The sequence below is a fragment of the Falco cherrug genome, chromosome 6, assembly GCF_023634085.1.
Source record: "Falco cherrug isolate bFalChe1 chromosome 6, bFalChe1.pri, whole genome shotgun sequence".
NCBI lineage: Eukaryota > Metazoa > Chordata > Aves > Falconiformes > Falconidae > Falco > Falco cherrug.
Genome location: NC_073702.1, coordinates 81826370 through 81969580, shown reverse-complemented (window position 1 = coordinate 81969580; position 143211 = coordinate 81826370). Strand labels below are relative to the sequence as shown.

Genomic DNA, 143211 nt, shown 5'->3' with positions numbered 1-143211 from the left:
CAGTGAAGAAGTATTGCTAATCCTTACTGAAATGTCATATCTTACCGAATTTATTGCCAGATATGAGGGTATTTTTTAAGAAAAAGGAAAGGTTTAATTTGGTTTTGTGACTATTAAAACCCCCTCTTTTTTGTTATTTTTCTTTCTAAAGTTAAAGAAAAATTTTACTGACAAAAGTTGGTTGTTTCCCATCTCTAACTTTCTTAACTCTGTATTACTCCATACCAGCATGAACAGGGTTTTGGCTTGGATTTCGTATCATAAGCCATGACTAACCGAGTATCTTTTGCAACACTTTATTAACAATGATCCACAAATTACAAGTGACACAAATCATTCTTTTCTTTAGAGGATGAATCTGCCTCGATGTTGTTTAGGTGGGGAAAGTATTTAGGTAATATAAACTGAGTTTATCAAGAGTTGAGAAATGCTGAATTCCCCTTCCACACATAAGAGTCAGACATGCACATACCTCAATGCTGTTTTTAGACTTGAATTTCTGAGTAGCAGCATATTTTAGGATGCCTTACAGTCCCGAATGGACTAGTAAGTCCATTGGAACTAGTTAGCATTTATACATTTAGTGTCAAAAACTATGTATCAACATGGGCATTTTAGGACTTTTTTTGGTACGTGAGAGGATCTCAGCAGAAAGGTGAAAAAGGAACACACATTTTGGCCTGGTAGCTATGCTGAACCTAGAGCAAGTTTTCATGATAGCTCATCTGAGAACTTCCGAAAGTTGGGATTTTTTTTCTCTGGCTCTTGTTTTCCCAGTGTTTTTGTGAGGAAAAATCTGCACCATGATCTGTAAACACCATTTTTTCTTAAAGCACAGGTGGTCAGAGATCTCTAGTGTGGGCTTACAAATGTAACTCCAATATAAACATGTATTATAAAACTGGTTTCCCATGAAAAAGATTGCACGATCTCCAAAGAAACAGTTTCACTCAGCATTTATATATACAGTAATTTCAATGGGAACCAGAAGGAGTTTAGGCTAAGGTCAAATGCTTCTGGAAAACATAATCTATGTTTTTTTGAAGAAAGCAATTTTTTTACAATATAGTGTTATGCCTCAACAGTGCGAAGTTTCAAGAACTAGGCAACACTGAACAAAAAAAAAAAAACTAACTAGGTGCAGTGACAGGAGGTGGAAATCAAAGAAAACATCTTAATATCAAGATTCTCAAAGATGGTGAGTTATTTTGGATGCCTCCATTTGGGGGCAGTTACTAGAGGAGAGCAGTACTTTCAGAAAATGGTTCAGCTTCTGAATGCTGGGTTCCATTAACGTTCTTCTGTTGCCCAACACCTTGCCCAGCACTTGATGACTACTTATTGTGGTCTTCAAGTTCTGTGATTATTGTGGTACATTTTCCTGAGTGTAAAAATGTGGTAATAAATACTTCAGCAGCATGCTTTGAGGCTTCATACATTATTGTCTATAAAATGCTTTGAATGGGCTTTAATGGAAGAGCTCATAAATGTGTAAAAGACTACTGTTATAATTTTTTACAAGATTGAGATTTGAGGGGTGAAGCAAAAAAGAAATGTTGTGACAATATGATAAATGCCTCTTTTTTACTGTTCCTATATGATCAGCAGGAAGAAAACCTGAGGCAGACCTGGCAAGGCCAAGGTAAATGAATAAATTAATAATGGAAAAATATTTAAAAGAAACACCCACTGTCTTTATAATTAAATTGTAAAAGTGAGGTATTTCTAGAAATTAGCTGATCTCGGGGTTTGTCCTTTGATCCCACCATCTTTAAAGTACTCTACAGAAAATGAAGAGATTGTAACCTCTCGGAAAACCTTTTACAGCATCAAATAACAGCCCTCCTCTGACTTTGAAGATATCCTGCAATCAATTACGAAGGCCTTAAATGATGTCGGAATGAGTCAGGAGTTTTGCAGAATAACTGGCAGGCTTCCACTTAGAATCACTGGGAATATGAGAAAACAGAAAAAATTAGCCATCCCCATTAAAGACAAAAGCATTAGGAGCTGTTTTCAAAACACTGGAGCTTCTTGCCCAATGCTTTCAAAGCTGCTGTTCTCAGCTAAACTGATGAGTTGTTCTGTGTCTTTATTTTTAGTATGGCAAATTCAAAATAAATGTGGAAGAAGTTCTTTGAAGTCAAATGCACAAGTCAAACTGAAAATTGCACAACTGACTCCTGCTTTTTTCCTTTGGAGGTTAGTTAAACCAGACTAACTTAAAGTACTATGGAAGATGGAGGAGAATATTTTAGACCTGTTTTCCCTTGCTTTAGGTTGATGTAAAAGACTGTGAGAGATGGAAGACAACAGTGCCTGATCAATTCCTCCACTGATTTGAAACCAAAGATAACTTCTCTGTACCTAGCAGGCTGTTTCTGTGCTCCCAGAAGGGAGCGCAGATTAACTTTAGCTCATCCTTGAAAAGCTCCTCACCTATGCTGTATTTTCTGAAGCCAAGGAGCTACAAAGTTCTTCATGCCCTGCATTCTGAAAAGACACCAAGTTGGAAACATTCGCATTTGCAAAGAAAAATACCTAGGAGTTGGAAATAAAGTGAAAGTTTCCTCCCTGCCTCCTGCCCTCTCTTCCTTTCTTCTTTCCTTCCTCCCCAAAATGCCCCCCCAAACTGGCATTTTGCTCTGTTCCCACAGAAGTAAGTGAGAACCAGATTGGCCCTTCCAGTTTGCTTTGGTTGTTATTTGGGAATTTTTTTATCTGTCTTCCTGTAGTGTTACTAGCAGCAATAACACCAGGGCTTTAAAAAGACTAAAGTCTCCCAGGGTTGCAGCTGGTAAATTTTCATGCAGAAGCTACAGAGTATTTTCCCCACTACAGTAGATCCTCTTATCTGGTTCATTATCGGTAGAATCCCCTGTACACTAAAATCCAGAGGCAGCAAAATTCTTAGGCAAGTGCTTAGAGATAAGCTTATGTTTACATGATTGACTAGATGAAGACCTACAGACAAAAGCTGTTATGGAGAAACTGTGATACCATATGGACATTCTCTCAATCGTCACATTTCTTCCAGATCTATATATGCTTATCAGGCTGGAGCATGGATTACATTTTAACAGCCCTTTGCTTCCCTGTAGAGCCAATGGTAAAACCTATTTAAGCTTTACGACCCAGCTCTGAGTCCTAATGAGGGCGAGAGGTCAAAAATGAATGGTGCAGCCTGTGGCTGAATGGAAAGTCCTATTTTTTTTTAAAAAAAAGGAAGGTAAATGGGGTCAACAAATGGGAAAGCCAACTGTTACTGGGAAGCATTTTAATTCCAGTCTGTACAGCAAATGCTCTTCAGCTACATGAAGCAGATAAAAAATGACTGCAGATTTCAGTAGTGTCCTGTGAAGTAGGTTAGCAAAATAAAGACAGATGGCAAAGGATTATATCTAATTCTTTTTCCTAATTCATCTTTTCCTGACCATTCCACTGCACTCCGTCTAACTAGAGATTTACCAGCTTAACTTTCCCTCTATAGCTCACAGTGACAAACCACATAGATTTGCAACTTCCTATCATTAGGAATGTTTAATTGGACACAACTGCTTTGCATCAGCCGCCTTTAAATGCTGGATCTGAATGAAGTATGTTTACAGTGTTACAACAGTAGAAGTCTAGCTTCATTTTTAAAGCACAAACCCTAAAAAAGTCCAGGAATATTGGAGCATTTCTGGTGAATGTAGCTGTCCCGCTCAAAGAAGAATTTCAGGCTGGAATCTCTTACATAGATGTTGGTAACCTCACAGCACAATGCTGACAGTACTGTCCTAAAGATACCTTACTGTTTCTTTCCTGTGCTCTTTTTTCCGATGCAGATAAGGAAAGGAAGCTATGTAGCACAGCCCTGATAAGGCCAAAAGTGTGCAGTACATGACTCAGTATGAGAGGGCCTGTTCTGCAGTCACAGCTCCTCATTGACCGCCTGATTCTGATCTCCCTGCTTCCCGACTCATTTAAAGCTATTTTTTGAAAATTCCCACTGTTTTTTGATGTCTCTGTTTCCAAATGCCCAGCTCGAGACACACTGAACCCGATCTTCCTAGGTGTTGATGATCATTAATAACTTTTTCTGGAATCAGTGGGGAACTGACAGTATTCAGCACCTTCCTAAGCCTAATGTACAGTCTCTTCAGGGAAATGGGGAAAAGTGCATCCAGCATATGGTCTATGCTGCCTCTCTGCTTCTCTCAATTGCTTTTACACCTCCCTCTGTACTAACGCCTCTTGAAAATTCCAGATCTGGGCTCTCTGTCAGACAGTCGTTTTGGTTTTCTGTGCATTTATCATTCTTCTCTTTGAGTTTCTAAATTTCTCCAGTTAAAAAATTTGGGAAATGGCAGTTGCCTTTCTTCCTACACTTCTCCTTTTACTTTCCTACCCTCTCTTTTCCTCTGCTATCACTTGCTTTCTTTTCAGAAGAGGAAAAAATTCAAAGGCACATATCAGTGACAACAGCTCCATCTTCTGTTCTGCAGAGATTGTGAAGGCTTCACTTAGGTTCTTCGGAGATGGGTCTTGTTGAAAAATGTGGAGCTAGAGCTGGATCTGAACTAACTCTTCATGAGTTTTGATGTCTAAACAAGTCTGAATGTATGTGGGAAGTATGGGTGTATGAAAGGCTACAAAACCTTCAGCTCTCATAGCACTTATCTCTGTGAGCCACCTTTACACGTATCTTTTATTCTCCTCCTCATAAAAGCTGAGTTGCAAAACTTAAGGTTACTTTTGCTTTCCTTCCCTGTGGATTGTCACATTGCCAGTTTTCTGATTTAATTTCTTTCTCTGCTTATTTATCACAACTAGTGTTATCCTTATTCTCTACGATAGTACTGTGCTGATTGTCACTGGGGGGGAAACACACAGCACAAATAGATGACAAGATAGGCACAGACAGGGGATCAGCTTATCAGTTCACACAGAAAGCCATACACCACAGAAGGTCACAGACCATGTGCTGCCTAAAATTTATGTCTGTGTGACAACAAAGGGATGTTAGGAGTATAAAAGAGGAAAATGAGGTGGGAGTTACGAGAAAAAGCACGAAGGATGAAGTCTTACTTGAAAGTCCTATATATGGACAATGGAGACTGGCAGCGTGGGTAGGTCAGCGTGGAAGTCAACGTCTTGGCATTAGATAAGAGGATGGGGAAGGATAGACTAATGGGTCTGGAAAGGGAAAAGGAAAAGAAGCAGCATGTGTTTGATGTAGCACAGGAGAGGGAGCCAGCAGAGGGACATAAAGGGAGAGATGGCAAGGTCAAAACAGCAGGCTAAGAATCATATCTTCACTGAAGCAAGATCTAATTAGGGTAAGATTGCTTTTGTTAAGCCAGGGAAGTGGATGTGGATGTGGTCTGATGACAGCCCAGACAATCATTTTAAGTATGTAGGTAGATAGGAATGGGTCTGTTTTGGTGAAATTCTGCAGATGGGACTTGCAGGATGTGGGGTTCATTCGTCTTTCACAATGGAGTTTGGGGGTAGAAACGTGGAGCTAGCTACTCAGCAGGCAGCTTGTGAGTGGTGATAGCTGACACACCGTAATAACACTAGACATACCGTTAGTCAGATTGGGATACAGAAATCAGACTGGGATGCAAGTGCTGAAATTAACACTGAAATGGAGCTGGAGGGGACAAACTCCAGGCTCACTTGTAGGCAGGTAGTAAGTTCAGAAATGAAAGGGAGGAAGGAGAGCAGGCGATAGGTGGAGAGACAAGCTGTATCTCATTTTAAAATGGTAAGGATTAAGACATGCTTGCACTGGGACATAAAAAAGCCAGAAGAAAGGTTTAGAAGCAATGTGTGTGTGGGGGGAGGGGGGGACGGAGTGGGGACAGGGGACAAAGGAAACAAGTATGACAGGATCAGGAGATAACAGCACATCCCCTTGTAGAAGTGTTTCGACTAGCTTCCCTGCCTGTATATCAATTACTTCCTCTTTCAGTCTGAACACTTCTGCCTCCCTCCCTCTTAGCAAGTGAGTTCAAGGACGTTAGGGCAAGCTGCCAAAAATAAGGTGACTTTCTTCTTTCCCTTTCTCACCTCTTCTAACTCTCTTTTTCCATATCCCCTGGCAGAGAGCAGAAGTTTCTCAGTAAACGCCCCTTTCTATTCCTACCACTTCCACCCATCTTGTCCAGCTTCACTTAAACCTAGAAGACACATCTAAGTGTGTGCTTGGGTATGAACCTTTACCGTAGTATCTGGTCCCCTTTTCCCATCTCTGCTCTGCTCTCATCGCTGCAAGTACTGCCTTGGAGTGAGATTCATGTACAAGCTGTGCGTGCTGCTGGTTTTTTTGCACAACAGCACCGAGGAATTCTAGAAGAGGACATGAATATGCCTATCTATCTCGTAAGTTTTATTTTATGGAGGACACCTGTGCTTCTCCTTTCATTCTGCCATTTTATTGTGGGATAGGGGTGTGGCAGGAAATTTTCTGCATGACTTTTTCAGAAATCTCCCACCTACTTCTCCGGCATGCAGTGAGAGAGGAGAGAAAAGGCTGTTACGTGCCCAGTCCCCCTAGAGACCTTACACTACGCAGACACACTCCCATGGGTTCCAGCAAAGGAAGAAAATCATGCTGCAGGGTCATCAAAGCCCTCCTCCTTATGAACTGTGTGGAATTACCTGTACATGTACCTGTTGTAGTACGGGACTGTAAGAGTATTTCTGAGAAGAAAGACATTTTGTGTGATCCCAAACCACCATTGACAGAAACATTTTAAAAAACATATACTTGGCCTGGGCTCTAATAATCTAATGTGGTGCCTCAGTTCAGCAGCGGCTTTGGTGAGGTAGAGGTATGTGTTGGAAGCACAGAGCTACACAGCACAAATTCAGGGTCCTAGCAGGAGGACACTTAACGAGTATGACGTGAGGGTGCGAATGCTGTGGCTCTTGACATGTGAAAATTACAAAATGCTGCTCCTTGCTCCTTTTCTCTCCCCTAACTCCATATCCACCTTACTGTGGTTTTTTTGGTGTGGTTTGGGTTTGGGATTTTTTTAAATTATTATTATTATTTTTGTTGTTTTGGGGTTTTTTTGGTTTATCTTTCTGCATCATATTCCACTCAGAATCTCCCCAGCCTCATCTCCCATGGGCTTCATTTCTCAGCGACTTCTTTTTGTCTAATAAAATGATCTGTAGTGAAACAGTTCAAATTTAAAGGCCGGTGTTTAACTTGACATAATAAGACTTTAGATTTGGCACCCCACTGCGACAAAAATAATGGCAAGGCAGAATTCAGACAATAATGGAGGAACAGCACAGCACCTAGTATTTTACTCCGTTTTGATTACTACTTGTTGTGCAGACCTTTAATGCTTCGTTAAGTCTTACAGGTGCCTGGAAGGGGAGAGCAAGATTGCAATAAAGAAGGGATACCCGACTCGGCATTTTTTCAAGCCCGATAAAAGAAACACAATTGATCTGACGGCATGCTGTAAGAAAGAAAGGGAAGAATTACTAAAATCCTAGCAAATGGAAAAATAAACAAGACATATTATGGCATGAAAGACATTTCAACTGTAAGCATCCTATCTACTAACATACATTGTACTCATTCCTCCTCTGAAAAATGTTTTTGTGCGTGTGAAACAAAGTACTAGGATTTATTTTACAGGTAAGTAAATGTATCAGTTTGAACTATTTTCTCGAGCTTTTTCTAGATTCTGTATTTTATATCTAACTGAACACATGCAGAGTGATAAGGCATACGGAAACCATATTAGCTAGTGAGTTTAAAACAATTCCTTTCCACCCTCTTTTTCTGGAATATATTGCATATATAGATGCACTATAGGTGCACTTCTAATGGGAAGCTTCAGTCATTTTGCAATCAGTAGACTCTCAAGGAAAACAAATTTCTAAAAAAGTTTGGGGAGAATGGATAGCCAGGAAAAGAAGAGACTGTACTCATGTGATTTGGACAGAGTGATCAAGTGGGAGCTCACACTGATAATTTGCATAAGACTTTCTTCTTCATTAGACACCTAAGCAACTACAACTACAGCTTAGCCAAGGCAACTCCCAGACGCATTGGAAAACACATGTACCCTTGCCTCTGTGCAGAGAATCCGCTGTGCACTGCATTCACAGGAAAAAATAAAAAAAAGGGAAAAAAAAAGCTGGTTTGCTTTTTCCTATGACATCTTCTAGGAGAGCAGTTTGCCACCATTTTTGAGGTGCCGATCTCTACATTTTTCCATTGTTATCTCATATGGTGAATTTACACTTACTGGAAATCAGCTTACTTGGTTACGCTTTGGCTGCACTAGTACACTGAATTTCAGTTGTCCTCTGGCCACAGTGCTGGTGGTCTGGACCATCGTAACAAGCTGACAGCAGGGAGCCAGCAGCCAGGAATGCCTCCCATCATTTTCCGATGGAGGGCATTCAGGTAGACTCCTGGCATGCTGCGATGGCAACGTAGACTGGCTTCAATAACTGATATTGGCATAAATGGTAAGAACAAGCATGACAGAAAAACTGAGCATTTTGTGCTGCTTGATCTTGCGTCGTGATGTGCATGAAGCCTGAGGCTCACAGCAAAGGAACTTTACCCCCTCAAAGATAGTGCTGGCATCTGGGACGTCTCTGTTAGGCCTTCCCATGCTTGGCCCATGAGAAAACACACGAGGTCGGGCTTTGCTTAGCAGCAAGACAACTGAAAACGTTCATGTGGACACACACCCCCGTTCCTGTGCTAGCCAGTTGGGCTACACGCCACACAAACCCGCGGGCCAGAGCCTTACAGGTGCTTTCTCCCCAGGGCCTGTGTGCAGCCACAAAGCTCCCATGACTTTTTCCTGCGGGCGATGCACAGGATCTGGCCGTGCCTGAGGAGCTCGCCTCGGCCCCTGCTTGCTCTTCAGTCAGCGGTGCTTGAGGAACCCGATTCCCCCCTGCCCGTCCCTCAGCCGGTGAGGCCTGAGGAGCCCGCCTCGCCCCCTGCTCCCTCTTCAGCCGGCCGCGCCCGAGGAGCCGCCTCGCCCCCTGCCCGTCCCTCAGCCGGTGAGGCCCGAGGAGCCGCCTCGCCCCCTGCCCGTCCCTCAGCCGGTGAGGCCTGAGGAGCCCGCCTCGCCCCCTGCTCCCTCTTCAGCCGGCCGCGCCCGAGGAGCCGCCTCGCCCCCTGCCCGTCCCTCAGCCGGTGAGGCCCGAGGAGCCGCCTCGCCCCCTGCCCGTCCCTCAGCCGGTGAGGCCCGAGGAGCCGCCTCGCCCCCTGCCCGTCCCTCAGCCGGCCGCACCTCCCGCCTCTCCCCCTCAGCGGACCAGGCGGCGCCGCAGGCCCCTCGCGGGCCGCCTGGGCCCCGCCCGCCCCCGGCTGCGCAGGCGCGGCGCTCCCCTCCCCGCACGATGGAGGTGGTGCTGGCCGACGCGCTGCTGGCCCGCTGCGGGGACCCCTGTGCGCTGCTGCGGGACGTGTGCGCGTCGCTCTCCGCCGAGCGCGCGGAGGCGCTGCGCCTCCTGCTCCAGCGCCTGGCCGCGGGCGGGCCGCCGCCGGGCGAGGCCGAGGCGCTGCGGCGGGCCGCCTGGGAGATGGCGCTGGAGTGGTGCCGGCCGCTGCTGCGCGGCGGGGAGGCGGCGGCGGCGGCGGGGGGGTGCGGGGAGCGGCTGCGGGTGGCGCGGGCGGCGCGGGGGGCGCTGCGGCACTGCGTGCTGCTGTGCGGGGCGCCGCTGGCGGCGCGGCTGGCCCGCGACGCGCTGTCGGAGCTTGCGGCGGGCGGCGGGGCGGGCGCGGAGGCGGCGGTGGAGGCGCTGGTGGCGGCGGCGCCGCGGCTGGAGGAGCCGGCGCTGGTGGCGCGGTGCGTGGCGGCGGCGCTGGCGCTGGTGCGGGAGGAGGGCGAGGGCGAGGCGGCCGCCGCGCTGGTGGCCGGGCGGCTGCTGCCGGCGCTGGGCGGCAACGGCGCGGCCTTGCGGCGCGTCTGGGAGGGGCTGCTGGGCGCCGGCGGGCCGCCGCGGGCCGGGCGGGCGCTGCTGGCGCTGAGCGCTCTGGCCGACGCGCTGCTGCCGCGGGGCGCGCCGGGCGCCGGGCCGGGGCTGGACGCGCGGCTGTGCCCGCGGTTCTGGCGGCTGGTGCAGGAGGGCCTGACGGAGCGGGACGGGCTGTGCCGGCGGCGGGCCCGCTACCTGCTGAAGCGAGCCCTGGACCTGAGCGGCGGGCAGCGCGCCGAGCTGCGCTGCCCCGCGGAGGGCGCAGACGGTACGGCGGGGCGGGCGCGGGGGGCGCGGCGGGGGCCGGCCGGGCGGCGGGGAGAAACCGCCCTTCGTTTCTCTTTTGGCCAGAATCGAGCCTGTTCTGGTGGTCTGCTGAGAAGAACGAGGAGCTGATGCAGTTTTGGGAGACGTATATTCTGATAATGGAAACCTTGGAAGGGAACCAGGTGGGAGCCTGTCCATGTATGTCGCTTTAGGCGCGCGTACTGGGAATGCCGGTATTGGGCCAAACATTCCCAGTTCTGGTGGCTGAGGGTATCCGAGTCACCACTAACAGGAACATTTTTATTTCGAAGCTTAACTATTGAAAGTACAGCACGTGTGATTAATTTGGAATAAATTCAGAACGCCTCTCTGTCTTTGGAATAATTCTGGCTAAGGCAGGTTGAACTAAGAAAGAAAAACCTGGGCTGCTGTGTGTGGCTGGCGAGGCCGCAGGTGGCCCGTGGCCTAGTGAACGTTGTTGGCCACCACACTGAGTAACCAACCCCCCTCCGGTGGAGGGGACCACATCAGGGTGGCGGAGTGTGTGTGGCCATGGAAGGGGATAGTGCTGAGCCGGAGCATCCCGCATCCTCGGCAGAAAGACGCCTGTTGGCTTGAGGCTTCCATAACTGTGCGGTGTGGTGGTGGTAACTGTTAGTTGTGTCACTGCCTCTTTGTAGTTATTCTATTTGTACTTAATTGCGCTGTAACTCAGAGAAATAGTATTGCCCAAAATGTTTAATTTTAGAGATTTGTGCTGGTTTATTACAATTTTGAGGAATAGAGTGGTTGGTTGTTAGGAAGTGTTGTTCTTATCGTATGGTAGCATGGAAGAATCAGTTTTTCTTCAGTGCTAAACTACGATGGACTGTTAGGTGACAAGTGCCAGGATCAGTTGCACGGGTGTTGAATGTTTGTTTAAATGCAGTTAAATTGTCAGTTACTATATTAATGCTGTCAACAATAAATTCTAGCCCACAAATAAGTGCCAGTTCCTAGGTTTGAGAGTTAAAGCGATTACTTACATTACGTGTGATTTGCATTTCAGATCCATGTCATAAAGCCAGTATTACCAAAACTAAATGGTTTATATGAGCATGCTATATCAAGGGAAAAAGGTAAGACATAACTGAAACACCTCCTAAATATTAGGCAGTTAATTCACACTTTTTCTTGTTGTTTTTTTTTTCTTCTGCTCTTTTAGTAGCGGCTTTTTCTTATGTTTTGTTTCTCAAAATAGCTGTTTTCTGGGTGGTGGTTCCACTTTTTGTGGGTCTGCTATATGCATAGGTCACTTGGAACATGTGTGCAGGCAGTGCTGCTCTGTTCCAAGAAAGATGTCCTAGCATATGCTTATTGCTTACTGTATTATCTTGAAATATTTTTTTTCTGTCAGCAAACCCAACCAAGTGATCCATGTCCGCTACGTTTTGCTTTACTTAAGCTGGTGTGAAAATCAAACAAAGGCAGAGATTCTTGGCGTGGGTCATGTGAGCCAAGTCACCTATGCAACTCTGCAAAAGGGGTGAAAAAAGCCCCAACTCATTGGAAGTGGGGAGAGAAGAAATAAAACTAGTGCCGAGACAGCATGTTGAAGGATGTACTGTCATCTTTTGTAGGGCAAAACATAGCACATCTGTTTAGGTAGTGCAAGACGTTAAGAGGGTAAAATTCTAAAATGTAGAGGACAAGTTTTGAAAGCCATGTTAATAATTCCTTTTTGTGTTGGAGATTTAGCAAACTGTGTGTGTGTATATATATATATGTAGCTATAATAGTATTTTTGAAATGTCCTGTGAATTGACTCTGAGATTGCCCCTAAGTCCGTCAGTACATTGTTAGCATGTTAATACATCGGTGTAATTTCTGTATCAGTTTAGAAGAATTTGCTTTTGTAACAGGTTGTTGGTTGTTTCACCCATCATGGCACATGTGTATTTATAAGCGAATGTTTGAAAGTGAGAATAAAACGTTGACAAAGGAAGGCATTCTTCATTTTCTGGAACTTTATGAAACAAAGCATCTTCCAAATCCACTTGGTTTTTCTGAGGTAAGTCTGTTACTGTTACTTGCCAGAACTATGTTCTAATTTGTAGTGTCTCTTAATGCTAATTGCCTCAGTAGTGTTGGAATTGGTCACGTTCTTTAAAAATAACCTCTTAACCATGCAAGTGATAGCAATGTTTGTAAGTGGCATCAAATACATAATTACTTGAAAAATGGCCAGACAGAGAAAATGCATTTTTGAGTGCAGTCATTCATTCCTATATTTCAGAGTAATGCTCTCTAATTAAAGTTGGCTCCCAGTTTATTGAGATTTGTTACCAGAAGTGAAATTCGCAGAGGGGTGATTTTCGGAGCCCTCTGAACCTCTGCGAAGTTGCTAATTAATATGAATAGATTGAACAGAGTCTTGGATAAACCTGGTCAACAGACTTCAAGTCTGTGCATATTGTCTCCTACTCAGGGATGCATTTTGAAGATCTATTGCTAGATAACCTTGTGAGGAGGTGAATGTCTCTGGTAGGATAATCAGTGTATTACTGTATCCCATTGAAAAACACACTTTAAAATACTCTATATGTGGGAAGAAACGTTGTAAATTTAACATCCCTAATTATTTTTTATTAGTATCATATGTAGGTTGACTCCCCAACTAGCCTGCACCTTAGTAAGGAATGATCTATTTTATACTAGTATTTATTTCTTCTCTCCTTCATAGAAGGAGAATTGCCCTCACAGGTCAACATTTCTGATTTATACAAATTAAGTCAGCCTCTTGATGACTGACTTGAAATACAGTCAACCTTAAAACACACCCTAAATCTTTCTGCTTGTGTTGGTGCCTAGTCTTTCCTTTATTTCATGTTTAAGTACCTTTTCTCTGTCTGTTTCCCAAAAGGATTTCTTACTTGCCTGTACCTTTCACAATGCTCTGTGAAATGTACCTAGTGAAAAAATTGCTTTGCTTGTTTATTCTCCTGCTCTCCCTTCTCTTTAGTTTCCTCCTCTTTTTTGCTGCTGCTATTTACTACTAGCAAGAGTATTCTCTGATTTCTGACTTTGTCTTTTTAAAGTCTGGTGAAATAAGTCTAATTAGCCTCTATCTAACAGTGCCTTGCAAGTGTACATTTAGGCGTTGTTCTTCTTTTATCAGTTTGTCATTGGACCGTTAATGGATGCCCTGTCAGAAAGTTCCCTCTATAGCCGGTAAGCCACTGGTTTTTAATGTTTTTTTAAAAAAATGTATTGGTTATTGGAAATGTATTCTAACAACACTGGGTTTGAGTAGTGGATAAAATCTTGGATGGAGGAAAACAATTACTAAGCAAATGGTGTTGCTAAACTAACTGACAGGTAAAAGAGTTTTTCAGGAAAGGTGGGTGGCTGTGAGGTAGATAAAGTAGGTTCAGTTTAATCCTAATAATAGCAACACAGAGATGCCTCAAGGTCTTATTTTACACCTGGTGTTGAAACATTAATTTGGAAATCAAGTGAGATATGATAAATTAGTAACTTAGTGAAGTATTTTCTATCTTCTCATTTTCTTGCCACATGGAAAGAAGGGGCTGCTCTCGTTGTTGCCAATTCATGACTGATGGAAGTGGTTTTTTGACAATGCCCTTTTGGGAAATTACACTTTTTCACAGGAGGCTATTCACAGTTGACAGATGACAGTAGCCTTCTGTGGTGTAAATACATAAAGAACAGATACAAGTTTGAGGAGTTGCAAGTTGCTGTACATTCAGTGTACTGATGGCATTCAGTCCTTTGTGCTAGTTGCATGGAGAGTACTGAGAATGGCGAATAAAGTGCTGAATGCACTTTGTGCGCTCAGCATTACACAGATGCAGTGGCATGGGTGATTCAGCTAGCAATCTGAAACTCAGTTCTGAGTGATGTTGGAGGAGCCTTGACTGGCTGACCTTGGTAGATAGACAGAAACCATCTCTTTATGCACTTTTTCTTTTTTTTGGGGGTGGGGGAAGTGGGAAATGACTGTCACTTATTAAACTGGTGATCAGTTTGGATTAGATGATTCTGCATAAAGTGTAGTCAGAATAGGTTGTTTCATCTAAACACGATGGGACAAATGTGACCTCTTTGGGGGTCTCACAGCAGTTCTGCGTTTCTCATCTCAGTTAGCCGGCTGCAGTATGCTTTCCATGGGCATACATGGATGGGAAGGCAGAAGTTGAAGCAAGCGCTGAGAGTTTCAGTGCGTTAGAGCTGTGTTGGATTGATGCTTCATAATCTATATTTCGGTGAAATGCGTTGGCCTGTGTAGAGGAGGATGCATGTTTGAGTATACCAAGAGTATACAAAGTTGTTACGATTCATGTCAAGCTGCATAGAGAAGAGTATAAAAATCTCATGACTGTTGCTGATCCTTCATAGCCAGGATCCTGGTGGGACACAGTTTCTCTCTGTTGGTCTCGTGGAACATTTATTGCATCTTTACTTAAAACCTTCTGTTCTTGTCAGTAGTTTTCTTTATACTGGCTTTATAGTCTTGCTCCCTAGCATACCTGTGTAGGTAATTTGTCTTCACTGTTCTCCAAATCAGACTTGTTGCGCCCCCACTGCATGCCACTGATCTGCCCCGTGGTCTTTGGCTGCCTGCTCCCCGGAGGCCTGTGTCATTCTGGGGGTGCGGGCACGAGGTTGAACTGACAGTGCCGTCTCTCACTGTGAGCAAAATGTGCTCGTAGTCCTCAGTAACCTGACTTGAGGCTGTGCTTGAATGCTGGAGTGTGCTGCCACCATGTACTTGTAGGTGGCCAGGGAGAGTCATGCTCTTGGGACGGTCCTCATCCACTGTGTGCTCACTGGGTGCTGTTGGAATAGTGGGATAAATGGGAGGGCATTAGCTTGCATCCTCCATCTTTGTGGGCTGTTGGAGCAGTCTCTGTGGTGAATTAACCACTGAACTGCACTTTGTTTTTGTTTAGGGGCAATCCTTGTAGCTGTTAACATACCAGTTGTGTATTTGATGTTTTAAAACCCAACAGGACACCAAGTCAGTTAATGGGAGCCTGTCCTCCTTTGGGAATGAGGCTACAGAAGTTTTTGGCTACTTATGTCATGCTTCTTCCAAAGGAAGAAAAAGGTATGTTTCAGTTTGACCTTTACCTTTTTTTAGATAAAGACACCAAATAAAAACTATGGAGCAGTTTTCTGTATCTCATGTAAATGTTTACCACTACTTTTCTACGTTACTTGAGAGAAAAAATAGTATTTCTCCTTGTGGCAGTGGAGTTTCCAGAGAAGAGAGAGAGGTCTTCCGAAGCTTTGAGGGATGCTGCAATATTAAGCTACAAAATTGTTTTAGGGGCAAACTGAAGCAAACCTGATTATTTTATTTTTTTTAATGAAAAAAACCCAAACAAACAAACTCCTAAGTGCTGCAGATGAACAGTATTTGCAGATTCTTTTTTCTTTATTTGTCAGTGTAGGTAATACTGTGCTGAGCAAAATTTTTAGATCTGTTCTTTTTTTCATTTGGGGGGTGGGGTGGGTTTGGAAGTCTTGGTGTGTTGGGTTGTGGGGTTTTTTTTAACCAATCTGCCAGACTTTTTTAGTCACAACCTGCGTAGTCAGGCATTCAAAAGACCCAGTCCAAGTGCTGAAGCAGAAGCTGAATAAGGATTCTTTTATTGTGAGGTTGGATGGATGAAGATTTCTGAGTTTTTTCCAAGTTTTCGTGTTAGTGTAGGCTGAAAAGAAGGAGCAACCTGTGACAGACCAGAATGTAATACCTGGTTTAATTTGGATTAAATAAGGGTAGAACCAGGTCTGTTCAGTACCCCTATCTACAGGTACGTGTTCTGGTAGGAAACACCTTACATGTTTGTAATGCCATAGATGCCCTATTTCTCTGTCCTGTCCCAAGACGTATATATTTTATCACAAAATGGAGGGTCTGTGATTAGCATCCCTGAGGCTGAGTGGCCTGCTTCTACAAATTGTAGCTGTGGTGTCTTGAGGCAAAAAAACCCCTTTAGGCTTGCTTTGGCCCTGCCAGCATCCATTAAACAGGTTGAATCACGATGTACTTTGGTCTGTCATCACATGGACTGAGCAGCTTTAAAAAGGCATTGTCTAATACTCGAAAAAGTTAAAATTCTGTTACTGTAGTGATTAGTGTGGATAACCAAAGTGAAAATTAATTTTTTCTGGTTATCTCCTTATCGTATTACCTTACTGACAGACTTCTTTGAACTGTACTTGTTTCATTGAAATAATCAGGAAGTTACTTTGTTGTCTTCCATGTAATTTTCAGAAATGATTGTAACACTTCTGCTGGGGTCTGTGCCATTTAAATGCATTGGAGAGCAAGAAATCACTCTGGATTGTTTGTTCTGTTTACTTTTATTTTAAGGCAGCTTCCTGTTAAAATTTATTCAGAAGATGACAAGTAGGCATTGGTGTGCTGTTCCCATTTTGTTTCTTTCTATGGCTCTGGCATATATCCCTGCGTGTAAAGTACTGGGCACTGAAGGACTTCATGCTTTAAGGTAAAATGCACACTGCATTGAGTTCTTACAGATTTCTTCTAAAGTAATGTGCAGAACATCTGGAGAGCCAGGATGTAATTCATGTTTGCTACTTCAAGGAGGATGTGATGGTTGTACATGGGAATGGAAGGTTCTCTCTCCTTCATGTCCATTTCTGGGGAAAGCAATTCAAGAGCCAATGTTTTTATATCTCTGTAGTACTTAAAAAACGAATGTTTTGCATTTCAGACCTTTGTCATTGCTTTTTTTGTGGCATCATTTTACCCTGGTCTTCCATACTTCCTAACTGATATGTGTCAAACTTCTTCCTTTTCTTCTGATTATATTAAAACCTTGTTTATGTCTGTTGAGGCTATATCAAAGGACAGCCCACAAAACTGAGAATTGAAAGTTTGAGAATTGTAAATAAAAACCTAGGTAAAAATTCCTGGCATGCATATTGTCCTTAATCACTGATGTTTCCTCAGTGTCTGCTTTCACTTCATAGAGTCACTAAAATTCAGTCATTATTCCAGTTTAATCAGATTTGAGCTTTGAAACAAAATCTTACTGGTGGTTGAAGGAATATAGGATAAAAGTAGTTTACGGTGTGTGTGGGGGAAGGTAAAAAGTCAGACACTCTGCTGATAAAAGATTATTGAAGGTTTCTTTCAGTTTCGTGCTAGAGTGACAATTCGATTGCAAACATTTCTATTTTCTAAATAAAGAATATTCTTTATTTCTGTATTTGTTACAGATGGCAATGCAAATACTAAATTATCAGTTCAAACTGATGTGATCATGGGAATTGTTCCTTTAGTTTTGGTTTTGCTTTGCTGCCCTCCCACTTAGCCATGCTCTTGGTTTTGTCAGGTTTATCTAAGTCTTAATACTAGTTTTATAGTACATATATAATACATATAGCAGTAATCTTGGTTTTGGATAGCATGCTGTCTAATCGGGTAATGATGGCGTTAGACTTGGTAGAATGTTTGTTAAATACAGTCTAATATATTGAAAATGGTTAATAATTAGCAAATACATGAAAATGTTTAAACGTCCTAAGTGTGTGTTTTCCACAGTGCATATTTTTCCTCTTTCCAGAGATGTCCTTCAGTGTACTATGATTACACATCAGATTTTGTTGCGTGGAGCTGCTCAGTGCTATCTTCTTCAAACAGCTATGCATTTGACAGATGTGGTGAGTTCAGTGTGGTTGGGGTTGTTTTTTTTTTTTTTTTTTTTTCTTTTTTTCCTGGTGTCATAGAAGTACACATACGCTTTTACAGGGTAAACAGTATTAAAAAAAATTGCTGAACACAACATGGAACTGATTTTGCTGAATTTGCATTTTTCTAGTGACTGCTTAATAAATTGTGCTATGTAAGTATGGGAATGCTTATGTTAACTTTTGTTTTTGTAAGATGTATTTTTTTTTCATTACCTTTTATGAGTTGATGTTTTCTTGCAGGGTTTTCCTGCGGTGATTATGAAATAGTACCGTATTATGAATAGCCACTGTATAAACTCAGGTTTTAACATCCAGAAAATAATTGGACTTTCCTGAAATACCCAAGAGAATAAAAGTATTCATAATACTAGAATGATAAAACTACCATTAATGACCTTATTTATTCAGTAGTCAAGGTATTAATGTTTCGGTTGTCCTACAACATGCTTGCTTTTTACATGAGTAGACAATCTTCTATGTTTTGTTTTATGGCTATAAACTTGTCTGAGTAGAATTTCCTTTTGGAAATACAGATATAGTACTTACCAGTGACTCTCACTCATTTATGTACATACATTTGTCATCAGTGTCATCAGTGAATAGCACTATTCTTCCAGTCATTCATTAGCTTTCAGGTAGATTTTGATACTTGTGTTCCTTGGTAAAAAGATAAGTTGGTCCCAAAGAGGCAAAAACTAGTCTGTGTCACGGAAAGGTTCATTTCTTTTTCTGAAACTTTTGCCAGATGACAGCCAACTGTTCCAAGTTGTTAAATAGATGTTACTGTTGTATATTATGTTGGCAACTATTGTATCCTGATTAATTTCTTCAGGAGAAAGTGTCCCTCCCAGAAGTTTCAAGCTTTCTTCTGTCCCTTAGACCAGAGGAGTCCCTCAGGAGAGATACTATGTTATGGGTGGAGGTGAGAACAGAAGCTGGTTTTATGTTCATCAAACATTTTTTAATACCTATACAAATGTATGTTGTTTTACTGACAATTTAATATTTAAATAGTTAGCTACTTTTGCAGGTACATTATGGAATTTCTGGATGTGGAGTCCTGATGAATTTGTCTTTTACTTGAAAGCGGTGATATTTGTTTTTTTAATGCTATAAAAGTGTTAATGTTAACCCTAAACAAATTATTAAGCAGTTTCAAAGTGAGGAATTCTAAGATGGCTGAAGGTAAGGTAAAGTGGCCAAGGAGAAAAACACAACTTTTTTCTTTCTTTATGTAGAAATTCTCAAGTCTGCAGAAGAAAAAGCTGTCTCTTGAGATAGATTTTTTTTTAATTTTTATTTTTTATTTAAATCCTTCAGAGCTTGTATGCCCCAGTTCATTGCGTTTCCTAGAGTTTATCTTGGTATTGCAGCTGTTTGGTATAACCATACTGAAATGCAAATCAGATCTTACTCAGACTTTTGGTCCCTGAATACTGGTCCTTTAAGAGACTTCAGTGTGTTCATCACAGTCCTAGTCTTCTGCGTACTTTGCCATGATTGTAGGAACTGAGGTGGCTATTGGCAACCCTGTACTACTGTCTGTAATCTCTCCCATTAGGCATCCGTGCTCTCTCCTCACACAAGTCACACTGTTGGTAATTTCATAGAGAGAGTGTGAAGCAGGGCACTTTATGGAATCCAAAGAGGCTTTCCTCTCTCCTTTTATTAAGGATACAAGGTGGATGTAACATCCTCAGCTGGAGCTGTTCTTGCTCATCAGATTCTGCAGGCAGTTATTTTTGTATATTATATATATATTCTCTTAATGACTACTTCCCTCTCATTTCCCCTCAGTGGTCTGTTGTAAAATTTCATTTGATGGAAAAGAACACTATTTTATAGTGTTAGTCTGGGCATAGACTGCTAGTATGGTGCATGTTTTCCCTTTCTTTTGGTTCTGAAATTACTGACCAGGATAATGTGGATCCTGAGCCACTCTGAATGGGCCAGTACAGGGACCAAAAAAAATTGGCTAAGAGCTGCCTCTGATTTGCATGTTGTTTGGGTGAGCCCAGCATTGGCAGAAATAACAGGGTAATCTCAAAGAGAAAAATGTGCCTACCATGTAGAGTGAGACTGTAAATTTTATATTTCCACAGGATGTGTTTTGTCTTTGCAAGATGCAAAATGCTGTGAAAAAAATTTTCCAAGAAACAATTTTATATATAGGATATACCGGAGCCAATTGAATACATAGCCATAACTTTTGGTTAGTTGTACAGCAGTGTAATGATAAAATGATTTTTTGCATAGTGTCCTCTTGTTACATATAGTATACCTTTCATCTTGTTCCATTTCATTGACTTCTGGCATGAAAGTTAAAAATAATAAAAAATGCAGGTCTTACTATGTAACACTTGACTGTGTGAAGCCCTTTTGAGATAAGGGAATTCTTACGAGTCTTGCTTAATTTTAAGAACTGTGATTTTTCTTGTATTGGTACCAATGAATTTTTTTTGGGGGGGGAGGGGGAGGGCACGCCGAGTTACTGAAGAACCTTTTTCTATGTCAGTTACAAGGCAATAGCCTGCTAAGCCTCAAGGGAGCTGCAGTGAGCAACTCTCGCAGTGTGGATTTGTTGATGTAACAGCTTGTGTTTAACAGTGCTTTAGTTAATGTTGGTAATGTCATTACACAGCTGGCAGATATGGTTAAGTAGTAACATGCTGGTTCTAATTTAGCTTTGCAGTTGGTTGCAAGTGAATGACAGATGCTTCAGAAAGTCTGTAACCTCTGATTTTGAACATCAAGAGACATTGTCATTATGTCAATATGTACGCAGTCTTGTGGGAGAGTACCTTAAGACACCAGCATCTGAAAGTAAGTTAAATGTTTATTAATAAAATATTTGGAAGATGATCAGCAATCCTTTGGATTTTATTTGTTTATTTATATTGTACCTATTCAAATTCTATGTAATTTGTGATATTCAGCAGTCTTAAATTTGAACTTTATTTTCTAATTTCAGTTTTCCTTCATAGCATACAGTCCTGCTGTATTGAAAGTTAAGCCTTAATATTCAGTTTTAGTGCTGCACTGATGCTTGTCTGTTAGATTTCTTTTGTTACTTTTTTGGTAGTGCCTGAACATGCTGGAGTGTGGGAGCAGAGGTAAGCACATGAGAATGTGAATATCAGTTCTAAGGTTCTGTAGCCTTTCTCAGCAGAGCTTTGTAAAATGACCAAGTGTCTTTATGTAGAGAGATGCTGTATAGTTAGGCAAGCTTGGCAGCTCATACACACCTTCCTCCATAGTGGTGTTCTTTTAATCTTGGACTGCTTGCAGCACACAAGCTGCCACACGTTATGGCCAAGGAAGGTTCTTTGTATGCAGTATAGATATGCAGATAAATTCTGAAGGGACTTCTTTGTTCACTGCCACATTTTAAATTGTTACAACTTCAGTTCAGATGTTTTTTTAGGTATGTTGAAAGGAATGGCAAACTGACCTTTTGAATACTTTTAAGTTTTGCGTGGCACTCATTTGCTTGCTACTGAAGTACTGCAGTTGCAGCAAATTTTATATCTTCTTATAATGTGAAAAGTCAAAACTGAATGCTTTTTAAATATTACACGTATAGGAGATAAAAAAGTAGGTCAGAATTTGCTAATGATAAATAGCTTCAGAAGCTTCCTGCAGCCCAGGAAACTTCACTTGATTGTTTTATTGTTAGAGGAGTTGCAAGCAAATTTTGTCTGTTGATATTCCAAGGCATATGCTTTGCGAAAAATTTTGGCAGATATTCTCTCCTTCCTGAAATGTTTGTTTAGGCCTTGGTCTATGTTATCTTCTATTTCATGGCAAATATCTGTGTTTCACTTCTAAAAAGTGATGTTTTTAATTTCCTGGTTTGATACGAATCTTAGCTTATAAGCAGCTCTGTGGTGGCAAAAAACCCCCAACCATGTCTAGTTGCTTGAACTAGCGTGTTTTGCTTTCTGAATTCCCAAAGCCAAAAACGTAGCAGTCAAACCCTAAAACCACCTTATGTACTACTATTTAGGAAACAAGTTTAGAAGTACGATGATATAGTCTTGCATAAAAGATTGATGAAAAGAGAAACTTACTTTTTTATGTCCTTTTGACAGAGTAGTTTTAGTTCTTCATACAACTTTTAACTGGTCAAGATCACAGCTGATGTTTTTGATGAAGCATAGTGGAATTATGTTTGTGGTTAATTTCATTTGAATATGCAAGTGTATTTTTAAAAGCAATAGAAAAGTCTTTTGGGGGATACTACATAATATATTCTACTACCTGATACAACACATTGCCTAAAATTGATTTCAGCATAGAGGCCAATGAGATTAGCCTCTTTGAGCCACAGACAAAAAGCAATTGTGTTTGAGTTTAGTTTATACCTAGATAATAGAATGCAAAAAATTAGTAATAATATTCTTGTTAGCATTGTTATACTACTAATTTATTTTAAAAGTTATAAACCCAAAAGTTATTAATATGAAGATATTTTTTAAATACTGTGAAAACCTTAAAATATCTTTAATCAGGAGAAAATTGCTTTATGCATGACTGGTTTGAAGCTAAGCTTGTCGCAACAATGATTCTCTTGGCTGCAGATGTGGAGCAAATGAGGAATAAATACAGGTAAGTATGAAGTATCTTATTTTAATTATCTCTCTTTTTCAACCTTTTCACTCCTGAAAGATCTGGTAGAAGCCTGATCAAGTCAGGAAGCTGTCCATTTCTCTCTGTAGACTTTCGGTCAGCCTGATCATTCCTTAGACCTTGTCCAACTGTTGCTGCAAACATACTGGGTAACATTTCTAAAGATACTTAAGTGACTTGGAAACATGTGTCCTATTTATTTCCATAAGTGACTTCAGCACTTAAGGCAGATACTCAGAAGAAGACTTTCTTTTTTAATTTTTGTTTTTGTGTAGTGGAAAAAGCAACATAGAATGGATTGAACTAGAGGCTTTCTTGAACCCTCTTCTGGATGTCTTGATGAGACTTGGCAGTAATGCTTACATACCAACACTGAAAACAGATAAAAGCCTACAGCTTCTCTTGAAGTTATTGCAGACCCGTTCGTTAAAATGTTCCAATACGCAAGATGGTTAGTGATATCTTCAGTATACTGTGTCTTATGTTAATTATAGTCTAACTAAAAGTAAGGTACTTACTGTTTTAAGGCTATATTGTCAAATTAATACTAGCCTAGAAGTGGTAAATGTGAAAGTTGACAATCTGGCATATCTGTTACGAAATAGAGCTGTGGGTCCAGTCCTACAGGAGCTCTTCTGAAGGTGTCCCAAGGACTGGGAATTGAGAACGTGGAAGCCTTTGAAGAAATCAATTGTTACCCGTTAAGATTAGATTAGCAGTTAGTTAAAATATGGAGAGTGTGATTGTATTACGAGTATTTATAGGCCAATGTATGGGTTCCATAAATCATGTAGACACTTCAGAAAGAAGTTAGTACAGAAACTCAGCTTAATCTGCTTAGCTGCTGGAGGTTCAGCCAGAGCCTTCCCTGAGTGCATAAAGTGATCCTGCTGGACATACTGTTTTCTGAGTTGACCGGTAGGTACTTTTGTCTCCACTAACACTATTTAGCCTGCAAAAGACAGGATGTCTCTGATTATTTCACAGTATTAGGCATGATTTCAGTAGGCATGCTTAACTTGCTTGCTTTAGTTTGACTGTGTTTAGATGCAAGGAGGTTAAGAGGTGCTTATTTAAGGACAAGACTGCTGATCTGACTGTCGAGGAGTTTTGACCCCCCACAGATTGAGAACTTTTAGCTGGTAGACTTTTCAGGAGAGTCTGAACAAAAGCTATGGAGTCCTTACTACTCCTTTTGTGAGAACTTGGTCAGTTTGTAACAGGAATAGCCTTTTTTTTATTTTTCCTGAGAGCAAATTCTAATTAATGAAAATAATACTGCAATTTTTAATGCTGAACTGGAACAGGAGGGTTCTTGGTGTTTGTTTTCTGCTTCCCCAGAATTTTGGGATTTTGTTTTCAGTGTTTTTATAACATGGAGTACAAGAGTAGTTTTGGAGTGGGGGCCACAGATTTAGGCTCTTACATGGAAAACAAAAATTGTTATTTCAGGTTCTGCATCCAGATTTCATAAAGATGTCTAAGTGCAGCCCTGAAGTAAATACTTGCCCTCATTTTAAAAAGTGATTTATTATATTTACACCCACACACCCCTCCCCTGGAATTTTAGCTGTTTGACTGAAATACTGAGCACTAGTTACGCAGGCTGTTAAAAGTTCGTATTGTGTGATGGTCTCTGACTGCTGAAGTGAATTCCTTCAAGTGAAACTCAACTGGAAGATGTGCCCCAACTGCCAGTGCGCATTCAGGCTACGGCAGAAGGCTAGAATAAGCCTGAAGCAGAACACTACAAAACACATGCAAGTGCATGTTAGGTTTTTAGTATCGTGAATTGAACACTCTGTGTGCCTTATTTCCTTATGTGCTTGCTAATGTAGATGTAATGGATGGCTTCTGCTTTGGGAATTTTGATGCTTGATATGCCTGATTTAGCATGTTAAATTCTGCTGCCAGAGTTCTTAAGGTACAGCAAGGCTGAGCATCGCCGTGTCTCAGTCCTTTTGAATGCCCCCATAGGTACTCCAGTACAGCTTATAATCAGTGGAGTCTTTCCAAGAGGCTTTCAGAATTGGAGTTGTAATACATGTCCGTTTGGGCTAAATTGAACAGGAATTACTTTTCTCTTCTTAGGTTGTTTCCTACAATATTTTTGTGCTACTTTGTCCTGCACAGGAGAGTCAAGTAATAAATCTTGTTTCCTCAGCCATGAGTTGACTGGTGAGGGGCAGGAAGAGTAATTCTGTAAAATACAGAAATTTTGTTTCTGTGTTGGTTAAACAGGAGGTAAAAAGTCCTGTCTGTCAAATGGAAAATGGTAAAATGAGAGGGAACAAGAAAGGAATTTAAACTTGTAAAACAAAAATAATGATTGAGAAATGTTTTAAGAATACTTTAATGGGGATAGACATGTCTGAAGTGCTTGCTGAAATTAGCAGCATTTTTCCACAGGTCTTACTGTCTGTGCTGTTAGACTTGACTATCTTAAACAGTAAGTTTTTGCTCATTATTTTTTTTATAGCATTACAGAGCCATTGATAGTGGATTGGATTTTATGTCCAACATGTTTATCTGAAGAATTTCTGAATTTTAGATGCAGATGTTTTAGTGATTTGAGACTTGTGGTGAAATGTGATAATAGTCTGACATAGTTGTTTGTTCTAAACAAAGTAAGCATTGGAAATGCAGTCCAATGAGCCATTTTAATAGAGAACATTGAAAGTAAGTACAATATAGCTTTAGAACATCTGGAAGTATGTCCCTTTGTATTTCTACCTTTTGAAGGTCTTCCATTTTATAATTTGCTACATGAAGTGTAACTCGGGGTCAACCTCAGAAAAAACCAGCCATTTAAAACCTCTGGGTAACTCTCCTAACTGCTGAAACTATTGACTGATGTTTTTAGAACAAGATGATCATGCAGAGTACTTGAAGTCCATTTTCCATATTTATGTGTTATTTCTTTGGCTTTCAACTAGCCCTTACCCTGGAAGCAGACTGAAGTGTGTGTGTGGTTAAAACATGATTTACCAGTGACCTACCTCTCTTGTGTAATAAACTTGTGTCATCTTGTTTGTGAAATGCTATGCACATGTGGTATACTTTGTAGCCTTGACTTTATTGTAGAGAAAGTGGCGCATTTTGCGGTGTTTTTGTTTTCAGTGTTAAGCCAGGAAGCTACTTGACTGAAATCTTGTAATATTACTTTCTATTCAAAGCTGATTATTTCTAAACAGCAAAAAAACACCAACCAAAAAACCACTTCTCACTTCTGTATGTAGTATATGGGTAACTGCATTTTTCTTGCATGCAATTAACTGCTGGATATGGAAACTTTTGTTCTTTATTAAAGAGTAAGTTCATTATTAAGCTGTTTGTGCAGAGGGTTGGGAATAGAATGAAGGTGTGCATTAAAAGTTGGAAAATTATGCTTTGGTCTTCTGGTCCTGTGTGGGTTTTCATTCACTAATACATGTTAAATCTCAGGAAAGAGTATCATGTGGTTTTGTTTTGTTTTTTTTCAGCCCCATGGCTTACACTGCTGAAGTGTTATAGAGCTGTTTTAAAGTATTGTTAGGTATTTGAATACTTACTACTGTATAACTTTGGTTCTGTAACTTAATTAAATCTACATGATGCAATACATTTCCTAAGAAAATTGCATTTCTATATGTTAATAAATTTAATATTATTTTCTCTTCACACAGATGGAGTATTGTTTTTTATCTGGAAATCTGTCACAACATCTGTGGAGAGTATTCTTGAATTTATTCTCCGACGGCTTACTACAAATGAGTTAAGCACTGTAAGTAATTATTATGAGACATACTTTGGTGTGGTTTTGGCCTGTTAAATATGATTTACCAGTGTTCCTAACTTTCATGTCAAATCTTCTAAGCACCTAGAAAGTCAATTTGCATGGCAACACTTCTGTTAACTTTTTTGAATGGGCAAAGTAAGTTAAAAAAAAAAAAGTAAGGAAAGTGTCAAGTAGTGTTTAGTGTCTGTAGTCCATATTGCTTGTTTCTTCTCAAATCTAAAGAAATCCTATAGTAAGAAATCATGAGTATCATATACTGTATCATATCTACTAGTACAGTTGTGAACATAAGATGTTTGGCGTTCAAGACTTTCAGTCCTCAGACTGGTTAATATCTTTATTGACTTTACCGTTTGTTTGTTGCTGTGGCCGATGCTTAAGTATATACCTCAAAGAAACTTGTGACTTTTTAAGCGAAATGACTTGATGGTACAGGAATTTGACTTGAAAAGTACTGTATTGAATGTATCAAAGAACTGCAGTGCTTTTTAGAGAAAGAGAGGGGAGGTACACGTTTCCTTCTCTAAAGGACTTCTAAGTCATGTGTAAATAAAAAGACACAAGACATGTAAAGCAAACCATCCAAACTTTTCCAGATGAAGAGGGATGAATTAGAATGTAATGTTGATGAGGAGAGTGGTGGTATTCTTGGAAGAAAATAAATTTGAGAAAGGAGGATTGGTGGATGTGGAAAAGAAGGCTAATTCTCAGTACTCAGAAGCTCAATGAAAGGTCAAGTAGGAACTTTGAAAGCGAGGAACAGATACATCAGGAGTTTCAAGAGTCTTTTGTTTTAAGACCAGCTACCCTCTGGGTACTCAGCCCCCTGAGCTGGAAGACAGGGATGAGGAGCAGAACGAAGTCCCCATGGTCCAGGAGGAAATGGTCAGTGACCTGTTGCTCCACTTAGACATGCACAAGTGTAGGAGGCTGGATGGGATCCACCCAAGGGTACTGAGGGAGCTGGTAGAGGAGCTCACCAAGCTGCTCTCTGTCATTTATCAACAGTCCTGGCAAACTGGAGAGGTCCCAGCAGACTGGAGGTTAGCCAGTGTGGCGCTGATGTACAAGAAGGGCAGGAGAGAGGAGCCGGGGACCCACAGGCCTGTCAGCCTGACCTCGGTGCCGGGGAAGGTGATGGAGCAGATCATCTTGTGTGCCATCACAGGGCACGTGCAGGACAGCTGGGGGACCAGGTGCAACCAGCATGGGGTTATGAAAGGAAGGTCCTGCTTGAGGAACATAATCTCCCCCTATGACAAGATGACCCACCTAGCAGATGAGGCAAAGGTTGTCGTTATTGTCTACCTGGACCTTGGTAAGCGTTTGACACCATCTCCCACAGCATTCTTCTGGAGAAAGTGGCTGCTCATGGCTTGGACTGGTGTATGCTGTGCTGGGTTAAAAGCTGGCTGGACAGCCGAGCCCAAAGAGTGGTGGTGAATGGAGTCACATCCAGCTGGTGGCTGGTCACAACTGGTGTTCCCCAGGGCTTAGTGTTTGGGCCAGCCCTGTTTGATATCTTTATTGATGATCTGGATGAGGAAACGGAGTGCACCCTCAGTAAGGTTGCAGAAAACAGGTTGAGGGGGAGTGTTGGTCTGCTTGAGGATGGGAAGGCTCTGCAGAGGTATCTGGGCAGGCTGGGCTGAGGCCAATCGTATGAGATTCAACAAGGAGAAGTGCTGGGTCCTGCACTTGGGCCACAACAACCCCACGCAACGCGAGGGAACTCTGCTTGTTTAGCTTGGAGAGGAGGCAGCCGAGGGGGGGACCCTACTGCTCTCGGCACCTAACTGACAGGAGGCCATAGGCAGCAGGGGTCGGTCTCTTCTCCCAGATCACGAGTGACAGGACAAGAGAAAGCAGCCTCACATTGCGCCAGGGGAGGTTTAGGTTGGATATTGGGAAAATTTCTTCACGGGAAGGGTGGTGAAGCGTTGGGACAGGCTGCCCAGGGAGGTGGTGGAATCGCCATCCCTGGAGGTGTTTAAAAAAACATGGAGGTGTGGTGCTGAGGGACATGGTTTAGTGATGGACCTGGCAGTCTTGGGTTAATGGTTAGACCTGCTGATCTCAAAGGTCTTTTCCTACCTAAATGATTCAATGTTCTATGATATGGAATAAGAGAAACTGCAGAGGGGGAAGATCTTCAGAATTCTTTGAATTGTGACCTTTGTCACCTTTAATTTTGTATCATAAAAGGTAGAAAACCAAAACAGATTTGAAGAGAAGACCTCAGTTTAAAGATTGTAAGTCTAGTAAACTGTATTTGGATACTCTTATTGGGAAGAAAGGAGAAGACCAAAAAGCGGAAAGGACGAGATGACTGTAACAAGGAAATGGGCAAAATGTAAATTGGCATTTTTAGTATTATTTACTGAAGAGTGAGTTTAAAAAAGAAAATCTGTTTTGTCTCACAGAGGAAGTTGTATGGACAAGGGTGCAGAAATAATGAACACAAGTCAGAATTGCTTTTTGTGTTAGGCGAGTGAAAAAAGTGTGAAGTTGGGGGGAAAGGAAAGCATGTGTTTTTGCAAGGGTGGAAACATCAAGAGGGGTGTGGGGCTCTGGGGTGCTTTCTCAGAAGCATATGGGAAGTAGAAATTGAAGGGGAAATGCAAAGAAAGAAAGTAAGTCTGATAGTGGACAGTCCTCAAAATGTGTGTGTGAAGGAAGATTGATGTGAAAAGCGGTCCTGCGGCAAAGCAAAAGTTAAGTTGCATCAGGAGAGCAGTGTCTGAAAGAAAGTGGAGATTCAAAGGTGTATTTTCTCTCAGAGCTAAAGAAGGAAAAGTTCTTTCCTCATGTAGTTCTGGACTTCATGGCTTTGTATGGAGGAGTTTTTTACAATAGGTGAAGATGTTGCAGATACAATAGGAGAATAAAAAAGCGTAAGCAAGGTACTGCCATGAGATAAAAAGTAGCTGGGGAAGAAGTGCAAGGCACACCGTAGTGTATGTGCAGGGTGCGGTGCTGTGCTGTGATCTGGTAACAGAGTTGGCTTTGAACACCACTTCTGATACTCGGCCTAGCTCAGGTGTTTTCACGTGGCATTTCTTTGGGCCCAGGAAGGGAAGTTAAGTGAATGTGCCAATTAAAAGAAGTGGAGCTTTCTTTCAGAATTTCACAGTCTCTTCTGAGGCATACTGCAGAGCCCTAAACCATAAAGAACCTACAAGTTGAAAAGATCTTAAAAATACCTTCCCAGCATCCCTGCCCCTCCAAAACACCCAAAACCAAACAAACCCAGAATTAAAGAAAGTTGTTCAACTGCAATGACTGCTGTTGTTTTCCTTCTGCTGTCATTGTTACTATTAGTTTTCTTTCTTTTCAGTTTAAGTTTCCTCCTCTTAATGCTTTGGTTTACCTTTTGTTTCCTCATTTTTAGGTTGGCGATCTGGATCGTTGCGATCTATACTTGGCTTTAATTCCAGAGATAGTCAATTTGTGCTTTCAAGTTGGCTGGAAGAAAGGGCCATCTATCAAGAATTTTATTTTGTCCCTCACAAATGCATCTATTCATAATCTCCAGGAGAGAAGTTCTGAAGAGGTAATTTAACGTTATTTACAACAGTAAATATTAATACAAAAGAAACCCGTAAATATTAATCTAACTATATAAACTACTATAAATATAATTTACTGTGTAAATAATTTCTTATAAATATATTTTATTATACATATCAATACATTATGAAATAATAAAAAGTGAGTATGTATATGTATTCGCTAACACATGTGTCTATAGTTGGCAGTGTAATATTAATGTAAAATATTAGTAGCTAAGATTTTTGATACTTCTGTGTTCTTTTGTTATATTTTTTAGAAGTCTATATAGCTAAAGTAAAAGTTTAGTTGTAATAATGTTTACTCAAAACCTTTTTTCTCAAATATGAACCAATCTTACTGTGGAAGTTACTGTTAAATGAGAATGCCTTTTGTATTAATGATTTGTTAAATTTTCAAGCTGGAACATACAGAGAAAAAGAAATTCCACAACCTAGAATTGCTTTGGCTTTTTCATATAGTTATGTTCATTGTCCCATAGTTGTATGTATTAGGCTAGTATATCTGAAATAGATACGCTATCAAAAGGTAAGGAAACATTAATAACTTTTATAAAATGTGGAGATTTAAATTAAGATTTAATTTAATTTTAAATTTGTTGGGCAGTAAAGTCTGGTATTTTCTGGGTTGAATTATTGATCAAGAACAGTTAAGAACACATTAAAAGATCACAAGTATTTGATTTGCTAGGTTTACTTTTCTAAGGGAACAGAGGAAGACTTAACCAAAGGAAAAAAAAATTATAAACATTATGTGAGTTACATGCTTATTCCAGTTTCAAAGTAAACATTTTCTGGGTCAAACTTAGTGTTTACTGGAGGCCTCTATCAACTTACTTTGCATTCAGTGGAATTATATTATGATGATTTCTTTAGTTGCACGTATAGTATGTCTTCAGTTTAAGAAGAAAAAAAGAAAATGCTGAGTAATTACAAATGAGAAGATCTTTTCTGTGCTCTAAACAGCTGAAGGTCACTTGAAGATATTTAAATAACATTAAGTTTTTAACACTGTTAGGGAACTGTATGCTTATTGACTTTTTTTATTGAGACTTTTTATTTCATGCCTCCGTGGATATGTGCATTTATCACACAAAATAATCATAGTAGGTTTTGTGACCTTTTAGCCTCTTGGAGCAGTTAGCTTGTGGTATTCCAAATTTCAGCTCTCTTGTTGCATTGGGTTTCTGACTACATGGACCCGCATCTTTTTTCTAATTGCTATCCAGCAATATATATATATATGAACAAGATAGAAGTGTTCCATCATAGTCAAGCTAGGTGCTTGCACTTGATGACTAAGTGACTGTAATTTCTAAGATTTATACTTCTTTAAGTGCTTGCAGTTTGTGATTGATTGCGCTGACCCAACCAAGCAAAGCTGTATTATGCGTAGGGTAAGAAAATAAGGAAGTAGAAGGATGCAGAGTTGCTACGTTGTGATGTCTGAGATGATACAAATAGGAGGATTATCAATTGTATCAATAGGTCATTTGTATCATATTAGAAGAAATAGGTGCATGTGTTGTTCATGTGTAATTCGGTTTTATATAGGAACCGAAACTTAAAGAACAAATTAAAAAAGCAGCTAGCATGGCCTCACTTGCAGCAGTTTGTGAGATAATGGATCAGAAGCCTGAGGCGCACCTTGAATCTCTGCCTTCTGTGGATGCTCTGAAGAGATTTATTTCTTTTTCTCAATTCAATGAAGTATTAAAGAAGCCATCTTACTTTGAAGAAAAAAGTAGGTACGTCTGTGCTATAGCTTCAGTAATTCTCCAGAATAAATTTAATTAGCATTGAGCAGTGATGAGCAGTGATTAAGAATGCTGGCTTCTCCTGTTCTTTTCTTTGATAACTTCTTGCCACGATAAAAATGAAGAATTCTGAACACAAACTATTCATTCAGTTGTTCTTTTGTCTTAACATTCAGGTTTTAGAACATTAAAGCAGCTATAACTGATCAGGCTAAAGGTTCTTTTTCTCAGTCCTCTAGTGCTATGAAGCCAGAGCTAGCTTTGAACATTGCATATTCTTATACCAGCTTCAATACATGCACTGCACAGAGCCATAGCATGTATGCAAGTGAGTGTAAATGGAAGTTATTTACTGTTGGGGAAGGGAAGCCCAGAGCCAGCCTGAGGGCTAAAACTCGAATACTTGGGTAACAAAAAAAGATGACCAGCTTATAGTGATGTTTCGACTGAATACTCTCCCAGATGCTTGACTAATGACTGCCTAAGCCCAGAACAGATTTTTCTGTGTTTAAAAAAAAAAATTATTTGTAGATTTCTCTTCCATTAACTTGTCCAGTCTCCCTTGAACTTATGTAATTTTTAGTGTCTTGAAGAAGTATGGTGAGTTTGTACGGTTAAACTTCCTGGTGGAGTATTTTTCAGGTGGAGGAATTTTCAGGAAAAATTAATGAAATACATATTTAAGAATAATATTATTCTTACAGCTTATGTGAAGAAACATCTCAAGGATGGGGGAAAATTGTTGCACGCTATATTCATGACCAGTGGGTTTGCCTTCGTTTTATTTTAAATTCATACCCAAGACTGGCTCAGGAGTATGAAGAACCTTCAGAAATGTCATTATATACAGTTGAAAGGTCAAGAAAAATTCTACAGCTGGCATTAGAAGCGCTAACTATTCTTCCTTCAGACCAAATTTTACCGGTGTTTGACTGCATGAAAGTCCTTGTTCCCAAGGTAAAAGATAAAAACAACTGCACGATATTAAGTTTTGGGAGTGCTTTTTGTCAAATTTAACACTTTATTCTTTTTATTTTCAGCATCTGGATTCATCGGAATCTCTTTGCATAGAAGCATTTGATTTGGCTTGGAAAATGATATCCTCTTTGAGCAACACACAGCTAATATTTTGGTCCAATCTAAAAGCTTTTGTTCAGTTAATCTTTGATACTGAGATTCTCGCTGCTGCTGCAAGTGCAAAGGGTCAAGCATATGCCAAAATAAAAGAGGTCAGTTTTAAGAGGAAGGGAACATAAATTTTATCCAAATCTAATAATGTATTTTGCTGCTTATTTTCTCTTCAGCTATTGTGAATTTTTCATTTCCAAAAAGGGACTAGTTTGAGAGTGTTAAGACAAAAAATCTGAGAATTAGATTGAGGATAAACAAATACATTGTTTGTTCTTGTAACACAGAAAATAAGTACAATTTCTTCAGTTTTTAGGCTGTTCAATATCTTTTGCATTCAGTAAAACAGATTTTTTCAGTCTTCTATTTTTACATTATGCACTTTGTCTTGAATATTTTGTTAAGGATTTGCCACCTGAACTGTCACAAACTATTAATATTCTGGAAGAATTACGCCTTTTTCTCATAGTTTAGTCTCTGTGAAAATACTTTCTTAAATGAGAAGTTAGAACTGTTCACAGCTTCCATAGGTGCTGTTGATTAAGCCAACTTTAACTGCTGCTTTAAAGGCGCTTTTTTCCTCTGAGCGTCTGGGTGTAGAAAACATAAAAATCGTAGTCTCCTTAGAGTTCAATTTAATACTGCACGGTAGAGCTGCCTCCACAGTTAGGAAGAGGAAAAAAAATTTTTTTACTTTTTTTTTTTTCTTTCTCCCCCCCCCCCCCCCCCCCCCCCCCCCCCAAGATGCATGCAGTTTTCTGTACTCCAGAGTTCTTGCATATGTCACGGTGTTCTTTTTTCATTTTGAGTCACTGAAATGATGTCTAAGTGAAACTAAGTCACAAAACTAGGATGTTGGTTCATCTTAGCTTTACACACTGGGAAGTTGTTTACTATTTCTTTTCTAAATAAGCTTTCTTGGGTTTTTTGGTGGTGTTTTTTTTTTTTCCCTCCGAGCATCAATTAAATGTTTGTGCACAACAGTCCCGAATGACTGTAAGACTTTTACCAGAGCAGTAATACATTACATATTAGTTGCCAGTATATATGTATGCTTAGACTTACTGTGTTACATGCTGCTTTGTGCTTGGCACAAAAATCCTGCTAGGAGGGGTTGCAGTTTTGCTTTGAAGTCATCATAAGTAGCTCCGTTCTGGTGTCATCACACTCTTAATGGTAAATAATAGGAAATGTCTCAGCTTTATTTTCAGCCCAGGTACTTCAAGATTATTTTGAATAAAACAGAGAAAAACAGATAACTTCCTAGCTATTTAAAATTGCTGTGATATTTCCAGCCTTAAGAATCTTAAAATACAGTCCCATTTATTTTCTCTTTGTTCTTTTTGAAAACTTGCTTCAGATGAATGTTACTGTAATCTATTTTAAACAGTAGATAACATTTCAGTCTTTGTTTGGACCCAAGCCAAAATAAGATAGGTATGCGAAGACGGTAAAGTCTCTCTTCAGTTCCAGGCATTGGTTAGCTTTTTCTTTTAATGTAGATCTGTAATGGATAATTGTATGCTCAGTGTTGTAGTAACTGATAAGCTGTAGTTAGCTTTTTTATTTTTCTTTGATCTTAAATTTTAAGTACTTCAGAATTACTGTCTTACCTTCAGTCTTAGTATTTCAAGCATTATGTAAGGTGTATTTTGCTGATGTTGAGAGTCTGGAGTCTGTGTGACAGCTATCCCATTGTCTGCAGTGGGACATACCATGACAGCAGGCATCAAGGAGCTAAGGTCTCCTATAAACATAGGGGCATCTGGTTGAGCCACCTTCTGCCCCTTCATAAGAAAATGAAGATGAAGTTCCCAAGCAAGTGTCTACTTAGGTATGTTCTTATCCCAGCCCTCAGCAGTCTCTGTTGCCCTTGTGCCCTTGTGCAATGGCTATATAGGTTTAGCTAAAGAGAAGGGAAAATTCAAACTGCCTGATTTGTCACAGAAGCATAATTTTAATTTCGTCTACCTTAGTGCACTCTTTTTAATAATGGTTAGAAATGATGGAACAAAGGAGCATTTTTGAGCCAAAAAAGGGAATATTGCTGTGGTAAAATCCGGAAGGGTTTCTGCAGAGGTGCCCAGACCACTGTGTTCTTAAGCTTAATTTCTTCTGCTGCACTTTTCCTTTGTGATTATTCAGATGTTAGTTGTGCTAGATCTTACATTTCTTAAATTCCTTTTGTGTGTGCTGGACTTTTAATATGTTAATGAGACAATTGAGAAACATTCCAGAATTGAGAAAAGCGTAGTAAATGTCATGCAGCTTCCCTAGAGGCGAAACACAATAGTTCAATTTTGGAATTATTAGGGGAGTTACAATGCCTGTCTCTGCACTAAAAGAAAAGTTTAAATTCTTTGTAAAAAGACCAAATGTTTCTAGGGTGTGGGTTTTTTTTCCCCAGAAAGTGTTTCTTCAGAGTGCGTTCCAGTATTAAATTTAAGCTTTTCATGGGCTTCTTGGTGCTTTAATTCTAGCAATTCAGAACAATGTTCTCTATAAAAATGGAGTTACTGTCAAAGAACTGTCATGTTATCAGAAGTATCATTTTGGAGCGAGGAAGAGAGTAAGCTTTGTCTTGTAAGAGCTGTCACACCATCTGGAAAACCATTCTCATGGACAGCTCTAACTGATGATGTGTAAAAAGGTCTTTATAACTCCCCCGCCTATTCATTCTGAATCTCCCTGTCCTCTCCAAAATGCTTGCAATTTCTTAGAAAAAAAAATACTTTTAAACTGAAGTTTACCCTTGCACTTAGCTTAACGAAGGAGTAGGAACAGAAAATTCTGGGGCTGCTTTTCTCGTTTTCTTTTTCTCCTCCTTGGGGGAATTCTAGATAGCAGTTCCATATATCTTAAATATGCCATCCTCAAAAACAAAAAGTAAATGGTAGACATTTTTTCCACTTTTCCACCAAACTTAACTATGAACTTTTAACTTCGGCATGAATGTAATCCTCATTAGACAATTAGTGATATGGCTACCTATGGAAGAATTTTTCTGTAATTTTTTTTTTTCTAAATTGGTAAGGATTAATTAAAAACACCAGGTTTGTACTTGTGAAGTAAGCCCAGGTGCATTTGTTCAAGTTACCAGGAGATTCTGTGTAAAGCATCTGGTGTTAAATCTGTTTAAGCAAAGATCTGTTGTGTCTGTTGTTAACATAAGCATGTACCGGGCCAATTGTTGCCCGCTCACTTGCCCTTAAATCAGGGAATTGTAAGTAGATTGAAGACAGCATTAAACTGAGGAGAGTTAGGATGCAGAAGATCATCAGATCTGTTAAAATAGGTATCACTGCAATAATATTCCAATAATTCTAGCACTTCTGAAAACTACATTTTGAATCGTTTATTTCTTCTTCTTTTCAGATAATTTTTAAGCTCATAGATATGTCTGCTACAAAGACTGGAGTCTTCAGTGTGGTCCTTAGCCACTGTTGTCGATCTTGGATTTTTCCCACTGTTGATGAGAGAAGTGCCTTGACAAATGCTTTCTTAAATGCTGGAAGTTATTGTGAACTTATCACTGAGGCTTGTGTCTTTGGAACTGTATTTAGGAGAGATCAGAGGTACTAAAAAAAATACCTTTGTGATTGTATTTGTTACAATTTTGTGTGCTTTGTTTTCTTTTAAACTTTGAGATAACTGTTGAAAGTTTTTGTATGCTATTCTGCTAATTTTGTTACTTTGCGTTCTTTCATCTGCGAAGACTTATTCAGGATGTGCATGCCTTCGTAGAAAATCTTGGAGAAAAATGTGCAGCAAATGTTGTTACTGAAAGGTAATAATTTTGAGGCTCCATCTTAAAATATTCAGTGTGAATTGTCTTCACTGTAGTTATGATTGGTGCTACAATAGTAAAGATGCTGGGTTTGAAGTCAGCTTCTTATCATAAAATATCTTGAGTTGAAAGGGACCCATAAGGAGTATATTAATAACCTTTTAAAATATTTGGTTAAAAGGAGTATACATCACATTATATTTGTAATTCAAATACAAAATGTAGAAAACTGCTAAGTATTTTCAAGAAAATGTATCCTACTTGTTAACCTGAATGGGACTGAAATAACTACTTCCTCATTGTTTCACCTCATAATACTTCTTAGGTTGCAGAGCTGATATGTACCTTACTGTAGGCAAAAAAGTTAAGAAACACGGGCTGTAATGCAGCCAGATTGGGAGCTTGGCTTAACATTGGTTGTAGGCCTTTTAGGTTACATACTGGCGAGAGGCTCTGCCTCTAGTTTTTGAAACAGGGACATTGGATTAATTATTTATTATTTTTTTTGTAGTTTCACTTCCACCTTTACTCAGTGGAAGAAGTTCAGAGAAACAGTTCTAACATAGTGTCTTGAGGAGTGTTAGTAGTTGATAAAACCTGAGCTTTTAAAAAAATCTACTGCCAGAGACTTCACTATTCCTGTATTTTCTCTCAAAAGCTTCTTGGTTTTCAAATGTCTGGTTGTGACAGTCTGCAGCTGTGTGATGCTTTGTTACCTGTCATTATCTACTCTTGTTAACTCTACTATTGGCATTAATTTTTCCAGATGTCCCCAAGTAACTAATAGGAATCAAGTGTTGTTTTGGACTAGAATATTTGACCAAAACTGTAAGCATAAATTAGTTGTTTAACATTACAGTTTACAGGCACAAAACTTCAAATACTTCTTACGATATAGCTGTTTCTGTTGAAAATTATTTTAAACACTAAGATTCTATTAAAGACCTATGTATAGAAGCAGGGGCAGGTTGTCTGGAACTCACTGGTTTTCTTCATCAACAATGATGAACAGCCTAAAATTCTGGTTCTGGGTATTTGCATATTTTCTTACTACAGATTATCTTGATGGCTGTATGTTCAAGAATGGTGCTTTTTTGTAATTTAGGAATTATCTTTCCCTGAACAAGTAGAGTTTACTTTAATTGATATTTTACAGTACAAATCGAGATGATCACTACGTTCGGGTTTGTGCTATTAAATTTCTGTGCTTGTTGGATGGATCAAATACCTTGCATAAGGTGTTTATGGAAGACATTTTCATCAAACTACTTGATAAGGTAAGCTTAATTTCTCTTGGTATATAAATGTCACATTAGTACAATTAAAAAATGCAAAGTATTTACAGTTGACAGGATGTATTTACAGCTGTTTGTGTAGCCTGTCTAGATTTGCCCAGTAATAGCACTTTTTTTTTTTTTTTTTTGTTATGAGGCTGAAGTTAATTCAGCCAAACCAAAATAGTGAAAATTGTCTTTTGGGCCTATTTCTCCCTTCTCAGTGGATTTTCTGACTTCACCAATCGTTATCCAAATTGTTCCATTAAGAATCTTCCTTTAGGCTGTATTTTGAAGCACTGCATTTCACTCTTAACAATTGCAGACTACCTTTTGAACTGAGCGCTGTTGTCTCTTTAGAAGACCTTTATAAAAAGAAGTGGTGGAGAAGATTGGAGTCTGATTTCCTTTGTATCCTGGCTGCTTATGCATTGGCAGTAAAGTCAATGATAAATTAGCAAATCACCCACGCATTCTGGTACTACAAGAACAAGAAATGGGTGGTCCTTCATTCCTGTCAAGTAAATACTGGAGGAGAATGGATAGTATTTGTGTAAGACTGATCAAGTAGGGAAAAGTAAGCTTGAAAAGTGATTTCCTTACTTGCTTACGTATGAAGTTTAAACATAAGAAAATAAAGCGTATATGCATTTCAATACTAATATAGGACTTGGGTTACCAAATTATTTTCTTTATAGAAGTTAAGGAAATAGTTTTGGGTGCTATATATTTTGAAGGTCAAAAGAGTACGTAGGGAAAGAAGCTATGCAGAACATGAATTTCAAATCTTTCTAAAGCTCCATTTATCTCATTTTATTTTCATTCACATAAAACATCTTATGGCAGAATATAGATTTCTGTCTCAAAACTAGAGCTGTAGTTACAAGCTCATCTAATTGATAGCATGACTAAACCCATCTTGTAAATGTAGACACGGAAGTAGAAATGTTGTCATTTATTAACATCTTTAAGCTGTCATGTAAGAGCTAGAGTCTTCATCCTCCATTTTATGTAGTCTTATTTTAATTATTCATATACAGTAGGTGCTGTAAATTCTTCAACTTTGTGCTATTTAAAGAGTCTTTAATAGCTAACATTTTGGTAAAAATACTAACTGGAACTGTAGGGTTTTTTTCAACTTCCCAAATTTCTCATGGACCAGCTTCAAAATTTTAATCTAAATACATTTTTTTTCCCTTACTTTCTATTTAAGGCTGATACTAGCTGTGCACTAGACGCTGCCTTCTCAAAGTGTATTTCCATGTATTCAGTTTTAAAGGAAGAATAAATAATAAACTTTTCCATTTGCTTTTAGGATGAACTGGTATCCAGATCTAGAACACGCTATTATGCAAACTCTTTACAACATAGAATTAAAAACCGGGTATGGCAGACACTCTTAGTTCTTCTTCCAAAGCTTGACCAGGTATTACTCTTCACTATGAATTTTTAAGTAAATACCTACTTTCAAGAATAATTTGATGTCATGCAAACTGCATATGTTAAATTACAGCAGGGTATAAAAGCATGTAATCTCTTGTGGCTGCTGTAAAATTTTTGTGTGGTTTCATTCTCTCCGTCTGAAATCATGGATTTATGACCCATTTCTAGAGGTCACTGAAAACTGGGTCTTGAATTTGTGAGTTGTAGGAGACTAGATCGTTCCTGTTAAAGCTAGCTAGAGCTCTGTACTGACAATCTGATTTAAAACTTTTCATTTAGTAAAAATGTGTCTGCTTTATGAACACTCAGGAAATTGAGAAATTGTAGTTTCATTTAATGCTCCTTCATAATAAAATGTTGAAGAAGTGTAATAAAGAAGTTAGATGGTTCTACGATGCTCTCATTAGAGTATTAAAACTATCTTAATACTACGATAAAGCTGAGAATTTTATTTAGCATTTTTTTCTTCATGGAAATAACTAACATATGCATTAAATGATTATCTGATTTTGTTTTCTCAGAATTTTTTGTGTGGAGCCCTTGACAAAGTGTTTCAGGCTGGATTTGGTAATAATCAGGCATCTGTGAAATACTTCATAGAATGGATTGTTATCTTGAGTCTACATAAATACCCCCAATTCCTTAATAAATTCTGGGATTGCTTTTGCTATGTAAGTAAGAAATTTGGCATTCACTTGAAGAATAATTTGAACAAAAAGGGTACAGTTTGTCTTCACATACCTTATTTTCTGTGTATTCCAGTTTTTCTTTAGAAGCAGTGGGTTGTTGAGCAGATCAAATTAACTTGGTAGTCAGTCTGAACTATAGCCTGAGACATTTAGAAATTTGTGATATAGAAGTAGCTGAAGACAAGCAAATACTTTCACTGGAGAGATTTCCTTTTATAATGTACCACTCTGGACAGAGTAGAGCTGCCATAGTGAGTCAGCGTACTCCTTGGCAGTTGCCAGGATAAGACCCATCAGGAACACATGGATGTCCTAGAGTCTGAGTTTGTGAAGATACTGCACAGTCACTTGTGGTTTCCCCACCCAGCTTTTGTTTTCTACATCTTGTGTTGTCAGTGGGAACATGACTTGCATAACACATACTCAGTTTGCAGCTTTTAATATGGACTTCTCTCGCAAACTGGAGTTTTGGAATTATAGTACCCAAAAGTCGTGAAAGGGTTGACTGAGGAGAACTGACTTACTGGCATTTCACTTTTATGTCTTGGATTCTTCTCTAAGTAATTACCTGTAAGAGTTGGCCTATAGAAATAGCAATAGTCTTGTATTTTAATGTCCTTGAATTTGTAGCATTGTATATGTGGGCTGAGTAGAAAATGTATGTGCTTGCATCTCCTCCATTGTATAGGAAGACATTACTTGCAGTGGTGCCTCTGCTGAAGGTCACCACTTGTAATAATTAAATGTAGGTATCTTCTTTTTCATTAAATAGCCTAGTTGCTACTGTAGGTTTTTTAAAAGCCAAACGGTAGGATAAGAATTAAAATTAAACTTCAGAAAATGGGAAAACTGTATATATACGGGGTTTTTTGCCCAAAACCAGGCAGTTTAATATGGCTGTGAGACTATTTTGCTTACTAGCGATGTGTGCTGTGGTTTTGGGGGTTTTTGTTTGTTCTTGTTTCAGGATTTTTTGTGGGGTGTTTTTTTCTGCACAGGGCAAAAATTTCACTTGCAGTTTAGAGTTTATGCTTTTTGGGTTTTTAAGTGTATAAAGATGCCTTGTCATGCCTATTTGAGCTGATGAAAAGTGCTGTAAGGGGTGTGTAACCTTTTCCTATTTCTGAGTTCCTTCTAAGAGCTCAGGCAGCTGGAACTGCTATCATCTTAGCGGATGGTAATCTTTTGGGTCAAAGTGATCTCATGCTGATAACAAATGTACCGAATCACAGGGGGCCCATTTAAACAGACAGAGCAAACAGAAAACGTGTCAGTTTATGAAAAAGGAATACAGATTGTATTTTCAGAGGCTATCCTGGAAAACGGTAACTCTGAAAAGGATTTTCAGGATCATATTGAAAAATAAGCTGAAGTTGAGCACCCAGTGCAGTGCTGTGACAAAATGGGTGAATAGGAGCCATATCTGTAAACAGAAGTGGTGAACAGAAGTTGGAAATGCATTTTTTCAGTATAGAGTGTGGGGGAGGTTGATGCTAGGCTATTCATTCTGTGTTCAATACCTGTCTGTGTGATGCCATGGAAAAGCATAAACACTGAAAACAATCCCCAGGCTTTTTATTTGGTTAGGGTTTTTCAAGGGTAGGGGGAAATACAGTGAATTTGAGTTGAATTTTAGCTCATTTAGACTGCTGTATACTTCATTCTTACAGATGTGCTAGTAAAAAGCAATTAATGTGTTAGAAAAAGTGAAATCTTAACAGTATGAACTTTGCATTTTTGTCAGTTTTGCTGTGGAAACGCATAGTTTTTTTAAACAACGTTGATACTGCATCTGCAGAACGTGCTGTAAAAACTTCTAGGGTATGAAAACGTTTTATATATGCATATTTCTTGTTCTTTTGCTTTAGGATGAAGAAAAGCTTAAAACAAGTGTCTGCACATTTTTATCGGTGTTATCCCACTTTGACATTGTTCTTCAGAATACCTCAGAGAAAGTAAGTTTGACTAAAAGTGTTCATTTATTCAGTTGTACTGTATATGGAGTTACAAAATAAAAACAGTTTTTGTAGTCTGCTTTCAGAACCTTTTTAATACCTACTTCCTATTGTAAGGTGTCCTTTGATATGGAAAGTACTAACTCTTCCTGTCACCTTTTCAGTGTATTTGGCTTATGAAAATCAGTTAAATGGCAGGTGTTCTGGATACATAGGGTCTGATTTGCTGTGAGTTTTACTAGAGTAGCCACTCCAGTTGTAACTGAACGTGTGGATGCATGTGGGTTTGTTTTTCTTGCTGCTGCTGTTTAATCTGCATGAGATTGGCCAGAGATAACCTCAGAAGGAGGTGACCTTTCTATTAGAGGAACAACACCTGAACCAATGTGGAGTTCTTTGGCAGTAGCTAGTTGATACTACATTTAGAAGTCTTTATTTCAAATTTTCAACTTTTTTATTGAAGTTTAAAATGTGAGTATGAAATAGTTGTTACATTAGATCAACTACTTAACATCTGCAGCAATCCAGGCATTTCTGTTACTTTTTTGGTGTTCGCATACATTTGCAATATCAGCTTTCTAAGTGCTAGAAAATCAGGAGTAAATAGAGGTTTCTGTGTATGCAGAATAATATTTTTTTTTAAAGTAAATTGATACATTTTCAAAACACAAGTGGGACTGTAAGTCTGTGCCCTAGCAGGAGGGAGGGAGGGAAGGAAATCATGACCGTTTTCTGAAGCCTGTGTTGGCACATTTATGTAATGTTAAAGCTTTGGACTTTGTGAAAGGCTGTTATTTGAGGAAGCCGGTTTCTTGGGGCACTCTTACTTCTCTACTTCTGAGTGGTACATTAAGACTTAACATAAATGAAAGAAACTTCTTTATCTTTGGTTTTTTAGAAGCCAGCTTTGAAGAAAGCCCTCATAGTTGTTCTACAGTGGTGTTTCAACCATAATTTCAGTGTTCGACTTTATGCATTAATTGCCCTTAAAAAAATCTGGGGCATGTGCAGAATGTTGCATGTGGAAGAATTTGATGCTCTGACACCAGTTATTGAATCTAGCCTTCAACAAGTGGAAAACATGCATGGCACAGGGTGAGTAAAATTCTTCTGACTTCCAGCGTAACATTATTCTTCTGAGCCATTTGCAGCAAGTTTAATTTTCTAAAACAGCACTTGGTGATTTCTATGGGGATTTGGAGGGGCTGGGGCTGTGTTTTTAATGGTTTAAAAAGAAACCAAAACTTGGAAATTGAAATCTAATTATCAGCAAAGAAAATGAGGCTGTAATACCACACAATTTATCACTTCAAGTACAAGAGGGAAAACTCAAGGCGTGTTTCAACAGTGTTTGTAATTTAGAGGTGGGATAAAAAAAGACAGTCAGGAGTGCTTAATGTTCTTCCCTGATGGGTTTTGAAGCGATAAAATATATTATTCCAAACTTCCTAATACAAGTAAATTCTCAAATATAAAAATCCGAAATGTTTTCGGTGTTAATATTTGAAAAACCTTCTGTGGGACAAAAACGGATGGGAAAAGAAATTTGGGGTGATGATTAAAATGACCTTTAGATTACTGAATTTTGTACTATCTGTGTATCAGCCCTATTTTTAGGTGTTAATTAAAATTATTTAGAATTTCTGACTGTTTTCAGAGTAACTGGCAGTCTTTTCTTCTTTTTTGAGAACATCAGTATTCATTTCCCTAATCAATGTCACTGTTCCATCCAAGTTGGCATGTCAAGACATGGGATAGAACAAAGCAGCAGAGGGAAGAGTCTGCTTTCATTTTTTTGACAGCTAAAAGTTGTCACTTAACTATAGACTAATATTCAGTTTCCTTCAGAGGCCTAGATGGGATACTTCTTCTTACCAAACTTGCTTCTTTTCACAGTAGATTATGGTCCTTTCTTGAAGCATAAATAAAACTTATTTCCTAAATGCTGTAGTATTGGGTTTTTTTGCTTGGGGTTGTTTTTTGCTGGGTTTTTTTTGCTTTTGTTCTTTTTGTGGTGGTTTCTTTTTTTGTAAAATTGGTTTCTTAAAGTGTTTTCTTTCCTGTACAGTGTATAGTAAATACAGTCAGCTTGCCTTGTTCCTATTCAACAATTAAAATAAAATCCAGTATGTTGGCTTTTTTGCGCATCTTGCATTACTTTCTGCAATTGCAGGAATGCTAGAAGGAACTGGCAGCGAATCCAAGATCACTTCTTCTTTGCAACATTTCATCCACTGGAGGATTATAGTCTAGAGGCAAGTCTTGAGACTATTGCTGATCATTGTATATGTGTAGTTTTGCAACTATATTTTTATCTTTTTTTGTATGTTCTAATGTAGCATGAATAATGACCAACTATTATTCATTTAAAACTCTGAAAAATTACTTCGCCTAAATCGGGATGGATTTTAGACTAAGACTTCAGCTTAATTCTCTTAATTAATATTGTGTTAAAAACCTACATCAGTTAAGAAGAGGTATGTGTGATGAATGTGCCCATCTGTGTGAGAGTTAATCAGGTTTTGTATTTGTGGCTGGAAAAGGTACTTCTAATAACTGAAGAGCATCTACTTAATGACATCTTGTTTGTTAGGATTTTTGAGGCATGTGTTCTTAGAAGTAACTTGAGGTTGCTTAACAAAATAGCTCTTTGATGTGACCAGGATGCCAGCATATAACTTCTAGAGCATCTTTCGTAGCTATCCTTTTTACTGTAGCTTAAATAGCTGACAGCTGAATAAAGCTGAGGGAAGGTAGGCAAATCAGGGTGCAGTTAAGAAGAGAGAGAGGAACTAAGCTGAAGATACAAGATAAACACGAATGTGAAAAGGGTTACATGTATCCTTGTGCAAACAGTGCCATCTTTCAGAGAAGGGATTTGTTGTTGTAAGTGGTGTTCTGTGAAATACTGTTGTGAACACTTAAATATGCTAGATACGACTTAGCAGAATTTGTAAGTGAAAATCCTGAACAAGAAAAAATACAACAAAACAAGGCTAATAGTAGTTAGATATTTAAATATATTCTGAGTGCATCTTCACTTTCATCTTGAGGGTGCACTGGGATAAACAAAATGCATGGGTTTAAAACTCTTCATCTTATTCAGCCTTTCCCTTGGGGTGTGTTTATTCCTCCTTGATAAATTGTGGTTAGCTGTATGGGTAGAGCTGCGTTGGGTTTTACCACTAGATTATAATGCTTTTGACTATTATCCCTTTTGATGTTAAAACAATCCACATTCTTTACTAGAAGTTTATAAGAGCATCTGAAAACTCTTTAGTGTTACATGTAAAATGTTTTCATAAGACTGCTGTGCTGAGAATTAGCATAAAGCATAGCATTAATTCTTTGTTATTCCAGAATTTCAGAACAGTAATCAATGCAGATCCTTAAGAAAGGTCTAATCAGAGAAAGAGACTAGATTTGCGCAAGTTTGGGATAGCACCATATGTAAAGTGATGAATATTGAGAGATATATTAGTAAGTTATATCAAGTACCAAGAAAAATCAGTATTATAATCATAGAATGCTGGATAAGACGTGTGATAAAATTGCCAGAGATTAATTTATTCTGTTTTGCTTGCTTTAGTGGTGCTCTGCTAATAACACTGTGTTACATTGCAGACAATATTTTACACTCTTCCCCGCCTCTCAGAACTTGCTGAAGATGAATGGATCTCACTCTCTAAATTTGACAGATTCACTGATGTTCCTTTGCCAGTAGCATTTCAGTGGTATCATTCTCGAACAGAACTTCGTGATCTGAAACCAAGTGACTGGTCTCAGCAGGACATGGGTAAAATAGAGCAAATCTGTATTAAATATAATTATTTGTATGTAGTAGCTATAAACACAGATCAGATGAAATACAGATGTGTTTCAGCTGAAGTAGGCTTGTATCTATGTGAGCAGAGTATATACCATAAAATGACAGTAGATGACTAAAGGTGTCTACAGTATTACTATTTAGACAGTCTTCTTTACTGAAGCAGCAGTTTCACTACTGCTTGCATATCTATATGACTGCTACTTGTTTTTATAGGTTCAAATTCAGCTGAAACAGATAGCCAGACAGAATGGACTGATGTTCAGAAAAAGATTATACCCTGGAAAAACAGTACTCCTAGTTTAGACCTGGAAATGGTATTTCAGGATCGTGCTGCTAAACTTGGTAAATCAAACAGCAGACTGATTGTGGTAGCTTCACTTATCGATAAACCTACCAATTTAGGAGGTAAGTTTGATTACACATTTTCAAACTTTTATTTTAGACCTTAGAGCCCACGTGGATAATAGGAACAAATTTAATCTACGTTGATAATTACAGAATTATTTAAGTACTACCCAGAGAAATAGATCATTGTCCTTAAAAAACTAGTAACCAAGAGAAATACAACCTGCTTGGGAAGGGGTCTTCTGTAGTTACATTTTAAGGGGTGGGGTGGAGGGAGTGCTTACATGTAGCATGCTTTAATTAAATAGAACTTCACCATAAATCGTGCTCAGTTTCTTACTGTTATTATATTCTTTGTTACAGTCAAGTTTTTAAATGTATATAGAGTTGAAGGAAGTAATTCGCTTTTTCATGTTTTTCTATAATAATTAAAGAAAATCTTTCAGACATGCTAGTTTCTCATGACTGTTGGATGGGAAAACACCTGTTCCTGATTAAGTACTCCTTCACAATATTGTGAAAGCCGTGATATAATAAATCCTGCAAATAATTTCTTGCATTGTGCTTGCTGTTGTCGACAGTTTAAATAACTGCAACGAGACTTTTAATGAAAAATAAGCCCACAGGCAGGTGCTGCCTGCATTGTAATGCCATAACGTGACATTCTCTCAAGCCTTTCATTTAACAGGTACTAGATTTTGAGCTTAAGCATGTGTGTAAGTTTGTGTCCATCCATCCCTGCTGAGGCTTGGACACTTACATAATTTACTTTGTGTAATTGGTATTGCAGAAGCATGTTGTCAGACATAGTGCTTTTCTAATTTTTATCTTTCTGCTAAGTTTCAAAACTTTTTTTCTGGTAAGTTGCATGGAACAAGGTGTGGTTTGGAAAGATCTAAGAAGCACCTGAAACTGATTAAAATAGAAGACTAACCATTTCTCTTTCAGATTCTTTGTCCTTTTTCACGTGCTAAAATATTCTGGCTTGGTATTTATTTTCTACAGAAAAATCACTTTAATTATTCTGTTCGTAGGTTTATGTCGTACAAGTGAAATATTTGGTGCATCTGCACTAGTCGTTGGCAGTCTTCATTATATACAGGATAAGCAGTTTCAGCATCTTAGCGTTTCTGCAGAGCAGTGGCTCCCCCTTGTTGAGGTGAATGGAAATATTTTAATAGCTAAAAACTGTACTGTACAGTTCATCAGATGTTGAATCTTATTTGTGTATCTTGCAAAAATGAATTTCTCATTTAATAGAAGCTCTGGCTGTTACCTCTGAGACTTAATCTTGACTATTTTGGTAAAAATTTTAAGTCGAGCTCAAAGAAGAATTTTAAAAATACTTATTGCTTTGATAAACTGATTATGTGAGCTGTCATTGTTACATCTTACTCTGTTTTTTAGTGGTGTATTGGAATTTAATGTTTATTTATAAAAATTGAACAACGCTTCATTTATCTTACTTGGTCCATTGTTTTTGGTAACTTCATGGGGATAATCTTCGAGTTTGCTTGAAGCTAAGTTGTGGCAAGCTTTTAGAACCTGTTATCTAGCTTATACAAATGAGTTTCAACCTATATATTTAGTATTTGGTAGAAAATGTTTGTGATATTTTATAATAATCAGCTTTTCAAGATCAGCTTTAAATCATCTGAAAAATTCAGTGCAAACTTTTCATTTTTTCCCCCAGTGTTTGTTTTCAGCCTATTGAGAGTCTTCTTTAGAACAAGATAGCTGTAGTGTGTTTTGCCTAAAACAGAGTGCTGATGGACAAGTTGTCGTGCCCTAGTACAGAAGCGTACTGATAATATACCTGCTGTTGCATGAAGAAATTGGCATTTAATACAAATAAGCAGTTTAGAGAGCAGGATAAAGACAACTAAGGTTCTTCACCGCAAGCTATCGCAAGTTCTAATGCAGGCACGTAAGGCAGCTCAGCTTCAATACTGGCTGTTTGGGAAGAAATTCCAGGTTAAATAACAACTATGCACCTTGTCCCTATGCAAGAGTGATTCTTTTACATTCAGCTGTAAGGCTTGTAGCTGTCAGAAGCACAGAAAAGCCTTTGTTCATTGTGTTCGTGGAGTACATTTTTTGTGGCATTACTTGGCTTTTTGTGCTGTCGCTGGAGATTTTAAAATGTTAAGCTATGCATATGGACAGAGTCTTTGGGGATAAAAGTAACTTAGCTTAAACTGTCCAAGTAAATTGATTTTTACAGGAACTTCAGAAGCTTACAAATGGTGATATTTAAATATTTGTGTATTTCTCTATACTTTTGATGGACAGGTGAAACCATCTCAGCTTGTTGATTATTTGCAGCAGAAAAAAACAGAAGGCTACACTATTATTGGTGTGGAGCAGACAGCTAAAAGTTTTGATCTTACAGAATACTGCTTCCCAGAGAAGTCACTATTATTGCTGGGGTAAGAACATACACTTTCTTTATAAATCTACCTCTTGCAGTCCATCTTTCTAGTAGTCAGTCTGGTCATATGAAAACCAAGTGACACTCGTAAAGGTGGATTTGGAACAGGAGGCAATTATGGAAATGGCAGAGCTCAGCTTTTTGTGTGCTGACAAGTGGGAGGTATTGATAAGTACTCCTGGACTTCTCCTCATACTTTACCTATCCATACAGTGTAACTCTCTTTTTTTTCTTTTTTTTTCCTTTTAATGGGTGGAGCTAGCAACAGCACGGATTAGTTTTCCAGGTTAGTAATATGGGGCCCTGTATGTGTAGGCTGCTGTGAGCGCAGCAAGGATGGCTACCTCTTTGCCCTGCTTAACTTCATGAGGAGGACTGGAGCAGAGTGGGAGCATGCAGAGCTGGGGGTGCTTCAAAAATTAAGGATGAGGCACAGGATGAAGTACAAGCAGCAGCTGGGATGACTGCAGAGACAAGTAATGATCAGTTCCTATAAGCAGGCAAGCCTCAGGTGTGACAAAGGGGGAAGCTACTTCAAGAAATCTAGAGGAAAGTGCCCACGCGTCAGAAAAGCTGCTGGAATTGTAGGGCCGCTGAGTGAGAACAGGAGCAAGGGCCTACCCATCCTTTTAGGATGAAGCAGGCAGAAATACCTTTTTCAAACCTTTTTATATGTAGCTTGTCTTCAGAATGTAATTCTTACAATGCCTTTGCTATCTTCTAATTAAAAACATAGTTTTAATTACCGGTAACTTTTGATATCTTCTGGTGTGCTCATTCTGAAGAGGTGCCACATTGCAATTCATGGCTGTGATCAGTCTTGACATTCCCTCATACTAAGAACTCAGTGAACATGAAGTGGGCAGTTAAGCTTCCCTGCTGTGCCAGCAGCGTCATGCCCTCATCATTTCATCTCTAGCTGTTCGTTTCTTTGTATAATGTGTAGTTTCAAAGCAACGGCAGACAGGAAGTGCTTACGTTGAGTGTTCAGCTATTGCTGGACCAGTGAACTAAAGCTAAGTGTTCTACCAGTTTTCCTACATCAAAGCTTAGTCCAGGTCTGGTGTGTTTTCTTTGTATCTGTAATGTATTAGTGTTTAAAAACCAAACAACAAAACCCAAAAACGAAACAAAAAACCTACACCCACCCACCACCCCCCCCCCAAAAAAAAACCCAGACCAAAACATTTGTCCTCATCAGTTATATTGAGGGCAGATGCATCATTTGTCAAATAGTGTTTGGATGCTATTGTGACTCTTGCATCTCCTGCTTTCTGGAACACCTGTCTCTTTTCAGATAAAAAGTTACTGTTTCTTCTTTACTAGAAATGAACACGAAGGAATCCCAGCAAACCTGATTCACCACCTGGATGTCTGTGTGGAAATTCCTCAGCAGGGTATTATTCGATCACTCAATGTCCATGTAAGTGGAGCTCTGCTGATTTGGGAGTACACAAGGCAACAAGTGATCAAGCAAAAACAACAAAAATAACTGCCAAGAGTTTTGTGCCTTATAGTACAGCTGGGTGACTTCCTATGGTGCTACAACATGAAATTCTGAAGAGATGACATACAAACTCAGGGTGAATGAGGATTCTTAAGTTTTGCATGTTTTGTTCTCTGTGGTGTTCAGACTGACTTTTAAATGCCTTAATACTTTACCTCCTTAAATAAAACTGTTGCATTGGAAATAAATACTATTTATATTGCATGTGGTGTGTGTGATTTTTCTACTATTAGAATATCAGCATAGGACTGTGAACAATCCCAAATCAAAATGCAGGATTTTTACTGCAGTTACTTCAGTTGCGATGACCATGCTTGAAATTTAAGTGGTGCCTTTCTATAACCACAATCAAAACTTATTATAGCCAAAGTATCTAATCCCTCCAGTGTCTATGTATACTAGATTATGTAATTTTTGCAAGATAACTCAATTACATTAAATGCTGCCCCTTGTTTAAATGCCTTCCACGGTGAAGTTTGCAAATTCTGCTGTAAACAGTCTGTCTGTATCGTTAAGTGGAATTGCAGCAGTAAGGTCATCAAAACCACTCAATTATACAAAAGGACCTAATGTGAGAATCATCATAAATAACTGCCATAATTCTAGCAGAGATACTGATTGAAAACTGTTATTGCTACTGTAAAAATTCCTGTTGCTTATAAAAAATGAGCATACTCAAAATACGTAAATCGCATCATATGCTCAGGATGCATTAGGTCTTCTAATGGCTGCTGTTTTATAAACTGATGTCAGGCTTAAACTGTATTTTAAAATAATTTTAAATACTAGGTAAATGAGAAATACAAATTACATTATACTACCACTTCCTTTTGTCAAGGAGGGGAAGTTAGAATGAACTTTTATTTTTTTTTACAGAAAAGCAGGTTTACTTACTGAAAAACATCTTACTGTTCTCTTTTGAATATGTACATTGCACTTTAATCATTTATTCCTGTGAAACAGTTTGGCTAATGATACATTCAAAACCTTAGATTTGTGAACAGCCCTGCACTGTATTTCTTTGACTTATACTCTTGAAAAAGGTGTCCATGACCATCTTTTTTTTTTCAGCAGACATGAGACCTTGCAACAAGAACAGCAGCAGCCTGCATTTCAGGGAGACAGTCAGGATCTCAGTTCTTGAGCCCAAGCAGCTTCTGTTGCTTTCTCATGCTTTTTCCTTCTGTAGTTACTCTTGTGAGATGTATTCTGAAAGCAGAGTACCTATGACTTTCCAGCAGCTTCTGGAGGATGATACCCTTCTGTTTCAAGCTTTCTTTTATATTTTAAAAAGTCTCTTCTTTTGTCAAAATACTTAACCTGTTTAAAAAGAGAAAAGATGCTCAGAAGATTTTAGCAGAGGAAAGGGCTTTGTGCATCATAGGAAGACTAAGGAATAAACAGTCTTTGATACTAAACTTAAGGAGTATTTTAACTCAATACACTACCAGTTGAAGAGTGTGTTGCTCTGTTGAAGTAGAAGACTAAAGTGGACTGTTTTGTGGGGGGTTTTTTCCCATTCTGAAAGTGAACTTCTATTTCCTGTCATAACTATTCCATTACTTCCATGAACATTAATAAAAGCAGTCTATTGGTTTGTTATTTTCACTGCTACAAACAATATTTCTAATGCAAAGATAAGTCCAGCAGCTTTTCTGTGGTATCACAGACTGTAACCTCTGAATTCACTACCACTGATGCGCGTAGCACCAAAGCACTGCTGTTGGAAACAATCATCACTGCAGACGAAATAACAGCAGAACTGCAGTGTTCAAAATACAGCAACTGTGAATGTACTTGTTTTTAACTGACTTCAGTCTACTCGCTCAAATAGGAACTGTTCAGCCCCTCAGGAACTTCTGTTATTAAAGTGCAATGCCTGTTAGAAAAGTTAAGAATTACAGCTTGAGGTCAGGAAACCAAGAACATGAATGAGATACATGTAAGCAGATGGTTTGCTGTGAAATTATACTGCATGAAGGAGGGTAATAGAGCCAGTCCTAAGCTGCCATGCAACTGCAAGCCCTGCATGCCTCCCTTCTGTATTAGCCTTTCTTCTTTAGTTACAATTATTTCTGTGCACTTCTAAAGCTTCTAAGTATTTTTCAGATTTTTTTTTAATTAATTAAAACAATAAGCCTGTATGCTTGTATAGTTGTGTATTTATCTGAAAGTTTCAGGTCATGTTGTCCTTTCCCTCTGTACTATATACTATTCATAGTTCTTGGGCCAGTTGGTGTCCACCGAGGAGTTTCACTTTCCCAGCCAGACCAAAAGTGTGCAAACCAAGTTACATTTGACAAGGGTGTACTGTTATCTATGACAGAGCATAAGACTACAAGTATTCTGCAATCCAAGAAACTGAAGTTGCTGTCATTAACAAGGCAAATGTAGTTACTTGTCAATGCCGTTACTAACGTGCAAAGAAACGCTCTGTTCATTTAGTAGGAGCTTTAGGAGGCTGAGTGCAGGAGGACACGCGCAGAGCGGCGGCTGCTCACCCACTGCTGCGGGCACCGGGACTCGAAGGACAGCCGCAGCTTCTCACACTTGCTGGCATCGTCTGCGTGCCTATCCAAGCACTGCCAGAACTCGTCCCGGGCCCCCCAGCAGGCCTTCCTCTCCTCCATCGTTGGTGCCGACATCTTCGCTACCGACCTGAACACAAACAGTGGTTGTCCGAGCGCGCCTCGCCCCATCCTGCTGCTGCCCCGGGCCGGCTGTGAGCTTCACCGCGCCCCGACACGGCCCTGCCTGCGCTCCCAAGGCACCGGGGGCATCACGGAACCACTGCGGTAGGAAGCTCATCAGGTCCGGCCGCTACCCCAGCCCTGCCAAGCCCAGCACTAACCCACGGCCCTCAGCACCGCATCCACGCGGGCTCTAAACACCTCCAGGGGTGGCGACGGCACCACCTCCCTGGGCAGCCTGTCCCAACGCTTCACCACCCTTCCCGTGAAGAAATTTTCCCGATACCCAACCTAAACCTCCCCCGGCGCAACGTGAGGCCGTTTCCTCTCGTCCTGTCGCTCGTTATCCGGGAGAAGAGACCGACCCCCGCTGCCTACGGCCCCTGTCAGGTGGCTGCGGAAAGCGATCAGGCCTCCCCCTCGGGGAAGGGGGTGCCTGAGCGCACCGTCCGCAGCCGCGGGAGGGAAGGCCCCGGACCGCGCACGGCACCGCACTCACCCTGCCCGGCTAAGGTCGCGGCCCCGGAAGCAGTACGGCGCGGTCCCTGCTGCGCAGGCGCGGCCCGGCGGCCCCGGGTGCGATTGGTCCGCGGGCTGGTTGTCCCGCCCCGGTCGCCGTGGGGGCGGGACCGCGGGTGCTCATCGGGGGCAGGTGCCGGCCGGGGGCAGCCCCTCAGGGGCGCCCTGCCCCGCCCTTCCCTGCCGCGGCCTCTCGGTGGGCGGCGAGGGCCGTCCGTTTGCGGAAGGCGCGTTCAAAACCCCAGAGACAGAGGGGGTTTCGCGGCGGCCTGTGCGCAGCTGTGCCGGCCTCGCAGGGCCGCCCTGGGGAGATTTCTTGTGATAGACCCTGTCGCTGCGTCAAGCTGGTGATAAAAACAAGGAAGAAGAACGGGGTTGCCTCAGTAGAAGAAAAATTTGCCCGTAGCGAGGGCCATAAAATACTGCTAGAAGTCTGGGGGCCGGCTGCGTGGGCAGCTGGTGAGCTCAGCCTGGCAGCAGCGCCAGGCCCGAGGCCTGCAGGGCTGGTAGGCAGCATCCAGGAGCAAGCTCGGTTTCCTTATTTTATTTGGAATTTGATGGGGCTTCCCTGTGCTGGTCCCTGTAGCCAGGGAGCCGATAATCCTTCCTGTTATGCATCGGCTGCCTGGGAGCGTGGAGCAGTTTTCCAGTTTCCAAAGCTGTGGTGCATGTTTCCATAGTCACGTGCCCCAGCATTGGGAAGGGTGGTGTTTTTCCATCTGGGAAGAGGCAAACTCTGCCAGTGCTGAGCCCCTAGCAGCCCCGGGGCCGGCGGCTTCGCCAGCAGCTTGTGGCCAGCCAGCGCTCCAGGTGTGCGAGGCTGCTCGGCACCCGGTCGGGGAGCGTGTCTAGGTGTTGAACTTGAGCTGGATTTCTTCCTCATGGAGTGGTAATGGTTGTGGCTGGTGAGCCTGCTTTCCTGGCTCTCCCTGGGGGTGGCTCACTTGTCCTGGTACAAGGAAAGGTATTTCAAGGGAAAACCAAGGATTTGCACTTCTTCAACAGTGCTCCCTGTAAGCCAGCCAGATCTGGAGGGGATTTTATTCATCAAAATGCCTAACCAGCCCCTTGGAAGGGATACTTTTGTGGAGCAAAGTGAACGCGACTGCTGGTGGATACTGTACGGTATATAACACAGTCTGTGTTCTTGTCCCTGCCTGTTTGCTTAACCGCCTTCTGTTTGCCAGACTATGATAGGTAAGAGAAGTGCAGTAATTTAATTTCTAATGAAACAGGGGGTTTAATGTGAGTGGAAGTCACTATAAAAGTAGAATTTCAATTATATTTTTCTGTTGAAAAGAATTAATATTGATGTAAATTTATATTACGGCTTTCTTATGACCCTTTTGCACTCATGCTTTTGTGAAGCAAGCTTTTACAAGTGTGAATATTGCAAAGAAAATTAATGTTAAGTCTCAAGACTGAAACATAATAATAGGAAATGTCAGTTGTATTTTAGCTTTCAAAATTTATGGTGCGTGTAGTGTTTTTTGGTTACTGCATTCATGAAACAGAGAGGATAACGGTGGTTACATATAATTAATCACAAAGCCCAAACAGCACATCTGGGATATTTGTGATAAATAGTTTATTCTTTAATGACTTGTAGATCAAGAAATACTCACTGGAGACAATTATAAATAGCTCTGTGTAATGGATATTATGGAAATTCAGTGATCTGTCTTTTCTTCCATTCATGCACTTTGTAAAACCAGATTTATCTAATACGTTTTCAATGGCAATTTGGTTAAACTGCTATAATAAGGAGGTGGATTGTTTTGTTGTTAGTTAGCCAGTTCTAAGTATCTATCTTTAGTGTTTTACTTTTGGGAAATGTGCCCAGTAAGTAATAAATGGGTTATTTATAATAGCCAGGTGGAGGCAAATGTTCTAGAAAGATGGGAGGCTGAAAAAAATTCAGATTTGTTAGCTGTGCTGGTTGCTGCAGTTGAAGCTTTTGAATTACATTTCCATTTAGTGGTTAGTGAGATAGATGTTAAAGAAATATTTGCCCATCTCCCACTGAAACCAGCAGTGCGTTAAAGTGAGTCGTGTGGAGTTTATACAGTGGCTCAGCTCTCAGACTCTGTTGTGCCTGTTCTTGCTAATTGAGATACAGCATTGCGTGTGCTTTGCCTTCCAGTTAACATCTAACAGATCTCTCCTCACCTACAGTGTTACTTATGCCATATTTAATTGAAATTTGCTCAGCAGATTCTGGATTGGCAACCATGATGATTTCTCCTTTCACTTTGAAAGCAATTAAAACTTCTTTCTTTTCACATAACCTTGCATTTAATACCAAACATTTGCAAATAAAGATCTGAAAGAGGCATATTAGTTTCAAAATGTTTAAGAAATGTGTACTGTACTTTCTATGGCCTTATACAAAGCACTCTTTTTTCATTATTTCATAAAGACTTCATGTCGAGTTTTACTTTTGTGCATTTCCTTTTAACAATAATGTGCTTAACCTTCTCTGGATGAGTTAGCAAAAATCTGGGGTTTTGAATAAATATAGAAGGAGGAGTATGTGAGGAGAAATAAAGCTATAGCTTGTGTTTGGCAGCCTTAGCAAACCAGTGTTCTGAATCTCTAAGAAAATGTGCATTATCACATTATTTTTCAATTAAATGTGTGTTGGGGCTCTTACCTTGATTTCCCCATAATGCTGTCTTTGCTGGGTGTTGTGATGAGCATTCCTGCACTGAGTGCCCATGTGACATGAACACAGAGAATTAAGCATGTGTCTTGGGACGCTGCAGGAGAGACTGACGTAGAGACTACCACGGCTTTGTGCAGTAGCTCTGCATGTATCAGAGGACTGGGGGTGTGGGTTCATCTGATAGTGCTGGAGGGGATTTGACTAGGAAGGACTAAGCTGTCTGTGCAGGCTGATATGGAGACAGAAGGGGAAAGAATAGACAGAACAATAGTTTTCACATTTTCCAGATCTCTGTTCAGTGATTTGAAGCCTGCTGAGAAAAGGCTTGCTTGTCTTTGTGACCTCTCGTGGACATCAAATGGAGTACTCTGTGGAACTCGTCTGAAAATCACTAGGCTACCTAGATGAGTGGCGATTATGATGAAGAAAAAAAACCCAGCAACTGGAGGTTTAGGATTTTTTTAAGGTGATATAGTAATGTACATTAATTATAGGCAATTGTTTTTAATGCCAATGGTCCATTTTTGTTAGTTGTTAGGAAGGAAGAAAACAGAAAAAAGAGTATTTTGGGAAAAGCAGGAGATGATGGTAAGGTGGGAAGACTGACTAATTCTTACTCTTCTGTTGTCTCCTGATTAGCAGTTCTCCAAGCCTACCAAGGATGAGACAAGCTTGCTTTTCAGCAATGTTGATGCTCAGCTTTTTGCAAGAAGGCTAGATTGGAAATGAAATCTGTCTGGTCTACAAGGAGACTTCAATTTTCAAAGCTATGTAAGTGGAAGAAGAACACTCATCTTTTCAGTGTCATTTGGATGCCTTCAGATTTCTCTATCATGTTATGTACTAAAAGCAAAGAAGTAGTTCCTAGTTCTCTCTGAGACTAAAACACATCCTAAAATTCTTTATTAAAAAATCAGCTGCATGCTTGCATTCAGGTATTATGTTTAATCAGCTGCACCTTATGTTCACTATAAACTTTGTCTGTGAAGCGTAGGTGTACTCATCCAGATGGGATTGCTTACACGTACACAAAGGCAATGTCGTTTTCAAATATGATGAGTATTTGTTCCCAAGATCAATATCAATTTTCTTAGTAGCCAAGCTAGCAAGTGACGTGCCTTTCACCAAATCCAAAATCACAAGGAGAGAGCGATGGTTTTGTTTACAAGTCAGAAGGCATTTAAAATATGTAATTGGCCAAAAATCACAAGGAGAGTATAATGCAATTTACCCTGCTTACTAGGCTGCAGTCATTAAAGACTTGCCAGCTTCAGAAGCCAGAGGGACAGTGAGACCTATTGATGGGAGAGCATAAAGCGATGTTCACTGGCCCATACCATATGCTTATAGCAAGCAGGGCAGCAAATCCAAGCTGAAGTTCACATTTTGTAAGTCCTTACAGATCTTGCTGCTTGGACCCCACAAATTCAGCTTTTAGGATTCTTTTAAGAATCTTGTAAGAATCTTTTAAGCATCTGGGTCAGTTGTGTGTATGTGCAGAAGCTGGAGTTTGGTGTAAATAATCTGCAGAAACCAAGGCAGCTGTCCCCTTAAGAAAGGCAAAGAAGTCTCAGTCTCTGTCTTGTCCATTTCATGTTAAGAAGAGTGAAGGATGGATGCCTTTCCACAGGCTCATCTTGGCCTTTTTTTTTTTTTTTTGAGAGAGAGAGAGAATAGGAAACACTGCACTTAGATTTCTGAAGTGTTTCTAATGATGCTTCTTACCAAAGAAATGAAGCTACTGTGGATCAAAAGAGATTGTCTTGTAGACTAATAACTTAGGTTAGTGAGGTAGGAAACAGAGAGCAGGAATAAGTTATTGCTCTTCAAAAGGAGAGAGATTACCAAAGGAGCTGTGCTGAAGCCAGTCTTCTTGTGTGTACTCAAAAATGGTTGATCAAAAGACCCCAACATTTACTGATCAACTGTTTTACTGATTCGGGAGAGTGGAGACTAGAACTGAGAGAGGATCTCTTTCTGTCGTGTGGCCAGGCAGCAAAATATCTGGTGGCATTCAGCTTTAATAGACATGACGTAACGGACATGGTGAAAAGGTCTAAAAATATGGTGAGGGCCTCTAAATTCACTGTTATCACTCATCAGAAAGATTCTCAGTTTATGGTGGGTAACTGTTAAAGCACATCTACTTTAGTTCTCTTCATTTGGGTGAATAATGCTCTGCAGGTTGATTGCTGTTTTTCTGAATCAACGCACTGGTGGCTCTCTTGACCTGTTAGATGGACTTGGTCTAGAACTGGAGGGAAACCTGGAGATGAAGAGCTGGAAAACTCTCTTGAGTTCTTTTCTGAAGAGATCATCTAGTTCAGCAGTAGGATTAAAGAAATGTCTCTATACCATTGCAGAAAAAATGCAGATAACAGGTTCTTAAATACAATACTAATATGAGCTCCACAACCCTCCTTGTTTAAGCCTTTTCCAGAATTGGAATTCCTTGCTTTCTAAGTTCCGCTCTTCATTACTGAGGAATAAGTTGGTTGCATCCTAGTATATCTGTAATGGAGAAATACCAGTTGCCGCTGCCTTTAGAATGATCTTGTGCATAAATATTAAAGATCCCTGTAACAGAGTTTCAGATAGAAGAGAGAAATACGAGGCTTATTATTTTCAGAAACATTAGTTTGACCTACTGGTCCTGTCCTTAGTAATTTGATTTCCTCTTAAAAGATTTCTAGGCTGCAGGTGGGCATCTGTTCATTTAAATTCCTTTTTGCTTTTGCAAGATCTTTAAGCTCTTTTTTTTCTTATTTCACTTTTTAATGTTCAGGACTTCTAGATAAGGTGCAGGTTATTATGGAAATGCCTTAGAACATGCCAGCTAAAGAAAAAAAAAGTAATTGCTTCTCTTTTAATAATGATGAGCTAATTAAACTCATCCATCAAAATTCATTACGGCTGGCAGTTTCTGCAAAGGCAGCTTGCACAACGACTGGACTGTGAAAGAAGGTTCTCAGCTTTGACCTTTGCCAAGGAGTACGTAGCTCAGGTTTGGAGGCCTTGAAGGGTTCCACCCTTCCTGCAGTACAGATCAGGGACATGGAGCCAAACTCCCTGTAGTTTATGGCTTTACAGCATGTGCACGGACCCCGTTTCTTCAAACTGGCATTGTAGCAAGGGGCAGCTGGGCATCTTCCCCTGGAAAGCGTTTCCCAAAAGGCATTTCTGTCCTGATCCCACCCGCAGCTCTCCTATGCTCCTGCTTCACACCAGTTGTGCTTTTCTGGATTCTATTATTTCCCCATTCCTTGAAGAAGCCCCCAGTCCCAGCCTGCTGAGTCTCTGTCACCCCCTACTCCTAGCCTGCTTTCTGAGTCCCTGTAGCCCAGATGGGTGATGCGCTATTCCTAGGGCTTCTGAAGTGCTGGAGACCTGTGACATTCTTTTCAGTGAACAAGAGGGGTGTTTCACATGTGTTTCTGTTGTGCAGATTTGTGAGTTTACTGGGAATATGTTCCACAGCTACGCAAGTTGATTCAGTCTTCTGTGTTCAGTGAGTTTGCAGCCTGCAGGCACAGTACAGAAAGGTTTTTGACCAGAAATGGTGTCAATCTGGTAATGTTACCTTCCCTGTAGGCTGAAGATACTGTCTGTATGAACCCTGACCAACTCAATATTGCACTAGCTTTGTTACAGAGCGCTCTGGAGAGCTCAGGGTAAGCGACTTGTCCCAGAGCTTACAGGAGACATTAATTCAGCCCCAGAACTTAGTGATCTACAGGTCCTGCTAGTCTGCTGTCAGCCACAAACCCGGTTAAGCTACATGTTGATTTCAGTGTTCTGTTCAGCTGTTGAGTATTGTGGTTGGATTTCTGCCTCTCCTAGCTATTTCCTGAAGACTACTGATATGACCTAGACCATCCTAGACAGAAGAAGAGGAGAAACTTTTTAAAATACGCCCAGCTCTGACTCATGTGCTGGTGAAAAGCTCATGCAACCCCTGTGGAGAGCTGCAATAAAAAAATATAGAAGTAGCAGCAGGAGACAACTACAGACAACAGGGCAAGGAGAAGGACATGCAAGGGAGGGGGAGAACTGCTGTTCCTTCCTCGGATTCCTCACTGCTGTACTGTGCAGCAGCAAAAGCTGGCAGCTGCAGTGGGGTCTGGTGATACTGTTTATTGACTTCCTTGAGATTTTTTCCCATTTGCTGTTTTAGCAAGCCCACTAGATCATTCCTGGTTTCCCCCTTTGCTGGAAGAGCCAAGATGCTTTGTGAGGGCTACATTTGGGCCCGAAGCTGCCAATCTGGGTCAGCCCTTGACCCAAGGGAGCACACTGGTGGCTGGCAGTGCTCTGCGAGGGCAGGGGACCAGCGTCAAAGACACCAGCCGGTAAGGCCTGATGCTGCAGTCACCTGCAGTTCTGCCTCAGGAGGAGGTTTGAAGTGGCCAAGGGTGGGCTAAAAGTGCTGGTTCCACACTTGTGTTGCTTTGCTGTCTCCTGAAGAGCAGGTATGGCCCTGCGGAGCTGTGTGAGGTCCATAGAGGCCAGCAGTGGGTCTGACTCATGGGGTGCTGCAGAGACTGCAGCCAGTGCTCTGACCTGTGAGGGCAAGCAGGGGAGCCTGCCACAACTCAGCCCTCATCTCCAAGGCACTGAATTTGTCCTGGGAGCCCTTTAGCAGCCCAAGATCAGGAGGGTGCAATCTTGCCTACACCTGAATGGTGGCCTGGTCACATCTAATGCCTTACTTGCAGGGTTTGCCCTCTGCCTTGTCCTTCTGGTGAGAGCCAACAACTCTAGTTCCTTTCATTCCTCGGCTTCAGATCTGTGAAGCTTTGGCACTTACAGATGCAAACACATACACATATGGATGTGCTGCTTGCTTGACATTCTCCTAGTCACATCCTGGGCTTCACTGTCTGGAAGGTTTTGCTAAGCAGCAGCTGGCCAAGTCAGCTGTTTATCCTTAGGGCAAGGTGTTGCCTAAAGAAACATAGGTCACTTCATCTGATTAATTTGTCTGTATGTAGTTTAGAATTGCTTAACATAGGTAAATCTGGTTTACTCAGCTCCCACTCAGGAAAGAGGTTGTAATAAAGCCCTGTTTGAGATCCCAGCTCTTGTGTGTGCTTAGCCTGTTCTTGGGAAGGATGATGAGCCAACAGAAGCAATGACAGTTGCATCTGGTAAATCATGGAGTTTTACTGATGCTGCTATCCATTCTGGTGCATAAATTCCCCCACAATCTGTACTGAATGTTAAAGGATCTGCTGCCGCTTTAGAAATAAACACACGTTAGTTGCAGTTTTTAAAGTGGCATTTAGAGCCTTTTGGATACCTACCAGATTGCATCAAACACACAGCAAAGTGTAGTGCAGAGATGACAGAAGATGCTGCTTATTGGGACTGTGGAAAATGGAAGGACTGTGTGTGCAAGTTCTTTCTGACCTTGACTCAAATGGGGGGCGTGGGGTACTTTGAGGATGTCAAAATTATATGCCCAAAGATGGAGTAAACTTTCATCTGGGACCTTTGAGATCAAGTCTCTGTTTGCCCTTCAAACCAGTTATTAGAGTTGTACCTTGTGCTTCTGTCCTATGCCTTACTCTCCCCTGCTTCCCAAAGAACTAGATTTAAAAATTCAAGTGTGTAACACTGAGTGGGACAGCGGTTGTAAGCTCAGATTTTTGGCTGTGTAATCTCCTTTAGTGAATCTTCAGCGTCTTTTTGATCATCAAAAGATACGCAGGGAATAAACACAGAGCTGGACTAGGGCCTAATTATTAATGTACAAACTCACACCCCATCCATAGCCCCTAAGTACCTGTTAGCATATGTGTGTAAGGCTGCTCACTGGTGGATTCAAAGGAAGGTCAGCTTTTCCTTTGGTCTGCTTCTGCTTCACATGTGTCTCCTGACCGATGCCTAACATCAACCCTCCAGACGGATTTGTCCAGGAATCTCTTTGGCCAAATACTACCCCTAGTAAAACTGGAATAAGGTGCAGTTGAGAGAAGGAAACAGACAGCATTGACCAAGTCTGAGTTTAAAATCTTTTATTATTTAGCTTTGCCAAACAGATAATGGAATCTGAAGTTGATTTGCTAAAATGTTTTGAAGTGGATGCCACCCCTGCCTGAGACAAAGACGACCTCAGTGGCAGCAGGGACGCTTAGGCTATGGCAGCAGTTCAAAAGAACACTTTTAATTTTGTATGCAACAATGTAAACTTCAAAAATAGTAAACTATAACCTTTTTCCCCACCCCTTTTTACATAGCATGTGATCTATCACAGATAGAAATTTAATGGCGAACCAAAATCGCGTAAGTAAACATCCTGGTGCTTACGAGTTTCATAAAAAGTGTTACATTTGATGTAAATATCTTACATTTGTAACTCTTAACACTCACAATTATGGAGTAAAAGCAACTGGTGATTCACCCCCTTAGTCCGTGCTCTTAGACTGTACATCAGCAACCACGCTCCTGCCAGCCCCTTTGATCATTTTTGGCCGGATTGTCCCACACATGACCAAGACTTCCCCTTCCTCACGTTGGTGTTAAACAAGCGCAGCTCCACACAGGGGTAAAACCTGCGCAAGTGAGACGAGAACCAGGTCCCCTGCGCACAAACTTGCAGTCCCCGGGGCCCTGCATTCCCACGGAAGCCATGGCATGTGTGGGGAGCACGTCCTGATGTTGGTGGGAATTCGGGGTCCCCCAGGGCCGCAAGCCTGAGCCCTGCCATTGAAAGTGCCTCGCAGCAGGACCTGGTTCTGCGTGGATAAAGACAAGAGTTCTGTAGAAGGCACTGGATTTCTCTTGCATGGTTTTAAACATGGACTACAGTCATGTGCAGAATAAGGAGATTTGGGCTCTAGACAGCTTTCTCTCTAGAGCTTTAGCGCAAGCATTTTTAGCACTTGGAACTTCCTCCTGGTTGCAGTGCAACATGCGCTCATCTACATAGAGTGATTTCCAAACCTCCTTCTTTCTGCTCTTCCCCCAACCTTCCTATCCCTTAGAAGATTCCCTTTTTGTTCTTTGAAAACTTTCAGAGTACAGCTCCGGTCAAAAATAAATGTGTGATGTAGCATAGCATTTGTTTCTTTTAAATCACAGTGTGCAATGCATCATTCGGTACCTAATGTTCAAAATCTCTGCCCTGCTTTTCATGAAAATCATTCTTTAAAATAACCTATGCAAATATATTTTGAGTATATATTACATTCATTTAAAAAGAGAAGAGAGGTTCTTGGTTTGCAGGTTTTTTCAGTGTACTACCTAAGTGAAAGGTCTGATGTGAAAAAAGTACAAGCAAACTGGACATGCCAAGACTCGAAGCCTTAGATGGTGATTGTATCAAAACTGTACAGGTATGTACACCATGTCAGACAGGTGTGCTTCTTCCCAAGAAAATACCTTTGCATCATCATATATAAGGTTAACCACAAAGTTTTGGTAAAAAGAGCATTTAATGAGCAAAGGATGACATGGAGGGGCGAGTTCTCCGGCTTTTGTTAGGCAGTCCTGAAGCAATGTCTCCGTTCCCTTCGGGGATTTCTTCCTTCTTCCGGACTTTGAGCCGTGTGAGGAGCTTTATTACCCAGACGTCCCATTCCTCTGGCAAGAGCAACAGGAGAAAGCCCAGGCCAATAATGATGATGGCGATTACTCGGACACTGTTGAAGACAATTTCACTCGTGTAGTGATCAACAACTGTGTGGGACATTGAACGGGTGTTATTACGTGGGACAAAGCATTAGGGCAGTACCCCCTCCCCCCCTCTTGCCTCCCTGGCTCTGAAGGCTGGCAGTAGCAGGAAAGTGTGGCCACGGAGGCGATGGTGGCAGGGACACTACCCTTCCTGCTTCAGAGCAGGTGGAGCTGGCCTGTGGGCTCAGGGTGCAGGAGGGCACCGTGCCTGGAGCTGCAGTTGTTCTCTGCAGCAGCAGCTTCTCCCATGCTTGCCGACAGCGCGGAACTCCTGCTGGGGTCTGGGTGCGCACAGAAAGGGGCATTTCCCTTCCCCTTCAGCTCCTCCAGGCGAATTTTTCTTCTCCCCCGGACTGCCCCGCTGAGTAAGAACCCCTGCACGTGCTGAGCAGTGCACACACTGGTGGGGACCACACCACTCGGTACCAAAGTCTGCTGGGGTGGCCAGCAGAGCCGGCTCTGTGTGCGTGTGGCCAGCACAAAGCTGGGAGCTGCTGCCTGCGCCATGGCACCAGTTCAGCATGCTGGGGTTTAGGAGCCTGGTTTGGGAGGTGGCTCTCGTTTGGGCCAGGGTTGTCTCCGCACTCCCCTGCCCAGCCTTCTTGGGCTCTGCCATCTCTTGGCTTTTGGTAAATTTCAGAAAAGTGTCACAGAAACGTACCTAGCCATGTCCAAAGTTGAAGTGTCAGTAGTCCTGATAAACACCTGCAATGTTGTTTACCAAGGCAAGCAGAAATACTAGTGCATGTTTGCTCTAAAATGTAAGCAATTTTGTTTCAACGTAGTGTTAAGCCTGCCTTGAAGAAATCATTAAGGATTGATTTCTGCTTCATCCATGAGTTTTCATCCCAGCCCAGAGATGGATGACTTCAAATTTACTTTTTTTTCAGTATGCTGGCTTCTTTGGACAGTAATTTAAAAAGCAATTCTAGAGATCATGAATATTCATGTGATATTATACAATACATATTTAACACAAAGTATAAATTTTTAATCAGCGTCATCTCCATAAGTCTTCGAGAGAAGACGCAAAACATGTTTAATAAAGCTATTTGCTTTTATGCCTGTTGTGTATTTGAAAGGCCACAGATTTAATGTATTCATTAAGATTCAAAAGGCAGAAATTCTTACCCGCGTTCACTGGGACACTCAGTACAATTCCAAGAGAAATCAAGGTAGGGTAGGTAATAGCAATCCCAAAATTTAGTAGAATATTGAATGCTGAAGAATGAAAGAAAAACACCTTTTACTACAGTGTAACTAGGCAGAGGGAATGTCACTTGAAACATTTATGGTTTGTTACTCCCTCTGCATGTTGTTCAAATGGAAGGCATCTTAACTGCTGCTGCTATTCCTGGGAGACACCTGTGGACACACGTCTGTTTGCTGCACGTCCATCTGCCTGAGACATTGCTGTTTCTGGGGAACGCTACATCCCACTGGCGTCCAGTAGCAGGATCAGGGTGAGGTTTGGATACAACCTGTCACTCAGTGTGATGTGCAGTCATTCCCGCTCTCTACACCGATCCACTTTGCCCTGCTGAAAGACTGAACACTTCTCAGCTGGGAGATTTCAGCCGAACAGTTACTTCTGTCTGGATACATATTTTTTCCCCAGTAGAAAAGCTGCCTCCAGCTGCAGGTGGAAGATGCTGTAAATCTAACCCCCTTCAAGGCAAGAACTTGTTAAATATAATTTAATACAATAAAATTATGATATCATTATAATATCATTACAACTGAATGATTATAATATCACTACATTGTAATAACCATACATTGTTCATGGAGTGTCTCATGAGAAATAATAAATAGTTGCTTTGGACTAAATTCACCCTTGTTTTAAGGTGATTAGCTTTAGCAAAGTTAGGAGAGCCTTGACAGTACTGAACTTGTCAGGAGCTGGGGCTCTGACTGCCTTCTGGCAGTCAATGAAATGACTTCTTTCTGCTTATCCTGCTGCAGTCCGATTTCCACTGCAACCAGGTTAACCTATTTAATTCTTTACTTTAGGCAAGAGGAAAGACTTATATTTGCACCAGTTTTAGTTCACACACAGTAAATGCAGCCATGTACTACAGCTCCTTATTTGTAAAGTCAAGGAGAAAGACAAAAGTTTTGCTGCTGGTTCTCTGTGAAATTGCTCTGCTTCTGTTCAGGCTTCCAAGTTGCACTGTAGCATGACTCTACTCAGTTGTTTGTAAAGCTAATTGATTTGTGTTCTAATATTTCCACTGTAAAGAAAATACCTTCCCTGTATTCTTTGTGTATTAAGTAACAATTAAATACAAAAATGCTTTTTACCTAATAAAACATTGAAGGAAAAAGGAAATGTCATCTTTGAAAATTTCCATGAACACATATCTACTGTAACAGTGGTAGTATCTGTTATACGTGGAACACGGTAGACATTTTTGTTAATAAAGATTATTAGCCAGGTAGATTTTAAACATCATTTTTCCTGACAACTTAATAAAACTCTTCAAATAAGACAGACAAGTATATTTGTATTTAAATATTGCACACCCCCGTGATTGCTTGCCAAGTCCTGCAGTACTTTCTTGCAGAAACCTCCCTGTGAGTCCACTGAGTTTACTGTGAGTAAACTGGAGGTATTTCTGGAGTCAGGCATTGTGACTGTTCAGGGTAAAAGGAGCTGGGACTCAAGACAGGGATGGAGAAGGGCTATTTCTAGTAGAAATGAAAGGAACGTTTTAGGAGACGTGATGCTGTCATCACGTTTAGGGATCAACTGTGGCAGCACAGTCAACACATCTAGTTTAACAAGGAGCCGCAGCACATTTTTGATGATCATGAGTCATTAAAGCTTAGATTTGGCATTCCTCCCAAGCTGGGTTCCCTTGGCACAGCAGTGGCAGCAGAAGAGATGAGTGCCACCTACCAAATTCCCATCTGCACTATGCAACGCTACATTTTCAAATGCTTCCTGATCTTTAGGAATAGCAATTAGCAATTAGTGACATCACCAGAGGTGCAGGAGGCTGGCCTTGACTGGCCTGGCCTAACCTTCTTGCTCAGGGGCTGCTGATGAGGCAGTGCCCTGCGGGCAGGACTGCTTCCCATCACAGCTCTGGCAAGTGTCACTTGTCCCCGTGAAGGAGAGTGCACGAGAAGGAGTTAGGACAAGCTTTACAGTTTGGTCCCACAGCACTTTCTAATGAGGGCCACAATATTTCAGCTTGGTAATAATGTCCCACGGAAGCAGGGTCTACCTAGGACTGGACCCTCTGCATGATTCTGCAAGCTAATAACTCGGTTATGAAGAAGGCAAAACAGCTCCAGCTTGTCAGACATTTGCAGCTTCCACCAGCAGCCAGTTTCTGGCACCCCCCTCCACCCTGATCAGTGTGAGAGCTCCCCCATCTACTCACTCAATAAGAGAACTGAAAATCCACAGAGGTTTCCCCAAGGAACGATGTCGAAAGAGCTCCAGTACTCCACTTTGGTAAAATAAAGGATGACAGGAATACAGGTAACGAAGAGAACGTTGAAGACAGCTAACACAGACAGGAATAAGGCAGCTTCTCCAAATTTAGCACTGCCCAAAAGAAGTTTGAATAAAACCTACAAGAGGAAAATACATGGGTTTAACTCTCTTGTACCTCTCCTCTGGAGGGCTGGTGTCCTGGCTTCAGCGGCTCCTGCCATTCTGGCCTGATGGCCAGTGCTCAGGGCCAAGGTGCTGGGTGCTCAGCAGTGCCAGTCAGCACCTATGTGGTGATGCTTGCTGGACACTTGAGGTGGCTGCTCATGAAGCTGTGGAGAGCAGCTCGTGTGCCCCAGCCTTCTCCCTTCTGGCAGGGGCAGCTGCCACATCAGCCCATGCGGGAAGGGGACTCAGCACCTTCTGCTTTGTACCTCCTAAAAGGGAAGGTCACTCACCCTAGCCTAAACCCTTCAACCATTTTTCTACATGTTCCCTCCAGGAAAACCTGCATCTGACATTAAAACCTGAAGGCTTGGTGGAGCAGGGCAGTGGGAGGAGAGGAAGCAATGTGTGTCATCTCCCTGCATGAGACATCAGTGGTCCGGGCCTTGAGCTGCCACCTGAGGAGCACTGTGGTGGTGAGCAAGCACGGTCCATGCTGCTTGGTTATCCTCCTGCCTTGTCCTGCCGTGCACCATGGCCTACCTGCCAGCACCGCTGTCCCTGCCTCCCGTCGCACGCTGCAGTGCAGGACTGCTTCCTCCCTGGGAACTCATCCCCAGAAGGCAGATAGCGCAGCAGCACCACTGCAGCCTGACTAATGAGACCACAGGGAAAGATGTAAAAGCTTTGGTTTGTTAGTGGGAATGGGATAAAGAGGAAACGAGGGATGTGAGTGGCCCACCCCAGGAGCCCCTGTGCACGGGTCTGGTCTGAGGTCTGCATACATTTTCCACCACAGAGCTGTGGTGGATCCCGTGGGGTCTGGGTACAGCATTCCTCTGCCACGGACTGCAAACCAAGAGAGCCAATGGGCTCCGACTTACTGGTTTGTGCTGGGATGGCAGGCCCCCTCGCCAGTGTCAGCTGTCTCTTCCCTTTGCCTACCCAGAGCCCTGCAGGCAGGTCCGCGGGGCTGCTGCCCGCTCCCACCACCTCACAGCCACCATTGCCGGTGCAGCTGTGTTGCCACTCCGCATAATGGAGCAAAATATCCCGAAAGCCACTTTCCCTCCTCGTTTGCCACCTGAGGACGGCAGGTTGCCCCTGGCAGGGTGGGCAGCCGGCACATGCAGACTGAGGTGTCTGTGTCTGGGGCAGGAGGGCAGGTCGAGGCAGCTCTGCTGCATGTGGCGCAGATTGTCTGCCTCCAGATCTGCCTGCCCCTTCGGCAACCACAACCTGTGGAAACTGAGCCAGGCTGCGGGAAGCAAGAGCAGAGTGTCGGCAGCAGTGGCGGAGTGGCATTTGTTGCAGAACAAGCTGCACAGCTCCAGCTGTCCTCCATGCAGGGCGCACTGTAGAGTAACACCCTGCCGGCACTGCCACCATCACCTCCCGGTGCACGTGTGCATGGGGTCTGGTGGAGCAACCCTGAGACCCCAGTCTGAAAAAGTGAGCAGAAAGCATCGCAACACAGCGCTCAGGGACGGACAGATGCTCCTCAGTTTGCGGAGTCTCCCTGGGTTTCTTGTGTTAAGGCTGCAGGGCTTGCCTGGCCAGTTTCTGTTGGAGGATTGGTACGGTGCAATTCATTAGACCAGATGGAGAGGTCTACACCTCATCCTCATCTACACCTCCAGGCCGGGGTGGGTGAACCACACTCTACAGGTGCTTATTCCTCCCAGCAGACTGTGACTGTGAGTGCCTTGAGCAGCACAGAGGCAAATGCACATACGTGTCTCGGACTAAGTGAAACAGCTCTTTGCCCGGCAGAGGTGGCTGCATGTCATCTTACACATATGAGACCTTGATTCACAGGCATGTGCTTTGGATTTTAAGCATGTGATTATTTCCATGATAAGCAATACTTTAAGCCCGACACAGGCTACATACGCCACTGAAGGAGAACTGGCAAGGGGCGGTAACAAAGTGATTTGAGAAAGAAGCTAACTCTCTGCAGGGAGCTTCCAGGGTGAGGGATTAAATCCAGCACCCCTGGAAAAGCAGCTTCATTTTGCAAGAAGGTGGGACATCTGTGGGTCCTCCTGTGGGCACTGGAGAAGACTTTTCCCAAGGAACGGGAATGTTTGTCCTCAGTGAGGGCAGACTCCAAGCAAGTGCATACCTGAATGCAGTGTTGCAGAGTCAGCGTGTTCATGGCAGAGCCCTCAAAGATGGGCATGTGGCACTGAACTGCATGACAGTTTGCAAGACAGGCGCAGAGCGATGAGGGTGAGGATTCCTGAATCTTTCTGGGGGTGGGGGATGACCCAGGTGTGCTTACCTTGTAGAGTGCAGACATTGAGGCAGAGCCCACCACCAGGGCTATCCCAATAACGGAGTGGCTGTGAAACCCATCAGCATACGTCATCATAACAATCCCTGCAATAGCAAATATAGCAGCCACAATCTGGTTGGAGACAAAAAAAAAAAAAAAAAAAGCAAGAAAGTATTACTCGACAACCCCAAACACGGAAAAACAGGTGAGCAATTTTGAATGAGAGGACAGTACTTCTGCACCATCTGCTTATGTAGAAAACTAGTAGCAAGCCCAGGCTGATACCCACGAAGCCGATGCTGCCTCCCCCCGTGGTTTCCCTGGCTGCAGGGAAGCTGCAGGCAGAGCTGCGAAGGAGCGGCTGCCTCGGGGGGCTGCGGCTTGGATTGAGCCAAAGGGGGGGAAATTCATCCCTGTCACTGAGCCTCCCCATCAGTGGGTCGCTGCAGCCTGTGCGTGACAATAATACAGAAGTAATAATTCCCTGGAGCTTCCAGGAAGGGCTTTGAGTCCTGTGGAGGTTTTGGAGGAAAAGTGTTTTTGAAATAAACAGGGGAATAAAAGTCATGCGATTGCTTTGGGGTTCGGATGTATCATTTCTGAGTGGAGGGAGGCTTACTCAGCCAGCCAGTCCTGCAGCGATGCCTGAGAGGGGTGTCCAAAGGGAGGTAACATCTGTAAAGGTGGGGGACAGGCAGCCCCTGATTCAGCAGAATTAGCCAGAGCTTCTCTGGAACTGCCCTGCCAGATGCCTCAAGCCCCGCTGGGTGTCACAGCACTCTCCAAACTATCAGGCTGCAACAAGGTCTTTTACCATCACATACCATCATACTCTTCACACCTATCCCTCTACTGCCTTCTCCTAGTCTCTCCTCCTCCAGGGCACGCTCACTCCCTCTGCTTCTTCCCCCCCTCTCTTCCTTGGCTGCCTCCTCTACATTGGCTCCCCAACCACTTAACAGAACCAGCCACAGCTGCACCTTGTCTACATCGGCCAACCCACCCCCCCAAGCCAGCCCACAGCTGTATGTTATCAATATTAATTAACCCAGCTTCATTCCTCTACACCTGGGTGGTAATTGTGGGGTGACAATGACTTTCTGCATGCTCTGTGCTTCTTGGATCTGCAGTGGTGTGAGGGATGCCCAGCTTAGACCACATTGCCTTTGGCTGTGCAGTCATGGTGATGCTTGTAAGATGATTGGGATAAATTAGTTTCTTTTGACCCACAGCTGTGTCAATGCCAGCCAGCTGTCCCCTCTCCTGGGGTTTTAAGCCCCGTCCACAGACTGTGGCTGCCTACACATCCAAGACCAATGGCCTTCTCTCACCTTTCCTATTCACCACCAGAGATGCTGGGGCTGCTGTGAAGATGCAGGGGAAAGCCTGTGTGCCCAGCTTTGCTGCTGCCCGATGAGCAAGCTGCGGCAGGGGGACCCCTTTCCCAGCTGCAGGTCCCCATCCTGGCAGCACCAGCAGCCTCTTCCCTGGCTTGAGCTGGGGCTGGTGCCAGGGGGTACCTATAAAGTTTCCACACACGATCACCCAGCAGATCCCTTCTGCGTGCTGACATCAACACCTCCAATTTCCCTTAATGGAGAAATGCCCCGTTTTTACAAACAGAAGGGGATCAGTTTCTCTAAAGGTGTTGCTGTAGAATGGCAGGGTAGTGTCAGGGCAGGAAAAAGCCCAAATCAGCAGAAGCTACAATGCCTGGAAAATTCAGCTGCTAATAGCATGTCAACAAGAAAGGGATTGTCTAGAAATTGCTGTACTGCTGTTCATGATGCTGCACGAGCACAGCTCTGGCAGGCTGTGGAGGGGCAGCATTTCCCCCAGGTGCTCAGCCCCTTGCATAGCCCAGCCGAGGGGCAGCAGGTTCTGAAAATGCTGATTTATGACCTGATCAAAGCAGTGCAAGCTGCAAAGACTGGGTATGCACGCTGCAGATTTGGAGAGGATCAGGTACAGCATCTTGGCTCGCAGCCCTGTTGGCATCAGGCCTCTCCATGCACTACTGTGGGGCATCGTTTCTAAAGTGAAGCTTGGTGGTGGTGTAATTGGGCTCTATGGTCCTCGACAGGCTTTTTTTTAAGGCGAGGAGAGAAAAAAACCGCCAGTGTATGGCTCTAAGCAATGTGGGGCAGTTTCAGATTGGCAGGACTGACGGAGCTCAGCAGTTCTCTAATGTCAGCGTGCTGGTGCTTGTCAAATAAAAATTCAGACACTTGTGTGGCTTCAGAGGCACAAGAAAAGAGGTCATTGAATGAGCTTAGCATGGGGCAGGTGCAGAACAAAAAGAAAGAGGTTTGTCTTTGCCCAATAATTCAGCCAAGGAAAGCTTTGCTGTTGCACACTGTGAATGTGAAAAGTTTATAGGGATTAACTCATGGAAGAAAAAAAAAAAAAAAATCCATTAAAGACTATTAGCTATAGGAACATCTTTTCTGTCTCAGAAGTCCTTGAGCCTCAAATTGCTGGAGGCTAGAAAGTCTCATGATGAAGTAAAATTATAGGTTTTTCCTGTTTAGACAGATTTTCCTAGGTGTCCGCTACAGGCAGCTGCTGGAGCCAGGCTCCTGGGGCAGATGCGTCTTTGTATGGTTCTTTGTGGAGCTGCAAGACACACGGCTCAAGCTTATCTGAAAGATGGCAGCTCCAGTCCTTCAACGTCACCTGTGCTACAGCCCAGGTACGACAATGAATTGTAGATGCAGCGTTTCCTGTAGCATCTGCTCCAGGCGTGGCTGTCTCCTGTCTGAGATGCCTGGGGCTTGTCCAGCATTTTACCAGCCGGTGGCAACCAGCTGGTACCTCCCTGCGCATCAGTGAGGGTGCCTGCCCGAGCCCCCGCTGGCGGCTGCGGCTCCTCTGCGGTGGGAACTCGGAGGGCGCGTTAATGAACTGCAGAATGAAAAGTATCCAGTTTTGCTTTTAACGTCAGGGGTTGACTGACTTCAGAGCACTTCCTAGTAGGCTGGGTCTCTGCCTGTTCGGAAAGTAAGGACTACAGTTTGGGATTTGGTAGTGTACTTCTTTCCAAGTCCCACTGGCAGGTGTGCTTGTCTCTATGGTACGTACAGAGGGGGTACTTGCAAGCGATGGCTCTTTTGGACCCTGACCTGCTTTATTTACCGTAGCATGGAGGGAAACACCAAAGTCAAAGATCAAAGCAAATAAATGCAGTCTGCAAACAGTTTTGCTGGGGCAGAGGTCCTTGCCTCTTCTATCAAGCATGTCACAAGTGTCAGATCAGTCTTAGCCTCACCTCCCAGCCTGCTTGCCAACATGCCAGGCACGTCACATACACTTTCCCTGGAAGCCTTTCAGCCTGTCTATCCAGTATATTGTTAATGGCAGTGACAAGTTGCTTGCACCACATCACACCTCGGCTACCAGCCTGCAGTTACTTGCAAATACCTTAGCACAGCAAGGCTTGCAGAGGCAATGCTTCAGGCACTCACAGCTTCAGTACACACGCATCTTCCCTGGAAGCAATTCGACAGCTTGTGGCCCAGTTGGACTGTTGCTCTGGGCACAGTAAAGGGAAAGGGGGAGAAGTGCAACTTTGTTACAGGAGATGCAGGCACTTAGAAGTGCCTGAGTGGCGAGGATGCGGTTTTGTAGCTTGCTCTTACGTTTAAATTCCAGCGGAATTGTGATTTAAGTGCTCGTAGAGCTGGTAGTTGCACTTCTGAAGGCCAAGTAGGATACTTATACGTGCTTAAACCCCACGGAGCTCCTACCTTTCTTACCTGGCCTCTCCTCCAGTGGGTGTGCACAGGGACACCCGAATGCACTGTCGGAGCTTTGCTGTAGCACCATCCACCCTGCTGCGCTGCTGTGGGGATGGAGCGGGAGCGTGGGATGGTGCTCACCCGAAGGCAAGGCACCGTGCCCCCTGCAGCCGCCTCTGCCACATACCCTCTCAAAGGGTGCTTCTAAAAGGGTCAGCAGCTCTGACACAGTGCGGCCCCAAGGAACTACAAGCTTTGGGGCTGCACTGTGTGCTGGCTTGCAGTCCCTAGGTCACTCCTGGAGAAGCCCCAGCAGCTGTCCCTCCTCCTGGTTGCCAGTCCCAGGAAGGCGGCTTTGTTTTGGGGTTCATCCCAAGGCTATCCCCCAGCACACCAGGCAGCGCTGCCCTTGCTGCCAGTTGCTTTTCACATGGGCTGTACAGAAAGGAGAGGAAAGAGGGAAGAAAATGCATCTCTCCAAGAGGCTCTGCACTATGTCCCTCCGCAGACAGGATTACCCCCAGCACTCACACAGAGCTGTGCAGCAGGGCCCCCCCAGTCCCTAGGACAGGTGCCACCTCACATTTTGCCACAGGTTCAGGATGACACATCTGTCCAAGAGCGAATAGCCCAGCCTGCCTGCGAGCCACCTCTCCCTGCCCCCAGGTCCCTTGCTGGCCTGTCACCTGGGAAGGAGACAGCTGGGTTCCTCGTTGGGTACAGAGGTGGCTTTTCAGGAAGCCCCCCTGCCACCCCTGACCAGCACCAGGTGCCATGGTGAGGGACCGGAACACATGGCAGGAGCATCGCATGGCCTTCACTGTCTTGGACACTGTTCTGGGTCTCTGCTTCATTGCTGCTTTCCTAAAGGCAGTGCTGGTAAGAAACAAAGAAAAGCTGGACATGGCTGAGACCACCACGCAATCTACTTCCCTGGTCTTTCCACTCCTTCTGCCTCTTTGGGAAGGGGGAGATCCAGAGCAGGATTCATCCCCCAGCACGTGTCACCTGCCATGGCACAAGACTTAGTCTGGCCAGGAAGCTGCTGGAGAGCCCCTGGCCACCCTGGCTCTTTATGCACAACCATGCACCCAGGGGAGAGCATGAGAAGCACCTCCGCTCCAGCACGTGCGTGCTGGTGTGGATATCCCTACACACAGGTCAGCTTCTCTCCCCCAGCCCACATCTGTATCCTGCGGTGGGAGATGGCACGTGCAGACTGCGGAGCAAGCTGCATGCACAGGACAGCAGCAGTCAGCCACTCCACACACCTCCTCTCTGGCGTCCCACAAAAATACACTTTTAACATTTTTTTTTTACTTTTATCAAATTGGCCAGCATGTCCAGCTATGCTATCAGTGACACCTCCCCGCCTCCAGGATCATTTCAGGATATACTAAAAAAATCAAGTTAATTTGTTTTCAGGGTACAGCTACCTGGGCAGGGGGGTGGGCAAGCACAGACTCCAGCTGGCCAGGCTGGGCTTTTGGCAGGTACATTTTGCAACGATTCCCTGAGCAGCCTTTTGGCTGCCATCACCACAAGGCTGGCCAAGCTCTCCTGCCAGAGAGGAGCACTTCCCAAAAAGTTAACTCTCCGTTGCTCTGTGCAGCGAGGGCTAACAACATCTTCTGAGCACTGAAAGCATTGGCCAGGTGGGTGAGCAGAGCGCTCCTCAAGTGGTGGGCAGAAAACGGGTATTATTACTGTTACATTAATAAGTGCCTGCTGGTGCAGCGAGGCAGGAGCGACCCACTAGTGCCTTTTCCTTGCAGTTACTCCTGGCCCTGCCAGGACCCCCTTGGCCCTGGGATGGTGGGTTACCCACCCACCCGGCTCTGCTGCCCAAGGACACCGTGTGCTGAGGCTGCCAAAATGGCAGCAGGGTCAGCAGGGAGCTGTGGCATTTCCCAACTCAACCCCCTGTGCATGCAGCTCTGTTGCCACTGCGGAGCAGGCATTCACATGGGGTGTAGGACTAAGGGTGTAAGCAAACATCTGGGACGCCACCAGGAGAGTCGTCCCAGGGGAGCGAGCCTGCTGCCCTGCTGCCTGCTGTGCTGTCCACAGCTGCTGGCCAGATGTGCAAGGCCCCATGCACCGGCGTTACAGTCCTCCACCAGTGATGCATGCACACACGCCTTGGCTGTGGGTGGGCGAGGGCAGCCCCGCTCTCCTCTCTGCAGCTGCTGCCAACTGACACAGGTGCAAAGGATAACCGTGCCACCCTGCAAGCCTGCTGCTATGCACATAAAGGTGAGGGCTCCGTTAAAGTCACAGATTAGACCAGGAATGCATTGCATGCAGGCTTGCGGGACCATGCAGTTAGAAACCACTAGGTCTGGTGCCACAGCCTGGGAATAGTCACTTGGCAGGGGACGGGAAAGGGTGACACACATGCACAGCAACGTGGAGGTAGTAGCTATCCTTCCTGACGTGCTCTGGAGCAACTTACCTCTTTTCTAAAGGAAAATGTGCAAAGGCACCAGGCTGGGGGAGATGGGGAAACTGGAAGCTCACAGGCCAGGCTGCAGGGAAGGATGCATCTCTGCTCCACAGGGATTTCCGTGCCTGCTCAGCTGTCTGTGTGGCATGCTACTCAACTCAGCTGGCAGGAGGGAAGGGGAAAAGGAAAGGCAGAAGGATGAGGAGGAAGAAGGGAGACAAAGATAAGGAGTCACTTACCCTCACTCCCATGAACCTGTCCCTCAGAACGATCCATGAAAGCAAGAACACAAAAGCTTTGTTGCAGCAGAACAACACGGAGACATCCGTAGAGTTTATTTTCTTTATTGCATGTAAGTAAAGGTAGTTTGTGAGTGTCCAAAGAACACCAAAGGGTGCTGCCTTGGTAAAAAACACCTTCAAAGTCAAGCCATTGTCTCCAAAGAATCGGCAACACTCCCTAAAACAAGGAGAGAAAGGCAGCATTATTACACAAACCAGTCACAGTCTGCAGCAAATATATGGGTTTCTTTCCTTCCCTGCTCCTCGTCTTTTCCGTGGGGGAAAGAGGGGCACACACCTTAAAGAGGAGAAGAAAACCAAGTTTCAGTGTCTGCTGCAACAGCCAGCACCTGCACAGGGTATGAACACATGGGGGCTGCAAACACAGGAGGGACAGCAACAGAAGAGTGAGGGGAGAGGTGAAATCCCACTCTTGCCATGAGTGCCTTCACAGTGGACATCTTGAAACTGCATGAGGTCATCCTCCTCCTTTCACCCCTGTGGGTACCAGGATGCTGAGGGGCCAGGGCTGGCACCAACCCCCCCTGCTCCCCACTTCTGCTGCAGCCACGGGACTCTAGTTCCCATCCATGATCCACTGTGCAGGGCTTGGATGGAGCCTCCATGGGAGCCCAGTTTGGGCTTTTTCCACCCAAGGAGCAGGACCTGGCTCAAGCCCCCTGGCAGCAGCAGGGGCAGGGGCACGCACTGGGACATGGTACAGTGGCACCCGGGCACATGCTGGGTCAGTTGGAGCAGCAGCGCGGAGTTAGGAACGCAGGCATACACTTCGGGCTGTGGATGCTGTGAATCCCCAGGTGGGAGGGCAGCCACAGCAGGTACAGCCCTGGCACAGGAGAAGGAAACCCCAGGGGTTTATTTGTGTCCCGGAGGTGCTGGCAGGCAAAAGAGGACAGGTGGTGATGCCTGGTGGTGCTGGCAGGGCTCTGGGGAGGCAGCGTGGGGGGGCCGGGATGTGGCTGCAGGGGTGACTTCTGCAGAGGCGCTGCGAGGGGCAAGCCTGCCTGCAACCTGCTTCTGCCGAGCAGCACAGCTGGAGCTGCCGGCTGCGCTGTCTGCAAGGAAATTCAATAATGCAAAGAAGAAATGCAGCGGTCTGCGAGGCGGAGGGTGCAGCCTGCTGCAGCGTGCAGGTGGCAGTTGGCGGCAGTGCTGTAGCCTGTGCTGGCTTTGCTTGCTTTAAAATCTGCAAAACCCCTGAGGCCCTGAAGTACTTTAATGAGATATTTTGACAAAAATTGAGCAAAATTAAATTTTCCTCTGACAATGAAGGCCAAACAGGTTTTCACTGCTGTCTTGAATTTCAAGCTGTTTGTTTCCTGAGACTGGGCAGGTAAGGCTCATTATTTGGAGTCTGATGAAAGGGTGATTTTGATCCCTTTTCTCACAAGATGGGGCTGATTACCCAGAGAAACCCATCCAAGCTCTGAGCCTCTTCAGATTTCCCCATCACTAACTCCACGTCTGCCTACACCCCCTCTGCTGCAGCAGGTACAAGGCTGCAGGGTAGAAGAAATGCATTTTTTGTGTTTGTTGGGTTTTGTTGCCTGCCAGTCTCTTGTACCGAGTCATGGCTGTGCAGAACCTGCCCATCTCTGGATGTGGTGACCCTGGGCTTCGGCTGCTTGACACTGACACTTTCATTTGAGCCACTAGTTCTGCATGGCATCACTCAGTGTCACATCAGCATCCCTTGCCCTCTGTGAAATTACCTGCTAGCAGCAGCCTATTGCTTGCCAAACCTGTTAACTGCCTCTCTGTATCACAAGAAGAGTGACCCCTCTGCACCACAGACCTCGGCCCGACTTTCCACCTGCTGGTGCTGTGCAGGGCTGTTCAGGGATGCACGCAACACTGACAGATGCTGCCTGTCCTCAGCATGTGTCCTGGATCCCCTCTTCCCTTCCACAAACACTATACCCACCTTATTTCTACCCTTCAGCCCCACGAAGCGCCATCTGTACCAGCCACATGCCACAGAGAGACACTGAAAACCCAGTCCCAAACTTCAGCAAAGGATTAAACCCGCTTCCCAAGACACCAAGGAGGGTTTGACTGCCAGGGTGTCACAGGAAGCTAGTCTAATGCTCTAAAAACGCAGGCACAATTTAAATTAAATTATGGAAGATTAGTGTGAGAGGGATAGGAAGGCTGTAGTCAATTGAGAGGACTGAAATGGGATTTATGTTGGGATTCATTCTTGGGAAAAAAAGTTCCTCCTGCCAAAACCCTGTTCCCCACATACAGAGTTGTGTATCGCTTTTTCATGTACAGCAGAAACACGTGCTTTTACTGTTCTGCGGGCCCAACTGTTGTTTAGCAGATGCCACTGGATCTACATGGTAGCACAGTCTGGCATTCACCCGCATCCCTGAAGCGCCCAGTGTAGTGCCATAATGCCCCAAAGCACAGCCTTGCCCCGGCACGGACCAGGACCCTGAGCTGCATTTCCCCCTTTGGAGTCTCTTCTCGCTGGCCTGTACAACAAATGTTCCTCTTCGCAGTTTTGGCTGGTTACACCAAGTGTGAATTGATTCTTGTCGGATGGCTCCAGCTTCCAAAGGAGACCTCCTTAGGGCAGAGGTTTGCCCATCCAGTACGAAGGTATAAGGGAGCTTCTCCTCGAGGACACCAGGGGCTGTGGGGGGTGCTACCAGACATGCACAGCGAGCCACGTTGTCCAAGATGGGTGCACTGCTGAACTGGGGGCTCTTTGTGGGGCAGCAAGTGGGTTAGATGGCTTTCTTGGACCTGTCAGCTTCAGTGAAGTCTGAGTAGCATTAGGGGAAATTGGTACATTATGTGCACCAGGATGACTCTGTACTGTACGATAATCCCCTCACAATTATTTGTCTCCCCAGGTTTACTGCTGCTTATTGGGGAAACTGATTTTTCCATGGTGCCATAACACAGCATCTGAAGGGAGTTGTCAGTGAGGAACGGTAGATCAATATTTGTGGGAAGCAAGAAAGGACTGTGATATAACCTACACTGTAACCCCAAAACAGTCAGGGGACAAAGTCACTCCAGAAAAACCAACCTTAAACTTTGAATATTTTGACAGAACATTTGGGACACCATTGCTCCTGCTGGCCAGTAATTTCCATTTTGCCCACCAGGGTACATGGTGCCCAACGAGTATCCTGATGTTTTATGGATGCTCCTTGGCAAAAACAAGAGCTTGTGTCCTGCGGCACTCCAGACATGCCTGACTGCTTCAGGAGAGCCTGCTTATGAATATTTTAACAATCTCATCTGCTAACAAAAATGTTACTTTTTAAGGAAGACAAAACCCCACCTTACCTGGAAGGTAATCATTCAGCATCCTGTAATCATTCAGCATCCCTTAGAGCCCAGCTCAGTGCTGTGGGCCCTTGTATGAAGCCTGACCCCAAGCATCCCAAAGCCACAGGACAGATGTGGAGCTGCCATCAGTTCCTTTGAGGCTTTACAGGACAGACCCTTGCAGGTCTGCTTGCCCATAGCAGGACACAGAGGAAGTCCTCCACCCACACCAGAGCAAGCTGGCTGCCCCCCAGGCTGGTGGGGAGATGGCACTGGGTGTCTCCTTCTAGGAGAAGTGTGCAGTGGCAATGGAAAAGCTGGTGGGGAAGCACCCTGCTCTGGCAGGGAGACCACCAGCCTCCTCTGGCTTTGCCTGCTGGGGCCAGCAGCCAAGCTGTTGTAGTGGGAGTCCAACCCACTTCACCTCACACAGGGCACCAACTGTTGCAGCACAAACAAACCAGTAGGCTGCAACAAGGCTTTTCTGTCAGTCAGATTCTACTGTCCATGCTGTTTCTCCTTCCTCCAGAAACCAGACAACACCACTCCTACCCCTCTTGGTAGGGGTACCTCTTGGGTACAACCACCTCTTCCACCATCCTCAGGGCTATTTATCCACTTAGCAGGAACGAGCTACAGCTGCACATCGTCCATGTCAATCAACCCACTGCCTCTGAGGCAAGGCCACAGCTGCATGTTATCAATGCTGATCAACCCACTGCCTTCACGCCTTTACACCAAGCTGTATCATTTCCAGGATAAAACACACTTTCTGCCTCGGTTTATCCAGGCTTTGGTGAGCCGCTCCTGCAGCACAGCCAGTTCTAGCTCACCTGAGGTGAAGAGGGAGGGTTACCAGGTGCCTGGAGGCTGCAGACTATTGCGTTAGTCTCTGGGACGAAATACCTGCTGTTTGCTAAGGCAGGCAGAGGTGCCAGAGGCTGCTTTGCAAAGAAAGCCAGCGGGGATCCTGCAGGCAGGCCCTCCCCTGTGCTCCTGGCACTTGCCCTTGCCCTGTGTGCTGGGGCAGCTGCCGCAGTGAGGGGCTGTGCCCCAGGGCAGCAGTGGTGTTTAGCAGTACGCAGTGTTTGCAGGTAGCTGGTATGGACATACAGCAGTTGCTCAGTGCAGCATCATTACAAATGCCTGCAACTGCTGGCAGCGAGCCCTGTGCACAGGCACGGTGACACGGGAGCGGGTTTTCCAGCAAGAGGAGCAGAGCGGGGCTGTTGTGGTGTGTACAACACAGTCCGCTGTGGGCTCCCTCTCCCTGCTCACACAGTGTGCACTGCTCTTCATTATTCCTCAGACTCACTGGAAAGCTTTCAAAGAACTCTTGGGCTGTATGCCTGTTGAGTGAGATCCCATGCTCTGTCTTAAATAAAGGCACAGTTAACAGCAAGCAACCTTATTTACGTATAGCATATATACTTTCCACATACCTCCAAGACACCCAGCTAGAGAGGCCCTGAAGATGCTTGGGTAGCTCCCTGTGAGATGAATGTGTGTGCATGTGGTTCTAACAACCCGGCAGAGCGCCGAGTCCCAGGGGCACAGAGTGGCAGTGGGGAGCTTCTGCCCACCGACCTTTAGGTATGTACAAGCAACTTTTTATGTTTGAGCCAGGAACCCAGGCTCTGTTCAGAGCTGCTGGAGATGCACATCCCTGAGCTGCCACTGCTGCCCACCTCAGGAGGCACAGAGCCTGGGGAAAAAGCTACTTCTGTTTCTCTCCTTCAGCTCTAAAAGGGACCTGAGAGCAAGAAGCACAGACATGGGCACCTCCAGCGCATGTCCGCAAGGAGAAATCACCCCGTGTTAGAAGAGAAATTGTCATCAAAGACAAAGCAAACCTACTTCTGCCCACATGACCAGAAATCCTGTGTCTGCCACTCTCACCCACTATCTCAACCCGAAAGCCGCCTGCTGCTCGCTTGCTGGTACAGCTGTGTTTGCTGGGCTCGCCCTGCTCTGCCCACGGAGTGCTGCCACTTCGCATGTGGATGACGGCCAGAGAGGCCATAGGGAAATGCTGATGCAAAGCCCTGTGCATCCCTGGGTCACGCTGCACGTGGCTCCTGGGCAGGGATGCTGTCCTGCAGACGGCTGGCAGAGCCACCCTGCTGAGATGGTCTCTCCTCGACTCTGTGTCATCCTCCAAGTGAGGAGTAAATTCCTACAGCTGCTGATCTGTTTCCTGACAAGGCGGCAGCAGACAGCAAGGAGCTTTGGCGTTGCAGGGCGTAACGCTGTGGTTTTGAGATAAACTAGCTTCCTGCATTAATTTCCTCGGCTCTGCCATCATGAGCTAGACTTCCATTGTAATCACAGCAGTTGGTTTAAAAAATAAATGCAAGGCATTAGTGAAGGCAACAGCAAAGACCTGTGTAAGACTGGAATGGAGATATCAAAGGAAGGATACTGGAAAGGAAATATACTGGCTTAACTGCCGCAGCAGCAATAAAGAAAATCTTGCTCCCACTCAGAAGTGTCATATCCATGTTCATAGACAATCTGAAGGCTCATGCCTGAAATAAACGGCGGGACTGCGCTGCTGGGAGGAGATCTACATGCAAAGGGAGAGAACTGCAGCCTGGTTACACGTGGTTCTTGGAGGTGTTTCCAGAGAGATGTTACATGGTGGATGCTCTTGCTGCAGCATGTTGCTGAGGGGGCTGCTGCAGCAGGCATCTCTCCTGTGTGTCTGGGTAATGGGATGGTGCAGGTGAGAAAGAGGGGCACGCACCCGGCGTGGCTGCCCTCCTCTTCCTCAGGACACCAGCTGGGATGGCTGATGCAAAGGCCATAAAGCCCATCTGGGAGCAGAAGCGGCTGCCTGGCATTCAGGGCATCCTCTGCTTGGGATGACAGTGGTGGGGACAGACCTACCTGCTTGTAGGTATAAAATAAAGCAGAGGGCACCACACGGCACAGCTGCTGCAGTGGCACAAGCCTCCTGCAGTAACAGCCCCCAAGCAGGGCTTAGCAAGTCCTGACCCAGCACCGGCTGGGCTGCACACGCCAGCCACCCTCTCCCACATGGGGATTCTGGTCCCCTGCCACTCGTCCCAGGGTGTCCTGACAACTGGCCTGACAGAAACGTGTGTGGTCACTTGGGAGCAGCTACGGCACTACAGGAACTGTGCTAGGATGAAAGATACTGCAGAAAAGCCTAAGGCACAGAGATCTCGCTGTATTTTTAGTCAATTGTTTGCTTTTTTCTTAATCTTTCATGTACTAGTTCTTGTTTTTCCTCATAATCTTTTTAGTGTGTATCTTCATTAACCCAGCAAATGGCAAATTAGCTCTGCTCCATTAGGCATGTCTCCAGAACAGCAATACTAGCAGAATACCTCCATCACTGGAACCAAGCATCCCCAGTGAAGTAAATCAGAAGTTGACAGAGCCAAAATTGCATGCTAAGTAAGAGTTAATCATATTGAAAGCAGGTGTTGCAGTCAAATAAAATTTGCATGTAAAATATGACAGTAAAGCTCCATTTTCTTCCCACCGAGCTTACAATTAAATATTTAACACTATCCACCTTCCACTGCTTGTTTTGTCTTCAAGCATTGCTAGGTAGTTGGGATGTTTCTCCACTGCTTTGAACCTCATGCAAGTGAATGTATAAAATTCTGTCAGAACTGGAAGGAATGCTTTTTGCCCCCATTTTGCCAAAAAAAAAAATATCCCATCTATGAAGAGGAAAGGTAGAAAAGAACCAGGAAAAGCACACACGGTGTGTTCCTCTGGGCTGGGGGTTTGGTCTCTCAATACTCACTGCAGAACAAACCTATGCCAGAAAGGTTAACAAGCTACTGAACCTGCCATTACATCTTTGGGAAAGATGCAGTAAAGTAGAAAATATCTGGGAGGAATACACATCCTAAGGGAATAACAAGCCAGTTATTTCTCCTTTCCAGACTGTTAACTTTAGTTACAATTTTCTCATTGTCTTGGCCTTCATACTAGATCCTTCTCCTCAAAAGCCGGTTTGGATCTGCTGTTGCTCCTTGTGGGTGATAATTTTTCTCTGCAGACTGTGCTTACTTTGACCTTGCGAGGTCTGTACCTGCAAATTGAATTTAGCTAAATTGCTCCTGATTTTCAGCAGAGTGAGCATCACCTCCCTGGAGCACTGCGAAGCTGCTACCACACCAGTGAATCTGGCCTCTTGATTAGAGATTGGCAGGCAAAACATGTTTTGCTAATCCCTGCACCAATTAGGCCTGCATGGATAAATAATCTGCAGATGTGCTGTTAACAGTCCTACATTTTCTGTTCAATGTACGAAAAAAGAGACATGGACTAAAATGTCATGCTATGTCTTCTGGGGGGACTTACAAGCCAGTTGCAGTAAGCAAAAGCAGAGAAGACAGATGAGGTGCCCTGGCTGTTATTAAGAGGGAAGGAACCTGAAACCAGTTTAATTTCTCCCGGTGAAAAAACCCGTAACTTTTTTTTTTCAATTCATCCTGTTAGGGTCACAGCACCCCTCACTCCATTGTGGTCACAAGTGGAGGTCAGTAAAAGACCGCTGTGCAGATAAAACACGTAAGTTAAACCAAAATATTCCTCAAATATGCTCTCCAGGAACGTACATGAGGTGTCTCCCAGAAAACAGGATCGTGACTCCAGCTCCACTTCCCTCCCCCCATGACAAAATCAGCCTCTCAGGTGGAGAGATTTCAAAGCAGTGCAAGCAAAGGGTGAGCTCATGAAACCCATTTTACAGAGGTGCAAGCTAGGGCACGGAGAGGCGAAGTCCCTGGGTGCTTGGAAGAGGCAGGATGAAGGCTGCCTGTAGGCTGCACCTTTGGAGAGCTGGGGATTTGCTTTTCCTGCATGTTTATTTTATAGCCAACTCCTGTTACTTATCAAGACAGCCCTCGAGCGCCTTTTTCCTGAGTCACCGCATGTTCACATGCCAGCAGAACAGTTGCACGGAGGCTCCTGTGGTGTGTCCCAGATCATAAAATGCTGCGAATAAACCTGCTAGCCTCAGCACTTTGCAGAGAGGTGCCCGGGATTCCTGCCATGGCTTTTATTGACCTGCAGGTCCGAGGCTTCTACAACAGAACCCCTATACCCCTGCCTCCAGCTTTCCTCCCGTGCACCTGGAGCAGCTCAGGAAAGATGCTTGCCAGTGCTGGGAGAGCACAAGCTGCTCCTCACCTTCCATGGGGCAGAGGTCTGAGACCTGCCTGGAGCGTGCCCCTTGCCTGCCCTGCTGCCTGCCCTCCCCGCTGAGGCACGCCGCAGCCCACGGCCATGTGTCGCTCCTCAGAGATGCTCTGTACTCACCCAGTCCTGCCTGTCCGCACTGGGGACTAAACTAGGGCTGCAAAGCCTGGTCCTTCGGTCTCTTGTTATATACCCTTCCATACGAGAGACCGCAGCCCTGCAGCCTGGCAGGTAACATCAGCCCAGGCGATGGCACTGGGTTTTGCACTTGGAGGTCAGGAGTGCCCCTTTTTTTTCCTGGAAAATGCCTGGCATGTTTCAAGTGGCTGTTTAACTAATACTGCCCATGGTAATGGCGGGTGATGGGGTACCATTAAGCTGTTTAGTCAGTGATTCATCACTGTCAGGCATTTTTCCTTTACCGGATCTGTGCCTGAGAAGAGCTGAAGAAATGCTTGGCTACCGTCAGGAAATCTCAAGCTCACAGCATCCTGTCTTAAGAAAGGACAAGGCAGCAAGGGCAGCCTGTCATAAAAGCACCATTTTTGCAGCTGATTTCATAGGGAAAAGTTTCTTTAATTGATTGCTCCTGTCTTCAGGGCCAGGTCGATTTGAGAGCACGTCTACAAATCTTACATGGCAGGAAATCCAAGCAGCAGGTCGCTCGCGGACCGTGCTGTGCTGCACCGTGCTGGCGAGCTGCTCCCAGCCCAGCAATGAGCCAAGGGCCATGCCAAACGCATCCACTCACAGCCACCACGGTAAGGATTTCACCCCTCCCCGGTGTGCCCAAGCGGGGATGCCCCCTGCCGTGCTGCCCCTCCATGTGTCTGAGGCCCATGCTGGAGGTGGGTCACCTGCTGAAAAGCAGAGCAGGATGCAGAGCTGTGCTCTAGCCCCAAGCCCAGTGTGGGGACGTGGCAGAGGGGAGCTGCCGTGGGGTGTGGGTGCTGCTCACGTGGGAGGTTTAGTGCTGGATATGGCCCCGTAGTCACTGGCATCAGACCACCTGCGAGGGGGCAACACTGCTGGTGGGGCAGTCCCCCACAAGTGGAAATGGCTTTTACATTCCCTTCCTCTAGCACAGTTCAGTGGCACAACGTGATGCTCCACCACAATGCATAATTCAAAACATTTATTTCCAGCTCCATTTAAACTCAAGTGATGGTGACGTGTCTCAGGGCTCTGCTGTCTGAGCTAACACAGGACCCAGGGACATCAGACCATGGAGGAGAGAGGTGGAAGATGGGGCAGTGCTGTCCGCTCCCAGCTTGAAGTAACGGGGGCCTTCGGGGCTTCCTTCAGAGGCACTGTGGAGTGGCAGGTCCTGCCATGACCCCCAACAGCTCATCCCACCCCTGGTGAGACCTGTGAGCTGTAGCTGACGGTGCCTGCAAGGAGCTCCGCACCTTTCCTGACCTTCTAGGTGTGGGCAGCAGCAACCCTGGGGAGGGATTTTGGAGGCTTGTGGTGGGGGCAAGCCTGAAAATCACACCCCCTTCCCACCACCTGTGCCCCCCGAGAGCCCCTTGCAGACCTCCTTTCTTCAGCAGGGAATAGGAGCAAACTGCAACCCACAGCCCCCTCCCGAGCTTGCAGCCGGGAGAGAAGCAAGGACCTGGCCAGGGAACGCCAAACCTTAGAACTAAGAAAGGATGGAGAAGTTCCAGGTGTCAGGTACCCCACACCGGCTTTCCTCAGCTCTGGGTGTGAATTCATGCAGTCAGTACACAGAAAAAGGCCTGAACTGAAGATTAAAGCAACAGGTAGATCTGGGTTTTGTCACCAAATCTACCTGATTACACGAACTGAAAAATAACTGTTAAAGGGATTAAGCAGTTTCTCAGAAATGGATGTTATCTGAAATAGCCTAAAAGCTATCTAAAATAGGCTAATTGTCATCATCCCATGCATATTTTTCAGTAAGCATGTTATTAAATGCAAGAAATGACCACAGAAGTCAATCCAGTGTCCAGCTGCCACTTGTAAGTGTCTGCATCTGATGTTGACCATCGTTTCTGCACAGGATTTGGGGCAGATGTTCTGTCTTTAAACTTTTATCTATTCTGGGAGTTTCCAGCTCATTTGCAGAAATTGCATTCTGATAAGCAATGAAATAAGAAAACTGTCTTCTCTTAAATGAAATAAAAAATCTCCAGACCGATCTTTCTTCTTTGAACTAGAGAGACAGAAGCAATTGGTTTTGCTCAGCACTGTATGTGTGCCAAACTTGGCAGTTGCACGATAAATGGTCCCAGGAAATGCTTAGCTATGGATTTACATAATACACCAGAATGGCTCCAAAAGAAGCAAATAATACAAATCTTACAAACCACCTGAATACACATTTCCAAGACGAGTCTTAGCACACACTCAGAAGCCTTAATAAGAGACTGTTTAAACTAACATTAAAAAAAAAAAAAAAAGTTTAAAAGAACAAAACCAAACCCCAGGGAAGATTCACATACTGTAAACTGCCTTAGCAAAACACAAGGGTGGGAGTCTTGGGCTGCAGAAGCACAGGGAAAAGTCTGCAGCTTCCTCTGTGGGATGGTCCTCCATCCCACGATTTGCTGTGCGCAGGGCATTAAACCGTTTGGTTTGCCTCCGTCCATCTCCCGGGAAGAGTAGTAGTCCTAGGATACACTCCACAGATTTTGCATACGTGACTGCAGCAAAGGCTGCAGGAAGCAGATTGCATTAGGGTGAATATTCCATTTAATTTTTGCACCCAAACATACTGCAGAGGTTTGTTGTGGGAGCAGGACCACCAGCCACCTCCGACAGGAGATGCGGGAAAGCGTAAATGAGAAGGTAAAGCCGAGCAGCAGCATTGCCATGCTGCTGGTACTTCAGAGGAACAGCACCGGCTGTACAGTGTGAGCAGACATTGCGACAGATTTCCCGCAGCGTTGCATCTGTCCCTGAGCACCAGTGCAAGCTGAGCTCACTCCGGGGTGTGTTAGCACAGCAAGCAGGCTGTCCCGCTGAAGTCATGCCTTCAGCTTGCTGCATGAGGCAGGCTGGCATTTGCGGGTCTTCCAGCTGGCCAGAGGGGACATGCCATCTTGGAAAATGCAGCAAGTATTTCTGGCAAGAAGCAGCTTTTCAAGTGACAATGTGCACACAGTGATCAGACAGCTGAAGTTATCACATGGTGCATTATCCAACATTTTCTGCCTTTATACCCTAGAGGCACCCAGAGCCTGAATTGTGTTATACTCTTCAAGATAACCAGCATTACACAAATAAAATGTAATACTGTTGCTATATGCAAGCTCCAAACACCCACAGACCAGGCAGATATCACTCTCAGACACAGAGATGAGTTTTTTAGTTACACTCAAAGAGCACTTCATGGAGCAGCTGGCTGCTGAGCCCACGGGGAGATGCAACCCTCGACTTGGTCTGGTATAGCACGCCAGACTGGCTTTAAATCTTAGTCAGAGCCCACCAGTGCAGTGGCCAGGAGGTGCTCAGACAGGACAATTCCCCTCTGCCGCAGCAGTGGCTGAAGCTGGAAGGGGCAGCGAGGGGAATGAAAGCTTCACAGGTGCCAGGGGACTAGTGGCGTGCCCACGGTGCGTGCAGAGGGACGGCTCCTGCTGTGTTTGGGGCAGGGCTGGAGGACGAGCTAGATGGAACTGGTCCATTTGTACGGCGGGGTGTGAGGGAGGGAGGTTCCGTCGGGACCTGACATCATGCCCAAATGGAGCAAAGAGAAAGGACCATCGGCTCTGACAGTGCCATGTAACGGCACGTGCAGGCAGGGTGTGCAGAGTACTTAGGGAGCTGGATTGAAGGTCATGACGATCCTTATGGAGTCATGGAGCAAACGAACAAAAGGACCAGCAGCAAGTTGTCAGACAGTATTTGCTCACGAGTTCAAAAAAGTCCAATGAAACGGAATTCCTGACAGGGTTCTGTAACTTTGCTTTTAAAACTGCCTTCCTGCCCAAACTGAATACCACGTTGATTCTTTAAATATAATTGGCGTTGCGATCGTGGCTGGCTGTCCTTTTTGAGGATGACCATTGCTGGTTATAGACTGCACTGCACCACCTCTTCTTCCTCCTCCTGGGTTCATGGAGGAGCGATGAGGGCAGGGAAGGGCCAAGTCGAGGAGCACGCTGACACAGCTGGGGTGTTGCTGCCGCTTGCAAGTATTTCCAGCCCAGCAGACTGGCTGCTGAGCGGCAGCTCTCAAACCCTGACCCCAGCAGAGCCCTCCTGCTCGTACCATGCACCTAATGGCTGCCCTTCTCAAAAACAGGGCACCGATTCCTCCGAGCAACTGAGTGCTAATGAATTCAGACCTTCCTGAGGGTCTTCTGCTGCCCCAGTCAGGCAGCAGTGGTCTAGGGCCGCTGGGTCTCCAGAAGGATTGCTCACTGGGAGGCTCTTGCTCTTCACTTTTATTATGTGCAGCTGCAATTAAAAAGCCCCGCAGGGCTCTGGCAGCCTGCAGGGAAAGCCTCTCGCCTCTGCAGGCACAGTTTCCCCTGGGCACCACCGCCCCGGCTTCCCCAGCCCCTGGGTCTGGCTGGGGGGCTGCTGCACCCCAGCTTCTGGGAGGGGCACCCCCGCCGGCAGCCCCTTTCCTCGCCCAGTGCAGCCAGGTGCTGTGCCCAGGAGCCGTGGCTGCAGCCAGGGTGGCCCAGGAGATGCACCGGCACCAAAGTCACACATAACTTGTGTCCTGCATGGCCCAGGCTGTCATAGGAATGTGCTTGCTAATGTTGTTAGTCGAAATTTTTTGGGAAAACCACCCCCCAAACAAGCCACAAACCCACTTTGTTTTTAATGTTACTTAAGCAGCCTGGAGAGGCACCTCGAGCAATGTTACAAGACTTCGGTTACTGAAAAGATGAAAAGTCTTTCAGGGAAAGTGCTGGAAAGGGCGCTGGGAGGCTGAACTTGAGGCCCATGGTGATGCTGTATCACAAATTCCCAGCGTGAGCCTGGCCAAGTGACCCAGCCAGGCCGCCCCCCGGGCTCGGCAGCGTGCCGGGGGGGGGCACAGCCTTGCTGTTATTTCCCAGGGCTGCGTTGAGGTAAATGCAGGCAAGCAACGCGGCAATCGCCGTTCACTGAGGGACAGCGTATACAAACTAAGGCAGAGAAAACGTAAACATTAGGCTCTCAAAGCTTTCACTGCCGGAGTCAACATCATCACTGCTCTCCGTCATCATCCAAAATTTCCATTGACGTCAGTGGACGTTCTGGGTGTGGAAGACCTGCAGAGTCTGAAACTGTGCTGCAATCCCTTATGGATATCTTCAGCTTTGTGATTTATATCCAGCTGGTACTCCTCAGCTGTGACCTGAGCTGCTTACTACTTTTTTGAATAGTTAAATGAAACTTTTAGGACAAGCTGGCCAGCTGGACTCCTGTGAATTGGACTTCTGTAGTGGTTGGTATAGGCAGACGAAAAAAGCATACTAGAATAAAATGCTTTTCTGATAGCTGCTGTCTTGGCTTCTGGAAATGGGTTATTTGGCTCTGCTGACTTAGAAGCACAGTGCTGGCAGGAGGGCGAACAGTGCTGTTGTGTCTTGGGAGAGGGAAGGAACAAGACGAGAGGCAATACAAGGAGGAGAGAAATGTCTCAGTGATAAGACTGGCTACGCAAACACCCTGAGGCAGCTATTACTGAAATGCACATATACGTATGTACACACATGTATGTTGGAACATGTATCTAGAATACACATATATACACACTCTCACACGCACATTTACTTTGGACCTTTAGGCCTGTGGGTTGTCAGAAAGACTCTGCGTGGAGATACTGTTCCACCTGGGAAAAGCCCTGCCAGCCCATGGCCCTGCTTGCTGGCGATGCCAGCCTTAGCCTGTGGGCATGAACTATTGGCTCTGTAGATCCTCAGTCCACAGCAGCATCACGCTGTAATACAGAAAATGAGGGAAAGAAACCAACTCCATAGCCTAAGAGTGAATTGTTCAGCACCATGACAGGATACCAGGATAACTGGGAACAGGAAGACATGTGAGTCAGGAGGTATCAAAAAAGACACCATTAACTTGGCAGCTAGTCCATGAAAAGAAAGTAAGTTATACAAAAAAGAAAGCTGAGAGCTTGCTGATATAACAGAGAAGCTGACATTTACGATGCACAAATTACCCCTAGATGCATTAAATAAACCAGGATATAGAAAGGAAATAATCTTTCCTAAATACTTGTGGTCATTTTTAGAGTACCTTGTATCAAGAACAGGTGACTCTCTTCTGTTTGAAGTTTGTTTGCCTTTTTAATTGTGCTGCTGATGTTGATTTAACACAAAACCCGAGCGCTCTCTGCCCTGTACTCCCTCACTCTGTCCTTCAGCAACACCATCCCGATCCTGCACGCAGCAGCGCAGCAGGGAGGGAAGCGGGTCCAAAGCCACCATGGGAGTGGAGTGAGGAGGTCTCAAGAAACTGTGATGGCATCTACCTTCATCTCTGAGCATGATTTAACAGCACCCTTCAGAGAGCTTTGAAAAGCAGCCTGTGAGAGACTGAGAAACTTGGCAGTCTTACACTGCATGAAGTGGAGGAGTACAGCTGGTAAGTTTGGTACCAAAAGGGTGGTGTTATAAAATATGATGTACAGCACTTCAGAGATTCATATTTCCAAACAGCGTTCCTTGTTTTGACCTTTCTCCCAATAGGCTAGCCCTTCAGAAAACATGTTCTACAATATGTTGCTTTTGTCAGCTGCGTTAATTTTGTGCAAGATTTCAATATAAATGGTAAAACCAGAGTGATATGTAACACACATTGATTAGCTTCTGTGTTGCTGGATCATTTAGGTCTCTCAAGTGACATACAGTAACTGAGAAGGGCTTGGAAATCAATTACCTGTTGTCTAAGAGAAATATGTAATTTTTGGCTTCCCATATAAGCACTTTCTTGTTTGAACAGTAAACAGGCAAAGTCAAAAATACTAACACCCACTGTGTTTTTAAAGAAGGATTAGATAGCACAGAAATGGAGCCATAGCAGCTGAAACTCCAAGAGACTGTGCTCATGAAGAGTTAGGTAGATAACATTTCCAGTGAAGAGCTGTGGGAACTCATGTGGTTTGGATCTTTGAGGACATGTTCTAAAAATGTTGGCTGAGAAGCTGTAAATTTTAATCTTTACCTGATCTGCATTGAAACAAAATGCTCATTCACTGAAACAGAAGCTTCTGAAGAAGGGTACTGGTTAAAAAAACTTATAACAAATACTGAAAGAGGTTTTGAAATCGTTCCATTTGAATATTTTAAGTGCAATCTGACTTTTTAATTCAAAATTAATATTACCTAAATATATAGTGAAAAATAATGGAAATTATCAAAATCAGCAGAACATATTAAAAAAAAAAAAGGCAAGAACATATTGTAGTTGAAAAGTGGTTTTATTTTCATTTCCCACCTGTGGATGCTCTTGGATTTTGCCTTTCATCCATTTGGAACAAGATTCCTTTTAAAATTTCAAAATGCCTCCTGGCATAATGAAAAAAAAATTAATGACCCGTAACAACTCAGTGTGACCGCACAAAAGGCACTGCTGACCCCAGCTTCATAGCCAAGAAAGAACAATGTCTTCAAGTAGGGGAGTTTCCCTTCCATAGCCTTACAATATAGTTTACAGTTATCTTCATAAATAAGACCCACAGAGGGAAATATTAAAAGAAACCATAAACCTGGTCATGCATGTGCCAGTTCAGGAGCCTTATCTCTAAGGAATTTTCTCCTCACTACTATTCAGAGTTACAAAGGAGTCTGTAAAACTATGGGCAGTATTACATGAGGATCCTATGGAAAAGCAAAAACTTCTCTGAAGACTTTTCTTAAGACATAGAGTACAAAGCATCGACTTAATTTTCTTTCTGAGCATCTGAGGCAGTTCCAGAAGATGGACGCAAGCCACATTGTCTTTCATTTGCACTCTGAGGGGTCTACATCCTCACATTTCTTCTTTCAAGCTCTTTTTATGCCTCTGGATTGATGGGCCACTCACTCTTACATGGTTCAGATGCTGAATCTCAGTTTCACGCTCCATCATTCTGCAGGCCATGAGCTTTCCTCCTTTATACCCTCCAAAGAAGTGAGGAGGACTACTGAGTTTCATGCTGGGTCCTTCCTCCAGAGGGGAAGCTGAGTTATCACAGAGCAGCTCTAGGAATATGCCTTGTCTTTGCTCTTGCAGGTCACAAAATTTCCAGCTCCTTCCATCAGCTCCTTCCATCAGCTCCTTGTGACTTCCCAAAGACATTCCCAGTGGAGAGTCCTTGACATTTTGGAATTCTGGAAGTCAGTAACCCTTGCCTCTTCTCCTTTGCTGAAGCTAGCTAGCAGCCTCCATTTCCAAAGGAGCTACAGCCTGCTCTCTCCTTGAAAGCAGTGTCGTTTGTGTGGGAGAAAGGGCTGCTTATGGGCTGGGCATGCACAGGGTGTGAAAAGGTATCACCAGAGATCTGCTGTTAGCAGCCACGTGCTCACGGGCATCTTCTCAGGGATGTGGCCACTGACAGAGGAGAGCCACGAAGCATCCGTCGGGCAGCAACAAATGCAGATGCCCTCCAGCTGTGGCAGGAATGACAAACTCCAGCAAAGCCTTGCCTGCTGAACTTGGGGTCCAGAAGCAGGAGAAATAGGGAACAAATGCCCCAGATTCAAAGAGCAACAGTGACCCCGTTATGCATTTTGTTGTACCGGATGGAACAGGTCTTTAAAACCAGTGTCAGCTGCCAAGGCTATGAATTCTTATGCTCATCTGAATTCCAGAATGGTGTAGTTTTATTCACCTCTCTGGCTTCTACTGGAAGTGTGGAGTGGCACATTTGTGGGTCACCCTTGTGCCCTGACTGTTGGCTCTTAAAGCAGCGACATTTGGCGTTGAGTTTTCTTCCAGCTGCTGACAATGTCCTACTCTGGACATTTCAGCCAACATCCTCATTAGAGACAAAATAAGAACATAAATACCTAATGGGGTTATTAGGCCTCGATTGCTTCATTCAGAATGAAGTAAAGCAAGCGTGATATTAAAAAGAACAGAGAAGAAACATAAGGGGAGAGAGATCAGATAGAAATTGATTAATTCTACAAGTAAACAGAGAGATTACGGCACTGAGGTGATTATACTGCTTAGAGATTATAAGAAAATGAGATCTATTTGAAGTCCCTGGAGAGACTAGAAATGAGAGCAATAATGAGGGATAGTCAGCAATTTGAAGGAAGCAGAACTTAAGAAGGTTTCAGATTTGCTAAATTAAAAAAAAACAGATTCAAAGTTGAGATGGTGGAGCAAAATGGTGCTTGTGACTAAAACTGCTGGAAGCCGTGATCACCCCTCTGAACGGGATGCTACCCATTATTATTAATGTTTTTGGATGGGATACATGGCTGTTTTTCCACAGATGCCGTGCTTCAGAGGGCTGATCTGTATGTTTTAAAAATGTTAAATTATTTCTATGGAATTTTTCACATTTTGAAGGTTTTACTCTTAACATGGTAAGACATGGTGAAGCATCAAAAATCTCTGACCAGAGTCTGGTGCCACGGAAGCAGAAAAATACAAAGCAGTAGGGTCTTGTCATTTCCGTGCATGTGTGGAGGGAATGTCAGTGTGGTTTGGATCAGGCTGTTAACAGTACACACTGCTCTCCTTCCCAGTGACATTTTTTATGTACTTGTTCTTTTTCTTTTGTATTTTTATTGCCTACTAAACAGTTTCTTTTGGCTCTGCTTTGTGTGATCCTCAGTGCAAAGAAAACAGTTCTGTTCAGAGGGGTGCTTTGAAAACTGCCCTGATGAGGAGCGAGCTGGTGCCTCGCTGGCACCTAATGCGCTGTCCTGATCTTGGCTGTGAATCCACAAATTAGGATTTCAACCTAGCCATCGCTGAAGGTATTGATTTACTTTGTGAAAGACGGGAAACCAGAAAGGAGCCCTCATCTGCAACAGTAATAACACAGGAACTTTTTGGAACAAGATGAAGGACTCCTGAGTTAATGAATTGGAAAACCCATCTGCTGGTCCAAATGCTGTACTTGTGTTTTCAACATCCAAATTATTGAAATAGTAATACAGTGTAAACCTCCCCCCCTGCCCCGTCTGCGTCAGTGAGGTATTCACTCAGAGATGCCTGTGAAGGGATGGACCTGGACCACACAGGAATTACCAGCCTGGGTCCAGCCAAGCCCTGTCCTGTCTCCGGCAGCTGCCTGCAGTGGAAGCACTGGGGACATGGCACACGTGAAGAAATCCATCTCCTGGGACAACCTGCCACTTTCTCGTCTTTCTCTTACTGCTCTCCTGCTTCATCCACCTTGGATGCATTAGCCATGTACCCTCACTCAGCCTGTAAAGACAGTGTAGCTCCCTGCAGTTCAGGAGCACTGAGGATTAATTACCATTTCATTAATTAAAGCGCTCTGAACCACTTAGGTGTAAGTGCAGAGCCAAAATACAGCTCTATTGTCCTTGAAAGAATGATATGAACCACTGTGATAAGCTCCTGATCATCTGCTCAGCTCAGCTTGGATTTTGCCAGCCCTGGGGAGCGCGCTGCCTGTGCTTGGTCTGCCAAGTCTGGGACTCCTTCCCCTGACAAGGTGCCATCCATGCTGAGTGCCATGACCGCGCTGCTCCACAGGGTGGTTGGGATTCACTAAAACTACATCTCTGGAGGGAATCAGCATAGCAGACAGAGGAAGAGTCAGGATTATCCAGGGTGGAGATGCGCTGTCTAGCAATAGCACCTGGAAGACTTGTGAGAAGAGCCCTTTAAGTGGCAGAGACTGATTGCTCACAGTAAACTTGAGGTGACTCAGCAACATGGTATCTGGATTTGTCTCAGAAATGTGACTGACATTCCAAACTGCCAAATGAAAATGACAGCTTTTAACCTGGATTTTCCTTAATCAGAACAGATCGTGCATTTCATGCTAGAAATGTCCTGACCATTATCTGCTTCTGTGTTTATTACATTTGGATGTGCCTCTGGTAATGGCTTTAATAAAGTGCCTGGAATAGAGCCTGTTAAAAGAGTTTTCTTACATACAGATGCTCAGATACCATGCGACTGACTGTAGCACAGATGAATATCCTTTTACGATAGAGCGTTTCTAAAAATGTAAGAATATCAGGAAAGACCCTTATGTGCTATAACCTGATGTAAAGTCAAAAAAGTAATTTCTGTTCTTTGACTATTTTTTACTATGGGAATCAAACTCCTTTTAATCTATATCAGCAAAGCGTGCAGCACATCCATTTTTACAGCACTCACTTCTGGCTAAAATGAAATAGCTCTGTGACATGCAGCTGCAGTTTATGGCATCTTCCTGGATTTAATGGGTAGAGGGAGTTACAGGGAGTGTGGGACTGTGATTTTCTGAGCAAGACGGTAAGGGCTGTGTGCAATGAGCCTCCCTCCTGTTTGCTGGTTCTGAAAGCCAAGCTGCAGTGAGGAGAGCCAAGTGTTTGCCAGATAAGAAATTACCGGGTTCATTTGTCTTCCACCTTCTACTCCTGTGACATGCTTATTCCTTCCTTCATTTTGGAAAATGACCTTGTGATTCTTACTTCCAGGATCTCACTCTGCTTCCAGAGCAGCTGCACGGACAGCAGTGAAAATATCTGCTCGCTGCCATTACAGGGTAAAAGCACTGTTGGGGCAAAAAGCACAGGGTCTCCTTGCAGCAGGGAGTCAGCTCCTGTTGAACCTTGAGGCTTGCCACCTAGGAGAGAAGTGGACCTTATCTAGCCGTGATTAATGCCTGCCTTGTGGGCGTTTCTGCCCTGTCTTTTTTTTTTTTTTTTTAATAACGGATTTATAAACCCATGACTTAGACTATAATTGTAAAATGGCTTTTCTGGCCCTCTTCCAGATCTGTGGCTCCAGAGGTCAATATCAAAATGTGCTACATAATTTGGATCGGATACCCTTTGGTTGCAGTTATGGTCAGTGCAATTGCAGCCACGTACAATGGATTGCCTGGGAAATGAAAACGGTTGGGTTTATACCAGAAAGCGTGTGAGGAGGAGGCACAGTGCTGTTCTGAGAGTAGTTAAAAGCAGAGGAGAGGAGCATAGTTAGTTGGCCTGTTTCAGTGTGCCTGTGAATCCTTACACATACATAGCAGGGGGTGTTGCAGAATTTAACAGAATTACTGCTGGGGATGTATCACAGCCTACATATTCCGTAAGCACTTACCTCAGTTTAAGTTCAGACATAGATTAATGTAACCAGATAACTTGGTAGCATTATCTGTTATCTGGAAAAGCTGGTTTACATCTTTCTAAGATGCTAAGATTTTTTGCAACTTTGGATTCCATAAATGTCTTTTGGTTAAGCCAGCCCAGCCGTGCTGGGCTCAGTGCTGCAAGCTTTCTGGGGGAGCTTCACAGTGAGACTTGTCATTTGCCTGCTTCTCACATAGGGCTTCCTACATCACTGTCATTAATAGGACCTGGACATCTTCCATCACATTCTGACATGAACAGGGAGAGAATGAGGCGTTACGTTGGCAGAAAGCAGATCTCAGGCAAAAGAGGAATAAGGCCTTTGGAAAATGCTGGGTTTATCCTCACCTGTAAGGACATCGGTAATTGTTTCCCATCCTGTTCATCTGCCAGGTTGTGCTACTGCATCACATGCTGTGTTACTTAGGTTCATGGTGAGGACCATGAAGGGGTGAGAAAAGCATCCCCCCGACGTTCTCATCCTTGTGTCCAGCTTTCCCTTGGCAGGTACTGTGGGACCACAGCCCTCTTTCACAGGCTGCCAAACAGCAGCTGCAGAAGTCAGCGATCAACAGTTAAATGAAAAATAGCAGATTTTAGCAGGTATGTGCCTCAACCTCGACTGCAGGCTCTGTGGCACAGGCGCTGTGTTTGTTTCCCTGGTGGAAAAGCACCTAGCACGAGCTGCTGGTGCGTATCAGGATTTGCTGGATGCTGATTTCACACAAATATTAAGCAATAATGATACTTACATGGCTGTGTGAGCTAGGCAAAGGAGACAGGCTCAGATAATGAAGATTTAATCTAGCATGCATGCTAGGAGAGGAAGGGAATTAGAAGACAATAGAGAACAAAAACACATGAATGAATAGTTCAGCAAGGAAAATACGCATAGGCTTGAGTTAAGCCAGTGCCAAGCCCGGAGAAATAGTAAGAGGAAGAAGATTAAGACTAGGTCTCATTATTGCTCATATCATATGAAGAATGTGTAAGATGATGGATGTGTTAATTTGCTCACTGCATCTAAGTAGCTGAAATAGTTGGTAGGTGGGCTGAGCCACAAACCAAAATATTCCCAGCATGTGAGAGAGGCTAAGCAGGCAGCTTCAAGATTATATGGGAGAAGGGAGCAAAAAATATCAGTTGTCCTACAGGAAAACATGGAATAACACCTTGAAGATACATAGTGGGGAAAAATCTACCTAATTATTCTTGCTCTTCGGTTTTGATGTGAATTTTATTGCTATGCTCATTCAATAAAAATATATTTAACCTTTTCTCTTCAGGATCAATAGCACATGTAAAAAGAATGAACATACCAAGCTGAGGGTACATGGTCAATGCATTCTTAAAAGAGAGTTTTCCCTAATTACAGAGTATAATTTGTGAAATAACAAATAAATTATTATTTTACTGATTCCCCATATGCATGTTTACTCATGTTCACTGCCAGAATGGGGTAATTGTGTTTCATGAGAGGCTGTTATTAAAATTTAGAACATCCCCTGAGGTCTTTGAAAATTGAGGTTTACATGTGTTAGGAAACGGCTCGCAATCACATTCAATGCATACATAAATCATCCTAGAAAGTACACCAACAGAGACAAATGATTTGCTGTTGATGAGATTCATCACATTTCTCATGAAGGTAATATAAAAAGAATTTGACAAATAATCCATAGACAGCACAAATGAGGAAGCTGTGAGGAATTACTGGATTTCTTCACCTTTACACTGAAATCCTAAGAGGATCATGTCAAATTAAAAACATAAATTCATATTCAGGTACCTAATGCACTGACTTTTCCAGTGGGCTGAAGACTGTCACCACCCACTGATTTCAAAAGAAATTATGAGTGATCAAATCTGGATTTTAAAACAGAAGTAGAAAGGTTAAGCACGGCATCTCTTGCACAGAGCATCAGCCATGGTGGGATTCCAGCCCAGGAGAGAGTTGTAAAACCTTGCTGAGGGGGTGTTTCGCCTTTTGGAAGTGGGGGCAATACCTGTGCCTGGCTGTGGAGGAAGAAGCATGTACCAAACGCTAAGGATTTAAAAAAAAAATTAGGTGTATTGAGAATGAGGAGGGCTGTCCAGGGCATTCGTTTTCTACTGGACATCAGTGGGATGGGAAGGGGTGTAAATGGAGGGGAGAGCTCATCCCGCAGCCTGATGCCCCTGCACATGCAGGGCTCTGCCCGGGGTGGTGGCAGGGGGCTGGTGACAAGCCAGCCGGGGCACTCTGTGCTGCAGGTAACACCTTGCCTGTGGGCAGGTGGCTGGGGGTGCCTCGTCCTCCCTCGCAGGGCTCCAGCTCTGTTCATCCGTGGGGGAAAGGATTTTTGTAGCAGCACCCGGCAGGGCTTGCAGACAGATACTTGAGAATAAGCAGCCTTCCTGCTGTGAGAAGGCAGGTGTCGGCTCCCTCAGCAGACAAGCTGGGGCCTGATCCTGGAGACTGCTTTCCCACTGAGATCCACAGGGAAAGATAACATGCTGTGCGAAGGGATTTTCCCACCCCAGTCAAAGGCACAACCCCACATTTACCCTAGAGCTAGGAAGCACAAAATCTGTGGCTTCGTTTTCCTTTCAACAGTTTGTATTTTACAGGAGAGCTCCTGATCTGCAGCGCACTGTATGAAGACTGTCAGAAGTAAACCAGCCTGTTACTCCTCTGGGATGTATCCCTGCTGTAACAGGGTAAAGGGGCTCAGCATGTGTATTTAAATGGTGCATATATACACACATACATACACATGCACACATATGTACATGACCATAAGGAGACATTTCCAACAGCTTTCACTGCTGGTTCACCACTCCTTCCAATTGAGCCATTACAGTTTCACCACTATCTTCAGTAAGAGCAGAGAAGCCAGCAGCAGACCTCAGAAATACTACCTGAAATATCATGACACCTCACCAAGTCTCAGTAACAGCCATGCAGAGTCACAGTGCCCTGCCATATCCCTGTCCACCCCCCACGCGCCCACACCCCCTGCCCCGCTGTACACAGCGCAAAATCTGGCTTGTTTTACTGGGCATTGGGTAAACTGTGTTAAATTTGGCTCTGTCAATACTGCACCTACACAGCTAGAATAAAGATCTTCAGTGGCTGGGCTCAGCCCCTTCGCAAAACTTAATGCTCCATGATGAAACTGGGAGAGAGAGAGGTTACTCAATAAGCTTAAGTCCTTGAGAGAGAGAAAAAAATGTAGTGAACAGTAGTTCATATTGTTACTAATTTTAGTGTTGCATCTGAATTCCTTTTCAGATTGTTTCCCAGGAAGAGTGACAAGAGCAGCAATGTGGTTTCAGCCTCTCGGGTGAAACTATTTGTTCAGAAACCTGGCAAAGACGATGCCTGTTTTGCTGCCCTGCTTTCCTCTGGATCCCTAGCAGCAGTGAGCGCGCTGCTCCTCTGGCAGAGCAGTGAAGGCAGTGAACCTCACTGATGCACGTGTGCAAAACACCTCCAAGGTGTGCAGGGCTCTAGCTGGCTGGGGACGCCAGCTCAGTTCTCCCGTAGGATTGCTGGCTACTTTTGCAGTGCTGGAGAGCTAAGTCATCTTTGCCATACCCACACTGGGGCTACCCAAGAGGTACAGCCTGCTGAAGTCTCACTAGAGCACCAAGGACTGACAAGCTGAAGAGCTGCAGAGTGAGCTGACCGTCGGGGGAGGCAGGTGACCCTTTTGCTGAAGGGACCCCGCAGCAGAAACGGCAGCTTCTCCATTCATGCAGAAAGATCGGTGGCACACAGTGGTAGAAAGCAGGTGATACTCTCACCTAGCTGTAGTCATTTTCCATCCTGTTGTAAATCATGCCTTCTTGTTCATTTAGTAGTGCTGGGCTAGAACCAGCAGCTTTAGTCGCTGCACCAGAGCATGGGAGAGGTATAAGATGTATTGCAAGGACTGTAAGGCAGCTATTAGCAATCAGTCAGGCATACTGATGATGATGGGGACATCACCATGGTTTGTATCCAGTCTAATGGAAAAATAAATTAATTCATTCTTGGAGAAGCATAACATAACAAAACTGCATCATCAAATCTTGTCTGGTCAGTGCTGTTTGCGTCTTTAATTGCCAGGAAAAGGAGTGCACCAGAACACGGGAATTGTTACAAGCCCTGCGGAGGAAGGACTGACCAGGTAAGCATGCACTTGAGCCAGGACATGTATCTCAGCTGTCTGCATTTTGTCAAGGATGGAGGGACTGTGTTCAAAGCCTTGGGTGAGCCGAGTCCATGCCAATTAGATTATCTGCAGGAGCAAGTTAGATCAGCCATGACAAGCTAATTAAGATAGGCTTGCATCTCACCTGCTGCTGCCAGCCCCACAATATCCTTGGTGTGTCTGTCTGTGTGAGGATGGATTCACTCCGGCCTTAACTCCGAGAAGAAGAGAGGCTCCTGAAGAAGAAGCATCTTCTGGAAACCACATGTAGATGTTTATGCCTGTTTGGAGGACGGGGTCTTTTTGTGGATCTGACCCTGTATGCCAAGCCTTGCCCCTCAGGAAGACGCACCGTTCAGCATCACTGGAAATCAGTACTGTCACCCCTAAACTCCAGTAATTTAGCCAAATTAATTATTAAAGATACAGAAGATAACACTAGCAAGGAATCAGCAGGGTTTGCTATTTACTCTCTTTCAATTTGACTCACAAATGTTGCTGGAGAGCTGGCCAATTTCAGGTGACTTACACTAGTCCAGATTCTCATCTTCACCAACCCCAGAGCTGCATGGACATGAGATATTTTTGGTTTGAAAAGAGTGTAAATGAATTGAGAGTTTGGCTTACGGGGTGAGGGCTGGATAACATGATGACAGAAGGGCTTTATAAACATTTATTATTCAAAATCTCTTCTGCAAATGTGAATACGCCTAGGCAATTATCTCACTTTAGCTGCAGATGGGCAATTTTGATGCAATTATTATGCACCTTCAGTACTACAAAGCTTTCAGTGCCATTCCTTTTGAAAACGTCTGAATTAAACAGAATGACAAAACTAATGAACTACTGCATCTTTTTCCTGTCAGCTGCACAACATCTAGTAGGTGCCATCAGCACGCTTCATGCAGAGGAGCCACGTGGCCATGGCTGTTAGCCCAAAGCCATGCAAACACCAAGTTTCCCGCTGAAGGCAAATCCATCTGTAGCTTTCAGTAGCCATGTTACTTGAGGAAGGGTGCTTTGCCACTGCACATTTGGATCATGAGATTAGATCGATACCAAGACATTATTTGTCATCTCTCTCAAATTTCCCTAATGAGATGTTTCTAACATGTGCCTAAAATCTGTGGTTATTTACTGTTCTGCGCTAGACAAAGGCTTTTTGGGTAATGAGACTCCAGATACCAGCAGCATAATAGTGGAAAGTGTCTGAAGCCACACTGACAAAGAGAACAGTTTGTTTTTAGCACAATTGCTATGGAGGAAACACACTTGTCTCTAGTTTCTCGGAACCACTTGTCTCTCGTTCCTTGCAGCAAACATATCTGGGAAGCCAGCTGTTGTTTGGCTTTTTTTAATCCTTAAAACAAAACAAAGTTCAATAAATCTAAAGCAGCAGACAACATTTTGCAACTTGCCAGCCAAAAGTAAGGTCCACAATTAACTATACATATAACTGGTATGATTTTCAAGAGGAATGTCCTTCTTGTAACTCCTGTCTACTTAAAAATAAAGCCAATTCTCTGCTTACTTTTGACAAGATCTCAAGAAAGTATCTTTTTACAGTTTGGTAAATTTTGTTCGTACATGCATTCTTGTTAAGGAACAAATCTGTTAACACATGAAATAACTGTTGCTGGTATGATCTTCCCTAGATACTCCCAAGTGATTTGTTTGGACCCCTGTAACTTGGATGGCTGCAGAGCCCAACCAAGTGCTGGAATATTCCCTGCTAGCCGCAGGACTCAATGCCTGAGCACACTACAGCAAGCATGCTGTCCATTGAAATTGTATAGGACTTACTGCTTTAGCGTAGCTCATAGAAGGCTACAAGAACTATCATTCATGTGAGTGTTAGGTTTCATCAGAACGCATGCAATCTGCTCCCACAACAGGCCACATCTGGCCCACCGTCTCTGATTCCCCAGCACACACTAACCACTCTTTTCAGGCTCTTGCTTTTCAGACACCTGACAGCTCAGTTGCACGCTGATAGAAACCACCTCCCTTGTTTAAAACACCTCACTCATTTGGTCTGATGCCACCTAGCTCTTTCTTCACCTTCTCCCATCCGTACATGATTTAGCTGACCTTTATCACATCCCCCTACAGCTCCCCTTTGACATGATCAAGAGTCCAACTCGATTAAAAAAGCCATGTGGAACTTGATCAGGCAGAAAGTAATGGCATCATAGGAATCAGCATGGTTAAGTTGTTTGAAAAATCTATTAAATCGATAGACCTCTTTGTTAAATGCTATAAGACTTTCAGAGGGTTGGTCTTAATTGCTAAAAATTTCATGAGCAAGCGTAGGTCTGCAGGTACGTTAATGGAAGGCAGCTGATCATTTGGCTGTAGGTCACTGTATCCTCCTCTGGGATACTCTTTCGCAACATTTAGGTTTTTCTACTTCAGTTCTCCAGAATCAAAAGACACTTTTTAAAAAACACTGGAGGGGATTAGGGTGAATGTCAATCTGGTCAGCACCTGAATTGCCCTCTGAAAGAAGGAAAGACAGAACACATCTAAATAGTTATTAACTTGATATTTCTAATATTCACTGAGCCAGACCCTTCTCTGATAGAAATCAGCATGCTGTGATGGGACTCCGTGGAGCTGTGCCAGCTAAGGTCAAGTGCTGACTGGACTTATCACATTTAATATAGAGAACTTAATGAAATACTGAAAATTCTATGTGAAAATTTGTTTTACTATGAAAAGCAAATTAATCAGAAATACTTGATAGTGTGTTAATACAATTTAAAAAAAAATAATAAATAAAATCCTTGGGGTCTGAATCAACATGTTACTGTCTGAGGACAGACAAATATTTAAGGTGGCTCTGGCAAAAAAGGGTGAACAGCAGCAGAACAGGTACCATTCATGGCAACACATTCTAGTACATGTAATTTTGGGATATCTAGAGATGGCACATTAAAAGATGCAATGAAGTACACATAAATGTAAATAGTAATAGTTATGCCTCATTCAGTGTCTGCTGAATATCACTAACCATTAACAAAATAAAAAAGTAGATATGATGTGGCTCTGCACTGAGCAGGTTGGACTAGAAACCTCTCTCCCCAGGTCCCCAGTAACCAGAATTACTCCATGTTCCTATGACCTGATGTTCAGGATATCATGGTGAGATGGTCTAACAGCAGCACCATTTTTTAGATAGTAAAAATATCAGACAGCATTACAGAGCTGTAGCTTAATTTTTATTCTAGGTACTGTTAGGAGGCACTGAAAGCAGAGGTGCAATTCTCACTATTTTCTAGTGTGCTATTTAGTAAGAGAGCTTTTCATAGCTGAAAAATTATCCTTCTGTACTTGGTAATCTATACGTACTCCAGCTGAAAGCATAATAAGCTGGACTAGTGAAGAAAGCTGTAGTTTCAGTGCAGAAGAAGTAGCATACAATTTTCAGTTGGCCTGGCTGGCCTCTACAATAGAAACAGTGAAGAGAATTAAGTTAAAAAGACCCAGTATTTTGGCAAAGCAAAACATTTTTTAGCTGCAATGGAAAGGCAAATGCCAGATAACATAAAGAAATTGAGTCCTCCTGTAGCGAATGGACCTGGGCTCATCCCATCCAAGGGTGCCCCGTGTTAGCAAAGTACTACATGAAGGTTAACACCACCCTGTCACTGAAGGGACATTCACGATGACTTGAGATCCATGGGATTTAACATTTGCGCCTGCTGAAAGAGACGGGGGATACCATCCTTCATGTAAGGCTGCCAGAGGCCAGTTTCCCCTGTGGGAGTTTGAATGTTTCACTGAGGCAGTGGAAGGTTTTCAAAGACATGAAGGAAATGTTGCATCAGTCTCTTAAGTGCTTGTGAAGTCATAGCTTCAGTAAATAAGTAAACAGCCCCCCCCGGCTCCAAAGAGAAGGAACACAATTTATAAATTAACAAACCAGAAGCAACTGACACCAGCTCCATGTGGGGAAGCACTCAGTCGGAGAAAGGAGGGACAGGGAACAGATCAGGCAGCCACAGTGGATTTGGTTAGTGTAGGCTTGCTGAAGAACAAGAGACCCAAATGACATGGCAAAGACCATAAAATAAATGAGGCTCTTTCCTTTAAACTTGCTGAGATTTAGCCCTAAACCCAAGGACTGACAAACAGACCAACAGCGGGGTTGTTTCTTTTTCACAGTTAGGCTGAAGTCACCTTCACTGACTGTCACCGAAAGCAGGCGAACAAAGTAACAAAACCAGATCTTGTTTGTCTTCCCTATTTTGGATCGGACTCCCTGGCAGAAGCTACCACCTGCAAAAGTGTTTTAGCACTGGAAAACACAGAAATGGTCGTACATGGGTGTGCAAGCACATCTACAAGAAGGGCAGGAAGGAGGATCTGTGGAGCTCCAGGCCTATCAGCCTGACCTCGGTGCCAGGGATGGCTACAGAGCATATCATCATATCATCCTGAGTGCCATCACATGGCACAAACAGAACAACCAGGGGATCAGGTGCAGCCAGCATGCGTTTAGGAAAGGAAGGTCCTGCTTGATGAACCTGATCTCCTTCTACAACAAGATGACCCACCTAGTGCATGAGGGAAAGGCTGTGGTTGTTGTCCACCTAGACCTTAGTAAAGCCTTTGACACTGTCTCCCACAGCATTCTCCTGGAGAAACTGGTTGCTTGGCTTGGACAGGTGTATGCTATGCTGGGTTGAAAGCTGGCTGGACGTCCGAGCCCAAGGAGTGGTAGTGAATGGCGTTACATCCAGCTGATGGCTGGTCACAACTGGTGTTCCCCAGGGCTCAGTGTTGGGGCCTGTCCTGTTTGATATCCTTCTCAATGATCGGGACAAGGGGACTAAGTGCTCCTTTAGTAAGTGTGTAGATGACACCAAGCTGGGGGGGGGGAGTGATGACCTGCTTGAACTCAGCAAGGCTTTGCAAAGGGACAGGCTGGACCGATGGGCCAAGGCCAGTTGTATGAGGTTCCACAAGGCTCACTGCTGGGTCCTGCACTTGGGTCACAGCAACCCCAGGCAGCGCTACAGGCTGGGGCAGAGCGGCTGGGAAGCTGCCTGGTGCGAAAGGGCCTGGGGGTGCTGGTTGATGGACATCTGAACAGGAGCCAGCAGTGTGCCCAGGTGGCCAAGGTGGCCAGCAGCATCCTGGCTTGTAGCAGACACAGCGTGGCCAGCAGGACCAGGGCAGTGCCTGTCCCCCTGCGCTGGGCACCGGTGAGGCCGCCCCTGGACCCCTGTGTTCAGCTTTGGGCCCCTCACTGCAGGGGGACGTGGAGGGGCTGGAGCGTGTCCAGAGCCGGGCAGGGGGCTGGGGCAGGGGCTGGGGCACCAGCCTTGTGAGGGGCGGCTGAGGGACCTGGGGGGGTTGGCCTGGAGAGGAGGGGGCTCAGGGGGGGCCTGATCGCTCTCCGCAGCCGCCTGACAGGGGCCGTAGGCAGCGGGGGTCGGTCTCTTCTCCCGGATAACGAGCGACAGGACGAGAGGAAACGGCCTCACGTTGCGCCGGGGGAGGTTTAGGTTGGGTATCGGGAAAATTTCTTCAGGGGAAGGGTGGTGAAGCGTTGGGACAGGCTGCCCAGGGAGGTGGTGCCGTCGCCACCCCTGGAGGTGTTTAAAAAATGCATAGATGCAGTGCTGAGGGACATGGGCTTGTCAGTCTTGGGGTTAATGGTTGGACCTGATGATCTCAGGAAAGGATTTTCCTAGCTAAATGATTCTATGATTCTGTGATTCTATATATGAACCTGTCTGCCCATCAGCTCATATCTTACTATTGTTTCCCTCCAAAAAAACCCCTATGGATGTTCACGGACATTTTGTAGTTGCTTGACAGGGTTTTTCAATTTATGATGCCCTGCTCATATACCTACATTGCTGCCAACCTCCACCTTTGGCTATTTCTCCCTTTTTACCAGCTATAGCTTTGCCTAACAAGTAAGGGTGGCCAGCTGCCACAGACCCAGCCTGAACAGGATCTTTAGCCAGGTACTTGTGCATTTATATAAGGCTGCTTTTTTATACAAACACAAACAATCCTGGGAAATCTGGACATGGTCCATAACCACTAGGCAGCTGGACAAAAAGGTTTTTTCCACTTCTGTAGTACTGCCAGCCTCCAACACTTCTCACTGTATCATCCGTCTTTATTGAGAGCTGTTAATTTTAGCTGTGAAGTCTGTTGCCATACAGGCATTTTCCTTTTTTAAAGCAGCTTTAAAGGTATCTGCCTTCAAGGTATTTTGACCAGATCTAGGCTGAAAAAAATGCATAATTATTTATCACTCCTTCCTGAGTTTTGTTGTAGCTTTTGTTGCTGTTGTAAACAGCATGGGAGAACCTGTCTAGGACAGTGCCCTCTGCTCAATGAGTTTGTGTGCTGGGTGTCAAGGTACTTGATACAATGACAGGTGAAACACATTTTGCAAAAAGGCCAGCTGTGAACTCTGTTTTCTTCCATGTTGTGATGATTACGATTGGAAAAAACACCATATCCATGCTCACCTCAGCTTTCTGCTTCTTTCCTCACACAGTAAACACAATCACACACTCTTGTCCCAGTCCCTTTTTTCCTTTGCCAGCCATAAAATGCAGTTACTTTCCTGTTTGTGCATGCAGGTCTACGCCTGGAGGCGGCGAAGAGAGGAGGTGACCTCTGGGGTCCCTTCAGCCTGGCTTGCTTTGGTTCCACAGTCTCAGCCAGTGCAGAGAGATCAGCATGGGCAGGATCAGTACAGGTGGATTTGCTCTTGAGCTCTTGGGAGAAAAGCCCTAGCAGCATGGAAACTTGGCAGCTTGCTTTCCTAACCAGAGGGAGAGCCAGTGAATGAAATGCACTTCAACTACTGACCAGAAGATTGTTCAGTGCTGCAAGACACCACATTTTTCCCAAGCAAAAGCCATTACATAAACACATTGTTTCATAGCACATGCCCTGTCTGCAGGTAACAAGAGCAATTACTTCCCTTCTAGTCCTTGCTTCAAGCACTGTTACCTCATAGGAGGCATATAATGTGATTATTTTAGAGCATCTGTTCAAGCCACAGCAGAGAAGAGAAAAATAATGGAGCAAGAAGACAAAATTATAGGACATCACTTAATTCAATCATCCTTGGAGTGATTTTGCAAACCAAGCTCAAGATTAAAGAACATGTGTTCCTCCTAATCGGGCAGTACCCAATTTTTATTCTCAACTAGCATTCCACAAAGGTCCAAAGGCCCAGAAGAGGTGATCCTCAACAGATGAAGGAGCTTCAGATTAAGGGGAAGCTTTTCACATTGCATCAATGTTAAGCTCTTTTCAGAACATCATGGTCCGAAATACAAATGCAATCTCCAAGTATAAACTGCGAGACTAAGCTAGAAAGGACTGGTTTCCTAAAGAAGGACCCGTGACCATTTTCTCACAAAAGCTAAAACACAAGGCAGTATTAGCTACCTGAATAGAAGGAATTAGCAAACTAGTCAAACAGAATTTTGAAGAACTTCTCGTGAAGGTGTTTGAGGATATGTAAAAGCCGGGGTAGGTTCAGAAAGGAGGTAAGCATATAAATGCCACCTTACGTTCCTGAGACCACCATGCAGGCTGTGCATTGTGAGAGCCACCTCCAGAGAAAGTGGGACTTCAGCATTAATTTTGGGGCGTCCTGCCAGCCACTCACATTGTGAGTCCAATGTAGGTAGCTCCAATGTAAGCTCCCATAGCATGCACTTGAGGAACAGAAAAACTACCACCTTGAACATGCCTCTGGGAGCAGATTTTTAAGCTTGTCAATGGAACACATCAAAAGGAGTGCCACAACTCTAGTTAGGCACCTAACTCTGGGATGGTGGAGGTCTCCCACTAGCAGCTACTTTGGCTAACAGACTGTGTTCTTCCTCAGCCTTTCCTTACATGTTTACCTTACATGCCTTACATTTGTGTCTCCTCTGTAGGTGTTTGCTCTCCCCATGCATTTTGGGAGGAAAGCAGGTACTCAGCTTCAAGCTGGCAGTGCTGGAATACGCATTGTGGCACTGAGGAGCTAGCTGTGGCAGATTTCCTTGCTAATCTAATTCCTGGTACTGTCTTTAGTCTGTAGAGAAGACTTCTGTGAACAGGAGGTTACTTCAGAAAAACTCTGGAGCTGGAGGACTACCTCTTTTCTCAAGAACAGGCAGCCTGAAGAGCTTATTTTTGACAGCCGGCTGAGGAATTTTTGTTTCAGGAGCCACAAAGAGCAAGATACCATGACATTAATCTTTAATCAACTAAGAAAACAGGTCTCCCCAGGGAAGCAGCTGAAATGATGACTTATGTGGTCACCTGGCAGTAATGCAGCATCGCTGTATTATGTCAAGGCAGCAGTGAGAAGGCACATCCAGAATTCCCGTGGGGTGATGCACCCCTATCCCATGTCCCACAGCGACACACTTTCCTTTTCAAAACGAAAAAGACAGCAGCTACCACAGGTTTCATCAAGAAGAGGTAATTACTTAACTTTGAGAAACAGAATTTAACAACAGCATCATCCTGAGCTCTGTGGCTTGGGCTTCAGCTGAGCTAAGCTCAAATAATACGTTCCCTGACCAAGCCTGGTGTTGTATGATGTATGTATGGACACCGGACAGACGCCCATCAGTACTGCCCCTACCACAAACACCATGATGTTCCAGCAGAAGGCTTCCTTACTACTGCTACTTGCTGCTAGTACAATTTGGCCTTGTCTTCAGCCAGAACCCCTGGAAGAAAAGTGCAGGTTCAGTGAAAAGTCTCAGAAGTGATACAGTGGCCCATCAATAACACATGCCAACAACAGTTGAGATGTCTTCAGGGGAGATACAGATGACTACAAATATGATAAACCTGTTGCACAATATTATCCACATCTTCTTTTAAGTAATCGCTTCAATACCAAGCACAAAGATAAGTCCTGAAAGACTGCTATAGAGATCCAACTGACTTCATCTGGAGTTACGCCTGGATTGTAACTAACTCAAGTAAGAATCTGATGCTATATCTTTTAATTTCATGGGTTCTTTTTGGTTTTTTTGGTTGTTGCCTTTTTTCCCCCAACAAGCTAATGGGGACTTGAATTGTAAAGTGATTTTATTTTGAGGAACACAAAATAAATAGGTATTATTTTAAGGCTAATGTACTGAACTAGACAAAGAGTTTATGAACTGAAGTTTTTTGAAAGAAAACATGCTTCATTGGGTGACGTTTGCTAAAAACACTTGCATTCATCATGTCTTGATGCCTTCATAGCTTATTTATGACTCTGTTAATGCTGTCTGCTCTGGTGGTGAAGCTCCCACCTAAGTAGTAATATAAATCAGTAGGATGTCAAAAGTCAACCACACTGCAACATTTTAATGCTGCTGGGTAAGATAGACTCATGAATACAAAATGCTGAAAATCAATAGTAAAAAAGCATTCAGTCATGCCAAATCAAGCTCTGACCTTCTTCCCCCTTCGAGTGGGGGTATTGTGGCCAAGCAGTTGGTTACAGTGCTGCGTGGCCAGGTTCTCTGCCTGCTGCAGAAGAGGAGGGCAGTGCCTACGGTGCAGTGAGTTGCACTTTCATATGAGTTAGGATCAGAGTAATGGACCCAACTCCTGGAACTGGGGATTGCCAGGCTAGTGCCTTGTCTCCTCCACGCTACCAGAAATACATGTGAAACACATTTAGAAACTGGCCCACATTCTCCTGGACATCACGTGAAGCTGTGGCACCGATAATTTCTGGCCACTGAAGAGCTAAGTCTCAATTCTGAGCCCATATGCATATAAAGCAAAAGTCTCTTGTGAAGTTAGTATGTTGGTTAAACAGAGTAAGTGAGACCTACTATATTAGTCCCTCTACCACTGCTGCCCCAGTAGTTTGGTTCAGCTTCAAAGAAATAACTATACTTTGGTGTTACCTGCAATTTTTTTCTTTCTTTTCGAAGAAAAATCTTCAAATTCTGAAAGATTAGTGGCAGCTGTTTTTGGGGGCAGTATAGAGACAGTGAAAAGGTGATTTCACTGATTCAGTGAAAAAACATATTAAAACATGCTCAAGTGTGGTTGCAGATCAGTGCAGGTACGTATGATGATTCTTTCATTCATTCTTTCATTCTTTCATCAGGTGCATTCAAGGTTGTAAAAAAAGATATAGTTTTAGCTTCTGCTTTTTTCTTTCGCCCTAATGCTTTATAAAATAAAAATCAAGATCTAAAGGATAAACAAATAAATAAATAAATAATCACTCAAACCATTTTGGAAAGTCCTGCCTTTTCCTTCTCAAAAAAAACCCCATTAGATAAGATCATACCATCCAAATAAACAAGCTTTCTGAGGTATTATCCTTCTAAAATGTGAACCCAACCCTCCGTTATTCCCCCCGTTGGCACACACAGAGTGAATCTTTATAAAAGGTGTGTTTTGTCCTGCCTAGAGATACACAAAGCTAAGCAATACCTTACAGAGATTTTAATTTAATCTTTCATGGAGCCAGGGAGTTTTAAGCTCTAGTGCTTTTAATTTATGTTACCTCATAAATTAATAATGTAGGTATGACGGAGGGTAGCTCATCAGATTAAGTATGTCATTTTATAAAGCAGTTCGGAAGCAAAAAGTATGAAGCCAAAATAAAGTACTCTTAAATGATCCATTAGTCACATAAATCATTACATGTGTTATTTCTGGTCTGGGCAATGGTTGAAATGAATGGTAATTTAGTTACTGTAATTTTATTTTAAGCTAGTAAGCACTTGCACAAGAAGTAAGAGAGTGACTCTGACCCTGGCATGCTCTTCTTGGCCTGCCAGAGCTCTCTGCGTTGCTCCCCACACATGCAGTCCTGCGCCAAGTGAGCATGGGACACGTTCTCCCTGAGCAGTCTACACTGGGGCACAACTCTGGCATTTGATGGAGCTGCACAGGGAGCCTACAGCAATTTGGATGTGAATGCATGAGTTTTGGTTTGCTTTGAAGAGTGACTCTCTCCCCACGCTGTGGACACAACTGATAGTCCACTTCAGCTCAAACAGCAAGTTCCTTACCATGCAATATGGGTCAATCAGAAATCCTTAATATTTTACATTATTGCCTAGTACTCAAACTCTTATAAAGAAACTGAATAAACCTGCTCTTAAATTGAATGTGCTACTATAAAATATTGGTGGAAATATTTATTACAGGTATATAGGCTATAAAATGGGGGGAAAAATATAAAAATCTGTGCAGCTCTAAACTGGTTTGTGTCCGTGACAGGTATGTCTTTCTGTGAAGACTACAAAACATACAAATTTATATATTTACAGCATAGTATATACACATACTGGTACAATACAATAGGAATTAAAAACCATAATAAACCATATAACCTGTATAGGAAGGACTCTACATCTATTCACTGTTGCTACATTTTATCATCCTCCTTTTGTGCATTTTTCCTAATGTTTGCTGTTCTTTACATGCTCTTTGCCGTGCTGCGGGAGGCTGAGCTGCCCAGCCCTGCTCAGGGGGGGTGGCTGCGCAGGTGGGCTTTGCTGCCAAAAAACATTAGGTGCCTGTGGATTTTAGCAACCTGCGTAGGCAAGATGTGAGAATCCCTTCCTTCACTACCTCACTGCTAAGGTGACTTAGATGCCATATTTCCACCCTCTCCCACTACCACCTTTTCATTTGTCTCATTGCAAATTCCTCCCAGAGAGCTCAGATAAAATATAAAATATAAATGAAGGTGAAGGATAAAAGAAGCAGAAAGCAATTAAGCAAGTTTCTTGTTAGTTCCAGGTCAGAATTTTCTCATTTTAACTTTCCAGAAGTCCATGAAATGCCTCCCTAACATGTCCAACTATGCCCTGAGTGCAAGCTTTCCTGAAGATGGTAATGCCTCATACAGAGCTACAGAGTCTTTGTACATGTCTTTCTCCCTCTATATGCATATATATATATAAAATACGTAAAAAAATTTAATATATATATATAAAAAATACATTAAAAGGAGGAATAATTAAGAGGGGATGCTGGAATGCAATGCTTGGCTTTTCTGATGTACATGCATGTGACATCTCAGCTGTGTGGAGCAAGCAGATGAACAGTAATTCTTTTCCCAGTAGTTCTTACTGCAGCATCACTGAAAGGTCGCAGTTTAGACACTGGACATGCTGAGGCAGACACTATGTAAACACATGGTGAGGGACAGTTCTCCCTCCTCCCTAAAGGACTGCTTCATCCAAATGAACAGAGTACAAGGAAATCAGAGGTCTGTAGTGACTTGCTCAAAACCATAAAATAAATCTGCAGCAAAGCTAGGAATCAAAGCGGTATCTCCAAATGCCCAAGTCTACCCCGACACCAAGAAAATACTCTGCAAATTAACCCTATTCAACCTGCTGGTCAGACACACAAATGCACATTCTTTACCAAGCCTGCTGCAAGTTTACTTGTAATGATGTACCCCTGCAACCCAAACAGGCTGCAGGGCTTGCACCTGCTCTTCAACTCAGCCATCATTTAATTAAATGGAAGACATAAAACTACCAACCATATCAATTAACTGCAGCAACAAAATGTATAATGCTCTGATTTTAACCCCAGGGATCTGGCGAACCACAACCACTCACCCCAGGAATTCAGCAGTATTTAAAACATGCAGCTGTAAAGAAAAATAATTAAAACCCAAAGAAACAAAAAGGTAGCTGTTTTGGGCTAGCATTTGTTATTGTTTTTAAATTAAAGTGTTGCTTTCTCTGACCTCCATATTTATCTCACCTTTGAAGCAACCATGTTTGCTGTGGAGTAAACAAATACAAACCAAAGACTGAAGTGCAGGAAACATGGCCTCTTATGAAAATGCCTTTAAAACTTCTGGATACTGCTCTAAGACCTGCAGTCAACAGTGAAATTCCTTTATTTGCAGCCCCTGAATGATTTAGAAGATGAAGAAACTCTAACGATGGCTAAGCAGCAAAATGTCAGCATGTATAACCTTAGTCCTAGTCATCTGCAGGTAGAGCATTTCCTGAGCACCCTGGCTTCTTAGGTTTTTCCTGTATTAAGTTTCCACCTCGCTGCGGCACAGCTGGAAGCTGAGAAATGTGTACCTCTTACTGTTTACTTTCGGAGCGACTTCATTAAAAAGTTGTGAGCCCCACTGTGTAACAGAAGGGGAAAATGTTGTTCACATCCTTCCATGTATCAGAGAAGCTTTCTGACACAGGACATCTTGAAGGCTGAGTCATCCCACCTGTCCCAGACACCTCTCAGGCCAAATACGAGAGGAGCTGAAGGAGCGCTCACCAAGAGGCAGTCCTTCAAGCAGCCAGAGCATCAGCCCCTCACGGAGGACGGGCACTCAGGGTTTTCCACGAGAGCTTCAGGCTCTGTGGGTTTGGCTTGCTGTAAAGACAGGGTGTGCTGAAGACAAAGTGCTGCCTTTGGTTAGGACCTTCCTTCCTCCCGGAAATAAACACAACAGCTCCAGTTTAACTGGGATCAGAGCTTGGCCTTTGATGTCACGCCAGGAAAATGCTGCAGTACTTCTTACTTGGCTGTTCAAGGCATTGCACTAGTCCTGAGTTTCAAAAAGAAAAGCTTGCTTAGCTTACTCAGGGATTGTCATAAAAGTCAGCTGTGGGTAGAGGAAGAAGATACTAATAAAAAAATGAAGTTCACAGACGTTTGAACAGAAAACTCCTGAGAAGTGATTGCAGAAAATGCGGACTTTCATTACATGACATGTATGTATTGGAAATAAACCTGGATTTCTTACTGCTGGAGTGAAATCGTATTAAGAATAATAACATAGCACTTAGCACAGGACACAATGAGTTCAGAGCATCTTTTAACAAACCTGGAGAGGAAAGCAAACACGAGCTTGATTTAACTGACTGATCTGAATAAAATGTCTGTAAGATGCAGAGCAGCATGCAAGAGCCACAGGAGAAAAAACAAAAGCTCCCATACCTGTATCTTTGCTTTGGAGACTGCTTTTCAGTTGACTTAAAAACATGTCCAAGATAATACAAAGGAAAGAATAAAAAGTTCCAGTTTGTTGCAAACCATGTTAGAGTGAAGGGTGCATCAAATTTCTTAAAGGTCAGTTTTGCTAGCTGGGTTGAACCCGACCAAGAGGAGCAGACACCCAGGACTACAGCCACACCCCAGAAAATCTTCTTTAGTTGTGTCACAGAGCATTTCCAGCAACAGCGGTTCACCCTTCCACCACCTTCCACCCCGGCTTGCATCTGTGCTTCGGCTGGGGCTGGAGACTCCCGGGAGCGCTCATCCCCTGGGAAGAAGAAAACACAAGGCTTACTAAGGAAATCCAACCTGCATTTTAATTTTCACATCCTAGGCCTTTCTGAAGTCACGTAGAGCTTTACCAGTAAAAGAACGCACCAGATCTTGCCAAAAAATGTCCTTCATTTCTAGATCATTGCAAAGCCTCTGGTTCAACCGAGGCATAATTACAATGTAAATAATAATTATCACCTCTAGATTTAGAAGCCACTGGGTAAAATGGAAATGAAAATTACGTGTTGGTCTGGTGTACATAGAAAGGCTTAACATACCACTTAAACTGATGCTGTTAGGATGTGTAAATGAATGAAAAACACAGCATTGAGTTTAATAAAGCAACAAAGGGGATTATGAGAACACTTGGAATTGTTATTGTCTTGGAAAATGCAGACTTGGGCAGCTTATGGAATATGGTGTTTCTTAAAAGGATGAGGGGGGACAATTGTATTTAGTCTTACAGTTAAGCACAATCACTGCAATGTAAGTAGCATGATTAATATTGAACTTGGATGACCAGGCATTTCAGTGATCCCTAGAAAAACAGCTCTCCTGAGGCTGTAGCCAGATGGCAAAAATTAGACCAACCCACAGGCTGCCCTGAAGAGCATCTCAGACTAGGAAACCCTAACTTTTTTTAGCTTGAGTCCTGCACCAAATGAGACTGGACTGGAACTTTGCTCTGGTTCCTAGAACTAGCATGCCACTGGAAATTTCTCTCCTAAAATATCTTGCCCATTACATCCTTAAACATGAATTGTTACAGCCCTGCTATTGTACCACTATCGGCTGATACCGTATCCAGCTTGTGCATGAATGAACAAAGTGAGGTTAGGTGGTTCAGTTCCCACAGAGATCAAAACGTGCTGGCAGACCTCAGCAGCACGCCACTGCCTTTAACGGCTTTCTACCTGCCTTTCTCCTTTCTCAAATTCACTCCATTCAACTTCCGCTAAAGCTGTCAGTCACCCGCACGCAATACTCAGCAGTGATTTCTCTTAAAGGCTGACTTCAGTTTAGTTGGTCCCTTCACTTGAAGGAGAATGTAATAGTCATTCATGTTGAAAGCCAGGAACCTACAACTTCAAGTGTGCAGAGGTCACTTCATGCATTGGAAGGTGAAAAGAGAAATATAAGTACAGCCAGGACAATGAGAGACTATTATTGCCAAACATTCATGTACGTTCAAGGCGGACTAAGAGAGATGCACACACAAAAAATCCTTCCTTATCCTGGTGAGAATCAGTATTTGGAATGGAAAATCTCCTAAAACCTCTTATTTTAGGTTAACCTAGATTTGTATTTACACAAGCTAATACATTATTAAAGAAAAGGTTTATTCCAAATGAGAGGATTATTTAATTATTTCTTTACAAACAAGAAATGCATTATCTGAGCTAAGAGTACCATTAGTTTGCCTAGTAAAGCTGTAATTTGCAATGGGAAAAATTGTGGCCTCTGTTTGATATCTTGAAATCTAAAAAAGAGTGTACAGCAGCCAAGGTAGAAAAATCTAGTCTTTCTGAGCGGCTTTAAGAAGATGGGGATGCTGCTGATCTCTCCGTTTATTTCAGTTTTCAATAGAAGATTGTGTGGGCAGCCTCCCACATAACAGAAGACGCACCAGCAGGCCAATGAGTTATCCAAAGTTAATGTGGCTTCGTATTAAACAAGTAATGGAAAGGTTACAAGCTACCATCCAAATGTTACAAGAGGCTAGAAATGAAAAGAGGCTGCCTGTGAACCCTTAGCTCATTCAAAATAATTTTAATAAGTTTTCTTTGCGATACATTGCTTGTAACTAATGTTTGTGTCACTCGCTGCACAGACCAGTCAGGGTTCAGTTTACCGAACAGCAGTACATTCATTTCTTTCAACTTCACCACATAATGGGCAGCTGCCAGTGCTCTTTGCTGCCTACCACACAAGTCCTGCAGTGAATATGGAATTTTTCCTTTCCTCTTGAGCTTTTCTGCTGGGCACTGTCACTGTAACACCAACCACTTCACACACCCTAACAAGCTATAGCGTTCTTCCCATGGACCACAGGGATTTCTGGGCACAGAAGAGACGAATCCAGGCAGCCAGGGTGCCAAGTGAGAGTTTAGGAGGCGTTTGTGGCACTGTGTCAGTGCAGGGAAGAGCTTTCCTCCACTCAGTTTACATTTTTGAGACTACTTGGACAGACAGGCAAAAATGTTTCTCCTCCTAGAAAACAGCCAGCAAGGTACCTGCTGTCCCTGTCCTCTGCCGTTATTGCCCCATGAAGCAGCAAACCAGGATTTAAACCCCTCCTGCTCAAGAAAATTAACATTAGGGAACATCCTTAAGCCCTTAGGGTATATGATGTCTCAAGATGAGTAGGTTCTCTGAACCAACGTTGAAACTATGTTATTTTTTCTAATATTAGAATTGTTCATTGAGACAGCAAGACACCTTGTCTGGCCCTCTGGCCCAGTAGTCTTGGCAATCACTGAAAAGGGGGAAAATCACAACTATATCATCTGATGCACCAGACATTCAACATAAAATAATGAACTGTTTAATGGACACCCCACAACAGACACTGTGGTGAAGATCTTCTCCCACCAAGGGCTGAAGCTGCCCGCCCTGCTCCTCCTCGTTCTGTGCACATATGCTGAGTCAGCAGTCCACTTGGACAGCTTGCTTGAATATCAATGCCTTTTGACTCTGTTTCATGGCAGTTACTTCCTATAAAATAAAGCCAAATGGGCACAGCCTTTTCCAGTGGATGCAGCGCTGTCCTGAAGGATATCTGGGACATAATCTGCCCCCAAAAGCCAGACTGTCTTTGGAAACAGTGGACACTACAGATGATGCACACCCATGTGGTCTCATCCTCTCATTTACTGTGCTGGGGACTTGTCTGCCAGCTGGCATGCATAACAGAGCTGTAGCTCTCGTGCCCAGTCCCTGTGTTCCATGGGGACATTTTTCTCACCCAAACCACAGGCTTGCAGATGGGGTGGCATCAAACCCACACATGGATGAAAAGCTCCTCACTTTACACAAAGGCCAGCTGGCAACAGAATACACATGAATTTAAAGATGGCAAAATATCTTTTCAGAATGGATGAGGCAGGACATGAAAAAAAATTATTTCTGGACATCCTCTTCCAGACTTGTAATGGGTTTCTTCCACTGCTCCTTGCAGCAGACTGCTCTGTATGCTACTGTATCCCCCAAAAAACAAATCAAGATGCTGAGACAGAGGAAAAATGCCTATCTTGCTTTTACTAATTTTGGCTTTTCATTCTCCCTTTTGCTCATTCATTTTCCTGTTTCATAAATCCCAACTGGAACCACTCCTCCTCCCTCCCTTTCAGCCCAACCTCTCTCCCATGGCATTCAGAAGGAAAGGAAGGAAGGAAATCACCTCCAGCGCTACTGCCAATGCCCTTACCCATGGGGATTCCCAGCCCTGGTAAACAGCCATCCTTCTGCTTCCTCCACTACAGCTGAGACCCCTCTCAACTGACTCAGATACCTGTGGTAGGGACAGCTATACCGGAGCTACTCACTCCATGCTCCCGACTGAGGCCATAGAGAAAAACGGGCACTGGAAGGCACTACACACCCCACGTAAGGTAGATGCCATAGATAATGTGCTCACTTACTACAGATGTTTGCACTAGGTTAGAGAAAATCCCCCCCAGCAGAGGCAGCACCTTTAAATAGCCTGTCCAGACCACTTCAAAAACGCTTTAAGGCTTAAGACTCCTGTGCACAGCCAGCCAGCTAAAGGCTTACTGCAGGACCGCACTGTACCTCACTGTGTATGTTAAAAATGTGATACTGATAAAAACCAAGGGTGGCATTCATCTTCTCAGTTTGAGACATCTGCTGTGCAGACTTGTGCATCTGAGACAGTGATTTACACTTTCTGTATAGTTAGTAGACAGAAAAAAAGGCATTTCCATAGCACGATTTATCTCCTCCTGAAGTATACAATTAAAACAAGCCAGATGAATCACCCTCTCCAAGTGCTTGTTTCTCTCCACCAGCTCTAAAGTGTCTGGGGTGACAGGCTCAGAAGTAGGTGTCTCTAGTGTAGGTGTCTGAAGCTGGGTGAGATGAGTCCCACCTCTCCACTGCTGCTGTCAGGAACAGAGAGTAAAGCCACCGCAGACAGCACTGGTGGGCTCAGAGCTGCCCGGTCCACAAACATATTTAGCTGTCACCCCTGAACTGCTTTAGCTCTTGCCAGCTAGTCAGCAAATGGGTGAAAGAAGCATTACAAAAGTGCTGGGTGCCCTTGCCAACCCTTCAGAGTGAGAAAGTGACCCTCACAGACCAAGGTCCTGCCTATTAGGGACTGAAACATGAGTCTAATGATAACGCACAACTCCGCCAGCTTCCCCAGGTTATAAATGTGCTTCAGCGTCTTAAACAGCTCTTTAAATCAGGCTTCTGGAAAAAATTCTGACAAAAGGAAGAATCCTCACAGGACTTTTGGCAATTACAAATGAGCCGTCCTCAAGGCATTTCCATTTTGCCAGCCTCTCAAATGTTTTGTAGCTGCTTGGGCATTGCACAGAACAAGTTTGTAAAGCTGGCAAAAAGACATGTTTATCATAAATAGGGGAGAAGGAGGTAAGTCCTGTGAGACAGTGCGTAATCCTCAGCGTGGTTAGAGCTCTAGAAATGTGTGCCATGCAGGGGGATCAGAGCTGGACACTACCCAAGGCACATTCTCACAACCCTGAATGCTGTGTGACTTCCTCTTCACCCAATGATTACTACATGGAGGGCTCAGTGGGAGACAGTTAGTTCCCACACAATTAATTACTTATAAGTTACAAACATACCTAAGAACACACACAGTGATTTCTGGTGGTGGTTTTCTGGACACACAATACTATCTGCCTCAGTAGCTGACTCCCAAACTCCTCAAAATGTTTTTATCCCATTCCTGTCTACCACACTAGCTATGCGTTATTTAGCTGTACAGGATTTTTGAGCTCAGCTGTTAAAAAACACCTGAGGCATCATCCTGTGAAGAGAAGATGAACTGCCAAATCCATAAAGTGATATACATCTCTAATTGCCACTGTGGTTGTCTAAATCTGAAATGTTGATATTCATTCAGATACATTGCCCAGGTATTTTCTTCACAGCAGTCAGGTTAAAGAGTGAGGTCTTATGGACTCATCTGTCGCCTGGCAGGTACCTAGTAGCTTGTGCAGCTTTCTCATGCCATTATCAATGATGACCTCTCCTTGCACAGGTTATCCTGATAGCTGGTTTCAAGGAACTGTTAATATCTCATTTCAGAAGCCAGTAATCTCCATGTTAACAACCTTTCCCAAGGCCTGCATCTCTGCTGCACAGATCAGTAATGAGAATACACACAGCCCAACTCCTGCATCAAGGAACATTCCCTCCTTCCCTGAATTAGCTTTAGCTTTGCCAAAACTGCTTGCACCAGCTGTATCCTCTTCCCGATCCCAATAGAGCTCCTCAGATGCCAAAGAATCTGTTCCTGAGCATGCCTGAGCACAATGACTCCTAAGCAGGTTTGTGCCTCCCTTACGCCCAGACTCTCAGGATTCAGACACCTGAGAGTTTCCATCTCTCATTTTAAGAGTCATCTCCAAGAAATACTTCCATTCTGTATTTGAAGCAGTATTGGAACAAGGCCTAGAGTCTCTCTTTTTCTCCTCTGGGAAAATGGCCTCTTTATTTCATGCTTTTCCCAATAAATAAGGATTTTCATGCTTTTCCCAATAAATTAGGATAGCTTGAGCCGATCGACTTTGCTGCTGTCTAGGTTCGCCTGGCCTTGGAGGACCTGTGGATTAGGGCACCCTCCTGGGCAGATGGGATCCCTGCTCCTTCTAGCACAGGGGGTGGAAGGCTGCTCTACACACTGAGCTACTGAAGAGGAGCATGCACACCACCTCCACTTTTTGAAGGAAAGGGTTCAGCCACTTAGCTGCCAACTCAGCTGTGAAACAGAGTGGTAAGTGCTAGGAAGAGTGAACAACAGTGAGGAACAGGCATCTTAGCACAGCATAAAGCACACGTCTCTGCTCAGCGTTAGTACCCAGCAAGCTACATGATTCATCTTGCAGCCTCACCAGTGTCCTCCGGTGGGAGTCAACAGGCACACTGATAAAGGAGATGCAGCTTCCCGTTCTAGGTTTTTAAGGGGCTTCCGACAAAATCCCACTCCAGAGGGCCTTACAGAAAACAAGCAGCCAGGGAAGGTGCTGGAATGGGTAACAGGCTCAGTACAAGACAGGAAACCAGTGAGGAGTGCATCCAGCAATGGGGAAAGCAGCTGAAGCTCTGCAGAGGTCTGCTGTGGGACCTGTGCTCTTCACCATAACCATAAGTAACCTGACCAAGAGGGCGAGCCACGAGGTGGCAAAGTTTCCTAATGACATGAAGTTAGGGTGAGAGCCAGCTGTGAGGGATAACAGGCTACATGACTGGGTCACAACTCGGCAGATGGAGAGCTGGGCCAATAAAGAGGTGCAGGTGGCAGTAAGCAACCCACATGCTGCATGCTCAGTGATGGGCTCTGGCTCTTGCCACCAGGGATCCTGAGCCTTTCACAGGCTGCTCCACAAAAAGGGCAACTCAGTGTTCAGGAGCAGCCAAAAAAGCAAAATAACTGCTAAAAATTACTAGGAACAAAGCAGAAAACAGAGAAAAATGTTTTGTTTTTTTTTCCTGCATCTGGGGAACTGCAGCTGTCAGCACACCCACACTGTGAGAGATGCATCTCAGGCTAGAAAATTTATCTTCCTGACCAATTCCACCAAGCTGGAGACAGGACCAGACAGACCTTTGGTCAGGCCCCATATGGCAGCTGTGCATGTAGTCACAGAGGGAAATTGCTCTTGGGCTCCCACAGGGAAGCTGTGAGTCCCCACGGGTGGCTGGCAGATGGGACTGCACCACTTGGTGTTGCAACGACTTTGGGTTTGCACGCATTTCCCCAACTTTCCAAACATGGACGGTGCTGAAGGTCTAACAGATCAGTATTATAGTTTTTAATGAATACCAATTAATGTATCGTAATGGAAAAATGACAAAACCCCATAAACCTTTATTAAATCAGTTTTTAAATAAGAATATTTGGTCAAAATGGCATTGCACATATGGATTTTTAGATGCTATTCGTGAAACTGTAAAAGTTTAAAGCACTTTCTTTAAATACTTTGCTTTTACAGTAACAGATAAAAATAATGTTACTTAATTCGAACATGGAAAGGAATGGCTAAATTAAGAATGAATCAATACAGCAGACAGTTTTAAAATCCACAGTAGAGGCTATTTTAAAGAACAAAATCAGGGTATTAACCTATTAGGTCAGAAGGTCTGAATTGGCTTGAGCCTACAGAGTAAGGGATGTAGGTATCTGGAAATGGGGAAAACTGCATGAACACAGATTCAAAGCAAGACAAATGCATTCTGAGTTCAGACCCGCTTTTGCTATTGGAACTCATAATATAAATTAACTAATTATACAAAGTACAGTGTTACGATAATCTATGCAGGACATTCAAACTTGTCTGTTCATCTGACCTTAATTTCAGCAGGGCAGGAACCAGGTCTGCTGGCTCACTATCACAATCAAGATGATTCTCCTTCTCTTGGCTGTGGAAATCTGTCCCATATCGCTGACACCACCAGGTTATCCATATATCTTAACTTGTACCAAATAGGCACAAGTTTCTTGTAACTGGTACTCCCAAATCCTAAAGTATTATTCACAGATACAGTGTTTTCTATCACTAATGGTTATCATATGTTAATTCCTTTTTTTATCCTCTGTTAAGAGTTAGAATTAAATAATCTGCATGTATTTGCTGAAGTATGCTGAATTCTCATCCTCAGCATACATATGCCTTTCTTCCTCTGTCAAATACTCCAGGAAAGCTTCCCACAAAATATATATTCCAATTCTTGCTAGTGATACAGAGAGAGCTGAAAAATTATCAGCTCCATACTGTAGCAATTTGGACTTCAATCCATTTAATTGATAGAATTATAGAATCATAGAACGGTTTGGGTTAGAAGGGACCACGAAGATCATCTAGTTCCAATCCCCCTGACATGGGCAGGGACACCTTCCACTAGAGCAGGTTGCTCAAAGCCCCGTCCAGCCTGGCCTTGGACACTGCCAGGGATGGGGCATCCACAGTTCCTCTGGGCAACCTGTTTCCATGCCTCAACACCCTCACAGTGAAGATTTTCTCCTTAATATTTAATCTAAATGTATCCTCTTTCGGTTTAAAGCCATTACTCCTTGTCCTATCTCTACATGTCCCTGTAAAAAGTTCCTCTCCAGCTTTCTTGAAGGGCCTTTTTAGGTACTGGAAGGCTGCTATAAGGTCTCCCCAGAGCCTTCTCTACTCCAGGCTGAACAACCCCAAGTCTCTCAGCCTGCCTTCATCGGAGAGGCATTCCAGCCCTCTGATCATCTTCGTGGCCCTCCTCTGGACCCGCTCCAGCAGGTCCATGTCCTTCTCATGCTGGGGTCCCCAGAGCTGGATGCAGTGCTCCAGGTGGGGTCCCATGAGAGCGGAGCAGAGGGGGAGAATCACCTCCCTCGACCTGCCGGCCACGCATCTTTGGATGCAGCCCAGCACACGGTCAGCTTTCTGGGCTGCAGGCACACCTTGCTGGGCCGTGTTGAGCTTCGGATCAACCAGCACCCCCAAGCCTTTCTCCCCAGGGCTGCTCTCAAACCATTCTCTGCCCAGCCTGTATTTGTGCTCGGGATTGCCCCGACCCACATGCAGGACTTTGTACCTGGCCTTGTTGAACTTAATGAGGTTTGCACAGGCCCACCTCTCAAGCCTGTCAGGGTACCTCTGGATGGCATCCCTTCCCTCCAGCGTGTTGATCACACCACATAGCTTGGTGTCATCAGCAGACTTGCTGAGGTTGTGCTCAATCTCAGTGTCTATGTTGCCAACAAAGATATTAAACAGTGCTGGTCCCAGTACAGACTGCTGAGGAATGCCACTTGTCACTGGTCTCCACTTGGTCATCAAGCTGTTGACTGCAACTCTTTGAATGCAACCATCCATCTGATTCATTATCCACAAAGTGGTCCATCCATCGTATCCATGTCTCTCCATTTTAGAGACAAGGATGTTGTGTGGGACAGTATCAAATGCTTTGCACAAGTCCAGGTAGATTAACTCATTTGCTCTTCCCTCATCCACCAATGCCGTATCCCTGTCGTAGAAGGCCACCGCATTCGTCTGGCACTATTTTCCCTTAGTGAAGCCATGTTGGCTGTCACCAATCATGTCCTTATTTTCCATGTGCCTTAGCATAGTTCCTAGGAGGATCCGCTCCATGATCTTGCTGGGCACAGAGATGAGACTCACCAGCTTGTAGTTTCCTGGGTCTTCCTTTCTTCCCTTTCTAAAAATGGGGGCTACATTTCCCCTTTTCCAGACTTCCATGACTTCTCAAGTATGACGGATAGTGGCTTAGCCACTTCATCCGCCACTTCCCTCAGGACCTGCAGATGCATTTCATCAGGTCCCATGAACTTGTGCACCTTCAGGTTCCTTAGATGGTCTCAGACCTGATCTTCTCCTGCAGTGGGTGGTTCTTCATTCTCAGTCCCTGACTTTGCCTTCTGCAACTTGGGCGATGTGGCTGGAGCACTTGCTGGTGAAGACTGAAGTGAAAAATTCACTGAGTACCCTCAGCATTCTCCATGTCCTGGGTAACCAGGTAACCGGGTATGTTTCCTTCCAGAGATGGCTTACATTTTCCTTAGTCTTCCTTTTATCACCAGCGTACCTATAGAACCTTTTCTTGTTGCCCCTTGATGTCTCCGGCCAGATTTCATTCTATCAGGGCTTTAGCTTTCCTAACCTGTCCCTGGCTGCTTGGACAATTTCTCTGCATTCCTCCCAGGCATCTTCAGAGGTGACTGCTTAGAAATTCTATTAAAAGTGCTGCATTTGAATGGGCCTCATTAAAATATGATATTCTACTTTGAATTTTGTGGGGTGGGGTGTTCTCCTAAATACTGTCCTTTTTATTATTAATCAGAATGCATGACTGCAGTCCAGAGTGAAAATTGGAAGATACTGGGTGCTTATACTGTATCAGCATTGTGGTACTGGAAAGTAACAACCATAAAAGCATGTAAAGAATAATTCTGACTAGCGAGATACACATTCTTGATAGTATGGAAAAACATACTTTTGTTTTTAGTGCTCTGCATTCCCTTCTTGAATAAAAATTGGACCAAAGCTTACAGTGAGTTACCTGGCGAGGTCACTGGGAGTTTTGTCATTTACTTTGAATACATCTCTGTGGAAGCAGAACTTCCATTAGAACAAAAATAAGCTATGACAAAAACTGTATTCTGGGCAAATTTTGATCAGAGTGTGTGCAAATTTCACCCTGAACAAAGATTTGAGAGATGAGTGTCTGTTCTGGTGAAAGAACAAGACTGGATTCTCTGCAGGGAACTACTGTATTAATTAGCAAGGCATTTGAGTGCCACGTGTCTTTCTTGAGTAACAGTTTTATTTCCAAGGGACTTCAACTACTCATACGAATATAAATAGCACATTTATATCAGTACATATATACATGCATTTGTATTAAGAGGTGAGTTCATGCTAACTGTGGAGGCTATGCTGGCTGCGTTTTATCAAAAACAAGACGATGTTCTTTCTCCCTTAGAGAGCTTTCCAAAATTCGGAGTTACTTGGTTTGCAAGTAAAGAGTTTTAGACAGAAGACTCTGCTATAGCCCACTGGTTTCTTGCATACTGAATTCTAACTCCAATTGATAGTTCTCTTAGAAGCTAAAGGGTTGACCTGCTATTGAACCTCAAATACAATACTTTTTTTAGGTTCTAAGTTTAGAACAAGATGGTTAGAGCATCTGTTCTCTGTCAATCAATACCAAGATATTAGCGTGGACTTGACATGGGCTTGAGTGTGCTCACAGTGGCTGGAGCAATGCACATATATCCAGAGAAGTTCCCACATGATTTGCTGCTCAAGGATCTACCAGAAGAAAGAAGAGGATGCCTCCTCACCTCTCATTGGCAAGGTCAGCAAAAGCTGGGTCTCCTTTGATAACAAAGCTTTGGCTAGATCCATGTTGGCACCCAGGCACTGGGTATAAATGAACAAAAATACATTACATGCAAAAATTCTAGTTTCTATTTTCTGTCTGATACATGCTCTTCCTCTTTTCAGTGAGAAAGGCTTTTGGCAACCCGCTATTCCTCACTTGTTTTGATCAGCTGCAGAAGACAGACTCATGCCTTTTTTCAGCCATAAATACAATACTACCCTTGCTGAGACTTCCCGTAGGGAATTTGAGGTGATTGTGGAAAAGGCATTTCTAGATCATACTTTCTCACTTCTGTATTCTCCATGACTGAATTACAAGGCTTATGGGACCCATGGGGTTTTTTGTTTATTTTATTTCACTTGAGGAGGTTTGGGGTCAGAAATAGTGATACTGAGCAAAAGGTATACTTATTGTTTCAAGAAGAGTCAAGATCTAACTTTTGTATAACCAAAGGATGCTAGATCGCAGGGCAAAATTCATGTCTTGAGTAGGACTCACAGATTTTCCACGCTAGGCACCCCTGCATTATGCAGGGCTAATAATGGTAATAATTATACTATTACAGAGTGGATCCATGTTCCTGGAACTGTGCAGTTAACATCTGAGGCGGCACCTGGCTTCTTTAATACATGGTGCCTACACATTTGGTGGGCAGCTCTGCCTAAAAGCAAGCCATCTCCGCACGGCTAAAAACACCTTGTTTCCTGTTGCCTTTGATCTTACGCTGCAGTGGCTGTCAGCAAAACCCAGTGAAGATTACTAAGTAAACCTACCCTTTTATTGGCCAAATTCCTGCTTCCGCAGGATGCTATCCAGGTCTGCAGAGGCATCTCATGGTTTATAATTAACAAAGATTAACTGGGCTGTGGACTAAAGGTTGGTGATGGTGCTCTAGCAAAGTAGAGGGAGCTGCTTACTATATAAGTGAATGTGCTGAGTATGATGTGCTAGGAAAGCTATAACATAAATAACGCTATACATGAGGCTTATAACTGGGAAATTGCTGGGGAACACCTGTTGAACTATCATAGACCTTCATGTTGAACTGCTGGTCTTTTCTGAACTCTGGCTCTTATACTGAACTGCTTCTGTGCTACAAATCCCACTGTTTACAATTGTCAGCCATTAGGAAAGAGGAACAAATTTTCTTTTACAAGAATTATAAAATGAAAATAGGAGACAACGTATGACGCATTCTGGTGACTTAATATTTCTTTTTTACTAGTTCTTGTTTCAACTGCTCATGCAAGAAATCTGTAATTAAATAGGTGGGTTAGCAATCTACTTATTTTTTGAGAGCAAATGCCTAACCTGATTCAGGATGACTAGTAAATGCACCTTGCTCCATTTAGGGATAAGTGGGTGAAATATAATTTTCTGTGATATACGGAAGGTCTGAGAAGATGATCCAATGGTTGCTGTTATTCTCAGGTTCTGTCACTGTAAAAGAAACTATGGTTTGTCCATAGTCTGTACATACCGGCTCATTTTAACCACTGAAGTAAGGAAGCTTGGATATATATTTAATAGCTTATTTTTCTGCTTCATGATGCATTAAAGCTCCTGCTCTGGCATTAGTTTAGTAACATCAAAATGGTCTCATTTTATTTTTGTATGATTTGGAGAGGAGACATACAGTGCAGAAGTAATGAGTCACCTCCAAACTTATAGCTTATGAGTCTGCACAGGCGAGATGGTATACGAAATAACCAGTGGGACACGATCAAAGACAAGCTGGCGGGAATCCCCAGTGAATAAGCCTAGCATAGCTAAGAGCAGCTCATTCTGAGGCTGTTTAAAGCCTAAGAAAGCATGGTACCATTTGGGAAGGGAGCCAGGTGTTATGCAACAAGAAACTCCTCACGTCTTTGGAACAAGATCTTGGATATCTGCTCAAATATGCTGTTGTGTTAACTGAAAACACTGCAAATAACAGGAAAATTGGGCAAAAGTTGTCCTGGGGCAAAGCCAGAGTGTAATTACTGCCTGTGTGCACTTAACACTCAGTACTCACAATAAACATGGAAGACAGCATCGCTTTTCCATCAGGGGAGTAAGTCACATTGACTTTACCCTGTAATAACAGAGCACATGCTGGCAAGGTACTGTGGAAAAGCAGACACACAGCATGTTTACACCCCCATTCATGCCTGTAGCTGCACACAAACCTGTTACCATTACCTTCACCCCCAGATCATTCACTCCATCCCAGCTCTGGTCGGGACCAAGTGAAAGCTGCTACCACGCAGCAAGCACAAGGTGGTTTTGATGGTCTCTGTCCTGATTGTGAACGTTCACATTGAAGACTGTCTTCTGTGTAGAAAGACAGCCTGAACAAAAGTGAACATTTTGCAAGTTAACTACTCCGCGCAGAAGCCAGCACACCTTCCTTGCAAAGGCTGCTTCAGCAGGGAAGCGCACACAAACCAACCCTGGCCAAGCCACCGAACCCCCAGCTGCTCCTGCTCTCCAGCTGCTCCTGTGTCCTAGAATGGGCGAGCACTACTATTTCTAGAATGTGCAGCTCTCACATAAAAAAACTAACTCCTGGGTGAGATTTTCACAGGGTCTGCGCTAGTGCTCAGTCCAAGCACAAACAAGCATCACCTGGCTACCAGATCCTTTAGATGCCACCAGCAGAACACTGCTAATAGTTAAACAGTATTTATCCAGTTATGCAGCATTTGAGCTTATTTCTCCAGAGGAAAGTTTTAGTAGGAACCTGAAGTGACTGATTTCAGTAAAAGAAGTCCTCTCCCACCCCTACTGCACCCACTCATGGCAGTGCCCTCCCACAGCCACAAAACATGTGTGGGATGTTTGGGGGTCTGTTCCTATCTACTGTAGTTCTTTTCTTGCCTCCTCTGTGAAAAAATGTGCTGCTTGTTTTTAGACAAGTTGCTTCATTCTGCAGTTTCTCGGCTGCTCCATCTGCAAAATGAGGATAATAAGAATCGCAGCTCTTAAGGAAGCCGACTGCCACTCATGAAAGTTTTTGCTGTGCTTGGGATCTTCAGTTTGTTCTTGCTAAAGAAGTGAAAAAGGTTTATTATTAAAGTGATTACAGTGTTGATAAGCCTGTGATGAATTCCTTGCAGGCATGCAAATACATTAAAGGCCACATCCACTTCTTATTTGTACTTGTACAAATTCCCTACAACTCCAGTGATGCAGACAAGGTTACTCCAGCTGAGCATGTGGCAGAATCCGGTTCCACAGCAACTCAGTTTAGACATTTATGTGCAATAATTGAAAGAAGAGAGGTATCATTTGCCTTATAAGCAACTTTGAATATCACCAGTCACTCTTCCCGACAGAACAGTGCAGAGGGAACGTGCTATACGGGGAGGCTGCAGTACCATTTCCTTGGTGCTGGAAGCCTGGGAATAAGTAGCTCTAAGTAGGGCCTAATTAAGTGGATGATGGGTTTTCTCTGGCAAGGTGACTGTCCTGCAGCTCCTCGCGAAAGCTGATATACCTATCTCTGGAAGATCCCAAGATGCAAAGCAGGGATGGGATCAAGGAAGGGAAGTCAGTCCTCAAAGTACACTGTGCTTTCATGTACAAATTGGGTGAAACCAGTCAGCTGGCTGGTCTGAGAGGAATGGTCACTGGGGTATGGATCAAACTGGTGGGAAAAACAACAGAAAGATGAACAAGCACAAATCATGCACCAAGCCTCCATTTCTCAAAGTATGAAGTGTGTGCAGTGGTACCAGGCACAGAAAACACATGACACGGTTACTGCCTGCCTGAGTAATGCATGTAGATATAGTTGTCTTGAAAAGTGCTGGTACAGCAAGCTCAGAGCATACTGATGATTCAATCTCTGAAATAATTCGAAATGGTAGTCACGCTTCTGAAGGTGCACAAAGTCCTTATCTCCCTTTTAAAGCAAAGAGACTACTGCACTGGCAGGAAAACAGAGGGAATGCTGGAAGGCTTTACAGCAATGCGTATCAATGAAAGGCTCCTCTTGGCTAACTATCCTAGAGTGAAACGTATTCCTAGTGGTTCTGCCAAAGATCCTTGAAATGCTTTGGTGGTGGTTGATAGGGGAGAAAATAATCATAACTACAAAGTGGAGGAAAGTTTTTGCCGTCTTGCTCTTGCAGATTTGCAAGGGACTTGGGCTACCAGAGAACTTTAAGAAGGCAAATCTTTGCCAGAGATGCGGCAGCTGGACCAAGGGAAGCAAGCAGTCCACAGTATGCCCACTGCCTCACTTTATTTTTGTCTATAACTACATCTTGGCATTTTCATATGGCTCTGAGCACCAGCTGGCAAAATTAGTCAATATTAGTCTGAAAGGAAATGTTATGAATTCATTTGGAAAAAAAAGCTCTCAGTCTGTTTCATTAAAAGGAAGCAAACAGCAAAGGAAACTCTTACCTGCATCTGTACAACCTCTGGGTCCTATCATACACCATCAAAGCAATTTAGATTTTGATACTGATGATAGAGGAAAAAAGAACCTGAAGTAAAGAACAAAAAGTCCAACTAGGCCAACAAAGTCCCTTGTGGGTGGCAAGGGTATCTGAGAGCTGGTATGCAGAGCAGACATGGAAATGCTTGAAAGGATCCAATTTTACAGCACAGGGAAAGATTGTACTGCCTCTGTTTCTATATAAGGTAGGTAATAAACTGTATTTGAACTGGTAGCAGGGGAATGAGATGACCCACATTTCAAAGCTGGAACCTGATGGGTTATTATTATTTATGATTCATAAAGCATGTGCAGTGCACCAAAAAAAAAAAAAAAAAAAAAAAAAAAAAAAAAAAAAAGGCGAGACATGCTCCCTGCCCAGAGGAGCCTCCAATGCAAACCTTGAGAGAAACATTCTGCTGTGCATGGGGCTAACTCCAAGGGCTGTTTTTTATTCTAATTATAGTGTATGATGATCAGTCCTGCTTTTGTTCCGGTCAGAAAACGGAGATCCCTTTTCCTAGTTCCACAGCAGGTGGTTTTTATATTGGGGGAATGCAACAGTTGTATTTTCCAGGAACTGAAATAACAACCTTCACATACTCCTGATTTTCCACTTTACTTGCTGATTTTAGTTCCTTTCCCCCCTCTGGGGCATTTCTGCATTTTCTCACTTTCTCCTCCACAGAGCTATTGCTACCATTTTTTCTTTTCCCTTCTTCATTCCTCAGTTTTTCAATGTTACTTTTGTTCTTCTTCATGAGCTTTCTATGCCGTCTCACATACATATTTTACCTTACTGTTCAATGATTCCCTTTTTTGAGTTGTTCTTATCTCAACCAACTACCACATCACCTAGTGGATTCCCCAAACCAGTGGCTTTCTCTTCACCCTCCTCTCAGGAACTGAGCTCCATATCCACCCCTCAGATGGACTCTTCTTCCTGACCTGCACCCTCTTTCTGTTCCTCCTGCTTCCGCATCATCCCCTCCATCTCACCTGCTCTGCCTCTCTAGGACATGGCCTACAGGTTTCTACCCAAGGACACAACTCCTCACCCCAGACCTCCCCACCAGCTATGCCCCAAACTTAAGAGCTCTCTGGGAAACCCTCCTGAGCACAGCACTGCCCTTTTCAAGGTCCCCAGCCATGATCCCATAAAGTCTCCAAAGGTCCCCGTGGTCCCTGAAGGTCTGCTAATCCCCCCACTGCTGTTGAGCTCCTGCTGTTGTCCCTCCTGGCCACAGAGCCCCAACCCCAGTACTACCATGTAGCTGGATTGGCAACTAGAGGTGAGAACAGATGGTTGGGATGTGGGGCTGTGTTCCTTCCATCAGGAGTCAAATCTGGCCAGCACCTCCCTCCCTCTTGCCAAGGGTCCCACCTGGCAGGTACTTGCCCAGGGGCTTGGGGGCTGCTCCCAGGCCCCGAGGGGAGCTTCTGGAGAGGAGCGCTGCCTTTGGAGTGTGGGGGGGGACAGAGCTGGAGCAGAGCAGGGCAGGGGACTGCGGTGGGCGCTGGCGATGCCAGGCGGCTAGGGACCTGTGTGACCCATGGGCGGGCGGCGGGGTCGTGCGGCTTCCCCGCCGCCGGGTATCGCTCCGGCACCGCACCCAGCCTCCCCGGCGCATCCCCGTTCGAGGTACCCAGCTTCTCCGGAGCATCCCCGTTCGCGGTACTCAGCCTCCCCGGCGCATCCCGGCTCGGGGTACTCAGCCTCCCTGGCGCATCCCCGTTCGCGGTACCCAGCTTCCCCGGAGCATCCCCTTTCGCGGTACTCATCAGCCTCCCCGGAGCATCCCCGTTCCCGGTACTCAGCCTCCCCGGAGCATCCCCGTTCGCGGTACCCAGCTTCCCCGGAGCATCCCCGTTCGCGGTACTCATCAGCCTCCCCGGAGCATTCCCGTTCCCGGTACTCAGCCTCCCCGGAGCATCCCCGTTCGCGGTACTCAGCCTCCCCGGAGCATCCCCCATCGCGGTACCCGGTCTCCCCGGGATACCCCCGTGACGGTACCCTCGTCCCGCTCCTAGCGTCGGCGTTTACCTTCCACTTTGGTGAGGGTGAGGACGGGGCTGTTGCAGGCGCTGAGAGGGGCCACCCTAGCCGAGTGCTTCTTCATGGCGAGCCCGTCGCCGGCGGCAGCTCCCCGCCGCCCCGCGCCTACATCCTGGCGCCGCCGGAGCCCTCCTCGGCGGCGCCCCCCGGTACGGCTCCCGGCCCGCCGCCCTCTGCCGCAGCACCGGGCGGCGGCGGGGGCTGGGGCTCGCCCGCCCGCCCGCCCGCTGCTGCTCGGGGCTGCTGCAAACCCGACGTCACCGGCACGGCCCCCCCCGCCCGCCCCCCGGGCTCCCGGGGCCGCCCTCCGGGTCGAGGTGGGGGGTGGCGCCCGGGCTCCGCGGTGAGGGGCGCTGCGGAGTTCCCCCGGGCGGCTGTGCCCGCTGCGGGGCCGGGGCGCCTTCCCGGGCACCGCTCCGGCAGGCACGCAGGAACTCGGCCCCTAATGCGGCTGCGGCCACCGCTCCGCTCCGCTCCGCTGCCGCCGCTGTGCCTGCGCCTCCCGGAGCCAGCCGGGCTCCCGGCCCCGCCGGCTTCTGCTGCCGCTGGGCTGCTGCACCGCACGGAACGGGCTCCCGGCTGCCCATGCCCTGCTTAGCTCCCTTCTTACTGTCTTACGGGAAAGGGTAATTTACACTCTCCACACCAATGTTTTTTTTGCCCGTATTCTACCTCTCCTTCATTTTCCTTCAAGTCCAGTCACCATCCTGGATCGGTTTTCATCCCTGCCTTTAATAATTTTCCCCATCCTTTCCCCAGCCTTTCTGTTCCTGCTGTGTCCTTTCTAAGAGGGAGACCAAAATTAGACACAGCAGTCAAGATGAGGATGCACCATCGATTTATCAATAATATTCCAATACTTTCAGTAGCATACTCGACAGCTTTCTTAACACAGCTTGCCAACTTCTTTTTGAGGCACGAAACAAAATACCTCCACACCTACACACAAGTTAAATAAAATGTCTTTCACAATGGGATGCTGCTCGTACGTAGCAACTTTTTATGGTGGCTTTTTTTCAGTAACGATTTTAAGACCCCCAGTCATGACACACCAACAATGTGCGGTAGATTTACTTTTCTATGAAAAAGTCGAACTGGTATTAATTAACAAGACAATGCAAGTGGATCTGGGAGAGACGACAACCCAGTGAATCAATATGAAACATGTAGAAAAGATTATATCACTGGAAGCAATGAACCAGATTCCACAAGATGCCGAGCACGGTGAGCCCAGCACCCTTTACTCCTGGTGATTTCTTCTGTAGGTACGAAAATACTTAGCACTTTTAACAGGTTCCAATACAAGATGCGTCAGCAAAGATGCAAATACTCAACGTTTCCTAAGATTTGGTCAAATTAAAATGAGTGTACTTTGCAAACCAGACCGGGCAGCCATCAATACTCCACAAACATTCCAAAGTATTTGTTAATTATATAAATAGCAGCTATTGAAAAGCAGCCTCGACAGACTGTTCAGCAAATGGTGGGAAAAAACCACCCTACTTGTGCCCGCCCGCTGGACAGCTCTGTGTATTTAAGAAGCGAGCTGCCTTGGTGGGTCAGACTCGCACTGTTCATTTGCACAGGTCTCATCTGCTGATCTGCAGTCTGATGAAGCTCAGGGGTGGCTTGTATTTCCTATGCCTCTTCTGTGTCAGCCTTCGGGATGAGCTTTGTAAAAAAAAAATTAAAAAAATCATCGGGCCCCTTTCAAACTGATCCTTCTGGAGAGTATATTCATGTGCTCAGTGCTAAGACCACAAAAGCTCAGCTTGGTCAAATGAAAAAAAACTACCCCTGGCTTTCATGGTTATTTCCAGGCCTTCTTAGTAGAATTACTGGATCCATTCAGGTTTTTGTGATGTTACAGATCATAGGCATGTTGGGAACTGGGGCTCCATCTTGTTTCACTGCTTCATCTCAGAATCCAATTAGTTCCTGATTTTTGAAAGAAGTTACATAAAAAGGGGCAGATTTCACCTCACATGGTTGTGTCCATGAAATATTTTAAAATGTTGCTATACCTTTTATCTGAGGATTTCAAAGCACATTATAAAATATTAATTCATATTACGCTGCCTCTGTGAAGAAACATCAGGCTCACTGGTGGATAAAATCGAGCCACAGAGTTTAAGCAATTCTGTCAGATGATCAGTACCACCAGAACCCAGATAACCCTGGCTAGCTTCTGCTCTCAGCAGAAGATCCTTCTGATCCTTCCAGGATCATCTGAGCCTCTGCTATGTAAGCAGGAAACTACTAAATCGGCATTTTACATCCAAATTTCACCTGCTTTTCCTAGAGGTGAATGGTTGTGCAAGGCAGGACAACCAGACTTCTCTACTGGCTATATCTTGTAATCAATGGGACATCCATGAGAATTAAAAAGGTATTTATTAAAAAGTCTTTGTTACTGGGCACTTATACTCTCTCCTTTCTGCAAGGTTTGTGCTCTCTGATTTTTAAAAGGAAAGACACAGTAAGAACATTATTTTATTTGGACGATGGTGCTGCTCACCTAAAGAATCACATTGAAAACAAGACTTGCTTTAGTTGTTGTTTTGGTTTGGGTTTTTTGTGGCATACATTTAATATTGCAGTTTTGCAGAGTTGTTAGCATGTTTCAGGCTTGCAATGTTTTATTTAACTCTGGAACTCCAAACGTCAAAGACTTGTATGGCAGCAACTATCTCCTGTGACTGGCTGGACTTCTGCTTGCCAATTTATACATGACTTATACAAAACTCCAAAAACTTTCTTCGATGTTACCTGTTGACCAAGAAGAATCTTGCTTTACCGAGAGCCACCTTTTTGTTCCAGGATCCTCAGACACCAGCCAGCATTGGAAAATTAGATCTGATATTTGCATAGAATCAGATTCTTGTTTCCAAATATATTCAACTAAGAAGAAGACAAGAGAAGCTAAACCCCACCATCTCTTCATTATAGCAGGGCATTAGACAAGCTCCTGTCTAACGTTACACTTTTAGCCAAGATGGTCTTGCTGAGACTTCACAGAAATCAGTTTTATCAGAGGAAATAACTGGAAGACAAAGTGATTACTATATAGTGGATAGAAGGTTAGAAGGGAGGTGCCCAAGTGCACCGCTTAGCAGACTGGCACACCTCTGCCAGCTGGTGCTGTGAGCGAGCTAGGAGGCATCCAAGCCTTCAAACCTCCTCTCCTCCTCCCTCCTCTGATAGTGCTTGCACGACCACAGCACCCAAGCCTTCTCTCCTCAGTGTTCAGTCACCCCCGAGAAGCTTTCAAAGGCACTGAGGACAATTAGTATCCAACTAAGACCAGGATGAACTTGGGGATAGGACATCCAACCACTTGCGGGCTTTTGGAAATCTTTTGCCCGAAGTGTGTGCCAAGTACAGCTCATTGGGGCTGGTGTTGTCTGATATGGCTCTGCTTGACCCTGGTCCCAGACCATTTTAACTCTCACTCTCTGACTTCTCTTCCTGCCCTTACAGGTGCATGCACTTACACCAAAGATCCACACTAGGCCCCTATTTTACACCGTGCATAAAAATATCAGTCACATGCCACAATAACAAAATGTTGTGTTTCTTTTATGAAGACAAGGGTGCCTGAGGACTGTATTCCAAGGGCTCTACAGCGAGAGCTGCATTTGGCAGCAGGCTTGTTACTTTCTGTAACTTGTACCATGCTGCAGCCTCCCCACCTCCCGAAGCCTTAACACGTTTGCTGCTGGATTACATTTGATTTAATTTACAGTAAGCATCTTACACTACAAGCAATGCAAAACTGATGCACTCAGGGTAAAATTTCAAGTCAAATTTATGGTTTTTTCCTTTATGACAACACTCCTGTATTCTAGATGCGACAGAGGAGAAGCTGGTGGATGTCTGGGCTGCAGACAGCTTACAAATGTGGAGAGGAAACTCTCAAAGCCTGAAAACTGGAGAAAGCAGACTTTCATTTCCTATCAAGAACAAGGATGCTTCATGTGAAAAAGGCAAGGCTGGGTTAAAAATGCAGGATGAGATAGTTAGGATTTGCCCAGTTTGAAGAATTTGTAGAATTTGTAGTGTGATGGAACTGGTTTCATTACAGTCAATTATCTTTTTTAATTTTAGATTAAAAAATGACAGTTGTTGGGTTGGGCTTTTTTACACATAAACCTATATACGAGTGTGCTAACACCCAGCATCGTACTGCTTTTAAACTCATGTATCACCACCACTTTTCTGAAAGATTTCTTCCTGACATAGAAAGGCAGATTCAAGACAAAACTAAATTATCATAGTTACATGTGCTACAACCTTTAACTTTTATCCTATTAGCTAGTTTATCCAACCAACATGAAACATGCACCCAGTTGGTAACGTGCATAGTTGGTATTTTTCCAGTTCAGACATTTTCATGTTCAGTGTACTCATTAACAGGACACTTATTAATTTGAGTGCTTGCCTCCCCACTGAGGGCAAGAACTGCTGTGCTTAGCAGCCCTAAAGGAAATGGAGTGTGGACTTGTGTAGCCCATTTCCTAAGAGGCTCCGTCTCGTGTCAGAATGAATTCACCTGACAGGAGTCAAATACAGGCACAAAACCTACACCACCCACAAACTGTCAGGAACAGATCATCCTTTCCTCTAGTTTAGCTGAAGTTATTTGGTGAATATTCTCCACAAAGAATTATTAGTCTGTTTGTGAGGAGCTTGTTCTACTTGAATACTGTGTTAGTTTTGTTTGGCCACCGTCTAATAAATTTCTGATCTGTTTTTATTTCCCAACTGAAAAAACATAGATGTCAAACGCACATTTCCAACACAAATAGCAGCAATTTTGGAAGTGATGTTTGCTGTCCTGTAATTGTTCTGAAATCTGCATTTAGATGCACTGTCTGGTGACCATACACCACTACTCTTTGCACGTCTCCCACATTCACCACCTCCACTCAGAACAAATTCATGTTTTTGTCAAATTTACATACAGTCTTTCTCTGCAATATTACCCTAGCTGTAAGGATGACGTCTTTCCAATCTTTCCCATTCCAAAACGGTTCAATTACTTTCAGTATCATATCTGGAATTCACAGAACAAGGCAGCAAAGGGAAGAGGGAAGATTTAAACCTGTCTGGCTACATGCGTTCACCAGACTGCACTGAACAGAGAGTGCTATAGAATTACTGCTATACCTGAGTGCCTTCTCTTCAAATTTGATCAGATATATAGTGCTATTGGTAACAGTCAAATCTGAGGTGTCCGTAAAGGCTGTAATTGTATATATATATCTGGCCATATATGTTCCTAGACATGGATGCAAAGTCCTGGTGAGAATATCTTCCTCATGGTTTTTTTCTAACCTTCTGTTTATAACCTTCTGTTACTGGAAGAGATGGCACTGATGGATTTTATTTCCAAATCTAATAAAATATTAACTGTTTCCAATATTTTCCAAGAAGCTCTCCTGGTTTTGTGCATAAGGAACAGCTGCATGTAAAAGAATACCGGTGAATTCCACAAAATGTAAAGAAAAAAGCTAGTTCAAGCCTCAGGGTTTCAACACCAGACTATATAGCTTTAATTTTCAGACTTGTGCTTTAGGAAACCTCCTGTCTTAACCATGTTTTGGAATGGAAATATTTTGTCAATTTTTATGTTACTTTGAATTTTAAAGAAAAGTTAATTCAGTGCCCATGGGCAGGTATGGGATTGTGAAGTTTGTGAAAAAATCCTTACATTTACAAGAGAATCAGATGTCTGCCAAGCTGCTTCAAACCTGCCTGACACTACCGAGGGTCAAAGGCATCCCAAACCCACTCAGTCTGAGTCTTCATTGTCTTCAGCAACCCAGGGGAAACGAGTACTGGTACTAGCCCTGGGCAATACTTTGTCAAAACTGGCAATGTAGGAAAACCATGACAGAATTCGTTTTCTGAAGGCCACTGGGTCTCCTACAACTGACAGTAGGTTGGAACAGGTGTTGGAAGGTGGATGGCCCATGAATACCATGCGAATTTGCACTGCTCTTGTCACAGTTACATGATGACCACATAACTCCTTCAGTGGGCTGGCTCTACACCTCTGCCTCCCTGCAGGTGCAGTTTAAGGGAACTGCCCACTTTTGGACCAGGTAGCTCAGGAACAGCCCACTGTGTGGTGGCTGTGATTGTTCAGTGAGGCCACCTGCAAGGTTTGTCTCTAAGAGCTGTGACCTATCATGAAATGCAGTGACCAGACTACCTAGATTTATAGCATTTCTTGATATTAGTGGTGGGAACACAGGAGAAACTGAAAAGGAGTAAAGCAGTAAAACACTTAAGATGCCCACTTGTCTTCCTGCAGTTTGTCTTTCCCTGGGAACTCCAGCAGGCTAAACAGTTTTGCTGCTTTTCGCTAGCTGCTCCTGACAACTCCAACCCTCCTTCTGTCTTTTGTCACTTTTTAGCCATTTCAAATGTCGATTCCCAAAGCTAGCAGTTCCCTGTGTAGTTGTGGCTGGAGACAAGAAAGTAATGTTCTCATATCCCAACAGCCTGGCAGTTTTTCTAATGACCCGCCTGAATTTATCAGGCAATTACTTTTCCTTGCATATTTGCATATGAGACACTATCTAACCAGGAGACCTTAATGACCCCAAATCATACAAAATAATCATTATGCCATCAAGATCCACAATTCAGTAACAACAATTTCTTAACCCCATCATTATCTAGTTACACAGTATTAAAAATAACTGGGCATCATCTCTACATTTTCACCACAAGCCCACTCCTGGCCAGTTGTCTTTGCGCAGCTCTGGATATGAAGTGCATCTAAATGTAGTCGGGCATGTTTTCCTCCATCAGAAACAGTGTGTAAGCTGTGATAAACCTCTACTGCTGTAACATCCCAGCCGAGAAGGACCTGACTCCTCCAGTAAAGATGCAAAGGCCAAGAGACCGTGTTTGGCGGTAGCTCACATTTCTAGCATTGTAAAAAAATAGGTGACAAAAATGTGAAGTTGAAACATATGCAAACAGAATTAAAAAAAAAAAAATTAAAACCTAAAAACAGGATTTAAAAAATCTATTGTTCAGACTCTGGCTCAGAAAAAAACAGAAATAACTTTGATCTGTGAGGCAAGCTTTTGTCCTCAAAGAAAAGGTCCTTTCAGAATTGACTGAGCAAATAAGCATATGCTCCTGGCCCCAAACACAAAAGCAGAGACCGTGAGAACTGAAGACAGAATTGCATTTTTTTTCCTCCTTCTCACCTGAATATTTACAGAACTCTGCACTGCTCTCCCAAGCAATATCAGGCAGGAAAGGAACAAAAAAGGAAATGAAAAAGGGACATCCAAAGATCTTTCAGAAAATAACAGTAAAGACACTTCCGATCAAATATATTCTGTATTTCAAGTCACCGTTTTTATGGACAGTGCCCTGGGATGAAAATCACAATGTCTGTCAAATTTAAGTTTTAATGCTAGCTGCTTGAACCAAAGATTAGGCAGGATGTAAGCACTCCCAGTGGCCTGTGGACGGGAGAGGGTTCCAGCCTCCATAAATAACTTGCCAGATATTTGCTAGGATGAAAATTGCTGCCTATCTAAAATCCAAAGATGTGTAAGAGCCAGCAGGTCCAGACCCATTCCTGTGTTGCCCTTTTACCTGGAAGACTGATTTTAAAAACTTTAAATAATTGTATTTTTCCTGTTCTCCTTTGCATACTCTGTCTTTCTTCTTACTTCTTATGTCAGTATTCCTTTTGTTCTTTTTTTCTTTGCCTTATCTTTTTCCTTTCCTCTTCCATGTCTTTCCTTTGTCAGATTTCTCCCAGTGCTAATACTAAACCCCTTGCAATATGAACTGAATGCCACATCCACTTACAAAGTTACACAAACAGAAAAAGAAATAGACTGTGGGTTCTTTTCTTTTACTGTTCATGTCCATCGCAATCCTTAATAGCTAGTACTGGGATTTTTGGAGGTGTCTAAACCTCACAGTTTACAGCTTCAAAGTAAATTTACTGCTGTCCAGAAGCTGTGCACCTATAAAGCTCTCCTATCCTTTGCTCCATGATTTTAAGATTCTGCCTGTGCATGCCATCAGGGCTATGTCCAGAAGCATTCAAGGTGAGGATGAAAAATAATGTCCTAGGGACAGGTTCTCTGCAAATTGTCCAAGTCTGCCCTGCTTCCTTACAGGAGCTCCAAGCGAGGTGCAGCAGAGCGGGCTTCTGGGTTAATTCTGAGGAAGCAGCAAGTCAGATCTGTGGGAGCAACAGGTTAATTTTCCTGGGATGTCTTACTGAAATGCTCAAAGTAGCTGTGCTGATTGCCCTCAGAAAGACCATTCAGTTTGGCACACTGAGTTCCTCCTCTAAGCCTCGATTTTATTTAAAAGGCATTATACAGGACGAGCCTTTTAGCACCGAGTGCTTTGTAATTATATCCGCCCTTCCCTGCAATCCTAATCACTCCAGTCTCCCACTCTTGGAGAGGCTACTTGCTTCTTCTTGAGCCCACTGGCTACTGCTCTCATTTTGGGGGTCTTCTCCTCTTGCTTCTTTCAACCGCTATTAAGGGAGATACAAATATAGTTGGGCCCCAGCTATTTTATTATAACATGAGACAGTAATATAAGCCTGCTTCCTAGAAGAACATCTGGTTTCAGCTACCGGGAAAAGGAAAAGGGAGAGAATGCTCAGGTGGGAATGTTTATTCCAAAACCTACAAGTACCTACTGGTGTGTGCTACGAGCAGTGGCAGTGCAATCCTCCCTCTCCATTTCAGGCTCTGCCATGACCATGACACAGTGAGTTAAGTTCCTGCCACAAGTTACTCATGAATACCCTGGGACGTAATTTAGCTATTTCCTTAATCTGTTTTTGAGATCCTATGCTGAAAAGCCCTGATTAAACACTTGGAGTATATCTAACAGGCTTACTATTTATAACTTACCACCCTTTCTTAATAAAGAGGATGAATTTATTCCTAGTGCAGCAGGTGAATTTATTGTTACTGCCATTTGTCACTAGTGCAATAAGAAGTAAAATCTTTGAGTCATATGTTAAATTCGAGCTTTTTAAATGACAATGAAACAGCATTTTGTAGAACCAAGAAGTACCTCTCAATATCCTAGGTGTCCATAAATTGATACATAATCTTATATATCTTTATAGAGTGAATAATTTTAACCTCACAAGTGCATTGCTGAACAATACAATGTCAAATGAATACCTATAGCAAACGTATACTGCCCCATATGTTTCATGAGAAACACCACAGAGAAAGAACAAGTCCTTTGGGCTGCTTCAAGTTCATGGGAGTTTTGGTTACAGCGTGGGGTTAAATATGGGAAACAAGCTCAGGGTTGTGGCTGGAAAGTTAGGAGAGCTGCTCTGTCCCTTTGGAAAAGGGGTACTTTATTTGAAGGACTTGGATACTGTCAGGAGATTCATAATAATGTAAAACTCTAATAATTCCACAGATTTCAGTACAGCCATGTTAGATGAATGCACAGACAGCAAGGAGTATAATCTACCCCAAATATCTTGCCCTTAATTCAGTCTTTTACTTAGACTATAACATTATGTTTGTAGTAGCCCTCAAAAAACGTCATGAGACTGAAGAAAACTGGAAGATTTTTCCAACAGAAACACTTTGAATAAACAAGTCAGGATTGTAACATTATGTTCTCTATTTAATGAGTTTATTTAGTCTAAAATAAGCAAAAACCTTGTGGACTTTTTTTTTAATTCTTCAGATTGGAAATTCAGTGAGTATCAACATAGGTCTAAAAAATTTCATATACTGACCAGATATTGATGAGATGGTCTAACGGAATGCCTTTGATTTCAGCAGATACAGGGGAACCACAGCCCGAGGGTCTGTGAAGGAGGTCTGAAAGGACCAGGGAGGAAGCGGTGGTTTCTCTTACTCACTCTCATGCTTCTTCCTATTTATAGCTGGACTATACTATGGCACAAAAATTTACTACAGACACCACCTTTTCCCACCACCCACCTGGGCACAAGGTATGTGCGCTGTTTGCAGGGGTTCTGTAGGACACACAACTTTTATGCTTTGTCAGCTTGATTCTTGCCAACTTTTAGGAGTTTGCACTTTACATATTGTTGCAGAAAGCAGAGATTTCTACAATCTTCCTTTGGACATGAACGTCCATTGGTGGATCTTGTCTGTTTTTTCTCTTGCAGTACAAGAAGAAAGCAGGTATAAAGGGTTCTTGCTGTTCTAGCCAGTAATTACTAAATCTATACAGATTTTGTTACAATAAGCATGACGATTATTTAAAATGCTGGAGTAGAAACTGCAGGTTTCATGCTTACATGAGAATGGCTGTGAGCACTGAAGATGTGTCATTCTATGCTATAAGCCCTGCATTTTACACAATAACATGACAGCTCTTTATGAAGACCTGCTGCTGCTTATCATTAATCCCTCAACTTCTAGACTGGATTTGGTTAATGCTTTTGGGGAATGAATCTGGATCATTAATTAACAGTACTGGGG

The 143211-nt window shown here is 43.7% G+C and overlaps 3 protein-coding genes across 4 annotated transcripts; 1 reads left to right on the top strand and 2 right to left on the bottom strand.

Annotated features, from left to right (window-relative positions):
- Nucleotides 1-9349: 9349 nt before the first annotated feature.
- On the top strand, nucleotides 9350-50277 carry TARBP1 (TAR (HIV-1) RNA binding protein 1). The gene is made up of 30 exons (XM_055714031.1): nucleotides 9350-10225; nucleotides 10309-10406; nucleotides 11273-11342; nucleotides 12126-12274; nucleotides 13382-13434; nucleotides 15237-15334; nucleotides 16607-16742; nucleotides 17826-17922; nucleotides 18785-18874; nucleotides 20637-20775; nucleotides 22464-22560; nucleotides 22857-23032; nucleotides 26247-26344; nucleotides 29751-29912; nucleotides 31483-31676; nucleotides 32390-32642; nucleotides 32726-32914; nucleotides 36189-36388; nucleotides 36529-36600; nucleotides 37757-37877; nucleotides 39190-39300; nucleotides 39839-39988; nucleotides 41875-41961; nucleotides 42860-43056; nucleotides 44135-44216; nucleotides 45586-45757; nucleotides 46004-46195; nucleotides 47170-47294; nucleotides 48428-48564; nucleotides 49893-50277. Exons 1-30 carry the CDS (start codon nucleotides 9379-9381, stop codon nucleotides 50056-50058), a joined length of 4758 nt encoding a protein of 1585 aa, XP_055570006.1. The 5' UTR covers nucleotides 9350-9378; the 3' UTR covers nucleotides 50059-50277.
- Nucleotides 50278-51000: 723 nt separating this feature from the next.
- LOC102060126 (cytochrome c oxidase assembly factor 6 homolog) lies at nucleotides 51001-53321 on the bottom strand. Of its 2 annotated transcripts, none has more exons than XM_055714032.1 (3): nucleotides 53263-53321; nucleotides 52575-52731; nucleotides 51001-51393 (listed from the first exon to the last, which is right to left on the bottom strand). In XM_055714032.1, the coding sequence occupies exons 2-3, from the start codon at nucleotides 52716-52718 to the stop codon at nucleotides 51298-51300; spliced, it is 240 nt and encodes a 79-aa protein (XP_055570007.1). In that variant the 5' UTR covers nucleotides 52719-52731; nucleotides 53263-53321; the 3' UTR covers nucleotides 51001-51297. The 2 variants fall into 2 exon arrangements, with proteins under 2 accessions (XP_055570007.1, XP_027657369.1); XM_027801568.2 differs by lacking the exon at nucleotides 53263-53321 and adding an exon at nucleotides 53055-53256.
- Nucleotides 53322-61949: 8628 nt separating this feature from the next.
- On the bottom strand, nucleotides 61950-132921 carry SLC35F3 (solute carrier family 35 member F3). The gene is made up of 7 exons (XM_055714277.1): nucleotides 132710-132921; nucleotides 114810-115134; nucleotides 75935-76154; nucleotides 69519-69644; nucleotides 67017-67209; nucleotides 64756-64845; nucleotides 61950-63627 (listed from the first exon to the last, which is right to left on the bottom strand). Exons 1-7 carry the CDS (start codon nucleotides 132783-132785, stop codon nucleotides 63383-63385), a joined length of 1275 nt encoding a protein of 424 aa, XP_055570252.1. The 5' UTR covers nucleotides 132786-132921; the 3' UTR covers nucleotides 61950-63382.
- Nucleotides 132922-143211: the final 10290 nt, after the last annotated feature.

What these genes read in the sequence shown, in the direction of transcription:
- SLC35F3 (XM_055714277.1), bottom strand. Translation starts at nt 132,785, where the DNA reads ATGAAGAAGCACTCGGCTAGGGTGGCCCCTCTCAGCGCCTGCAACAGC. An exon ending in CAATGTCTGCACTCTACAAG is followed by an intron (nt 67,210 to 69,518) that starts GTAAGCACACCT and finishes TTCCTCTTGTAG; the next exon opens with GTTTTATTCAAACTTCTTTT. An exon ending in GAGTGTCCCAGTGAACGCGG is followed by an intron (nt 63,628 to 64,755) that starts GTAAGAATTTCT and finishes TGTCCCACACAG; the next exon opens with TTGTTGATCACTACACGAGT.
- LOC102060126 (XM_055714032.1), bottom strand. Translation starts at nt 52,718, where the DNA reads ATGTCGGCACCAACGATGGAGGAGAGGAAGGCCTGCTGGGGGGCCCGG. An exon ending in CCCGGTGCCCGCAGCAGTGG is followed by an intron (nt 51,394 to 52,574) that starts GTGAGCAGCCGC and finishes CTTTTTAAACAG; the next exon opens with GTTAAGTATTTTGACAAAAG.
- TARBP1 (XM_055714031.1), top strand. Translation starts at nt 9,379, where the DNA reads ATGGAGGTGGTGCTGGCCGACGCGCTGCTGGCCCGCTGCGGGGACCCC. An exon ending in GAAGGACTTCATGCTTTAAG is followed by an intron (nt 16,743 to 17,825) that starts GTAAAATGCACA and finishes TCCTCTTTCCAG; the next exon opens with AGATGTCCTTCAGTGTACTA. An exon ending in TGGAGGATTATAGTCTAGAG is followed by an intron (nt 44,217 to 45,585) that starts GCAAGTCTTGAG and finishes GTTACATTGCAG; the next exon opens with ACAATATTTTACACTCTTCC.